This window comes from Trachemys scripta, chromosome 2 (genome assembly GCF_013100865.1).
Source record: "Trachemys scripta elegans isolate TJP31775 chromosome 2, CAS_Tse_1.0, whole genome shotgun sequence".
NCBI classification, from domain to species: domain Eukaryota; kingdom Metazoa; phylum Chordata; order Testudines; family Emydidae; genus Trachemys; species Trachemys scripta.
The window spans coordinates 59960335-60095379 of NC_048299.1; the positions used below are offsets into that span (position 1 = coordinate 59960335).

General features: G+C 43.3%; 3 protein-coding genes across 16 annotated transcripts; 2 read left to right on the forward strand and 1 right to left on the reverse strand.

The window, feature by feature from the left end:
- The first annotated feature begins 64582 nt into the window (after positions 1-64582).
- NFE2L3 (nuclear factor, erythroid 2 like 3) lies at positions 64583-82878 on the forward strand. Its single transcript, XM_034760657.1, has 5 exons — positions 64583-65510; positions 74944-75120; positions 76452-76535; positions 76986-77093; positions 79922-82878. The coding sequence occupies exons 1-5, from the start codon at positions 65031-65033 to the stop codon at positions 81164-81166; spliced, it is 2094 nt and encodes a 697-aa protein (XP_034616548.1). The 5' UTR covers positions 64583-65030; the 3' UTR covers positions 81167-82878.
- A 6965-nt stretch (positions 82879-89843) lies between these two features.
- Positions 89844-107060, reverse strand: HNRNPA2B1 (heterogeneous nuclear ribonucleoprotein A2/B1). 6 transcript variants are annotated; one of them, XR_004644456.1, is made up of 13 exons: positions 105213-105361; positions 99081-99191; positions 97763-97909; positions 96576-96786; positions 96111-96212; positions 95952-96032; positions 94898-94960; positions 93788-93907; positions 93369-93491; positions 92117-92199; positions 91036-91288; positions 90671-90801; positions 89844-89901 (listed from the first exon to the last, which is right to left on the reverse strand). XR_004644456.1 is itself a non-coding variant. In XM_034760660.1 (11 exons), the coding sequence occupies exons 1-10, from the start codon at positions 105285-105287 to the stop codon at positions 92138-92140; spliced, it is 1095 nt and encodes a 364-aa protein (XP_034616551.1). In that variant the 5' UTR covers positions 105288-105361; the 3' UTR covers positions 90859-91288; positions 92117-92137. The 6 variants fall into 6 exon arrangements, 4 of the variants coding, with proteins under 4 accessions (XP_034616551.1, XP_034616552.1, XP_034616550.1 ...); XR_004644457.1 differs by lacking the exon at positions 91036-91288; XM_034760660.1 differs by lacking the exons at positions 89844-89901; positions 90671-90801 and having other exon boundaries at positions 90859-91288.
- Positions 106156-121433, forward strand: CBX3 (chromobox 3). 9 transcript variants are annotated; one of them, XM_034760664.1, is made up of 7 exons: positions 106156-106471; positions 108964-109014; positions 111447-111518; positions 112922-113064; positions 115777-115942; positions 119447-119541; positions 120771-121433. In XM_034760664.1, exons 2-7 carry the CDS (start codon positions 108991-108993, stop codon positions 120895-120897), a joined length of 627 nt encoding a protein of 208 aa, XP_034616555.1. In that variant the 5' UTR covers positions 106156-106471; positions 108964-108990; the 3' UTR covers positions 120898-121433. The 9 variants fall into 9 exon arrangements, with proteins under 9 accessions (XP_034616555.1, XP_034616559.1, XP_034616562.1 ...); XM_034760663.1 differs by lacking the exon at positions 106156-106471 and adding an exon at positions 107121-107260; XM_034760665.1 differs by lacking the exon at positions 106156-106471 and adding an exon at positions 107280-107503.
- The last annotated feature ends 13612 nt before the right edge of the window (positions 121434-135045 follow it).

Below are 135045 nucleotides of genomic sequence, written 5' to 3' on the forward strand. Positions count from 1 at the left end.
CTTTTCTTATCTCTATGGGCAATTAGTAGACACCTCCAGAGAAGGGTAGGTTTTATTATAGCTATCAGTGCAAACCACACAATTCAGGGGCACTTTGCTATAGAGTTTATATTCCCAAGGGACAACTATGTTGCCACAGAAAGCAAGATCCTTTGCAGTCAAGCATGCTTGACATTGTTTAAGTTAATTTTAGCCATTTGCTCTCTTCATAAATCCGTAGTTCAGATTCTAAATCAAGCAATCTGGATTAAATTGATAACTGCTTTATTTCTCAAGTTGAAATAAGACTCACCACAGTAGCAATCTCTATTGTAACTTCATAGCTGATTATCATCATTCATATTCACACTGAAGTTAGATATTCCCAGTTTGCATTTATGACCAAGCACGCTTCAGAGTAATGTATATAAATTGAGTTTTATTGATCATAGAACATCTGCTGGCACTTAAATATGTGGACATATAAGCATGAACATAAGCTTTGCAAGTTTGCATTTTCTGATGCTCATAAAATTATAATTTATAATCTAGTACACTGTTTTATGTTTTCTTTATCACCTTCATAAAGATAAAGTAATGTAAGCAGAGGTTTTGGATTACAAAACCATTACAAGATTGCAGTCTTAAGGTTTTTATGATTTATGGAAGAAAAACTTCATTATTTTTCCCTTACATCTGACACCATTTAATTGCATTTTGCCTGCTGTGGTAGAAGAGATCTGCCAAACCGTAACTATTGAAATCAGATCTGGAAATGTTATGAAAAACTATTTTCTTACAGTACATTTATTGTTAAAGTTAGTGAGCAAACCCATTTTTGAAGATTTCAGAATCTGGTCAAATCGTTTTGGCCCCAAATTTCAAACAGATTGATTAGTTGATTTTGACTACAAGCACCTAGCCAGGATTCTAGGCGGAGGTGTGGACCCATGTATAGTCACATGCACTTTGGCACTCATCTGACATGGGCAACTAACCCCTTCAGTGAAGGCGTGCAGCTCAGGGAGTTGCTCACACCTACAGCATGAGCAAAAATAGTTACCCTGACTTGCACATGCACATCAAAGGAGGCAACTTGCATAAGATGAATGCTCATAATAAGGCCTGAGCAATTATGCACCTGCTTGAAAATTTGGGTGTAAGTAACAAAAAAATGTACCTGGAGATGAAAGGCCTTGTATCTAATTACCATTCTCCAGAGCTATCAAGTTCCCTCTCATCCACCTCCAAAATTATAAAATTATCTCCCTTTCATTGCACAGTCAACACTGAGCTAAGACAATTACCCTGGCTGAATGTCAAGTTCTCTAAGGCAGTGATTTGAGCACCTCCGGGTTTAGGGGCCAGACCTTTAGCTGGTGTAAATCAGCATATCTCCATTGATTTCCACAAGTCTACTAGTGTAAACATAATAATACCTAGTTCTTTTAATCAGTAGATCTCAAAGCACATTACAAAGGAGGTTGATATCATTGTTCCTGCTTTACAGATGGAGAAACTGAGGCACAGAGCTGTGAAATGACTTGCCCCGGGTCACCCCGCAGACAGAGCCAAGAATTGAACCCAGGACTCCTGAATACCAGTCTAGTGCTGGACCCACTACTTTGATTAAGCATGTGCTTAAGTGGCATGTTAAATCAGGACCACAAAGACTGCTGAAAGACAGTGGCAACTTTGCAGTAAGGCCCTGAAAAACACACCAGTTGTGTGCAACCGTGGGGGACTGGAAGTAAAGAAGGCAGAGGAGGTGTAGGGAAGGAGGCTCAGTAAATAAATGTAGGAAGCTGGAGGAGGACAGTTCACTGAAATGAAAATTAAACCTAAACACTGGGGGGAGGGCGACACACCTGATCTCCAATAGTGAGCACAACTCTATCCTTGATTTGCAGATGTACAATAATTATGAAAATCTAGCTTATGCTGATGCCCCAAAGTATTAAAGAACTGAGTTTTTACTTTCAGTCAGTATCATGACTATGCTGACAAATCCCTTCCCTTGCCCTCCTCCCTTTCATCCAGAGCCTAGCTACTATTTATTGGGAATTAAAGACTGCACCTTTATTTACAATAAAACAAGCTAGACAAGTTAAAAAGCATACAAGTGTGGACTCATGCACCAAGGTTACAGAGTGCATGATCAGAGGGCAGCCTTACTGACTTCTGGGAATAATATTTCCCAAAGGAGATTGCCTCATTCCTCAATGGGGAGTGGTGGTGAGACATAGGGTATAGTCTTCTGAAATTGCTCTCAATATTTCCCCAATCCCCATTAATAATATTACCACCTAGCTTTACAAGGGAGGTCAGTATCATCATCCTCATTTTACAGCTGGGGAAACTGAGGCACAGAGCAGGGAAGTAAAACTTGCCCAAGGTCAACTGGCAGCAGAGCTAGTAATTGAACCGATGTCTCCTGAGTCTTAGTCCAGTGACCTATTCACTAGGTGCTCTTGGATTACCAGGGCTTGGCTCCAAGCAAAAACTGAAGTAGTGACTGAAGCCTTTGGATCAGCTGACACTGCACATGTGTAGACCCTGAACCTATGGTGGAGTTCGAGAAATCTCAGTCTCCTCCGGAAAATGCACATGATCCTAAACAGGAGTCAGAATCAAAACTTCGCTTCCTTTGTTTCTCTTTCTGACCATATCAGAAAACATCCCAGCAATTTACAATATTTATTTCATGTACATATTTTGTTGTATTCTGAGTTATTAGCCATAAAATAACTTTTTAAATAGTTATAAGCACACAGATGTTCCACAAATCCTTCCTTTTTTTCCCTGCAGCTCCTAAAATAAATAATAATCTCACGTGTCTTCAGGTTCTATCATCCCCAGGTTCATAAATGCCTTGCATATCCTGTTAAGCCAAAAATGTGCTAAATTTCTTACAGGGAAACAAGAGAGCAAGATCCCAAGAACTTCCAATCGAAATAAATTCCTTAAATTCCATATGCTCATCATGTAATTTTTTGTAAGGCCAAAAATATTCTTTCACCGTTTTGTAGGGCTGTGAGTTGAGATACAGTTTCTATCCACATATAAATGTCCTATTTACATGGCAGTTTATTGCACTGGCATACAAACAGGGTTTAGGCACACATTTTGAACAGACAAGTCCTATTTTTCATGTCTATCAAAACTAGTGCTTGAAAACATAAACAGGGTCAGAACCAAATAACACTTGGATGTTTGTAAAGTACATTCCTCTGACTGTGGCTGCTAAACCTTTTGGGTGATGTAAGCATTCACATGTTAAATAGTGCTGATTTTACAAGGCAACTGTATTAAGTCTGGTGTAATATCCCATGCCCAAAGCTGTATTTATGCTCTCAAAATTCCCATTGTCTTCAAAGGGAATGATGGCTATAGAAAGAATGTAGGGCTGAGCCCCTGACAGGTCAGTGTTCAGCTGAAAATCTTATTGATGAAACAGAACTATCTGTAGATGTTAATGGTGCTATTCAGTAACAGCTAATAGAATCGAGTGGGAATAATTCATCATCAATTTATTCAATGCATCAGGAGTTTTTTTATGCTTGCATAATGTCTGCATGCAGATTGTGATTTCACCAGATATATTCATTACCTATATTTACTCACTGAATGTTTGTTTTTGAGGGTTTTGTCCCTTTTTTAACTGATTTGGAAAAGTTCACTGCAAGCATTTAAGAGTATATATATTTGAAATTCAAACTGTGCTGATCACTTGTGATTGGGCAGAAAAGTAACATGGTATTATTTCTGTTCCCTGATTGTAGGAACATAACTTGTAGGCAAGAGGAGGCCTGAAGAAGCCATTAAGGCTTTGAATCTCTGAGCAAGAGGCAGGGCCGGCTCCAGCTTTTCTGCCGCCCCAAGCGGCAAAAAAAAAAAAAAAAAAAAAAAAAAGATGAGCGGCGGCACTTCGGCGGCAGCTCAATCGCGCCGCTTCTTCTGCAGCAGTTTGGCGGTGGATCATCCCTCTCTTCCTCTTCGGTGGCAATTCAGCGGCAGCTCAAAGAGGAAGACAGGTAATGAGGGACCCGCTGCTGAATTTCCGCTGAAGACCCGGACATGCCGCCCCTTTGAATTGGCCACCCCAAGCACCTGCTTGCTAAGCTGGTGCCTGGAGCCAGCCCTGGCAAGAGGGAGCAGTTTATAGAGCAGTAACAATAAAACATGATCAGGGAGCTTTAGAAAACTATATGCTTCCCCCCCGACACCTTTTCTGGGTCCATAGGCCTTCTTCAAAGCATCATCCTTAGTGAAATCAGGCAACCCCAAGTTTTGTTGGCTGGAAAAAAAGACAAATTCCATTTTTACTCCTTTTTTGCAGTCACATAAAATAATTGAGAGTCTGATTCTGAGGGGTAGATTCAGACCCTTATCTGGTTCATTCAGCAATGGGTTTTGAAAACCTTGTACCTGTGCTTATGTCAAGCAGTGTTCCATCCCCAGGCCAGGTGGAGTCACAGGGGAAGGGTTAAGATTATGGAATGTACAATGTGATATTTTGCATGTGTGTATTTATGAGATTATAAAATTGAGAGCATCTGAATACTGTAATCATTAATTTTCATATTTTAAATGCTTAGGTTCTTGCTAACTGTAACATTCCTTTGGTAATACATCTATTTCAGACTTAAATAAATTTAAATTAAAGGAGATATCCCATCTCCTAGAACTGGAAGGGACCTTGAAAGGTCATTGAGTCCAGCCTCCTGCCTTCACTAGCAGGACTAAGTACTGATTTTGCCCCAGATCCCTAGGTGGCCCCCTCAAGGATTGAACTCACAACTCTGGGTTTAGCAGGCCAATGCTCAAACCACTGAGCTATCCCTCCCTGAATGTTAACTAGAAACTGTAACTTAAAGGAAATGGAGATTTTTGTTTAATTTCCTTGGCTTTTAAGAAGATGGGGCGAACATGGAATTTAGGGCTTAGCAACGTCTCTACTCCATCTACTACCTGCAGCAGGTGTAATAGCCCCTGAGGCATAAAACACACAGATTTAGGAAATCGGCAGACTCTGTATCCCCCTTCCCAGCTGCTCAACAATGTGAAGTTTAGAACTTTCATGTGGACTCTGGTAGAACTAGCTGAACTGAGTAATGGGCTTACTGATTTGGGGATTTTTTTTTTCAAATAATTATTTTTGTCTACATTGTTTTCATTATTTGACCAGCTTCATCTAACCCTAGCTCATGTTATTTTATGAGGGTTTGGATTTCTAGAGAGAATGTCAAAGATTTCTCCATGCCAGGGGAATCCCCACCTGACTGTTTACGGCATCTTCAGAGCCTCTTTATATCACTAGAGCAATGCAAAGCGGCCATTGCATGGATCAGGATAATTTTAGATTCCAGTCGAATTTCCCAAATATGTCATTTTTCAACACCCTAATTTAGAAATGATTTGCTTTTGATCTTTCAAAATAAGTATTCCAATGTACCTGGAACCTATTCACTTTTTAACTGAAAATACTTTTCAAAGTTACAAGGGACACGAAAATAGACTTTTGTTGGAATTCTGGCTGTAAGCGCTATTCTAGGCCTGCTGATTAATTGCTTCATAATCAGGGTAATTTATTGACCTGTAACTCAAAAGCAGTTTGACCTGTTTTCTTAAAGAAGTATACATATGAGCAAAATGAAATATGGGACACAATTTTCAAAAGCACCTAAAAGACTTATGCTCCTAAATCACTTTAGTGCCAGATTATTAAGGATATTTAAGCATCTACAATCAATTACTTAAGCACCTAAATACCTTTACAAATCTGGCCTTTAGCACTAGGGCTCAATGAAGCTCAATGGAACTTAGGCTTCTAAGTCACTTTAGTGCTTTTGAAAATTTGCCCCATATGCATGTGCCCGAAGCAAGTCAGTGAAAATGAGAAACAACTCAGGAGTCTTGACCACTCCTGAGGAAAATGTTTAAGCCCATTAGTGCTTTCCAGGAAAGCACTAATGGGCTTAAACATTTTCCTGAATAGGGACCTTAGTCCCATGCTTGAAGCACTAGGCAACACTACCTCCCATTCTTACTAAGAGAAAAGGAATTGTTATTATCTAAGTGTGTTGCATTAGCTGAGAACAAAAGGTGGAGTTTATCTAAATCATATGGGCACATTTTATTGCATTTTATACAACTGAGGCCACTACAAATGCTTGCCATGCTTCTTTGCATATTTTAGTTTCCCGAAGCAATTTCCTCCGCGGGTGCGGGGTCTGGGCTGGGGCAGGCAGTTGGGGTGCAGGAGGGGGTGTGGCATGCAGTGCTTACCTTGGGCCGCTCCCGAAAGTGACCTGCACCCCCCTCAGGCAGCAGCACCTAGTGGGGGCCCGGAGGGGTCTCTGTACTCCGCTGCCTGCAGGCACCACCCCCACAGCTCCCATTGTGCGCAGTTGGCAGAGTCAGCACTGGGGGCGGGAGCAGCACGCGGAGACACTGCCCACCAGGAGCCGCAGGGACATGCCGGCCGCTTCCAGAAGCGGAACAGGCTGGCAGAAAGCCACCTTAGCCCCGCTACGCTGCCAGTGATGGCGGTGGGGGCCCTGGGCCCTTTTAAATAACCTGGGTGTGGCAGGCGGGGCCAGGGGGACGCTCCAGGGGAGGCGCGTGGGGGCAGCAGGTGGGGCCGGGGGAGAGATCTGGCCCCGAACTTTGGTGGAGCCGAGCCTCCGTGCTCTCATATTGGTGGAGCACGGACACCACGGGCCCATAAAACTCACCGCCCCTGTCTGTCACGTCAGTTCCCATTTAGGGGGATAGATTAGAGCTGGCTGGAGATAACCTGGCCTTAAGTGGGGAAGCTGAGACAGCTGCCACCTAATTAGCCTGGGGCTGTATAAAAGCCTCAGGGGAAGGAAACCAAAGGGGGAGCAGAAAGAAAGGGAAAAGGCTGGGACTGGAAGCAGGGAGGTAGCGCTCCCCTCCCACTGACAGTGAAGGGCCAATTGTACACGGTGAAACGGTGATTGGAACAAACCTATGAATAAACTGCACCAGTGGTTACTAACCCCAGGGTCTCAGAGTGACTTTGTGGATTTAGCAGAGGCAGGAGCCAAGGAGGCCCTGCCGTGCTCTATTGCAGTACTGTATCAAGCTCAAAAGCCAAATCTTCATGCCATTGAAATCAACAGTAAATCTCCCAAGCATTAGGACCTAATCAATCTCCATGTCTATTTGCAACCAGCGCTGATTGTGGTGGGTTTTGTAATTTGGACACTCATCCATTAGGAACTGAATAGAGACTCCCAAACTAATTTCACAGAGAACACTGAACCACCATCCCATGGTAATCGTTTTAAATCAACTGCCTGCCGGAATTGGATTTGAACAGGTAACATAGAAATGAAAGGGTATACAATCTATTACCAATTCCCTGATTAGTACAATCCCCCAAACCTTATTTTGAGATGTTGAATTGTGTTGCTGCTTATATGTCTATGCTATCCTCCAGTGAGAAATTAGCTGCATGCAGTGGTACAGGTAGGAAAGTGTGAGATCATGAATAGAAGACCAGTAGTCAAATCCAGAGCCAGGAGGTGCAATGGCTTGAATCCACTGATCCCAGGTCCAGCCCCTGGGACCAGATGCACATGAAACTTTTTCTCACTCTTATAAAATATTTACCAACTCCCTTCCTTTGCTGAACAGTCATTTATCCATAAATATCAGCTTAAAAGTAAAACTAGGAAAAGAGCCTGTGATTAATGAGAGAGGCTGCAATTCCTCGGTATCTCACTCAGGGCAAGCTGAAGGGAAACTCAACTGGGGAAAGCTCTAATTAGAGGATTGCAGTCCAGATTCTCCTTTACCCTGCACTGTATGTGGTCATTTACACCAGTGCACTAGAGTTCTCATCTAGCTGAGTTTTGCACTGGCACAAAAGATTACACAAAAGCCTGGGGCCAGAGAATCTGGCCCAAGAGACTTTTAAAACCTGTTTTTAAAAAAAAAAAACACATGAGAATTACTCCACGACATGACTTTATTTTTCTAGCCCACTTCATTATACACCTGGCTAGAATAGAGCCACTGTCAGACGTATTTGTTACCAAATAAAAGTTAATAGCTGCCATATATTTGAAATCAATCCCCTATTATCATTATAGATTATTTATATAATGCTATAAGCATAGGTGTTGCTATATTAGGGTTGCCAACCCTCCAGGATTGTCCTGGAGTCTCCAGGAATTAAAGATTAATCTTTAATTAAAGATTATGTTATGTGATGAAATCTCCAGGAATTTGTCCAACCAAAGTTAGCCTACTATATATATATAGGGTTGCTAACAATGTCGAACAAAGTGCCAGTCCTAAAGAGCTTACAGTCTAAAGGCACAAATGGGTACACTACAACAAAGGACAAATACAAAGAGGGTGTGGTCATTATTGCTAGAATCCAGACCTGACTGGCAGATAAAGAGGCCCAGGCAACATATTTTGATGAGCCTACACAGAATCGTCCCAATCACGTTTTCTGATCACTCTTTGTCCCGTCTGAACTACGAATCCAGAGCTGCCTCCTGAGTCTTAATCATCCTTTCCTCTGCCCCCAGCCCAACCTCCCTTCTTTTCAGGCACTATCTTTTGTGCCATTCGCAAAATTCTACCCAGAATCCCCTACATCTAGCAGAACATTGGGGTATAATATACAAGGGCAAAAAAAAAAAAAAAAAAGGGAAAAGTAACCCTGAAAGTGAGACATTTCAGAGACTCCATGAAGTCCACAGGGATTTCACTGTTGCTATCATGGAAGGCACTCAGGTGATGGGCAGCAGTATACACTTTAAGACAGACAATTCTACACCAATGGCAGTGGTAAACTAAGGGGAGTTATGGCAGAATGTTGTGGGCCACTCAGAAGCTTGATGTACACACGTACAAACATTTGCTATGTGCAAACGTACAAACATTTGCTTTTTTTGCAACATTTTGGCATCTGACTTTACTAAATGAGAATATCAAATCATTTTCCCCAGTATCCCTTGCTTTTCTTCCTCCTCCTTTCTCTTTTCTGTTCCTTTCCACCAGTCTTCCTTCCTTCCTACTATAAGTGGTGTTGCTTTTCCTTCACTAGTTTCCATGTTCACTCCCCTCCTGCCTCTTCATTATCCCCAGTCTCTTTCCCTGTCTCCTCCTGTACTTCTCCTTCCTGCTCAAACTCTAGCACTGTCTCACCAGTCACCCCCACCCCCACATACCGGCACGGTGAGTTCGCATTCTCAGAATCACACCCTCTGTTACCCACACACTGGTAACTCCCAAACTTCTCGCCCATACTTATGCTAGTGCCCACATACTCCACCCATCACTCACAGGCCTAGGGACCTTCTCATCCCTGGATGGTCATTTCCTCCCCCCTCAGGCCACCATATGTCAGGAAGGAGCTCTGACCTGGGCTCCACTTGTTCTGTCTGATCTGAGATCAGAGCAATCAGGGCTCAGATCAAAGCTCCCACACACTGTACCAGTGCAACTGGCCCTGTAGATCATGAATGAGTCTGGCCCATTAGGCGAATACCTGATTGCCCAGCAACCCAGGCCAGGTCTGCTGGGATGCTTCAGGAAACAAGAGTGCTTACAGCCGGTTTTAGGGAGAGGATTGGCAGCTGGCACCTGTTAGCCAGGAGGTCATGGGCGGCCACCATCCGCCCAGGGGGCAGTTTGGCAGGCAGAAAGTTTTTGCTTTATTATGCTCCATGCAGGTTCCAGGGTGGCTGAGGAGGCAGTATGTGCTATTCAGCTTCCTGGGTTTATCAGTAATCTCCCTGGACTCTAGAGAGATTACTGATGAACCCAGGAAGCTGAGTAACACATACCACCTCCTCAGCCACCGCAGAACATGCATAGGGCATATCAGAGGCTCAGGTTCTTTTTTGGGAAGAGACGCTGTCAGACTGTGGCTTTTCCCAGGTGGCTTGGGGTCTGAGGAGGTGCAGTTCAGCTGTGGGTGGCCCAGAGCTCCTCCAGGCAGGTGCAGGGGGGTTCCTCCGGCTGAAGGGGGGCACTCGGGGCTCTGGCCTGGGGGGACACAGGCAGAAGGGGCAGAGCCAGAAGCTAGCCTCCCCGAAGGAGGGCTTCACCTGCCATCCATGCAGGAGGTGATTTCAAGCAGAAGGGTTGGTGTGAAAGAAGGCATGAAGCCAGGAGTGGGCAAAGGAAACAAAGGACACAGTCCTGGAAGATTTGGGACAGAGCACAGGGAGTGGAACGGATGAAGGCAGAGAGAGGGCAGAAACGTAGGCAGGTGATGAGGTAGAGAGAACTTGGAAAGTGACACATGCCACTTCTCTTGTTTTTCATTATAGTCGTTGTTTTGTACATTACCGACGCAGCGTGTTGAGAATGTAATTGTTACATTTCCTAAGAGGCGAGCAGAAATGTCAAACTCTGATTGCCAGTGTTGAAACACTACAAATTGGATGCATCTGGAGGCATGTCAAACCAGATTTGTTTTGTATCCACCAACTTCCCAACTCACTTCTCTCTCCTGCACTTAGTCCAGAGAGTTGTTACCAACATATCTAGTCGAAATTTTCAAAGCAGCATAGGAAGACATGTATCTATATCCCCGAGACCGCTTTGAAAAATGTCAACCATCTATAGATCATCTCAGGCATTTTAATGTGCCCATCACAGTATTTAGGTGCCAGCCCAGTAAAAAAAGTATTAGAAGATCATGACTGGAATGAGGAAATCTGGGTTAGGAGGACACTGATTTAGCATCCCATCCCAACCCCATGACAGTCTGTACTCTGGGGGAGTTAACGCTCAGAGATGGAAGAGCCTTGTGGGTTGCAGGTATTAAAGGACCAGGCCAAGCATTACACTTTCCTTATGGAATTCCTCTGTCCGTGAAGCATTCCAACAGACCTGGACTGGAGACTACTACAAAGAGCTTTTAAACCTGTAGTAGAGTTAATTTGGGCCAGAGGCCATAATCAGCTCTTATTTACATCATGGTATATCTGGATTAATTCCAGTAAACTCAAATGAGTTATTCCTTATGTACAACATGGTAACTGAGAGCAGAATTCAGGACTCAGGGGTGCAGCCATGAACAGCTGTTTCTCCCTGCTAAGGCTTATCTCCATAATAAAGCAAATTTAGTCTGAAGCACTAGAGTAGATGTACCCAGAGCTGGTACTGAGCCCAGTCAACATGTGCATTGCCTTGTCCTCTTCATGACTCCCCTTAAAGAAATTGCTCACTACTTTGCCAACAAACTGGTGACCTTTAGGCACTTTTCACAAATCCTCAGAAAAGTTGACAAACCAGCTTTGGTTGAAACTAGGTATGCAGCATAATCCCTACTCACTGCAGCACAGAGGCTGGAAGAAGTAAAAGGCTTGTGTATTTTTGGCTCACAAAGGAAACAGGAAAAAACTTTGTGTACCTGCAAACATGCCCAAACCTTGTTCCCAGAGCTCGATCACTACACTTGCTAGGATGTAGCTCTCAAGTGAAAACATGTAAATGTTTCTCAGAGCTTGAATGAAAACGGCAACATGGCTAAAACCCTACATTCTGCTCATACAGACAATTGGGTACTCTTACTACCACTGAAACACCACTCCTGGAACACACAAGTGACTACAGGAAGCTACTTCTCAATGGCATCTTTTTTGTAGTTGTCGGTGCTGAGTAGGCAGGTTATTTGTCTTTCATTAGAGAATATAAACTAGATCTAATCTGTCTGATCAGTCATGATCAGCATTGGGTTCATTAACTCATCAATTTCATGTTCTGACATGATACAATGTTGTAGTGACAACAAGTTCTAAGGCTCAGAGCCTGAAAGGGATTTAGCTGCCTAATTCCCACTGATTTCAATGGACAGGAGGTACCTAAATCCTTTGAGGATTTGGGCCTAAATCACTTGCCCAAGATCACAGAATGATTCATTTGGAGACCAGGGATTAGAACTCAGAATTAGCCCCTGGGACCAGAAATTCCTGTGCACAGAGAAGCCTCACAGTCAGACGTCAAGTAATCAATATTTCCATCAGAGTCTTTATTCTGTGATTCATTCTGTGTTTATGTGACCCAAGAACCTCTTAATGCCGTCTGAAAAGGGAGTGCAGAGGGATACAGGTATTTCCTGATTCTGGTATATACGCTCTGGTTCTCCAAGGAATGTCATGTGAGGTCTCAAATGAAAGCTGGTGTCACATTGATCATCAGTATCATTGTGAAATGTATGTACATGTATTATGCAAGGAGTTACATATCTGTACCAGAAAATTATGTTCTTAAGTATGTAAGGAAAAAGCAAGTCACCAAAAGGTGACACTCCTTAGACCCATTCCTCCAAACAGGAGGTGAGAATCATATCGCTCTGTCAGGATGTAAATTAAGCATTGTACGTTAACACAATGTTAACAAACAGATCTGATGTCAACAGGGAAGGAGCACACAGGAAAAAACAAGCCACAGGGGGTTATCCTGTCTGGGAGTAAAGACAATGAATTTGGGGGGAGGGGTATTTCTAGAAGGCAAAGACAACACCCTGTCACCTGCACTTAGGTAGTAAACAGACAGTATGACCATTCCTGAAAATGGAATCTCAGGCAACCTTGGTTGAAAATGCTGAAGAGGACTTTGGGTGAGATAAAATCTTTATCCTGTTAGTTAAGCTTAGCCTCTAGAAAGCACGTTATGATTTTATTTTATATGTAACCATTTGTTTCCAATATTCTTACTCACTATCTCCTAAATCTCTAGTCTTAGATAATAAACTTATTCTCGTTTTCACCATAAATATACCTCAGTGCTGTGGGATTGAGCAAAATGATAATCCTGGCTTGAGTTTTACAAGCTGCTGTGTACTGTGCCTTTGGGAACAGCAGGCCTGGCAATTCTATGAGTGTTCAGTGGCTAAGGAGCTGGACACTGCAGGGAACACTCCAAGGATTCGGGGTTGGCGTGTAGCTACCACTATCTGAACAGAGAAAGGGAGGCCTGTGCAGGCCTCGAAGGCAGTGCTTGTGCTGCCAGAGGCCTGTAGTTTCAGGGAGCTGATCACAGCAGGTACAGAGAAGACAGATTCACACTAAGGGCAGGTAGTGGTGAAGTGCCTCACAACTCTGGGTACTGTCCCAGGTTAATATTTTTATTCTACTTGTCAGTATTTATGTTATTTTGGAGAGATTTTCAACTAAGAACCAATTTAAACTGAAAAAATATTTTGGGTGCCTCCATTTTTCAGCTTCTAAATCAATACGCTGTAAAGGGGCCTGATTTTCAAAAAGATCTGAGCACCCACCTTCTGAAAATCAGGCCCTTTAAAAACCTGAGTCACCCAAAATCACAAGTCCCTTTTGAAAATCTTGGCCTGAATTCTTAATGTAAAAAACCACCTTCTAAAAAAGCCCTTCAGGCTGTCTTTCTGATAAAAAGCCAAAAAGGGAACAAATACTTTTTTTTTCCCCTTTGGAGATCACCTGCCTGAGGGTTTTCCCCTCCTTAGCATGGTGTGCAGCAGCAGAGCTGCTAGTTTCCGAGATGTTTATTTTTGGAGCAGCAGCAGTTTCTCTGAGTTTTATTCTGCACATTTTAGTTTCATTGGCTATATAATCTGAATGAATTAATCAACCAAAAAAACCAAAAATCAGTCAATGTTTAAAAAAAGAAAACCATAATAATGTAGAAGGTTCCTATTTTCTGGTACATTTTTACTATTAAAAGTTATTAATTTTTCACCAGCATTTTTCTTCTTGCAGTCTGATGAAAACAGTAGTGAGCTATGAACAGATTCATATACTGCTGCTCCCATGTGCAATGTTCACTGATTCCACTGCTTCAGAGGAGATCTGAGGTTGTGGAAGAGAAGCTCAAATTTATACACACATACACACACCCCTCCTTACTAAATCACTTAGGAACAACATCTGTTCTAGTATCACCACTGTTTGTTACAAGCCATAAATAATATGTGTAAATAAAGCTAAAATCTGCTTCTTTCACCCCATTTTTACTATCTTAGCCCACCTGTTTCCTTGCACCTGTTTTTGTTTTGAATAGTTTGCACACCAGTCATCCATTACTTGAAGAAACCTCTCCCCTTTGAAGAAAAAAAAATTTAAACATTTTGATGACCTGTGTTCACAGGCTGATATCTTACATTCAATAGTGTTTTATTGGTATCTCCAGCAAAAGTTACAGAGAACATGGCAGATACTTAAATAAGAAACAAGATGTAGTCTTTTCTCAAATGTCCCTTCACTTTAGAGGGCACAGGAGTGTTCTCTGACCTGTTGATTACTTTAACTAAACTAAAATGTCATAGTATGTCCAATGACTACAAAGTGTTTTCACACATTTTGCTTTTCTGTTAGGGATTAATATATCCCATTCCTCTCAGTGTACATATGATTGTGTTTGCAACTTGTGGCACTCTGCCAAGGCATTGGTCTGAACCTGTAATTACAGGGTTTGTTCCAGGCTAGAAGAGAAAAACAAAACTTCAAAGTATAGAGCCTACCCCAGAGTCATTCAGACTCTGTGATCCAGACAGGTTGGGCAGGTCTGTTGCTGCCTGATAAAACTGTCCAGATCCAAGTCCAACATACAGTGCCAAGACTGAAACTGGATCTGGAGATTTGCATAAACCAGTGAAAGATCTGTCACAGTTGGGAGCACAGATTCTGAACAGATCCCAGAATAGTAAAATAGGCTGGGAAGCTATTAACTATTAACAGAATCTCAACTCCAGTCGTACAATTTGGCATTACACAGATGAGAACCATTAATACATCTGCAAACAATACTAATGAAATAATTGTACCACTGCTGAGTTTTCAGTGATAATCCTTTTCATGCAGAAACACGGCCTAACATCAGGGATAGATTGTGTTAAGAAGACTCAGGACTAGAAAAAAGGAGTAAAATTCAGGGGGAAAATGAAACAAAAATATGGGTGAGCACAAGAAACTGAATGAGACAGAATAAAAGAAAAAGGAGCGAAATGCAAAGGCTTGGATTCTCCATTACTTTACACCACGTGGACTCATTTGCAGCCATGCAAACTGAGTACCAAGTGGGCGCAAAACATTCCCATTCTGATTTAGTGGCATCTTACTCTCACTTTGAGTAGGTCTAAATGCCTACCCATGGGGAAAGGCAGAGGAGAATAGGACACAACATGTGGCACAAGAACCTAATGAAACACAGCATATGCAAAAAGCTAGGTGATACAGACAGTACGTGTGGAGAGAGTCTGGAGAACAACAAAGGGAAGAAAAAGAATGACAAACACAGGGGAAAGGGAAACTGAAGGGGAGACCAGTGAAAAACTGCAAATAACTAAGACAGGAAATCGTTGACATCAATGGAAGTTAGGAGCCTAAATATCTTTGAGGATCTGGGCCCCACTCACTGCAGAAACATGTGTGGATGCAATTTTGTCCGGTCATAACTATAAAGGGAAGGGCAACAGCCCTCCTGTATACAATACTATAAAATCCCTCCTGGCCAGAGACTCCAAAATCCTTTTACCTGTAAAGGGTTAAGAAGCTCAGGTAACCTGGCTGACACCTGACCCAAAGGACCAATAAGGGGACAAGATACTTTCAAATCTTGGTGGGGGGAAGGCTTTTGTTTGTGCTCTTTGTTTTGATGGGAGTTTGCTCTTGGGACTAAGAGGGACCAGACATCAATCCAGGCTCTCCAAATCTTTCTGAACAAGTCTCTCATATTTCAAACTTGTAAGTGCAGCCAGGCAAGGCGTGTTAGTTTTATCTTTGTTTTCTCAACTTGTAAATGTACCTTTTGCTAGGGTGTTTACCTCTGTTTGCTGTACTTTGAACCTAAGGCTAAAGGGGGGTCCTCTGGGCTCTTTAAGTTTGATTACCCTGTAAAGTTATTTTCCATCCTGATTTTACAGAAATAATTTTTACCTTTTTCTTTAATTAAAATCCTTCTTTTTAAGAACCTGATTGATTTTCCTTTTTTTTTTTTTTTTTTTTTTTAGATCCGAGGGGGTTGCATCTTGATCCACCAGGAGTTGGATGGGAGAGAGAAGGGGGGAATGGTTAATTTCTCCTATTTTTAAGATCCAAGGGGTTTGGATCTGTATTCACCAGGGAATTGGTGAAGAGTCTCTCAAGGCTACCCAGGGAAGGGAACTGGCACATTGGGAGTGGTGGCAACGGACCAGATCTAAGCTGGTAGTTAAGCTTAGAAGTTTTCATGCAGGCCCCCACATCTGTACCGTAAAGTTCAGAGTGGGGAAGGAGCCTTGACATGCCCCGTAACAATGGAAAATTATGTCTCTTTCACTGGGTTTTAATATGTTAATTAATTGCTAATTAGAGATTATAAATTACCCAATGATCCAGTTACTGGGTCATAACAATTGTCTGCCTGTACCTCAAATAAAAAAAATCATGCAAGTTAGCTGACACCTATTTAGACATGCCCTATGTCCTAGACCAGACATATCTTAAGGTTATAGGAGAGGAGACACAGGGCCATCAGCAAAGGGAATCTGAATAACATAGCTACAAACCTTAGGTAAGGGACCAGGTGCCCAGTGGATAGTGTAGCCACAGCCATGCAGCTGCCCTGCCCCAACTCCTGGCCTACACACATATTTCATACCTACTAGTGTAATCAGTTCAGTTCCAGGTGTGTATTTTTTATCATAATAGTTATAAAGCTACAATCTCTAGCGTGGATACAGTTAATGCTGCTATAAAGGGTTGCCACAGGGTGGCTGGTCCCTGTAAATGAGGCAGCACTGGTGCCCTTGTGCCAGAACAGGAGGTCCCAATTTGGCCAGTTTAGAGGGTGAGACAACACCTGGGACTATAAAGGATTGGATAGGTGGGGGAGGGGGAGAAACTACAGAGAGAATAAAAAGAACAGGAGCACTTGTGGCACCTTAGAGACTAACAAATTTATTTGAGCATTTGTTAGTCTCTAAGGTGCCACAAGTACTCCTGTTCTTTTTGCGGATACAGACTAACACGGCTGCTACTCTGAAACCTGTCATTATACAGAGAGAGTGAGTGCAATTGATCTGAGTTAGGGCTGAGCTGGTCTCTGGGGAAAGCTGCAAAGAGCTCTCTGCAGGCTTTGCCTGGAAGGAGGGAGGAATGATGAGGAAGCCAGCGGAGGGGCTAGCCTGCTGCCTTTCCTGAGTAAAGCCAGGGAAGCTTCAAAGGGCTGAGGGAGGGCTGCAAAGCCAGGGAAAGGGCTGGTCAGCTGTCCTTCCTGAGACAGAGCTCCACAGCCGGAGAGGACTGAAGGCTAAGAGCTGCAGAGGGAGATACTTGCTAGTTCTTGGAGCTGGAGCATGATGACCAGCACCACTGAGCTGCTCTGGAGAGCTGGGATGGGGTGAGGGAGGCTGGGGTTTTACCTGCCGTACTGTCTAGACTATGGTTGTGGGACTTCGTTGGAACTCATTCTTATGGTTTATGTGTATGAGACTTTTATAATACATAAATGAACCCCACAAGGGCTATATTTATACTCAGGGAGACTGTTTGGGCTATTTCTGGGGATTCTGAAAGGGGAACCTGGGGCAGGTGCACCTGATATGCCGTGGCCTGCTGCAGGAGGGTGCTCCAGGTGGAACTGCCTCATCACAGGTGCCTCATGCTGGTGTAGCTTATTCCCCTTCCCATATGGGAACAAGCTACACTGGTATAGCTGAGTTGGTACCACTTAACTATACTTGAATTGATAAAACAGTACAACTTGGGAGAGAGTTCTGTTCTGCCCTAATCCCAGTTATGTGTACTCAAGCTTTGCAATGGAGATGAGAATTCACCCCAAAGGCTCTGATTCAGGAAGATACTTATCCAACATGCTTTACTTTAAGCACATGAGTATGCCTATGGAGTTAACCGGAGTGCTTATGTATGTACCTTCTTGAACATGGCCTTAATTATTATGTCTTGTAAGTGAGCTGTAGCGGAAAAGGCTAGAAGTCACTGGAAAAACTATAGTATTTCATTTTTCTTTGCACAGTTATACAATCTATTTATACAGCTCCTATATTTTCAATTGATAGATGTACTAACTTTAGAGGTGATAATAAAATAAAATTGGGATTGTGCTGAGTTTTGCTCCTTTAGAATATAGGCAGAAGGCCTGAAAGGTTTGATTTTACATTTTTCAGGAGGGGGGTTTTACTGCTTGTCTTTTACATTGAAAAATTCGAACTCGTTGAGTGCATCATAGTAAAAGGGAAGGGAAGTTTTTCTTCCCTTGGAGCATCATATATTGATTACTGCAGGAGGCAGGACACAAAATGTAGGTGTACCAAGTAGTTCGATTCCAGGTGAGGGCTGTTGGGTTTTTAATACTTGGGCTGATCTTCTAAATAAGTGAGTTCCCCCATAAGGTGAACAGTGACCACACAAGGAGAACACTCACTGGAAGAAAACAATGTTTTATTGTTATATGTGAAGGAAGCTACGAAGCTGCCTATAAAGAAATGCCTACCACATGGATATAAGATTTTTAAAAGGATGCATAATTAAAGGATTACAGTTCTTGACATGCATCTTTTTCTTAGATTTCTTGTAAATTGCATTTAGTGGCTTTAGCTGTTAAGTGAGTGTGAATTAACTATTCATTTCTGCATCTAGATAAATCTTTCTTTGCATATCACAACACATTTATGGCAGGCAATCTTCTCCCATTTACTGAGTGTTTCTCTGTTTATACAGATTACATGGGTGGATTTCAAATGGTGTTATCAGTGTGTTTAGGCTAGAACTGAACTGAATCGAATCTGAAATTTGAGAAGGAACCTATTGCAGAGCTTGGGTGTGGATTATTTTCCTCCACTTCTCTTCCATTTTATATAGCACATTGCTGCAGGTAGCTATATGCTGTCCAAATTTTATATGCTAGTGTTGTTAATTATTTATATAGCACTAGAGGGGAATAAATCCCTTTCCAAAGATGTGACAAGCGAGATCCCTGCCTCAGGGAGACTATAATTTAATACAGACAAAACTGATGAAAACAAAAGGCTCAGGCACAAGGAGGAATGAAGACAGGGCCAGAGGGTAGATTAAACTATGCCGGCTACATGGAAGAAATATGTTTTTCAGGAAGGATTTGAAGACTGAGAAGGAATTAGTTCGGTGAAAAGGCAGAGGATGGCTGTTCCTACCTTTTCTCAGGGTACCGTTTGCTCTTGGAATTCAGACAGGATGCAAAACATAAGAATTGTTAATCAGATGGTACCAAGAGTGGAAGAAGGAGACAAAGAGAGCACTAAGGTGAGAGAACTGGGTGGAGTGGAAGGCCTAGTATATGCTAAGAAAGGGTTGTAGTTATGGCTTTACTGGTATGCCAGCTATATTAGATACAGCTTATACGGGCCCCCAAAAAGTGCTTTTTCTGGCATCGTTTATACCAATTCAACAAGTGAAAAACTATATCAGCAAAGTCATTTTTATGCTAGTATAACTACAGCTACACTCGGGCTTTTGCCGGTATAGAAATGTTGCTCACGCTGTTCCAATAACACACACCACCCCATGGCTCTAACTGACCTTGCTGTACCAGAAAAATCTTCTAGTGTAGACCTGGCCTAAGTCAAGCCAGGAAAAAGATCCTCAGTTGCTGTAAACTGTCATAGCTCCACTGAAGTTAATGGAGGTATTCTACCTTACACTAGCTACGGATCTGCCCCACAGGGTAGAGATATAGGCAGGAGGAGAGCAGGGCAGAAAGGATCAGTTGTTTGAATTTAATATAGAAGAAGAGAGGAAACCAGTAAACGAGAGAATGATGTTATCAGAAGGACAATTGAAGAAGGATGGGTATGTTGTAAAGTTCATGCTCCATACTGTTTTTGTTACACTCCAGCCAGCATTAGACACACGTTTCATGATTTAACCTACTCAGAAAGGTACTTAATTCCTATAGTTCAGCACAACTTCAGGTAAGAAAGGAATGTCTGGGTGAGAGGGCAGCTTTAGGTCTCGCACTCAGTCTGATAGCCTATTAATATCCCTTTTGTTTACAAAACTAAATTACAAATTGCCATTTTTATACATTCCTTTTTGTAACACTCCTAGATAGAGTCTGCAGCTTTGTTACTATTCTCAAAAGACGTTAACTCACATTTATGTCCACACCTCAGTGATAGGGTGATAACTCTGGGTACCCTTGGGGAACGTCAGGTACCGCATCACTACCTGCCCTTTGTGTGAAGCAGTCTTGTTTGCACCTGTGTGGATCAGCTCCCTGAAACACCAATCTCTGGCAGCACAACCACTGCCTTCTGGGCCTGCTGGCCTCACTCTCTCTGTATAGGTAGCAATAGGTATATACCAATCCTCAGAGTGCTCCCTGCAGTTTCCAGCTCCTTATCCTCTGAACGCTCACAGAATTACCAGACCAGCTGTTCCCAAAGGAACAGTACACACCAGCTTGCAAGATTCAATACGGGACCATCACTTTGCTTAATCCCACAGCACTGAGATATTTATAGTGAAAACAAGAATAAGTTGATTATCAAAAAACAGAGATTCAAGTGACTGTGAGTAGGAAACAAATGATTACATATAAAACAAAATTATAACACGCTTTCTAGAAGAGACTAGACTAACCTCGCAGCTTAACCTATCTAAAGTTTTCTCACCCAAAGTTCTCTTCAGCATTTTCAACCAAGCTGTGCTGAGACCCCTGTTTCCCTTTCTCAATGAGGGGGTCCCAGGTGTGTTCCCTGCCTCCCAAATATAGTCAAGCAAACCTTTGAACTGCACCCACCAGATAGGGTTTCCTCCCCCTGCTGCTTCTCTTGTTCTGTTAGCTTCTTTCTGAAGCACCCACTGTCCTTCAATTGCATTCAGTTCAGAGTGGTGATGGAGACCTATTATGAACAAGACAATAATACTCAATGGACATGTAAACAAATAGATGGATATGCATTTCTCATCTGATAGAAATCTGTTTTTTCACCTTCGCTGGTGACCAAGCTCCCAGACCGACTTTAATAACATTTTCAGCACGTATACACATAACTCCTTACATAGTGTCTGTACATATATTGATGCCAAGTGCATCACCAGCTTTCATTCAACAGCTCGCATAACATTCTTTGGTAACCTGGAATGTATGTATCAGACCCAAGAGATCCCAGTAGCCCCTCTGCACTCCCTTGCCAGTTGACATTAAGAGGTTTTTGGATCACCGACACTACATGTTCAGCCCTCCCCTCTGCCCATCTCCCTGTCAATAAAAACTCTTTGTGACTTTATCCAACCTTAGCAAAAAATTCAAAAATATCCAGCCCCTCGCCTCAGCTTCCTTTCCTGAGTCCCCAAATAAACTCCACTTTTTTAGGGGGGGGAGTTTCCAGTCAATCACAACAGCCCTCGTTAGGGTCCAACTCATTAACTTAAAGTTCAAAACTAAAAGTCTTTCCTCTAGTCTTCAGCTGGGCACAGCCCAGATTCCCCTAGTTTGGTCAGAGTCCTTCATGGTTTAGCAGGCTACTCCCAGCCCTTCCTAACTGAAGCAATTCCCCTGGTCTCAGGGTCTTCCCTGCAGGAACCTCACTCACTCACTGCTGTTTTACTACAACTTCCTGCACATCCCCACACCTTACTGCAGCTGCCTTCTGTTCTTTGTAGGAAACTACCTGATTCCCCTCAGTGGGGCTCATTCTTTAACCAGGGTTGGCTTATACCCAGGCTCTCTAGCCCAAGGGCAAGCCACCCTGTTACATACCCTCTTCCTTTAGCAAAGGAAGCATCTGATTTGGAAACATATCTAGAAAATAAGTCAACAGCAGTGCTTTTCATACCATAAAGTTTTCAGACCATCTGGTGCATTTATGATATGCCTGTATTTTAATCTGCTGGATCTAAGGATTTAATAAAATAATAATCTCATAATATTTATTAATTATTAGTAGTGTTTGTATTGCTTTACCCCCCCTAGGGACATCAATCAAGATACTACACAGTTTAGAATCTGAATAGAATAAAATCAAGGGTCAGGGCCACACTGCGTGAGGCACCACACACAGACGTTCAGTCAAAAGATAGTCCTTGTCTCAAACAGCTCATAATCTAGATTGTGCATTTAATAGTAGTCATGTATTGTAGATTATGATGGATGTGCAGGAAACCACTTCACAAGTGAGTCTTCCTGCAAGCTATCATCAGATATCAGCATTATCATTTATTTATACAGGTCTCAAAAGTATGTTAGGCATTTGAGTGCACAATGTGCAGAAACAGACAGGATACAAAAGAGATTTCAAATCTGACATTACCAGGAGCCATCCGTTAATTCTATCATGAGCCACAATTCCTCTTTGTCTCTTGGCTGTGAAAACTGCAAGATCTTGCCAGATACTACTTTGAAGGTAGTGAGTAAGAAAAAATAAGTCAATTCAAAAGCATTCGCCACCTCTTCTATAGGGGCTTTCCCAGTTTTTCAACTGAGACAAACATGAATGAGTCCAAAAGATTCCATTTGCTGTAGAAAAATTAGAAATGGTTGTGTTCATAGATCATCGTTCTGCAAACCCATCCACCAAGGCTGCATTTTTCTGCCACAACATTAAGATATTTTATCAAGGTTTTTGGTTGGTTGTAAAACAAGCGAGGGCAACAGAAGTCTTTCATCTTTAAGCCAAGGCATCCCGCTGATACTGTAACTGATTGTATTTGTTCACTCACCTATATCATTTGTTTTTATTCATATAGCAGCACACCACAGCTTACAGAAAGTTTATTACTGACACCAAGACATATCAGCTGGTTTAAAAGATTTTATTGTTACAGTGTGTCACTTCACTACTTTTGCTGAATTCGAATTACTGTGTTATAAAAAACTTGACTGACCCACCAATAACCGCCCACACACAAACATACCCCGGGATAAATTAAAACTTAATTGGCTAAAATATTTTGTGATGTGATTCAGCTGCCATCAGTAGAGTTAAACCAGAGATGATTTATTTCAATTTTATACAGGTGTATCATGATCAGTGAAATCAAAGTCAGAGGGCCAATGTTTCCTGGCTGGGGGGGGGGGGGGGGGGGGGGGAGGGGGGGGGAACGGGACAGCAGTGGAACAGGGAGCTAGGCTGGAAGTAGCTCAGTAGCTTGGACAGAGCAGTCCACAGGGCCAGGCAGGGTTGCCAGGTGTCCGGTTTTCGACCAGAGTGCCCAGTCAAAAAGGGACCCTGGCAGCTCTCATCAGCACCACTGACTGGGCCATTAAAAGTCCAGTCGGCAGCGCAGCAGGGCTTAAGCAGGCTCCCTGCCTGCCTTGGCTCTGTGCGGCACCCGGAAGCGGCTGGCATGTCCCTGCAGCCCCTAGGGATTGTCTGGAGCCCCTAGGGTTCTGGAGAAATTAAACAGAATTCTATATGCTTGACTTTAAAAGGGCTATACAACTTAATACAGAATTGTCTCCGTGCTATAAAATATTATAGTCCGGTTTAAATATTCTATAGGAAGCTTCATTCTTTATTACATTCTATAGGGCTTTTCCATAAAGGATAACCCACCAAACCATAATCATTTAAGAATTCTGAGATTACAAGTAACAGGAGCAAGAGGCTGTGTGGCAGGTCAAACAGACAAAGGGCTAGACCCTTGGAATTTTGAAAGATGGAGAAAAAAAAGCTACGTTTTTATCTCAGCCACATTGACAGTGTTGGCCATATACTGTTCTTTGAGGTGAAGAAAAACACTTCTCCATGGATCAGCCAGCAAAGAGCTCTTGTGTAGCGAGAAGCAATCTGATTGGCTCAGTCCCTTGCCAAAAGGGTTTGCCTCAAAGTAAATACAAAAAAAAAAAGTGAGCTGTTTGCTCAAACTCTGGAGACACCCCTTAACACAACTGGCTCCTTCCAAGTCTCTCCCCAGTCTTTTGGGAAGGCTCCATATACATCCACCCCAATTTTCTCGCAGACCTTGCCAGAAACCCATGCTATCGGCCCAGCTACCATGGGAACTGCAATTCCCAGTAGCCTCTGAGATAATTTTCATCCTCACTGCTAAGGGGTAGGGCCCTACCAAATTCACAGCCCTGAAAAACACGTCATGGACCGTGAAATCTGGTCTCCCCCCTATGAAATTTGGTCTTTTGTGTGCATTTATCCTATACTACACAGATTTCATGGGGGAGACCAGTGTTTCTCAAATTGGGAGTCCTGACCCAAAAGGGAGTTGCAGGGAGGTTGCAAGGTTGTTTTAGGGGATCACAGTATTGCCACCCTTACTTCTGTGCTGCCTTCAGAGCTGGGCAGCCGGAGAGTGGCAGCTGTTGGCCAGGTGCCCAGGTCTACAGGCAGCACCCAGCCAGCAGCAACACAGAAGGGTGGCAATATCATACCATGCCTTACTTTTGTGCTGCTGCCTTCAGAGCTGGGCAGCCAGAGAGTGGTGGCTGCTGACTGAGGGCCCAGCTCCACAGGCAGCAGCGCAGAAGTAAGGGTCGCAATACTGTACCGTGCCATCCTTACTTCTGCGCTGCTGCTGGCGGCAGCTCTGCCTTCAGAGCTGGGCTCCCAGCCAGCAACCACCACTCTCCAGCTGCCCACCTCTGAAGGCAGGGCCTCTGCCAGCACCAGCGCAGAAGTAAGGGTAGCAGTACTGCAACCCCCCTACAATAACCTTATGACCCCCCACAACTCCTTTTTGGGTCAGGACCCCTATAATTACAAAACCTGTGAAATTTCAGATTTGAAATAGCTGAAATTGTGAAATTAACAATTTTTAAAATCCTATGACCATGAAATTGACCAAAATGGACCATGAATTTGGTAGGGCCTATTGAGGGGAAAGGGAAGTTCAGCCACCCTGCTCATGCAGTTCCAGTTTCAGGGCCTTAAAGTAGTTAGGAACATGGGGCTTTCCCAGACTGCCTTCCCAACATCACTTCCTCTCCCTGGAGACCTCATCTTCTATTTTAGAGGTATTATTCCTGTAACTGGGTGGCACTGGTCCAGGAGAGTTCTCCTAATCTTCAAAGGGTCGGAACACCTTGCTACAGAGGCCAATTTTTTTTAATTGACTCTTTGAAAAATTGCCCTATAGAAAGTGGGTCTGTCCTATACCAAGTAGCAGTCATGGACTCATGACATCCCAGTATGGTGATCAGGCAAATACGCAGAGGGCATAATGGGGGTGGGGAAGATTTCTTGGGCTCCATTCCTTCCTTTGAGCACCAGGCCCACTGTTGGTAAATCACTTCCAGATCTGTTGGGATGAAAGGCACTAAGTAACATGTTGGTTATTTATTTTCTATGTTGGCATTTTCAAAGGCCTAGAGAATGCCAGTGTTGCAGAAGAAATAATGAAAACAGAAAAGCAAGTAAGATTTTTCTCAGGGTCAAAATGACCTGCTTACAAAACAAGCATAATCCCATCCAGTGTAGATTAGCAAGGTATTTATACCCATATCTCATTTGGCTATACTGCTAGCATGCTTGTGTGATAAATGGGAGATATAAGAAGTACTTCATGCTCTCCAGAAGGGCCCAGGGTTTCCCCACAGTGACTTCATGCAAAGTGTCTTCATGTCCTTGTTTTATGTTGTGCAGGAGAAGTTTTCTTAACATTTGACAGACTGTAGTTCTAACAATCTGGCCAAAATGAACTGAAGGAAGGCAGAGCTTGGTGCTTTGCTATAGTGTAGGGTTATCAGAACAGCTTCATTTACATAACAGAAATGTACTTATTCTTATGCATATTTTTCCACCTATTGTGGAATGTTATGCTCTTATCTAAGTAATAAAACAGAGCAGAACTTCATTAATCCATACTCCAATGAACTGCATATTTTGTAACCTGCACAAAAATGTGGTGGTTCCTCCCTCTCTCTCTAGAAAGATTTAATAGCAGACACTATTCTAAAGTTTCATCACTAAAATTTAATTATTTTACAAAATATATTATGTGATACCATATTTACCAGTATATAGTGGTCACCACTAAAATGTTGACACTCATTGTCTGAAAGTAATTAGAACTCCTGCAGTGTTACAGGAATTCCCTATACCAGTGTGCAAAGGCTACTTACTTTACATTTGCAACCACAGTGTACTATATAGTTTTATGAATAATTAAATCCAAAGTACAGTTGGCAAAATAAATGGACAAATAATGTTTTGTGATGCATTATCCTTATGGGTTTTTTTGTGTTTCTTTTTTAAAATCCTGTTTGTTCATTTCTGGCTAATTCACAAAATTCAGTAATTTGTAATAGGTTGTCATTAGTGTAAATTAGTAAAATCGTGCCAGAGTCATTAATCTGAGAAAAAGATGCATAAATGCAAGCTAAACTGACTCTTTTTGATTTGGCTCTTACAAACTGCACTGAATTGGGGAACTATATGTTCAAAGTTCTTGGAAGTCTGAAGACACTTAGGGTAGGTCTACACTTACCGCCGGACCCGGCGGTAAGCAATCGATCTTCTGGGATCGATTTATCGCGTCTTGTCTAGACACGATAAATCGATCCCGGAAGTGCTCGCTGTCGACGCCGGTACTCCAGCTCGGCGAGAGGAGTATGCAGCATCGACGGGGGAGCCTGCCTGCCGCGTCTGGACCCGCGGTAAGTTCGAACTAAGGTGCTTCGAATTCAGCTACGTTATTAACGTAGCTGAATTTGCGTAACTTAGTTCAAAATGGGGGGTTAGTGTGGACCAGGCCTTAGATACCATGGTGGTGGATGCTGTGTTATAGTCAAGATTGGGGGACCTGCAGTGTTAAGTGCAATCGCTGACCCAGTTTACACTCTAATCTAAAACAAGGCTCAACAAGTGGCTGTAACAGACAAAAAGGGGAACAGTGATACTAACTAGATAGATACGCAACAAAGGAATATAGAGCCTCACATCTAAATTGTAGCTTCAAATCCATCTCAGATCAGTAAAGTCCAAAAGCTCTGATCAACTGATTATCATTAACTAGCCTATCTAATGTGACTCACATGCTCCCACTGCTGCTGTAGTTTTAGTTCTTTCCTCCTGATCCACAGGATATAGGTTGACAACACTCAGTTTGCTAAACACAAGAGTCCAAATTGTGCTCTATTACGCTGATACAATCCACTGAAATAGAAGGGGTTACAGCAAAAGAATTTGGCCATGGTATTGCCAAACAATCCTCAGAAATGTTTATCTATCATAGGGTGTTTTATCATAGCGTTATTTCAGAGGCACACTAGTTTGGGCTCCAAAATGTTTGCAAGTGTTATTTATCCCATCGCAGAATGTTGAGTGTACAAACTGCTTGAGTGGCACCAAAAATTTAATGCAAATTGAGGAGCTGGAGTGAGCAAATCAGGGAGACCTGCTCATAGTTCATTAGAAATGAAGGTTAGGATAATCACGGTTCAGATGGCTGGGATTCTACTGTATTTTGGGCTATGGAATTACCCAATTCTCCATTTCTGCAACAAAAACTTCTGTGCTTTCTCCCAAGCTGCCCTTCATGTTCACAAGTTGGAAAAGCTCTGTCAAAATCTGTAAGTCACCATCCTATCTTCCTTCAAGTCTTTCCTCAAAACTCACCTCTTCTGGAATGCATGGAATGGAGTACAACCTGATAATGGCTAGGCAGGTGAAGAGCAGTGGTCATTACTACTGGACAGCTGAGACTTGTGTACATCCAATTATTTGTCACCTCATCTCTCCCACCCCCGCTTCTTGTGTCTTCTGTTATGTTTTGTCTCTTAGACTGTACTTTGTTTGGGGAAAGGACTGTCATTATTATATGTTTGTACAGTGCCTAGCATAATGGGTCCAAATGTGGTTGAGGCCTTAAGGTGCTATTCCAACACAAATGTTGTTAATAATAAATAATAATACTAATTATTAATAATATATCATTAATTATTAATAGGTGAATGCCCATCTTGAAAGAGTGCACATTTAAAATAGCAGAAAATAAGTGAATTAAAATGGACACGACTCATTTTGTCAGGGATCTAGATTGTCTTTTTTGGGAGAACCTACTTCAACAAATTTTCATCCACATATTACAGATGTGGTGTCCAGGCTAGAACAGGGCAGAAATTTTTGAACAAAAAATTTTTTCACTGAAAAATGCACAGTTGGGTCAACTGAAACATTTTGCTAATTCCTGTAGAATCCGCTCAATTCTTTTAGCTGAAAAAAAAAAAAAAATTCAGAACATGGCAAGCATTTCATTTTGACACTGTTGAAATTAAATGTTTAGTTTTCCATTCAAAATGACTTTTCATTTCAAATTAAAAGTGAAGCACACTTTTTTTAAATGTTAAAAAAAAAAAAAAACACCTTAAATGAAACCAAATATTTTGTTTTGGGTCAAATGAAACATTGTTTTTAGACCAAAACAAATTTTCTTTGACTTTTTCATTTTGCTGAAATATTTTGAAAAAAAAAAAAATGTAATTTGAACCAGAAAATTGGCTATTAACACAGCTCTTCTCTAAGAACTTGCCAGCTATTTTCAGGATGCATGCAATCAGTCATTGATTGTTGTTCGTATTATTATACTGCCTAGGAGCCCCAAACAGAGACCAGGACCCCTTTGTGGGAGGCGGTATACCAACACAGAACAAAAAGATCAATCCTGTCCCAAAGAGTTTACAATCTAAGTATAAGACTAGAGACAATGGATGGGTATAGACAGACCAGGGAGAAAAAGAAAACAATGAGATAATATTGGTCAGCATGATGAGAGGCAGTGATCTCGACACTCCAGCAGCCTAACCATTGTCAAGTTTTTTGTAGGCACCATGTCAATGGAAAGTTTTGAGGCCGGGATTTGAAAGTGGCTAATGGGTAAATTAGTGGATGTTTTTAGGGAGTAACTCCCAAGCATGAGGAGCAGTATGGGAGAATGCAAAAAGGTGTTTGTTTGAAAATTTAACAAGTAGGCAATGGAGGCTGACTTCATGGACCAAACAGAGGTCAGTGTCAATAGCAAATGAAAGTGGGGGTCAACCGTGAAGGACCTTGGAAGTAAAGACAAGCAAATTATATTTGATGTAATAAAGGGGGAGTCAGTGAAGGGATGCAAATAGGGTGACCGGATCACCACACTAAAAAAAAAAAAAATCGGGACACATTGGGGTGCCATAAGCCCCGCCCACAATCCACCAGGGGAGGAGCAGCGGGGATGCAGCATGCTGGGGGGAGGGGGAGAGAAGGCAGCGAGGAGGGGGGAGCTTGGCTGCAATTTTTCCCCGTGGGTGCTCCAACCCTGGAGCACCCACGGAGTCGGCACCTCCCTCCCAATCGCCTCCTTACCTGAATATCGGGACAAATGGCAAATGTGGGACAAAGGCTTAAATATCGGGACATCTGGTCACCCTAGATGCAAAGAAAGGACTGACATAGTCAAAACAACAGGCTAGAAAAGTGACCTTGGCAGAGTATTCTGAAGGGATATGAGTGGGACAAGACTGCATTTGTCAAGTCCAGCAAGAAGGATGTTGCAGTAAGTGAGACATAAAATGATGAGAGTTTGGGTCACTGAAGAAAATAAAGACTTTCTTAAAGTCTCTAAAGCAGGGATCAGCAACCTTTGGCACGCAGCCTGCCAGGGTAAGCCCCCTGGCGGGCAGGCTGGTTTGTTTACATGCCGCGTCTACAGGTTCGGCCAGTTGCAGCTCCCACTGGCCACGGTTCACCACTCCAGGCCAATGGGGGCTGCTCGAAAGCAACGTGCAATTTTTTTTCTAGCGAAGAGATCTCTTGCTGTTCTTTTTATATCTGAATGTTTTAGATAAATAACCTGTTGCTCATAAGACAGCTCTTCATCACTTTATTTAAAAAAGTGTAAAAAGGATAACATCATTATATTTTGCATTTCAATGGGACTTGCCACTTTAGGGGGCCAGTTCTGCCAGTGAGACTATTTATAAAGTAAAATACTACTTAATGCACCAGTTTTAACAGGACCATGTGATGGGGTTTACAGACCCCAGGCTCAGATAAAAGGAGTGATGGAACAGTATTGGGCCAAGAAGGCTCCAATCTTCAGCAGCTGCCGGGCATGCTCTCTATGGAGGACCTGCTTAAAAGGGAGTTCTGGCAGCCCAGCATGGGGGAGCATGAAGGAGAGACTGGCTTCAAGAAAGCAGACAGGCTGTAGCCACTGAGGCAAAGCATTTTACAGGGGAAGGACTGGGACTGTGAGTAAAAATAGGCTGGGATCCCCTTCCCCCTGACTAAGTGGGGGTCAACTGGACTTGGAGAGTGAGCGAAGAAGCATCCCCACCATCCCCTTCAGCTGAAGCCCTGAACTACTGAGACAGTAAGCAGAAGGCTGGACCATGCCCCAAACTGAAGGGAAACAGGGAAGGTACGAAGCGGCTTAGGGGAGGCTTAGAGAGGCAGCCAGAAGGAACTGAGCCACCCCTCACCTCTCTTTCCTTGGGCCCTGGACAGTAGCATAGGTAGCGGGGTGCAGGGGAAGTAGCCGCTTCCCCCGCCTTTCCAAAAGCAGCTGGGGGGAAGGGAGGACACAGCATGCGGCCCGCAGCGTGGCCCGGCAGCCGCGGCCAGAGAAGCGAGGGGGAGTGCAGGCTGGCGGCCCGCAGCGCAGCCGGCAGCCATGGGAGGGGCGGCGGGCACGGCCGGAGGAGCGAGGGGGCAGGGCCAGCTTTAGCCCCGCGCCAAGAGGGCCCTACAGCAGCTGTCCACCCCGCCCCCAGCTCACTTCCCCCTCCTCCCCTCCCCTGAATGCTCCGCCCCCTGTTCCTCCTCCCCTGCCTCCCCCTACCCTTCCCTCTTCCCCCTACTTTCTGAGAGATCCTGGACGAGGAGGACTCTGGGGGGGTGGGAGTGATGAACTGTGGGGAGACTGCCAGGCCCCCAGACTGCCTGGAAGAGCCACCTCAAGGCTCAGAGAGACTATTTGGCTGCAGCCTGACCAGCAGGCCTGCTGGCCCATAAGCAAAGCCTGCTACAAAGTGGTGATGAATGTGGGCACTGTATAAAAGATGAGTAAAAAGATGGATTTGGATAAGCCATTGAAATGGGTTATGGAACAGCAGCAGCAGCAGATCCAGTTACAGTTGCCGAGCAACGCCAGCAGCAACTTATCAAGGAATTAACAGCTCAGCAAAGAGACCAACAGCAAGGTCTTGTGCAGCAGATGGCCACACTGTTTCACTCGCAGGGTGTGCTGGGGAGTTCGGCAGCAGGCAGCTCTGGCCCAGGCCTGGACCTGAGTCCTCCACTGAAGCTAACAAAAATGGCACCAGGGAACAACCTGGAGGTGTTCTTGGTAACCTTTGAAAGTATGGCCACACTGGCTTGCTTGCCTGCAGAGAGCTGGGCCACTCTGCTAGTGCCCTGCTTGACAGAAGTGGCCCAGGCTGTGTACTGGGGTCTCGATGTGACAGCTGCACCCTCAACTGAAGGCGGCCATCCTAGACATGTTTTGATATTTCCAAGATGTACCACAAGCGATTGGGGGGAGGTTCACACCCAGGACATGACCACAGGTTGTGGCCCAGTGCCTAAGAGAACATTGCTTGCGGTGGCTCCAGCCTAGCAAAAGCTGGGAGCCCAAGTAGTCAAAAGGATTGTCCTAGAACAGTTCACAGAGATTCTCTCTGCTGGAGGATGGGAATGGGTGACATGCCACTGTCTTGAAATCCTCTCTGATAACCTGGAGAATTACCAGTTCCTCACAAGGCCCAGAGCAGAAACCTCTTGGGCCAGTCCAGTCCTGCCTCAACTGATCCAGGCAATAGAAGGACAGCAAGAAAAGGGTGGGCCAGAAGGACCAGGCTATCTCAGCCTAGCAAGGATGGGAGGGAGGTAGATCAAGAATGGCAGGTGGGCATGTGCAGTTCCAGGTGGCACCCCATCAACGGGCCCCCCTCAGCACAGGGGTTTGTTTCACATGTGGGGAGCCTGGACATTTCCATTGCAACTGCCCATATATGTACTGCCTCTATGGCCAGGTATGAGGCCGAATCCAAGGCCCGTAAGAGGAGGCCAAGGCCAACAAAACTAGTAGTGACCATACAGATCAATGGCATGGATGTGCAAGGACTAATTGACTCAGGGTGCTGCCAGACTCTGGTGAGAGTAAGTCTAGCAGGGCCTGAAACAGTTCCCACAGGCACTGTCTATTTGCAATGCATTCATGCGGATGTGTTGTGCTCCCTTACTCCACGGAGAAGGTGCCTCTGAGCATGCAGAACCATCAGATCTGTGAGGCAGTAGCCCTGAACCTGGCATATCTGGTAATAATCGGGCAAGACTGGAGGTTTCTTTAGAGACCTTTAGAGTCTGAGAATGGGGAGCCCCTGCGTGGGACTGACAGTGACACTGGAGACAAGGAAACAGCAGAGCCACAAGCCTTAGCAGGCAAAAGCAAGGAGGAAGACCCAGGACAAGGAGCATGGGCCCCTGCAGATGGCATCTTGGCTGGAGTGGGATCGACTTTCCCCAATGGGGACAAACAGAAGAAATTAAGTGAGCCAGCAGTGACCAACATATTTTTGGACAAAATGGATTTTGTGGAAGAACAAAGAAACGACTCAACATTGGGATGAACCTATGAACAGCTCACCTGGGTCAATGGTGAGGTGGTAGAACGTCGATTCCAGAAACAATGGCCTAACTTCAAGCTAGAGAAAATATAGAGAACAGAGAAGGACCACCAGATAGGAAATGTTAAAATGCAATTGCTTGTCCCAAAGAAGTACCTCAGGGAAATACTATATCTGCCACATGCCACACCCTGTGGGGGGCACCTTGGTCAGGGGAAAACTCTCAACCAGGTGACATTTTGTCCACCAGGAGGTACAAGAGTACTGTGCCTCCTGCCCAGAATGCCAGTGGGCAAGTCAAGGGAAGGTAACCTGGACCCCGCTGATACCCCTCCCTGTGGTAAGGGACCACATCTGAGGGGATCAGCCTGAACCTAGTGGGCCCATTGGAAAAGAGTGCAGCTGGATTCCAGCACAGACTAGTCCTATTAGTCTATGCCACACAGTACCCCTAGGTGATTCCACTACACTCCACAAAGGCGAAAACCCTTGCCCTGGAGCCCCTGAAAGTGTTCGCCCAGGTGGGGATCCCTTGGGAAATAATCATAGATCAGGGCACCAACTTTATGTCCCAACTTATGAGGGAACTGTGTAGCTTGTTGATGCTAAAAGCAATAAGAACATCAGTGTACTACTCCCAATTCTATGGTCTGGTAGAGAGATTAAAGTAGGCTGCAGAATTTTGTAGCCTTGGAACCCTGCCCCTGGGACCAATTACTTCCACCACTCCTGTTCCCCATCCATGAAGTCTGTCAGGAATTGACAGGGTTCTCCCTATTCAAATTACTATACAGGAGACAACTGAGGGGAGTACTAGAGCTCCTTTGGGAGACATGGAGTGAACTAAGTTCCACAGCTACAAATTCAGTACACTATGTGCTATAACTAAGAGAGAAGTCAAAGGCAATAGGAGAGTTTGTGAGAGAAAAATCTACCCAAGGCACAACGGGCAAGTGCAAGTGTACAATAAGGGAACCCATGTCGAGGAGTTCCAACCGAGGGACTGGATGTTACTCCTGCTCCCCACCTTGGAATCCAAATTTTGGCTAGATGGCAAGGCCCCTTTGAAGTGATCAGATGAATTGGGGCAGTAAATTAGGAGGTTCATCAACCCAGAAAAAAGAAAGACATTAAGATGTACCATGTCAACCTGCTAAAGGCCTAGAAATATTGAGATGGGCTCCCAGTAATGCCATATCCTCCAGAACTCAGGCCCCAAGCTCCCATAGCCCCCAGCTCTGACTAAGTCCTGGTCAGAGAAGACCTGCAGATGTAGCAAAAGTGGCAGATCTAAAAACTTGCCAGTCCTTCTTGGCAGTCTTTTCCACAGTTGCAGAACAAACTCATCTAGTGTTCCATCACAGAAAGACAAACAGGGAACAACATAAGCGAGAACTTTGGGCCATTGCCAAAATGGTATAGAATGAACTGCAAGCTATATTAGACCTTAGGGTAGTCAAAGAGTCACATGGTGCGTGGTGAAGCCCTAAAAAGGACAGGTTGACCAGATTCTTCAGAGACTTCCGGAAGGTCAACGGGGTATCCAGATTGGAGGCCTACCTGATGCTGAGGGTTGACAAATTGTTAGAGAGGTTAGGGGCCGCCAAGTATATCTCCACCCTCGACCTAACCAGGGGTCATTGGCAGATCCCTTGATTCTGGAGTCCTGAGAAAAGACAGGCTTCCACACACTGTTTGGCCTGTACCAATTTCAGACAGTACTGTTTGCCCTTCATGGAGCAACAGCCACCTTCCAAAGGCTGATGCACAAGGTGCTTCAGCCTCATGATCAGGATGCAGCTGTGTGCATCGATGATATCGTCATCTACAGCAAGTCCTGGAATGAGCATTTAAAACATATTGCAAGAGTCTTGCAGGCCATCCAGAACTGCTGGATTTACAGCTAATCTTGCCAAGTGCTGCATGGCTAATTGAGAGGTGATGTACCTGGGGTATGCAGTGGGGAGAGGGGGCCTGTGCCCCTTGGTGGTAGGACAGGTCCAAGCTCTGGCGGAATGTCCTGCACCCACCACAAAGAGGTAGGTATGATGCTTCCTGGAACTGGTGGGCTATTATAGGCAGTTTATCCTGGATTTCACTACAATTGTGGCCCTGCTAATGGACCTGGTGAAAAACACAGCCCCCAGGACAATCCAGTGGTCTCTGGATTGCACCACGGCCTTCAAAAAATTGAACAATCAACTGACTTGGGAGCCTATCCTGTTCCACCCTGATTTTCTAAACTTTTCATCCTGCAGAAAGATGCCTCCGATATCAGCCTGGGAGCCATGTTGTCCCAAGAGGTGGCAGGAGAAGACCACCCAATCCTTTACCTCAGCTGGAAATTGTTCCCCTGGGAAGTGGCATACTCAGTGATAGAGAAGGATTCCTTGGCAGTAAAATGGGCCATTGAAGCACTCTGCTCTTACTTATGGGGCCAGCCATTCCATCTCATGACAGATCATGCAGCTCTCCAGTAGCAGAACACCACAAAAGACCATAACTTGAGGATTATGCGCTGGTACTTCTCACTGTACCTGAACAAGTTTGAGGTACTGCATTGAGTGGCATGTGACCACAAGAACGTGGACTTCTTTTTGCAGGACAGAGGAGACCTATCTCTACAGATCGACCCTGCAGCACTCAGCCTGAGGGGATGGGTGTGTGATGGGGCGTACAGACCCCACACTATGGAAAAAAGAAGTGGTGGAACAGTATAGGGCCAAAAAGGCCCTATCTCTGAGCTGGGCATGCTCCCTATGGAGGGCCTGCTTAAAAGGGAGCTCTGGTAGTCTGGCAGGGGGAGCATGGAGGAGAGAGTGGCTGCAAGTAAGCAGACAGGCTGCAGCCACTGAGGCAGAGCAATCTATAGGGGACATTCCGTAATTGTGAGTAAGACTTGGCTGGGATTCCCCCTTCCCTCTGACTAAGGGGTGAGGGGGGACAACTAGACTCTGAGGATGAGCTGGGAAACAGCCCCACCATCACCTGCATCTGAAGCCCTGAACTTTCTAGGCTGTAAGTAGAAGGCTGGGGGCCAGGCCCCAGACTGAAAGGAAACAGGGGAGGTAGGAAGAGGCTCAGGGGGAGGTTGATCTACTGTGGCAGCCTACAAGGGCTGAGACACCCCACACCTTTCTCCCTTTGGGCCCTTGGCCAGGACTCACTGGAGAGGGAAGGCCCGGGTCCCCCTATCCTTCCCTTTTCCCCCAGACTCCTGAGAGATCCTGGAGGATTCCAAGGGGGTATGATGAACTGTGGCTTGGCCACTGGAGCCACAGACTGTCCGGAAGAGCCATCTCAAGGTTTGGGGAGATTTGGCTGTGGCCTCACCAGAAGGCCTGCTGGCCCCCACCCAAAGCCCACTACAGGACACTTGTGGAGGAAGGTGCTACCTGTGGTGAGTGAAGACATCCAAATTGGCCCAATATGAGCAAGGGTGGCAAAATCTGGCCCTGGGTGTGCAAACTGGTTTAGAATTCCCAATAAGTATTTTCCTCCACACCTTAAAATGGGCTTACTCTGAGTGTTATGATTTTTAACGCCATGTCTGTTCAGACTTTAGGTGTTGCATTAAAGCCTCTACAGAATTACATACAAATGCAGTTCATAAATAGAAATGTTTAGGGAAGTGGCTTGATTCTTCAATTAAGGGAGGGCATATGCACTAGTGTGGTGATAAATTCAGTACATGCACATTCAGGCTCTCTGGTTAGGCCTAATGTTTGCCTGATTCAGCATAGCATGCTTTAATAATGTAATTCAATTCTTCCTCATTTTTAATATTATTTGAGCCCTTTAATATAATTTGGTGAGCTATTACAGTTGTTACCGCTGCTAGTTTTTCCCTTAATACTGATTTCACTTATGACCTCAGTCAGAACAAGATTTAAAGTTTGGGATGATGTAAGTGAATAGGGATTATTAGATTTATTCATATGGCAATTTAAATAAGAAACTGCCTGGCTTAAAATAAACGATAAATGAAAAATGCATGTGATTTATAGACCCATCCATTCTAAAGATTTATAAGTGGAGGGGGATGATTAAGTAAGAGACAGACCTGATTACATGAAATATGTAATTTGTATAATGCAATATTGGAAGCAAGCTGCTAAACAGCACCAGCATAACAATGATTGGCTAAACAGTTTATTACAATATTACTGTACAGCTGGTATGCAGTCATGTAAGCAGTGGACATGCAGACCGCTGAGCATTTTTATTCCTGTTACCTCACAACTGGGGGATAATATGTTTGATGAAAAGGCTCTTCCTTTCAGTCACTGCAATGGAGTCTCTCTTAGAGCAGGTTATGAAATATGTGTCCCTTTTAAGCTTTGTTTATTCTACCCCCATTTCAGAGCCCCGATGAATCTTCTCTTTTTCCACTTTCCTACAAACAGAAATGCAGGCACCCTCAAGGCCACACGCCATGATTCCTGTCCTCTGCAGCCCACCAACTTTCCAGAATCAGCCACAGAAGGGCATTGCTGCAGGGCCCTGTATGGCATTCACTCCTTCACAGGGGTGGAGCATGCTCACACGCACTGTCGCAAAAACTAGAGGACCAAAAATAATTGTTCCGCTTTTCTACTAGTTATCAGATAAGAGCAAACTAATTTGTTCCCTGCATTAAGCTTATATTATATTGCATGTCACTTTAAGGACAGAAAGGACCTTTATGATCATCTAGTCCAGGGGTCGGCAACCGTTCAGCAGTGGTGTGCCAAGTCTTTATTTATTCACTCTAATTTAAGGTTTCGTGTGCCAGTAATACATTAACATTTTTAAAAGGTCTCTTTCTATAAGTCTATATTATATAACTAAACTATTGTTGTATGTAAAGTAAATAAGGTTTTTAAAATGTTTAAGAAGCTTCATTTAAAATTAAAATGCAGAGCCTCCCAGACCGGTGGACTTGGGCAGTGTGAGTGCCACTGAAAATCAGCTCGCGTGCCACCTTTGGTACGCGTGCCACAAGTTGCCTACCCCTGAACTAGTCTGACTTTCTGCATAACACAGGCCACAGAATTTTACTGAGTGCTTCCTGAATTTTATCTTTATTTTAGCACTGAATAGGTGCCACTGAAGGACAAAATGTACTATAAGGCCTCATGGATTACATAGATTAATAGTACTTTGACATCTCTAAACCCTAGAGCCCTATTGTGAACTGCAGCTTGAAGTGTGTGCAATCTGATCACAAACAAATAAAAAATAATGCAGTGTCTGATGAGTGTGACTAGGCAATGCATACTCACCTGCAGCTTTGGTTAAGGGTACCAGCCTATGCCATGGTAGAGGAATTAATAAACTTTTTATGAGGAAAAGTAACATGCCTTCAAAATGAGGGGGTCTTCAATAACAATTTGCATGAAACAGAGTTGACCCAGAAAATTCTAATCTAAATCCCAACCTGATTTGTATAGAGTAATTTAATTTCCTCCCTACTAGTTATATGGATTTTATCAATTATACCAATTAAATTGTCAAGCAGATTTATTGACCAGTCATCCTTATGACACTGTCTTTGATGTACTATTCTGGTATCATCAACTGGTCATGCATGTCTAATTTCAGGTTTTGGTGTCATTATGTGCATTTGAAAAGCAATCAGAATTCTCAAAAGGAAGGCTTGTAATAAATTACTGCTATGAGCCAAATTTTCAAAAGGGGTCGCTACATTTTTCACCTACAATTTTGTGCCTGCAACTAATGGAAGGTGCAATCAATTTAGATGCCTGACGATCTGCTTGGTGGGATATATGACAATTCTGACTATAAATCAGGCAGTTAGAGATCTGTATGTTAACAGCAACATTCCAAAATAGATTGCTTTTGCAAGAATGCACATGCAATTTATTGTGGATGCAAAATTTCAGGTACAAAATTAAATTTGCCAACCTCTGCTTCTCTTTACAATGAATCCTTTCTATTCCTTGGTGTGCTGGTCAGTTGATAATGTTTTCTGAAATAACCTTGTTATCCACTGTGATTAATTTGACTATTAAAATACATTTGAATTTGACTGAATGAATTAGTAGAATCAGAAGCCTCATTTCCATGAAATTAGTTGCAAAAAATATATTTTTATGTGTTGCAACTCTGGATTTCTTTTTAACCTATTCTAAAACATTACACAAGACAAGAGAAAAATGCCAGGAAAGTCAGCCACTATCTGCTAGTTGCAGTCAAAGAGAAATAAAGGTGCAAAATGGAGACCATCACCCTGGAGAAGATTCACTAGTCAAACAGAAAAGAGCAAATCTAAGTAACAAGTAATCCATTCATCAGAATGTGTTTCCCCTCTCCCACTAGATGGGTTGCCCTAGTCAGAGTAAGAGCAAAGCTGACAGAGTCAGTGGAAAGTGAAAGTAAAAGTATTCTGGGGTTTGGTGCAGCCATTAGACAGTTCTAGGGCAGACCACCACTTTAGAAAGTTGGCATCCCCAACTTTAGAATCACACAAAACTGAACACCCTAGTCCCGCCCCTTCCACAAGGCCATGCCCCCAACTCACTACATTCCCCCTCCCTTGGTGGTTCACTCTCCCCCACCCTTGCTCACTGTCACTGGGCTGGGGCAGGGGGTTGGGATGTGGGAGGAGGGTGAGGGCTCTAAATTGGGGTGCAGGCTCCAGTGTGGGGCCTGAAATGAGGGGTTCAGAGTGCAGGAGGGGGCTGTGGGTTGAGGCGGTGGGGTGGAGTGCAGGAGGGGGTACAGGCTCTGGAATGGAGGTGTGGGCTCTGGGGTGGGGCTGGGGATGAGGAGGAGGATGAAGGGCTTGGGGTGGAGGGGTGGGCTCTGTGTTGGGGCACTGGCTTACCTCAGCAGCTCCTGGTCAGCCCCACACTGTACCCTGGAAGCAGCCAGCAGGTCTGGCTCCTAGGTGGCGGGGCCAGGAGGCTCTGTGTGTTGCTCTCACCTGCAGGCTCTCAGACACAGTTCCTGGCCAATGGGAGTGTGGAACTGGTGCTTGGGGTGGGGGCAGCGTGCGGAGCCCCATGTCCCCCCCCCCCCCCGCCTAGAAGCTGGACCTGGCCACTTCCAAGGCACAGCACAGTCATGACAGGTAGGGACTAGCCTGCCTTAGCCCTGCCGACCGGACTTTTACCTGCCCGGTTGGCAGTGCTGTCGGGAGCTGCCAGGGTCCCTTTTCCACCGGGCGTTCCTGTCAAAAACCAAACACCTGGCAACCCTAAGTTGTATTAAAGGATTGTTCGTGTTGAAGACAATGTGGACTCATCCTGTTCCTTTGGAGATCCCTGGTCCTATAGTATCATCATGGCACATTTCAGAGCTGGTCTCTGTATTTCCCACCCCAAGCATTCAAAAATCATGAGTCAGGTCCCCCACCCCAAATCATGAGATTTGCTTTAAAGGAGCTTTTTAAAAAATACATTGGGGTGGGAAGGGTGTATTTGCCTTCTAGTTACTGAGCCTTTAAGGTCACTCTGGTCACATTGTCAAGCTTTTCTTTCCAACCATGAGGACTAGAAACTGTTTTTTTAATGGAAGATGAGATTCTCACCTACTCACATGCTTCCACAAGCTAGAATTTAAGAAAAACACCCCCAAAAAATCATGACACTTGGCAACACTATTGGGATTAACTCCTAAATAGTACATTAGCAGATAAAACTGCAAAGTGCTTTTAAACCAGATTACAAAGAAGTCAATTTTTAGACAGTTTTACATGCCACTTGCCATTAATGTGTGTTATAAAATAAATAAATCAGGAGCAGGCCAGTTAACAGACAGTGGGGTGACAGTGATAGTTAGCACTCTTATTGAACCCCTATGACAGGGATCGGCAACCTTTGGCATGCAACCTGCCAGGGTAAGATGAGGTTCACTGCTCCAGGCCAATGGAGGTGGTGGGAAGCGGTGGCCAGCACATTCCTCAACCCGCGCCGCTTCCCGCAGCCCCCATTGGCCTGGAGCAGCAAACCGCAGCCAGTGGGAGCCGCGATCGGCCGAACCTGCAGACGGATGCGGCAGGTAAACAAACCGGCCCAGCCTGCCAGGGTGCTTACCCTGGCAGACCGCATGTCAAAGGTTGCCGATCCCTGCCCTATGATTAGTGTAAAGGTCTGATGGTCTCTCCAAAATTAACTCATGTCATCCAGATGGGCCATTTCATCTTCAGTCACTGAAAGTCAAAGTTCCATAAGTGCTAAACCTACCTGGAGCCAGAATCCCACTATCGACTGTCTTTAGCATTGCAATATTTATTCTGACGGGACATGCTAGTGCAGAACTATCATCAGCTAAAGTTCTTTATGGAACAGATTAGCCACAGCTGCAATGAAAATTAACCACCTGGTCTAGGGTCAATCAGCATGTTATGATGAAAAGTGCCCAGTGAAATAAAGATGCTAAGCTGAAATGACTTGTTAGCAGAATTTACAACAATCCTTACAACACTAGCATTTTCCAGCCAAATGCATGCAGGTGAGCATGTGTATGTATTTGCAGCACCCAGAAAGTACAGAGCCAAACACTTGCTTCCGTGCCAATGTCCTTTCCCAGAATTCCCATGCCTGAGGCAGCTACAGCTAGCAAGCACATACTGAGCATGAGCAGTAGGGTGCTGCTAGTGTTGCCAACAGCACTAAATGCTACAGAAGAAATTGTTTTACTGGGTGTGTGGCATGGCCATGGAACTGTCTCCCCTGTTCACTAAAAGTCACCAGGAGCCCTCTACTGGAGGCAGCATAGGGCTACATCCTTTCTAAAGCTGTTACCTTCAGCACCTCCCGAGACATTCTGCCCAGCTCCTCTCCCATCCACTGCCACACCATTGCTGTGCCTCCACTCCAAAATATAGCTCTGGTTGTTAGGACCCTTACATGTGCCCCAAAATCCCCTTTCTCCTGAAGCTGTGCAAGAATATAAGACTAAGAACCTTGATCCAAGGACGCTTGTGCAAGAAACAAGCAGATACACCTCAACAGACCAAGAGGTGGAACAGGAATGCTTTTAAAACAGCAAAGGAAAGGGGTTTTTCAAAATGTTTGAAGAAATTTGTGAAATGGTTTTATTTCTTCATGCACAATAACCTCAAGCTAACAGATATTTAGTAACAGAGACAGATTGCATTGGACAATGGTCCTAACACTAATATGATCATGAGATGCATAAATAGGGGAATTTCAAGTAGGAGTAGAGAGGTTATTTCTCCTCTGTATTTGGCACTGGTGGGATTGCTGCTGTGACTGTGTCCTATCCTGGTGCCCACAATTCAAGAAGGATGTTGATAAATTGGAAGGAGTTCAGAGAAGAGCCATGAAAATGAGTAAAGGTTTAGAAAACATGCCTTTTAGTGATTGAGGTCTTTGAGCCTATTTAGTTGATTAAAGAGGTTAGAGGGTGACTTGATTGCAGTCTATAAGTATCTAAACAGGGAACAAATATTTAATAATGGGCTCTTCAATCAAGCAGAAAAAGGTGTAACATGATCCAATGGCTGGAAGATGAAGCTAGACAAATTCAGACTGGAAATAAGGTGTAAATTTTGGACTGTGTGGATAATTAACCATTGAAACAATTTGCCAAGGGTCGTGGTGGATTCTCCATCACTGCCAATTTTTAAAACAAGATGGAAAGTTTTTTTAAAAGCTCTGCTCTAGGAAGAATTTTGGGGAAGTTCTATGGACTGTGTCATACAGAATTTCAGAAGAGGTAATCACACTAGATCAGGGGTCGACAACCTTTCAGAAGTGGTGTGCCGAGTCTTCATTTATTCACTCTAATTTATGGTTTCACATGCCAGTAATATAGAAAGACCTTCTAAAAAGGTTAAAATGTAAGTTATATTATAAATTAAACTATTGTTGTATGTAAAGTAAATAAGGTTTCAAAATGTTTAAGAAGCTTAGTTTAAAATTAAATTAAAATGCAGAGCCTCCCAGACCGGTGGCCAAGACCTGGGCAGTGTGAGTGCCACTGAAAATCAGCTCGCGTGCCGCCTTTGGCACGCACGCCATAGGTTGCCTACCCCTGCACTAGATGATTCTGGCCTTGGAATCTAGGACTATGAATTAAATATATTACCTGTAAAAATATTTAAAAAAATTAGGAAACTATGTAGACATCAATAATCATTTACTCTATTTAAAGGGCTTAACGGAGAGACGTTAATGGTCCTGAAATATTAATATGGACATCCTAAATGAAACTAAAAACTAGTGTTCTTGGCACAATCGCTAAAGGGAAATCTCCAGGCCACAAAGGCAAAGCAAATTAAGAATTACGGGAACTAAAAACAAGCCTAGTACCAGAGCTACTGTACAAGGACTGGAAAAAATTAAAGAAAAGTTTCATCTTGCACACAAGTTAAGAATAGCCATACATCATTCTAGGTTACATCAAGAATGAGACAATAACATTTTGCTTAACATATTGGAAAAGTAATTTCTTCCAGTTCGCTATCATAGTACAGATAAGTCATCTCCACGCAAAAATGCTTCTATGCATTTTTTTCTCCATTTCACAGAAGCAGGGCCCATGTCATGGGGGGGGGGGGGGGAGGAAATCACCTTACAAGCAGGCTTAAATTTACATATTTGTACTGATTTGTAATATATATTTATACATGTGAAACTGCATTGACCCCAGGTGTTACAGAATGGAGAATATGCTCCTTCATTCCCATTTAAAGTCATTTGATAATTGTGGGCCTGATTTTTCCACCACACTAGTTTTACACTGACTTCAGTGAAGTTACTCCTGATTAACCCCAGTGTCGGAGCAAAATCGATCTCTATAGGACAAATGCTGATCTGTTGACACCTCTAAACCTGGAGTAATTCCACTGAAGCCAGTGGAGTTCCTCCTTGGCCTTCCAGCCACCCTTGACACACCTGACTGCTGTTCTTGAAATTCTTTCCTCCCTTGGCTTCTGTGTCCCTGCCCTTTCTTGGCTCTACTCCTACCTCTCTAAATGCTCCTGGGTGTCCTTTGGAGGCTCCTCCTCATCCACTCCCCAATTTTCTGTGAGAGACCCATAGGGCCCTGTGCTTGGTCCCCTTCTCTTCCCCAATACATCTTCTTGCTAGGTAATCTCATCTGCGAACACTAATTCAACTATCATATCTGTGCTGACAACTCACAGCTCTACCTTTCTACTCCAAACTTATCTCCTGTCCAAAACTAAAAGCTTGACCTGTCTCTGCCACTTCAAGCGGAATATGGCTAGACAGAGCTCTAAATCTCCTCCCCCCCCCCCCAAAGTCCTCCCTCTTTTCAAGACCACCATGGACACTGCCACCATCCTGCCTGACCTGTCACTCAGACCATAATCTGAGAGTCTTCTTGGACTCTGACCTCTCTCTAGGTCCTCATAGCCAGGCTATGTCTAAATTTTGCTGATCATTTCTGCACACCATCTTTTTCCTACTCATCCACACAGCTAAAAATCTCTTGTCCAGACTCTCATCATCTCTCATCTTGATTACTGCATCATCCCTCTCTCTGACCTTGAGAAATGCAATCTTATCCCACTCATCAATTTAAAATGCTGTGCAAAGCTTGTTTTCATAGCTCATCACTTTGACCACATCAGCCCTCTCTTTGCATCCTTCCACTGGCTTCCTCTTCTTTATTGTATCAAACAAACTGATGGTATTCATTTTCAAGGCCCTTCATAGTACATCTCTACCCTAGCTATCTTTTCTTATTGGTAACAAGCTGTCGATTCTCAACTCCAATCATCCCGGGATGTCAGCGTCCACTACCCATTTGTTAAACTCTCAAATACACACCTTCATGCTCTCATGTTGCCCCATGCTCTTCGGAAGCACATCCCACAAACATCCACAAAGCCATCTAAAATCCTTCCACAAACTTCTCCTTTGCCATGATGCCTGCAAAAAAACTTGACAAGTTAGTCTACTGGTATGTCTCATTGTTTCCTTGTCCTCCATCTGTTTGTAGTCATCTGTTATTTCTCATTTCTGCTTAGATTGTCAACCCCTTTGGGCAGGGTCTTTGTTCTGTGTTTGTACATCACCTTGTACGATGGCCTAAGTCATAGACTTGGATCCCTCGAGGACAGTGGTGGGCAACCTGTGGGCCTGGCTGCTGCTTTCCGCAGCTCCCATTGGCCAGGAATAGCAAATCACAGCCACTGAGAGCTGCAGGCGGCCGTGCAAATGTAAACAAACGGTCTGGCAGCCCACCAGTGGATTCCCCTGATGGGCCACAGGTTGCCCACCACTGCTCCAGGCACTATGGTAATACAAATTATTAATAAATAATAATAAAACTAGAATGCGATCAGAATCTGGCTCTACAGTACTGGTCTGTCTTTTAGAGATGCTAAGCACCTGCAATCAATGTCAATTGGAGATGCAAATATCCAGCCCCTCTAATATTAGGCCATATGGGCTTAGCTATTGGGCCCCAGAATCTGGTGTTCAGCCTGGTTATAACAGAACACAGTTGAGGCACAGACGACTTATCTGTCGTCTTTGACGACAGTTTTGTTTCATGTCATAATTTTAAAATGGTTTTTAAAATGCTTCAGGACATTTGTCAAAAGCATAAATGGCATTGTATTGTAAACATGGGCTGACAAAAATTAATTAGGTAGAGCTTTCTGCATGGCAAAGATACCAGGACAGCGATGAAACAATTTTCAAAGGAATCAGCTATGAATAGTTCATAGGCCGCTGCCAAAAATCAGCAGAAGACTATTTAAAATATAGAATTAAAATATAAGTCGAGTGATCATTAAGAAGGGAGAAAGCTTCATGAATTATTTGCAAATTGTCATATTGTGAATGAGACAACAATGAATTGTTTCGCTTTGCCAATAAGTACTATGAATTACTACTCTTTTGAGGATTACTGAATAAGTTATAGTGCTATAAATTTCAGGGACCAAATTCTGTTCTCTGGCATAAATTGGTGGCAACATACTGAAGGCAATGGAGTTATTTTGGATTTATCCTGGTATGACCAATAGCAGAATAAGGCCACAAATGAATTAGATACACATTAAAGACCCAAGTCCTTTTGGAAAGAAAATTACTTTTCAAAGCACTGAAAAAAGTCATTTGAAAACTTAAGGAAAAACCTAAAGTTTCCCAGTATTACTAGTAGCTGGGTATGTGTATTAGGGAATATTCAGGTTCGCAAACAGCTATTGTAAACTGCAATGTTACTGTCATTATGAAATATCACTAAAATACAAATCATTATCAACTATTCCAGTGCTGCCTTACATACACCTCTACCCTGATCTAACATGAATTCGGATATAACGCAGTAAAGCAGCGCTCCGGCGGATCAAAGCAAGTTCAATATAACGCGGTTTCACCTACAACATGGTAAGATTTTTTGGCTCCCGAGGACAGTGTTATATCAGGGTAGAGGTGTACCTGATAGTATATGTGGGCAAAATGTACCCACATCCCTGTCCCCTGTAATGGGTGCCGTACTTCAGGTTTAAGTTCAGATGGAAGTTTGCCATGTTCTACCCTCACACACAGGCTTCTCTGGTTTAATGTTGCCCCCTTGTTCAATAGCAGTTTAAAACCTAAGGCAAGTCAGACAACCTCTAATTAAAGGGGTTAGGAAGAAACTTTCCCTTTGAGCAGGTCCTTCCATAATTGCTAATTTCAGGGCTTCTTGCTCCTTCCTATCGGCCATTGTCAGAGTCAGGATCTTAGATTAGAATGATTGACCATAGATTCAGTAAAGCAATTCCAATGTGCTTGCATAAATGCGCTGAAGCCCAGATCTTAGGCAGCATCCAAGCTATGCTCAGCACAGCTCAGGAAGTGGGGGACATTAAGCAACCTTTACATCAAATGGCCACCAGTTTGGTCCCCAGCATGAAGTAGAGTAGCTACTCTATTTTTCACCAGGTGCCCATGTCTTCTGAAGGCCATTGTGGCAGCTAGGGATACCTCGAGTATAGTGAAGCTCTAGCTATCTCTCCTCCCACCGGAGCGATTAGGGCAGACCTACTCCATCTGAGGATTCCCCTGTCTATATAGGGAGGGCTGGTTTTCTAGCTGTGTTGCACTGCTGAAGGAAGCAGTGTGGTGAGCTTCAGGGGATTCAGAATACCTGGCATTATTCAAATGACACAAGGAGTGGCAATGACTGACTAGAAGGAATGAGAAGCAGGTGACCTCTTCCAGAGGACAGTCACTACAGTGCAGAGTCTGACATAATGAGAAAGTAGAAACGAGGGGGAGAACAAGGGTCTCCTGTTGGAGTACAGGATCCCACAAAAGACTGCTGTGTCTTGTTCCATTTATGACAGAGCTACAGACAGGCTGAATGCCATTAGTTGACAGCAACTCCCACCTCATCCTCTTCCAGCTCCTTTCTGTAATAAATGCTGATGGTTTCATATTAAAAAAAATATTCACACTGCCTTATGGATATAAACAGTGCAACATAGACCATGCAATATCAAAAGAACAAAGATATGTGCATCAGCTAAAGGAGTAACTCCACAAGTCGGCCAGCAGATGTCTCTGTATTTCTTGTATGTACCATGTAATAGAATAGTTTTTAATTGCTTTCTGTGAAGAACGGTAAAATTCAGACATTTAAATGTACATTAGAGTGGGGGGACTAGGCAAAGCTCCAGACTCAAAATGGTGTCCATTTCTTTTATTTAAAATTTCTCTTTGGATTAATCTTGAAAGCCTTTGTGGAAGAAGTGGGTGGGGCTAAGGACAGGGGTTGAGCAAGATATGGGCTACTACATTAGGATAGTAAATTTTTCGTTTACATTTAAAAATTAAGAATAGATTTGAGACTCAGCAGTAAACTTTACTATATTCTTACTAAGGCTTAAATCACACAACCAGAGAGGCATGACATGGAAAAACACCTTTATTCACATGAAATCAAATTTTAAATGTTATAAATTTGCAATCTATACACAGGAAGACACCAATTAAATAAAACAAAGTCTCTCTGAAGTGAGCATAAAGCATGGATCACTAAACCACCACCAAGTTCAGACTATTGTTAATACACCAAGTTGACCGAAAAGTGTCCAAATTCCAAGTCAATTTATAGGAGGTGTAATCAATCTGAAGACTGGCCATAATCAGTGCCTGGAACAGCCCTAACACATCACACCCCTCTACTGAGACCCCTCTGTTCTCGTGAGATTTCAAAATGCCTAGTTTTGTCTGACCTAGTAACCAGTTAGCCAGGTAGGAAACCAGCTGAATGCAAGCACTGCATCTCGCTCCCAGAACAAGCAGAGGCTTGGAGAAAGCAGATCCCAGATTGCTGAAAAGCTGCTGCAGAAAATAAAAGAGGCTTAAGATGGGGAAGATAAAGGAAAAAATTAAACATGTCTGAGGACTAACAGAAAGGGCATTGTGCAGACACCTCAGGGGGGCTATGGTTCACAAAATGACTGGCTGCTATGCAGGACCCTCCTCTGAAAATAATGAAGGGCTTGGAAGAGGAGGTTTGAACAGCATCCTCCAAGCCAGGGACATGTAGAGTCACCCAGGGACAGAGCCATGCTCCAGGTTGTATAAGGAGATCAGAGATGGTGGGATAATGCTGCACCTTGACACACATACTGTAGAGCTCCTTCTTGGTCCTGGCTACAAAAGGAACATTTACCAGGACAATAATCTGCCTGGGATCTTAAGGATCTCATCTGTGGAAGGGGAGACCAACAGTGAGGGGAACACAGAATTCCACCCTGCAAAAATTTTCTGCAGATGTTGTGCAGCCCACTGAGGGAGCACCACCTGGAATTCAGCGAGAATCTTATCGAAAAAAATGTAAGAGCTGCCACTATTTCCAATGTGACTAACAATGAACAATCAGGTGGGACAATCCAGGCTGAGTAAAGGCAGAAAACAGGCTCCTGCAGAAAAGAGCTTCATAGGGGGAAAAGTGGGTTAAAAAAAAAAAAAAAAACAGTGGCTCTTCCAAGAGTCAGTCTAAAAAAGCTGGGTCAGGCTGTGTGCTGTATAGAAGCTGTTAAAAAGGCCACTATAGAATGGAGGCAAATCTAAACTCTAATCGACCAGGTGCAAGTCAAGGCCCATCCACACAACACAATAGAGGACAGGCCAGACAGAAGTCTGAGTACAGCAACCACTGAACAAAGTTGAGGCAAAAAGCTGCCATCCTACTGACCAAGCTAATGAGCCCCTGGCCACCCTCAATTAGTGGCTGGAGCAGTAAGGCATGGGGCAACCAGTGGTAACCATCCAAAAAAAATGGTTAATGTTCTTCTGAATCTGGTCCAGGAGGCCTAGGGGAGAATCCAGCCACACCAGTTGGTGCCACAACATTGAGGTCACAAGGTTGTTAGTGATCAAAACCCATCCTCAAAAAGAAAATCCAGGAAGGAGTCAGCACCATCTCTGAAGGCAGTTCTGCACCTTCTCCTCAGCCCCCTCCCAGTTCCTTAACATGTGTTGTTCAGATCCAAAAAAGAAAAAACTAGCACCTAAATCCCAGAGGTACATTACTTCTTGGGGCAACAATAGGGGAGCACTGCAGAGCCAAGAGCCTAATAAGATCCAATTACTCTTTGCCCAGTTAATTCAGGTAGGGGACACTTATTCATATACTTGTCAACAGGCACAAGCTGCCTGCACGTCACCTTGAGATGTCATGAAACAGATGTCATCCCCATAGGCTGACAGATAAAATGGGAAAGCATCTAGCAACCCTGGCACAAACAGGCCAATCAAATGGCTTCTTGGGAGATGCATGAATGGCTCCAGACTCAGGGCATACAACGTCCCAGACAGAGAGGGCAGCCTGATGTATGCAGACTGAGAAGGAGCAGCTAAGACTCCATTAATCTTTAAGACACTAAAAATGTTATGGTTAAGAAATATATGAAGTGAACAATGCCCCAATCCCAAAAGCTTCTAACATTTTGAAAAGATAGCTATGGTTTAACTCGATCAAAGGCCTTCTTTTGATCCACTGAAATAAGCCACACAGCCAGATTAAAAAGTTTGCTGACAGTATAAACGTCACAAATTAAGAACAAGTATACAGCAGCTAGGAATGCATTATGTTTGGTCAGGATGTAGCAAAGAGTCCAGACAGTCCTTCAGCTGGCCTGAATATAAGACCCTGGATATAATCTTATCATTAGAGCAGAGAAGGGAAATAGGTCTCCAATTCCTTAAATTGCAGAGGTCTCCTTTTCTGTGAAACAGGGTGATCTCTACCCTACAGCCGCTGAGGGGTAGCTCTTTCTCCTGGCTCCACTCCAACACCACTAGAAAAAAGTCAGGACCAATAAGATAGCAGAAAGATTTGTTGAATTCAGGTACAGAAGCCTTGCTTGTAGAGAGCTGCTGGTCTGCAACAGAGAGCTCCTGTAATGGCAGCAGCATGTCCGGTAAGCAGGCCACTCATCTGGTTTTAAACCAGATGAGCTTGTCTAATGTGTGTCCCTCATCCGGCACCGAGACAAAAACCAGACATGGTTTTATCCAGTTCCAGACATGGGACGCCACAATGGGGAGCGTGCTGCTCCGCCCCTGCTGGTATGACTTCACACACACTATGTATGCGAAGTCATGCCGGGGCAGGGCAGCATGTTCTACAAAATGGTGCCCCCTCCACCCTCATGCAGCACGCTGGAGTGGGTGGGGTCACGTCGATGGAGGCAGGCCCAAGCTGTTCCCAGAATGTCCAGTGTTCTAGGATTGTGCAAGTGGCCACCCTAGCATCCAAGCACTGCTGCGCCTCACTGATAAGATGGGGTAACCCCTGGTGCAGCTCTGCCATTGCCAGCACTTCACAGGCTCTGGGAGATTACAGGGTACTGTAAAAGGAAAGAGCTGCTGTCTGGATCTCAGCAGGATCAGGTGTCAAACGACCAATCGGCACCAGAGACAAGAGACCTGCCAATGGTCCGTAGTCTTTCTCCAACCCAGAAAGAAAGAAAGAGAAAAACCTCCTGGAAGCATCTATGTCATGTAGCTGGATAGGATGGCTCAAACCAGAGCTCCTTGCACTTCCTTTTCCAACAAGCATCTCAGGAGTCAGTGTTTCTTGGTTAGAGTTTGATGAATGTGCACTGAATTCCTCACATCAAGGTTGCCATGAAGGTCCAAGATATATCTCAATCCAGGGTGCTCATGGCCTGATGCAAGGCCTGCATGGCAACCTGGGTGTACTACTGACAGACCAGTTGGACCTGGACTTTCCTACATCCCACCACTGTCTCAGGGATTCGTACAGTGGCTTTTGCAGCCACCAATGCTCCCAAGCCACAGGGAATATTTGGGTGAAATTTGAGTCCTGTAATAATTTGGTATTAAAGTACCAGTTAGAAGCACTGGCAGGAAGAGAGACAGACACCCTGACAGAGCCATAATGATGATCAGACAAGTCAAAGGGAGACAGAGAAGACAGAAAATATATTCACACTGGCCTTGGGGTATAAAAGTAAGCTAATCTACCCCCCGCCCCCCCAAGACCTGGATGGGAGTAACCTTCAAGAGTACTGCCTAACAGCAGGTGAGAGAACCTCCAACATCTACTAGCCCAAAGGTGTGCAGGAGACAGTTCCCTGGCTGACTGAGGGTGTGGCTCCTCATGGTTCCTGTCTAAAACAGTCTACAGTGCAATTGAAATCCCCTTCCAGGACAATAACAGTATCAGAGTCACATCCAAGTATGGCACATGAGACAAGGTCTCGCCCTAGCACGGGGGCATACACACTGAAAAGATTAAAAACCAATAGTGCCAATACCTTGAGGAGCCAGCCCAATCTCCTTCACAGACAGGATCTGTGCCCCTGTACCCCAGGGAAAAGAAAACAATGTGGTGGGGGGGTCCTCAACTCCTGGCTCTGCCTCCACTCCACCCCCTCCCCCAAGCGCACCACATCCTCCCCAGCACCTCCAGCACGCCATGAAACAACTGACCCTGGCAGACATGAGGAGGGAGGGGGAGATGCTGATTGGCAGGGCCACTGGTGGGCAGGAGGCATTGGGGGAGAACTGATGGGGGGCTGCTGGTGCGTCGCCATGTGTGCTCCAACCCCGAAGTACCCACAGGGTTAACGTCTATGACATTGGTGCCATGGCTCAAGAAAGGTTTTCCCCTTCCTTTTCTTTCAACCAGTTCCCTGATTATCAGGGTCTGAGTTAGTCTCTTGCAAAAGGACAACATCAGCCTGTGTTTGAGAAATTCAGAAAATGATGCGTTTTTATGACCATCTCGAGCTAAAAGTCCTTTCTGTCCTGAAAGTCTATGAAATGCAATATACTATAAGCTATGCTTAGAGAGCCAGAGTTGAGCAGCACCATGGAGACTAGAAGGGGAGAGCCAAGAAGTAGAGAGAAATGAAGGAAAGTGGAAGTTCTTTGAACAAAAATGAGCCATGGGGAGGCCTATGTATCTTGTACAGTCCCCGCACATGCCCTGACCTTGCTCAACAACTTTGAGACAGAAATGTTTTACAATCAACCGAGGTCTCTCTCAACAGGAGGGCAGCTGAGTGATCAAAGCACTGTAAATCAGAGAAATAGGCCTCAAACTCAACTCCCCACTTCCCTTTAGTGCTGTCCAAAAAGCCACTAATTTCTTGCACACTGTACCCACCCTTCCTGGCTAGCTGACTGGCTGAGAAATCAGGAACTAGTGAAGAGTCAGACAGCTCATCATTGTGCTCTTCATCTCCTTCAAGCCACCAGCTCAGAAAAAACATTGAGGGCTATTACAGTCTCATTAGTCATGAAGGTAAGAGATTCAGTGGGAGCAGCTGGCATATCTATTTTTCCAGAGTGGCAGGCAATGCAGGCCCAGGCTGGGACCTAGCATCATCACTGCAGTATGCAGGGTCAGGGACATGAAGGCTCACCATGCCGGGGGAAAACAGCAACCCACTGGGACAGGGATGGGCAAACTTTTTGGCCTGATAGCCACATCGGGTTTCAGAAATTGTATGGAGGGCCGATTAGGGGACGGGGTCGTGGCCCAGCCCCCACCTCCTATCTGCCCCCCCGCCAGGACTCCTGCCCCATCCACACACACCCGCTCCCTGTCCCCTGACTGCCCCCAGACCCTCACCACCCCATCCAACCCCTCCTCTCATTCCTGACAGCCCCCCTGGCACCCCACCCCCATTCAACCCCCTATTCCCCTCCGATCGCCCTGACCCCCATCCACCCCTGACCACCACCCCGATCTCCCCTGCCCTCTATCCAACTCCCCCTGCTCTGTGCCCCCTTACCGCGCTGCCTGGAGCACCGGTGGCTGGCAGCGCTACAGCTACGCCGCCCGGCTGGAGCTGGGCCACGCCACCGCCGCCACCACGCGGCACAGACACCGGGTCAGGCCGGGCTCTGCAGCTGCACTGCCCCAGGAGCTCACAGCCCCGCTGCCTAGAGCATTGTGCCGGAGTGAGCGAGCTGAGGCTGTGGGGGAGAGGGGACAGCAAGGGAGGGGCTGGGGGTTAGCCTCCCAGGCCAGGAGCCAGGCAGGATGGGCCCGGACATAGTTTGCTCACTCCTGCACTGAGAGCACCAGTCATGGAGCTAATATCCAGTGCAACACTCCTTCACAGAGCATAGAGCTGCACCCTCAGCTACTGCATTTCAGCTTAAGACTTTCTCAAGTCTTAGCCCTTTATGACTAGACCTGCATAAATCGGTCTCATCAATCTGTTCTTCACCCCCTTGTCTAGAACCTCTCTTTGTAAGTAGGTGCTCCTCAACTTCCAGGACTCACTTCTGTCCAAGCACAAGTGATGGGGTCACAATAGATGGTTCCTCGGGGGGGGGGGGGGGGAGCACATAAGGCCAGGGGAGGGATGAAAGCTAGCAGTGCAGATGCAGGCTGTCTTCTGTTGGTCCCCTGATGTCCCAGCCCTCTTGGGCAATCCTGAGGTCCCACCTTGTTACCAGGGACACCAGAGTCAGCAGTGCATGGGCAGGAACCCCTCAATGACCAGGGTCACCACACAGGAAACATTTCATATTTTCAGAGGGAGCAAACACTATATATCTTCCCCATCTATGTGGTCCTTTAAAACCAGGCTTAAGGGCTGTTCAGGGTTATTTGAAAACCACATAAACCTGGTGCCCAAATGACATAACATGCCCCACACTTGGGTTCTTGCAGCCCAATGGACTCATCCTAATAGCAGAAACCACATTCCCATAATGGGAGAGAACAGACACTAGGGTCTCATTATGAGCAAGGGGTAACACTAGAAAAATTTACTTTAGTAGCAGGAGTAAACAATGGAAAAACTGGAACAAAAGACTCCTTGACCCAAAGTCCCTCCTGTACTAACCAATTCACAAACTGCTTTTGGGCCAGAAAAATCACTACGGATTTACTTATTTGACAGGCAGATTTTATATTAGCACAGCCAATAACCTTACCTACATTCAGCAACACCTCCCCCACAGTGCATGAGACAGTAGGCACACACCAAACTCCATGCTTGTGGGTCAAATCACTAAACCCATCTGCAGTGGACCCCATGGAGAAACTTCCCACCCCACAAGGAGAAAGGGAAGTGTAATGGGGTCCACTGACCACTATGACACCTCCTCATGACAGATACAGGTATTAGCTCTGGTAGCCAGTGCACCCTGCTCTGGTTGTGTTCTGCCCATTACCTCTGTCTGCTCCTGGACCCATGAAGCTTCAAGGACCACAGCATCCTCTTCAGTGACAGAGCCTTCCAGCTGTGCCACACACTGTGCGCCCCACATCTCTGCAATCCCTGTCCAGCCACTGCTCTCAGTGGCAACTGCAGTCTGTCTAGCCACTTCCCCAGGGACAAGGGAGGCAGGGGAGAGACCCTGTGGAAGGCCGCTGCTTGCTGCACCCCTTCTGACTCCTCAGTAGATTTCTCTGGGCCACTTCCCCAGCACCCTCTTTGCCCTTGCCTCAGGGCCTTAGCCTGCAGAACGCTACAACCCACCAGGAGCTCCCTAGGTCTCTGTCTGTGGTACTGCTTTGTCCAGGGTGCCAGCTTTCTTCAGTCTGCAAGACAGGCAGCCAGTCCTTCTCCCTCCCCAAGCTCCCAGGAGTGACTGAAACTGCTCTGCCCTGCAGCTCTTCTTATAGGGGTCTGCCAGGACCTGATTAGCAGCTCCCCTCAGCCCTCCTCTGATTGGCTGGCTCCTGTGCAGCCTCCCTAAAGTTCTATTAACCCTTTAGAGCCCAGTCTGGGGCAGACGCCACATCACAGGGAGAACAACAACAGCCCCAAAACAAAGAGCAAGTAACAAAACAAGAAGACACACAGACTAACAGAAATCCAGCTAGTGCCCACAGCATGTACCAAACACAGCCTCACACCCAGGAACTCCCACAATCCCAAGAGAGAGAGAGAGCAGCATTCACACATACAGTTAGCAACTTCGGTCACAAGTCACTCCATCAGCACTTCTTCATTATTATAATCATTGCTTATTACTTTATAGCACCACACCCAGGCTAAGGACTTCACAGAAACACAAAGAAGACAGGTCCCTACCCTGAGGCGCTTACAGTCTTTTAAGTGATGTATTTGGCAGTCCAGAGGATATAACATCCACTAAGACAGGTGGCATGCAGAAGGATGTGGGCTACAGAAATATGATTCTGTGGTTACTCATTTTAGGCACACATACATTTTGGTGGTTGAACTATCATGTTTGTTTTTTAACATACTCACTGTTTGCAGGCAGTCTGCAGAAGAGAGTTTTTAGGAGTGGTTTGAATTAGGCAAAGGTGGAGACTTGGCAAACAGATCTGGAAAGGGCATTCCAATCATCAGGGATGGCATGGAAGAAACAGGGAAGGCACAGAGATATCTGCAAGAGACAAAGGGGGTTCTGAGGCTGGCATTGCATTGTCAGAGCAGACGATGGAGACCATGCAAGAGGAGGCCAGGCCAGAAATATAGGTAGAAGCTGCCTTTCTCTGCAAACTGCCTTTTAGGAACCCAGATATTACGATGATGTGAGCCCTATAGGTACGTACATAAAAACATAGCACCAGTTTCCACACACACTCGTGGACATATAGAGTCCATTTCTCCTCTCATGGCAAGGCAGTCAGATACTAAGGTGACAGGTGTGATTAAGAACCTAGATTGATAAGACAAACATTGATGTCATCATACTCTACACTCTCTTTGCTAAAGTGTGTTGGTGGGTTATAGGGCCATACAAATAATTAGGATACTTTGACCCCCCGCCCCGGCACACAGCAATCTGACATGGGTGAACTGTGAGTCATGGACTCAGATACCAATAAGGGGAAAGAGACAGAAACGAATATTAAAAATATAGGGAGGAAATACACTTTTTTAAAAAATGTATGTTCTATAAGAAATCAAATAAATTACAAACATTAGCATAGTAGCTTCAGAACAATATAGCTCCCAGCTAAAATAAATAACCTCAGAGCTAAAATAAGCCTTTGTCTAGGATTCTAGACTAAACAAAATCTTTTCTGATTAGTTTAGCTCTCTGCCAGGCTACCAAGGCCCTCAGGAGCAGGACAAATGGCCTCCCAATGAAGGAGGAATAGTAAGATGGGTCCTGTCCAGGCAGACCATAAAAGAGACAGTGTGTGAGGTCAGAGGTCACACTACTGTCGAGACTCATGTAAAGTAGGAAATCAAACATCTTCCTGATTTTGAAAGGAATCTACTAGCTCTTTCTTTTCTTTTCCCCAGATGGCAGAGAGAAATCTGAGTTGGGTCACCGGAGAGGAAAATCTCAGGCTGTTCAGTTTCCTTTGGCGGCAGCCGTGTATGAGAGCATGTATGGAGCACCAGAAGGAAGAAGGGAGTTTTGAGGAGGGATTTGCAGACAGAGAGTAAGTTGATAGCTAGTCTGTCATTTGAGGATAAACTCAAGGATTGGCTTGCATAGTGTAGGAGCATAGCAGCTTTTTACTATTCTATAAACTGGCTCCACACATGGCCCATTGATCCTGTGGACAGTTGGCCTGGTGTGCAAGTGAGAGGCCTCTTTATTTTTGAAGGAACTTCATCTACTGTAAGGGCAGCAAGCATGGCAAAGCAATTGCCTTCCCAATCCCTTAGTAGCCCTCTATGGCTATATATATCCCAGTTGATTACCTCCCTCCTGCTGGGGCAACAGGAATTACCATAACCCTAGGGGTCCACCCACCATAAAGGCCAGTCAGTCTTAGCAGGGTAACAGATAGGGGTAAGGATGGGAGGGTGAGTGGTCATATAAGCATCACATGGCTGCCTATGGGTAACCTAACGCCCCACTCCCTCATGATTTGCCTCCACCTCTATAGTTATGGAGCCCAGCAGCACTGTGCAGCAATTTCAAGTTCCACCGACATAGGGGTAATTAGGGACTCTCTCCATCCAGGACTTATGAGGATCTAATCACTGAAATATCTGATACCTGACATATAGGAGGGCTGGCCCCAGTCACATGATAAGGGTCAAGATCCTAAACACACCATGACAGAAGTCAGCATCCTCCGACTCCAGTAACTGCAGTTACATCCTCCCTTTAAAAAATCAAATTAAAATAAAGGGTAGGGCCAGATTTTGACAATACATTACTGAAGGAGATTATTATATTTTTGCATGTAGGAGTTTTGTTTTGATAACTGGCTGTGGCAGGATTGGGAAGTACTACAAGAACTTACATGGGAATGACTTACAAACGGTAGATGCAGTAAGATCTCTTATGCTGGAAGAAGCTTAGGATCAACGAAAAGTAAGACAGTGGTGCCACAAGCACCAGGGGAGAGGATTCTAAAAAGTGTGCCAGTTGGTCAGAGTCAGATTGACAAGTTAATCAGTGGGACAGAAGTCAGTCAGCCAATAGACTAGCAAACCTAAGAGGCTAGCAAAGCATTGGAGACAAATTCTTGACCTCTATAATCTTGTGAGTGTGAACACCTCTTTCCCAAACTGCTCTGAAATAAGTCCACACACTGTATAGAATCAAACACTTGCTCCCTTACTGGGGTTTGGCTTCACTAACCTTGGCTGCTGCAAAGGTTCCTACTTCAGGACTACTTATCTCACACCATAAATCTGCTTTCTCTAAAGAGCCACTCCCCGCCTCCTTTATATCTGGGTGAGGTAAAGTTGCATCTGAACGAGTCAGTAGAACCCACTGAACCCTTTATCAGCAGGATCAACAACTGATAACAGAGTGGGACGTTTGTTAACACTTCTCTGGGGGAGCATTAGGCGTTACTGAACATCTTGATAGAAAAAGTGTGTTTGTGTATATACAGAGGAATAATGGACCGGATAATGGAGGTGTAAAGCATAGGGAGTAGCATGGAAGAAGGTATGCTGATAAGGTATTACAGAAAGTAAATGATGATCTGAATTTAGCAGCAGAAGAAATAGCAAAACTCTTTATGATAATGATATGCATCAGATAAAACTAGACTGAAACTGTCAGCAAGTTTCTCTGAAAAAAAAAAAGCTGGCTTCGAAGAACTTAGATGTCTAGAGTCCATTTCTCCTTTGACTTGCACTGATGTAAATCAAGGGAAACTCCACTAAACTCAATGGAGTTACAAAATCAAAGAGGTGAATAAAATCCAAAGTATCTGCCTCCTATGTTTACCTCATAAATGTTCACCAAGTAACTAAACCATTGACTCATTGGAACAATAATCTTCAAGCTCCCAAGAGAACAAGCCTTCAGTCAGAATTATCAAAGACAGATGTGCTCCCTGTGACAAATGAGCTACTACTGGGAGCAGACAAACTGATATAAACTATCACTGTTATGCAGTCCCTGCTTAAGAGGCAATGAAACTGATTTATGGTAACAGAATCTCATATTAAGGGCTCTGCGGTGCCCTGGCAATGACCACACTTGCAGTTAACTTCCCCAGATAGACAAATAAAAGTGACACTTAGGTAATGGGCTCAATAACTGCTGAAATAACAAACCTTGGTGAGGATGACAGTGTTTTTTAACAACTTGGGAGTTTTTCATGAGAACATCACCTCTGTACCGGTCTTGGACTAATTCACGAATCATATCTGTGCACAAACAAGAAAAAAATTGCTCAGTTGCCTAGTAGATAATAATGAAGGGGGTAGGACCTACTTTTGTAATAAGAGGTAGTAACAGACACCCACCATAGCTGCTGCACTGTTGGTTTAAGACAGAATACCCAAACTTGTTGACACCAAAGCCTATCTTGTGTGTGATGCTGGCAGACCAGGTGCCAGCTCATGCCAAGGCCCCCAGGCCTCACTGAACACTGACAAATACATAGCTGGAAACCAGTCTGGCTCGCCTTTGTGAGAGTATTGTTAAAATAGTTATTAGATTTATAAAAATATACTCAGTGGTTAGGCTTCCTAAAATGCTTGTGAGTTACTGCATGCATTCATCTCACTTATACTATCTGTATCCCATTTTATAAGACAGTATTTAAGTGCTTCCCCTGAAACTGTAAACCCCCACTGTCAGGAGAGAAGCATCACCAAGTGTGAAACACTAGTTTTCCACAAGAGGTGTCATCCCCTGCCCAACAAAAGAAGGCCCATAGACACCAGACAAGCCATTGTGGAACATCAGAGGACAAAACACTTTGTTGATTGCTTCCCCCCCCATGCCCAAGAAGAGGAGCTGTGCAGGTACACTCATCCCATCATCTTGAACTGTGGAGGAAAGGAATAAAAATCCCTGACAAGAAGGAACAGTATCTCTTTATGCTGCTTGGATTCTAAGGGGCAAAGATTTACAAGCATAAGCAAGGGGTCCCCAACTGCTTAGCCTGGGTTAGTCCTAAAGGACACACAGAGCATGCATATCACAGCAGCTTCTATCACCTTTTGAAACCTAAGACTGTAACTCATTTGAGTGTGTATGTTTGTCCTTTAGCCTTGTAAATGACTCATTTCTTTTTCTTACTTAATAAATCTTTAGTTAATTTATTATTGGATTGGTTACAAGTGTTGTCTTTGGTGGAGGATCTAAGGTGCAATTGACCTGGGGTAAGTGGCTGGTCCTTTGGGACTGGGAGTAACCTGAATATTGTTGTGGTTTTTGGTGTAAGGAACCATTTATCATAGAGGCAAGCTTACCTGGGCATCCAAGAGGACTGTCTGTGAATCCATGTTAAAGATGTTATATTGCTTGAGGAGTTTACACTTGGTGACATCTAAGTATAGGACTCATAACCAGCTTGGGGTTTGTGCCCTGCTTCTTCACAATTTGCCCTGAGGTTGGTAGTCACGCTGGTGAACCACTCCAGACAGCTTGACAGAGGGATAGGACCTACCTTTGTAATATGAGGAAGTAACAGAGACACCCACCATAGCTGCACTATTGGTTTAAAACAGGATGCCCAAACTTGTTGGCACCAGAGCCTATCTTGTGTCACTCCGAAATAAGCATTTCCTGGTTTTCCAACAGTTAGGTTTAAGGGTCTGAAGTCCCACATTCTGGAGGAATTTAGGGAGCATAAGGCATTTGTGACAGCAACTTTAACTCCACTTTAATGAGTGGCTGGCAGGGGGTTCCAATTTCTCTCTCCACAATCTCAGTAGATTTACTCTTTCATGGCTAGGCCATTGCTTTGAGCCTCAGGGAGTTGAATTCAAGGGTCATCCTTGACAACAGTGCTCCATAAACAGCAGCCACAGGAGAGTTTCTGCACAAAGAGACTCTCTAAAGAGCCACCATCTTGTCAAAGGAAAGAGATTAATCACTACTGAGAATTTAAAATATGCTACAGTAAGCACTGCATTGACCCACATTTTCCCCAAACACATATTATTTCCTCTGGGGTGTGCAGTGATAAGATAACTATGGTGAGCAACACAGAGAATGCTCAGGCACAGAAAATGCCACAAACCCTGCTGAGATTATGGTCCAAGTATTTCTGGAGCTGCACTCACTATTGGCGATAAAAGAAAAAGTTACACAAAGCCTAACACTGGTTCCTAGTCCTGAAAAGTGTCCAAAACATCATCCTTACTGATGTTTCCCTAGGATGTACCAACCAGGACCTCCAGTGTGCCTACCCCTTTCCCTCTGCCCCTCACAAGGCAGGGTTACTTGTGAATGTGGGCGTCTTTGGAAGCCTCACAAGACTTCAAAGATCCAAAATAGCCTATTGGGGCTCATCGGGGAGGTCAGGGGTGTGCAATGAATGAGGCAAGGGCACCCTGATCACTGACATTGCTGCAGTCTGGAGAAGGTTGCAGGCATAGGTGCCGATTCTATGGGTGCTCTGGGGCTGGAGCACCCATGGGAAAAAAGAGTGGGTGCTCAGCACCCACCGGCAGCCCCCCCGATCAGCTTCTCCTCCTCCCTCCCAGCACCTCCCATCCGCCAAGATCAGCTGTTCAGCGGTGTGCAGGAGGCACTGGGGGGAGAGGGGAAGGAGCGAGGTGGAGCGCACTCAGGGGAGGGGGTGGAGCAGGGGCAAGAAGAGGCGGGGTGGGTGGGGTCTTGGGGGAAGGAGTGGAGTGGGGGCAGGGACTGGAGTGGAGGTCCCCAGCAACTCAGAAAGATGGCGCATCTGGTTATAGGCCCAGTACAGGTTAGGGGATGCCAACCTTCCAGGATTGTCCTGGAGTGTCCAGGAATTAAAGACTATTCTTTAATTAAAGATTATGTCATGTGACAAAACCTCCAGGAATACATCCAACCAGAACTGTCAACCCTAAGTTGAGGTTGAGGTACACTTTCTGTTGGGGGATAGTGAGCACCTGGGTGACAATCACTGGGCTAACAAGCCATTTGGGGAGAATATAAGGGAAAGAAACAGGAAGCAAGGACAGCTCAGGAAGGGTTCAGAAGGTGAACCTGGGCTGGGGAGTGAGGGCTGCAGGCAAGCCTACCCTTGTTGTAAGCCTGTATTGCATGGTATTACTATGTAAGAGAGGAATAAGCACTCACCTTCTTGAGAGATAAACAGCCCAGTGTGTGTTTGGGAACTAGCCAGGTAGCACCAGAGGTGACATGGTCACATAATTAAAGACTGTGTCATAATACAAACACATCTCCTAACTTTTGAGGGCTGTTTGTAATGCAAAAAAGTTAACAGCAAATACTAATGTACAACATAAGGAGCCATCATTTTCAATGTTCTATCTTTTCTGTGTTTACAGTCTGAACATAATGATAAAGTTCTTGCTTTTGTCTTAATACTCTTGTACGTTTTAGTTTACATGAGGAGTACAGGGCATATAACTACTGTGAAGGAAAGCTATAAAGGTAGTTAAATGTGAATGCAGCCAATGACACTGAAGACTTTAGAGGAGTGGTGGGCAACCTGCGGCTTGTCAGGGTAATCCGCTGGCAGGCCGCAAGACAGTTTGTTTACATTGACCATCATCAGGCATGCCCCCCTGCAGCTCCCAATGGCCATGGTTAGCCATTCCCGGCCAATGGGAGCTGCGGGAAGCTCCCGCAGCTCCCATTGGCTGGGAACAACAAACTGTGGCCAATGGGAACTGCGGGCGGCCGTGCCTGTGGACAGTCAATGTAAACAAACTGTCTTGCGGCCCGCCAGCAGATTACCCTGACGGGCCCCGTGCGACCTGCGGGCCGCAGGTTGCACACCACTGCTCTAGAGACAATAAACTGGTTAAATGTATTCTTTAGACAGCAACAACACATTATGCTCTCAAGAATGAGGACAGATTGCATTGCAATGAAGCTGGTTCTTTTAGCTTTGTACAGATCTTTCCATAATTTATTTCTTTGCAGCAACAAGGTGAACCGTAGATGAACTTAAATGAACCTACTTGGGAATGAAGTCATCAGTCTCATCATACCTAGAAAAATGTAATAGGTAGTAAGTACATGGTTCTACTAGATCAGGGGTTCTCAAACTGGGGGTTGTGGCCCCTCAGGGGGTCACAAGGTTATTACTTGGGGGTCATGAGCTGTCAGCCTCAACCCCAAACCCTGCTTCGCCTCCTGCATTTATAATAGTGTTAAATATAAAACAATGTGGTTTTAATTTATAAGAGGGGTCGCACTCATAGGCTTGCTGTATGAAAGGGGTCACCAACACAAAAGTTTGAGAACCACTGAATTAGATGGACTTTTTCTTTGGATTACTGAAAAAAGTCAATGACAACAGGGTATCAATAGTTATAGTGAGGATATTTTTAGATGCCTGTGTTGAGTAACAGCATATAATTAGCAGAACTGAAAAAGGGAAATATCACCACTGCCAAAAGAAAAATGAGAAATATTACCCATTACCAGCAGAAATTTCTGTTTAGGAAATGTCACTTTCAGTGTCTGTCCAGCAGGGTATTATCCCTCTTAGTGTCAAAACAACTGTTTGAGACACTTAGCTGATTTGGGGTGAGGAGAGATTCTGCAGAACAGGAGCGGGAAAGGACCTGTTCAGAAGACACAGAGAGTAGAAACAAAATAATTAGAAGGAAAAAGCAAAAATAGCAAATTACTCTAAGATATATAAATCCCAAAGTGAGTTAAAATAGTGCAAAGTAGATAGTTATTGAAATTATAGTCACACTAAGGGGAAAAAATTAAATAATTGAGGATATTTAGGTACCAAATTAATTTTATTTAAAATCTGTGTCTATATACCATTAAGTCTTATTATTTTATTGGGGTCATTAATAATTGCCCTATAATCAGTAGAACAATGCAGGTCAGAGTCAAGCTGAGAATGTCTTTGTGTTTTTCCTGGTTAGAATGGGATTATAATTTATCTGCTGTGGTTTGAATGACTGAAAACTGTTAACCCTGGGTGAAGGAAAGTAACTGTATGCTGGGATGGGAGAAGTGCTTAGCTGGAGAGCCAAAGAAGAGTGACACACTATAGGATTCTTCAGAATTTCCCCTTGGGGATATACATGGAGTCCAGCTTTCAGGTCTAGCATTAAGAACAAAGTATTAGCATGAAAATGTAGCATAAGTAGGTGTTTCTTTAGTAATAAAAATCTTTAGTAAAATCCAAGGACTTGATCCACCAAGCCGCTGTACACAGGCAGAGCCTTACAACTGCACAAAAGTCCAAGTGATTGAAGTGGGGCCTGGCATGGGCACAGGGGACTACCACATAGAGCAGATTCTAGGCCTAACATGCTAACATTATTAAGCACAGTCTCGTTATTTTGTCCCTTGCTTTTAAAAACGGAAATGCAATGCATAAAAGCCTTTAGTGCACTCTTAAGCGTGCAATCCTAACATCTGTCAGAAAATGAAAGTGTTAGGCAACAAGAGTGGTCATTCTGTTTCATTAAATTCACATGGTATTGTCTATTCTTGGTTAAATCAGTATGTATACAGCCAGGGCCGGTTCCAGGCACCAGCTTGTCGAGAGGTGCTTGGGGCAGCCACTCTGAAGAGGGGCCGCACGTCCAGCTATTCGGCGGCAATTCGGCAGATGGTCCCTCACTCCAGCTCAGAGGCAAGGACCTCCCGCCAAATTGCCACCACAGATCGCAATCGTGATCGCAGGGTTGTTTTTTTTTTGGCTGCTTGGGGCAGCCAAAACCCTGGAGCCGGCCCTGTATACAGCGCTATGGGTGTGGGTCTGAATTCAACATGTAATATACAGAGTCTGCAATATGGCTGAACCAATTAGCACTACTGATGGGAATTGGAAAAGTGACTTATTAGACACGCCTCCTTAAGCTAGCTCCTCTGTCTCCGTCCGAGAATACAGCAAGTACAAGGACGGGGGTGGTGACAGTAGCCAGTGAAGATCGGTACAGTACACTAACAACCCCCACTGGGTTGCTGTGGACGGCGCGATGCAGAGTAAAAATGGGAGGGGGGACTTCAATCCCCAGAAAGCTTTGCGTCTTTCCCCGATCGCCGACGCGTTCCGGCTCCTCCTTTCATTGGGATACACAGACAGGAGGCACGTTTATTCCCCGCTGCGCAGCTCCTCCAGCGCCTCACCCAGCCCCAGTTGCTAACTTGCTCCTGGAGCCGTGCCAGCAAGGCAGAGTTAAAGTGACAGGAGAACAACAAAGCGTCCGACTGCGGAATATCCTCCCCCGCGAAGTTGTGGAGCCCGGCCTGGAAAATGACTCGGAGCGGCCGAGGGCCGCCCGGCTTTTGGGAGCGCGCTGCGGGGGGCAGAATGACTGAGTGTCTAATGCACGTGCCGCTGCTGCGGGGCTGGCTGTGCGGTGGGAGGGGCAAGTCCCGTCCCCCCTTCTGAGCACATGCTCCCAGGCGCCAAGGGTTGTGGCCCGGCTGAAGCCGGGAGGCTCCACCCCACACTCCGGCTGCCTCTCTCCGCGGCCAGGGCTGGAGGGTGCGATCCAGGGGCAGGTGGCCCAGCCCAGCTGCCGGTGGCGGCGGGTTGGAGGGTGGCAACATCCCAGCAGCGGGTGCCCCCGGCCCGCCCCGTCGCACTCGCCGCCCTAGGGAAAGGCCGGTCGCTTCGTGGCTCACTGTGGGAGCCGGAGCGGCAACAGCGCGCTTGGCTCCTTTGTCTGGTTTCTCTTTCCCTTCCCGGCACAGACACACACACGTGCTGCCCCGGCCTCCCCTGGGGGCGCGTCGCGGGCAGCGGGAGCCGGAGCCAGAGCCCGGCTGCTGGCGAGCCGCTGGGGAGCTGCCGGAGCGGAGATGAAGCCCCTGACTAGGCGCTGCTGCTCCGAGGAGGGGCTGCTGCTGCAGGTCACCCTCCTGCTCAGCCTGGCGGGGCTGCGGCTGGACCTGGATCTCCTCCGGCGCCGGGCCCCGGACATTTCCTACGCGGGGAGCAGCCCTCCGCACCCTAAGTGCCCAGAGCGGGACTGGGACCGGCTGCTGCTGCTCCGGGAGGTGCGGGCGCTGGGGGGCCCTTACATCCCCAGCACCCGCCTGGACACCTGGCTGGTGCACGCCGTGGCCGGCGAGGAGAATGGGGCGCTCCCCTCCTCGCCTGTCAGTGGCGCCGGCGGAGATGGCCCCAGCGAAAGCGGTGCCCAGGATGGCCCCAGCCACTCCCGCTCCGTCCGGGGGAGCAGCCTGCAGCAGCAGGCCCAGGAGGAAGGGGATGGAGGAGTTGCAGCGGCCCCCCGAGCCGAGCCCAGCCCTGGGGGAAGTGACTGCCCTACCCTAGAGGTAAGGGGCAGGGGAGGACAGCATCGCTCCCCGCCTGGGGTTTTTAGTCCGGAGATAGCTTGGGGACCCATAGAGCCGGGGAGGTGGGGCGAAGACCTGCCTCCACTTCGCGCACCTTCTGCGGGTGAAAGCGGGTATCTGCAGATCGGAGAGGAGGAGGAGTCTCGCATGCCAAGGGGACATCCCAAGCATGGGGGGGGGGGGGGGGGGCGCGAGACACACATCCCCACCATACCTCGAGGATGCATCCAGGGCGAGATGCACCTCACACTTTCCCCTTTTCTGGTTATGAAATAACTGGGTGTTACATCGTGTTGCAAAACTACTGCGGAGGGGCCTGGAATGCTGGGACCAGCTGGCCTCCCCGCCCCCTTCCACAAAACAAAGCTTGGCAGAAGGAGGTTCAGGTTTGGATCTGAATGCCCCAACTTGCACCTGTCCCTATAATGAGATAAATCCTAAATGTTGAGCGGCCAACACACCGACGCGAACTTCCAGGAAGCTTGGATCTCAAAATGCTTCTTTCTTTCATGATTCCCCAGCTGAGGAGGATGCAAATGCCGCCCTCACTCCTTGGAGACAGAGGTTTAATCTGAACATATTACTGTGTATCCTGTAACAAAAGGAGGAATGGGAAGGAAAAGGAGGCAGCTTCTTAAACTGTCAGAGCTTCTTCAAGAAGTGAGGACACAGGGTGATTTTTCTGCTGTCTGTAAAAAGACCTCCAAAACCAAATGATTTCATCTTGGGTGTGTGCTAAAAAAGTCTATACAGATAACAAGGTTCCATTATCTACTTTATTCACTCTAGCACCATAACTGTACACACTGATTATAAGTAATGTAGACCAAATAAATAAGTAATTTTGGCTCTGGAGAGGTTATAATCTAACAAAAGCAGGTGAACAACTGGGTCATCAAGCAGACTACAGTTTTCAATTAACTAAGCAGGGACACGTGACTATCTACAAGGACCCAATCCTGCAGAGATTTAACTATGTGTTTAACTTGACTCATTTTAAATTCTGTTGAAATCAGGGTTGCGGGATTAAGGCCTTAGCTGTAAGTATTTTCTTAATGTATGCACATGGACACTTTTAAAAGTAATTTATCCATGATCCATCAAAACTGGAACGGCACTATATAATATTACTTGTGGTGAACCCACTATCTGATACCATTGTGGCAAGCAGTGATACATAGATGAATAATAACAATGAGTTGTGCAAACATAATTGACATATTTTGAAATCTAAAGTAAAATAATACTTGGATGACCATACTTTTGCATACTAGATTATAATCTCTGAGGGCTAAGATTTTTTCAATAACTTGAGTTCAGTGATCAGCTGCAACTGATGCTGTCTAATTATTAACAATCCTTACATTGTAAAAAACCTCTTTTAATTTTTCTCAACATTAGGATTTTGCACAAGGATTAGCTTGGTTATGATTCTGGACTGTATTGATATTATTTGTGTAGGTAGTTGCAGAACTAGTTTCTCCACCCTAACCTAAGGGGATCACTGTACTGGAGTGAGGAATGATTCATTTTCTGTTCTAATTTAGCTCTGGACCTCTCTGGAGCCCTACTTCCCTAAAGTATAGAATGGTTGAGAGAGAGACTAATAAACTGAATCCCAAATCTCAATACTCTTGAGTTGAAACATAAATGGATTCCTAGAATGAAAAATCCAGTGTCTTCTCCACCAAATTATCTAGCTTCCTAATAAATTAACAGACACAAAATGTATTGTAATTTGACCTCACCCTCCCTGATTGACCTAACCTCGTTATCTCCGTACTGATTCTTGCCAGCATATTTATACCTGCCCCTGGAAATTTCCACTACATGCATCCGACAAAGTGGGCATTCACCCACGAAAGCTTATGCTCCAATACTTCTGTTAATCTTAAAGGTGCCACAGGACTCTCTGTTGCTTTTTAATGAAAAGTACAGTGGCTGATGTGTCCTATCTGGGCATGCAATCATTTACAACACAGTTTGACCTGTTTTTCTCTTTAGTCCTCTGAGAGAAGACGTAGTATTATGAAAGCTTGTCAGTCTTTAAGAACAAGTAGAGCTGTATAGGTGTTCCTGCATTAGGTTGTTACACAACAAACTGAGATCAGCGTAGCCTTGGTATTTACTGTGATGGAACCAGACTGTCATTAAATGGATTTTTGTAATAAAATATAGGCTTCACAATAATGTTTTGTTGCCTTACTAATCAATCCAATCAAATATTAGCACTCGTAAAAATATGGCTTGTAAAGTAAAAAATTGAATAAATAACTAATAGTTCCATTAATTTTACGAGGCTATCTTTAGCATGTTAAAAGTGACATTATTTATGTGAATAAGCTTTTCACTGCACAATACTACTCACATGAGTAAAGTTAAACATGTGTACATCTTTTTTTCCTGGATCACACACATAAGATTATATTATATAAACAGAAGACTTCAAATTGTAGCAATGCAAAAATTATAAATTGATGTCCCATGGATTCTTACTGAAAAATTTGCTCAAGAAATAAGTAAGGAGGAGTTTGAATGCAGAGAGGGAGAAAAGTCAATGTTGGAAAAGGGACCAAGACAAGGGTAGAAAAAGAATATAATATTTTGGGTTGTGCTAGAATTTTATATAGTGAATGAGTGGGACCCATTTTCTAAAAACACCTTAAAAGGTGTGAATATGGAGTTTTAAAGATCTCAGCATTGTAACCGTGCCTTCGTGGGTCACAATTGAGAATACCAAATTCAGGACAAACTGCTGATAAATACACCCCAAAACTGGTGGTTATTCCCCCATAATGTATACCAACCAGCAACAAAAGTAAACTTCTGTTTCGGCACACTGGCTAACAAGAAATCAGAAAAGCAGTTTCCCTAGGCATTCCAGTCCTTGAATTACCACCAAAAAAACTGGATTTAAAGATGAGTGGTTCTTAAAAATCAATCTCATCAAATAAAAGGTTCTTCTGATCCCAAAGGACCAGCCACACACCCAGCTCAATATATAACTCAGATCTTACCCCAAAATTATGCTGATGCCAATCCTTTAATATCTAAGATCTAAAGGTTTATTTATAAAAAAGAAAGAAAGGTGAGAGTTAAATTGGTTAAAGGAATAAAATACATAAAATAAATGCAAAGTTCTTGCATGAGGCTTGTAGCAATGATGGAATAAACTGCTGACTTAATAAGTCTCTGGTTGCTTCCAAATCATTGGAAAGACCTCAGTCCTTAGCCGTACGTCTGCACTTACCGGAGGGTCCGGCGGCAGGCAATCGATGTTCTGGGATCGATCCCGGAAGTGCTCGCCGTCGACGCCGGTACTCCAGCTCGGCGAGAGGAGTACGCGGCATCGATGGGGGAGCCTCCCTGCCGCGTCTGGACCCATGGTAAGTTTGGACTAAGGTACTTCGAATTCAGCTACGTTATTAACGTAGCTGAATTTGCGTACCTTAGTCCGAAGTGGGGGGTTAGTGGGGACCAGGCCTTGGTTAGAATGCTCCCATTTGTACAAGTCCATAGTTCAGAGGTTTGAGCAGGAAAGGGACAAAACGGAGATGTTTGCTGGGCCTTTTATAGCTTCTGCTATGTGGAGGGATACCCATTGTTTCAAAGAAAGCCCTCAGCAGTTAGTGGAAAATTACAGGTAAAAGAGGGGGTTTGGAGTCATATGGGCAAGTCACGTGTCCATGCATAATTTTGCTTAGTTTTTGCAGGAAACCATTACCTATACTTCAAATGGAAAGTTCACAGAAAAGTCCATTCAGTGTAGATCGGTGCCTCCCTGGTCCATTGTGAGTTGTGTCCTTTTGATGGGCCACCTAATTTACATAGTCTCTCCAAGATGTGCTGGCTAACTACCTTGTGGGTGTTACCCCAGGAGCAAACATTTGAAATCCAGGTATAGAGCCAATACTCATAACTGCAAATACAAAAACAATACATGCATACAGATAGCATGATAATAACCAGCAAATCATAACCTTTTTATAGACATCTTACATGCCACATTTTGCACAAGATTTGTTGCAAATATATAACAGTGGTTGCAACAATGTTCTATATGGTCATATTTTAATCAGATAACATCACAGACTTTAAAAGACTAATTTTTGAGTGTTTTAAAGGGATCTCAGTGATTTTTCAAGTTATGAACTATACAGTAACTGAATCTGTGTAGTTTCCACATCTGTAGTAAGTTAATAAAAATACCATAGCGCTATGTATTTTGCTTCTAATTCTGTCCATCACTACTTGCATTCTGGAGGAGGAGTCATATATATAAATGTGTGTGATATATTGCATACACACATTTAACAGCGTGTTTTCAAGTAAACATGATGGTTGACATAGTAGACCCAGTGCTGTGTAAATACTTCCCCCCCCACCCCGTGTCTGTTTGATCCAATAGAATAGACTGTCATGATTCTTCTGAAGCCAACAAGGGTATCTTCAGTAGCGTGTGCCTATTTGCAGCCCAGAGTAAATTTTTGGGATTGAGATATTGAAAATAATAATAGATGTTAGATGGGTGCAGCATTTGAAGCCAGGGATGCAATATTCAGTTAGCCTAAATAACTAACTTGACTAATTTTAGCAATCTTAATAAAATGCCTAGGCATGGTATTACATAAAATATGTAATCCAAGGCAGCCTGATTGTCATAATCCTGATATTTCCAGTGCTATGGTTTTATCTTCCAAACTTTTTAAACTGTGATTATATTTCAAAGGATAATGTCCCTTTCAGAGGACTTTAAATGTCTGCGTCTGAGGAAAAAAAAGATGTTTTGTTTCATTATGACTGTAGAGGACTGACTTGATACATGTTCTTTTTTAGTCCAGATTAAGCAGATGTCAAACAATTTGTAGAATTAATTATATGTAGCTTATTTAAAGTACACAGACAAATAGCAGCAGCAGTAATCAGATAGCAAGCAGCTGTATAAGAACTAGATATTTTTATTACTTAATCAAAACATAGTAAAATAGACACTGCTGGTTGTGTAACCAGTATCTGTAGTTCTTTTGCACAGGTCTGTCTTGTACTGTGTGGTGTAAACTTGTGTAAAGTGCCATTTGACTTTGTTTAAAGTGTAGAGAACTTGGTGAAAAAAAATCACAAAAATGTTCAACCAGTGATGCTTCTTGCCAATTTAGCAGGACAAAGAATGCACTTTAGTTTAAGAGCAAGCTGTAGCTTGAGAAATCTTTTAACATCTATTTTTATCTTTGATAAAGTTATCTATAGTTTTACAAAGGAAATGGGACAAAACAAAACAAAACAAAAAACACATAGCAAAGCAACACACAGATTAACAACAACAATGGAGTGAGTATTTCCAGTCCAGGCTTAAAACTAAATATAATGGAAAGTGAATACCCAGCAATAAAAACAATGTCCACAAATAATCGAGGGTCAAGTTTGGAACGTCTGCCTCACTGTGAAATGCATGATCTAAAGCAATGATGGGTAGAACGGCAGCGAATGCTGGTTTGTACTGTCTGCTCCTACTAGAGACCTCTTTCCCATCTGTGTCTTAATACTTTGCACTCTTTAAACATTAGTTATGAACTTAGTCCATATTGTTACTTCAATATTAAAGATTGGTAAACTGAAGCTGAGAGGTTAAGTGATTTGTCCTAGATTGCACACCAAGCAAATGCCACAACCAGGATTAAGAACCCAGGCCTCCTAGATGCAAGGCTGATGCCTAATCCACTAACCAGATTTACTCCCAAATTCTATTCTCTAGTGTAATTAAAATCAACAAGTGTCAGAGGTGAGAATAGAATTTGGGATTCCCTGGCTCTCAGCATTGCGCTTAGTGCACTAATCCAGAGGTGTCAAACACTCAGCCTGTTCAACATGTTGCAGTATTTTCAGAACCTACAGATCTGAAGGTTTTTGTTTGTTTGTTTGTTTTGTTTTTTAGAGTAAGTCTCTACATAACAATGGCCACTCTGGGTCAGACCAATGGTCCATCTAGCCCAGTGGTTCTCAACCTGCAGCCTGCAAGCTGCTTACAGCCCCAATCAGCACACAGCTGTGGCCCATGTGACATTCTCAGGGCTATACAGATAGTATATATATTGTGTGGATGCAGCCTACATAATACATAGAGAGCTGCATATGTGGCCCGCAATGGTAAATAGGATCAGAACCACTGATCTTGCCAAGTATCCTATCTTTTGACAGTGGCCAATGCCAGGTGCTTCAGAGGAAATTAACACACCAGGTAATGATCTCCTAGAACTGGAAGGGACCTTGAAAGGTCATCAAGTCCAGCCCTCTGCCTTCACTAGCAGGACCAAGTACTGATTTTGCCCCAGATCCCTAAGTGGCCCCCTCAAGGACTGAACTCACAATCCTGGGTTTAGCAGGCCAATGCTTAAACCACTGAGCTATCCCTCCCCCCATATCAAGTGATCCATCCCCTGTTGCCCATTCCCAGATTCTGGCAAACACAGGCTAAGGACACTTCAGGTTTTGCATCTTTGCCCATCCTGGCTAATAGCCACTGATGGCCCTATCCTCCATGAACTTTAGTTCTTTTTTGAACCCTGTTATAGTCTGGGACTTCACAACATCCTCTGGCAAAGAATTCCACAGGTTGACTGTGAGTAGTGTAAAGAAATACTTCCTTTTGAGTGTTTTAAACCTGCTGCCTGTTAATTTCATTTGGTGACCCCTAGTTCTTGTGTTATGAGAAGGAGTAACTAATACTTCTTTATTTACTTTCTCCACACCAGTCATGATTTTATAGACCTTAATCATATCCCCCCTTATTCGTCTCTTTTCCAAGCTGAAAAGTCCCAGTTTTATTAATCTTTCCACATGTGGAAGATGTTCCATACCCTAAATCATTTTTGTTGCCCTTTTCTGAACCTTTTCCATTCCAATATATCTTATATGAGATGGGGCGGTCACATCTGCACGCAGTATTCAAGATTTGGGCGTACCACGAATTTATATAGAGGCAATATGATATGGCTCTAGCCCTTATGGGTTATATAGAAAATCTTCCAAATATGACTTCTGCGGAGTTGTCTTCCTGAGTCTGCAGACAATCTGGAACAATGGCTCTGAGAAGTGTGAACTTCCCCACCCCATTGATCTCATTGGATGTGAACGCTAAAGCCTATGCAGGTCCTGGCCTCCTGAAGTGATAGGAAAGGATCTGAAAGCTATCTTTGAATTGGTGGTGGCAGTAAAGGCATGAAAACCACTGACTTTTGTAGATTGTAGAAATATTTGACCACTGTTTTTGCCCTTATAAAGGAACTAACCATTCTGAAGCATCAGAAAAGAGTTGTCTTCCTGATGATGGAACAGCTGTTAAAGGCTAGCCTAACTACACAATAGGCTTATAGCAGGCTATCAGCTGTTGTATATGTCCATTCTAGGCTAATGCAATTTCAAAAGCTTTGCATTATCTACACTGCAAACACATGTCCATTACTGTTCACAAAGCTGCTGCAGCCCAATCCCCCCTCCCCCAGAGGTGGGATGAGGTTGTGCCTTTTACGTTTCTGCTATGAATCCTGAGGATGCTGTCTTTGTTGCCTCCCCATTCATAATTTTCTATTTATCCTTACCCTTTGGGACACCACATTGCGGCTGTTATCCTGCAAGCTAAAGATTCCTTCATGCCACTCCTCAGTCATCGAGAAAGGTTGCTTTTGAGGGGTGGATTTGCTCTTTTATGCTGGGCTGAACACTCTGTATTGCTTTCAGCATGCTGTACACCTGCTAGCCAGGGGGAACAGCTGCAGGTTTTTATACCTATTTATCCATGACTATATCTCAGTTTTTTGATTGAGATAGTAATGAATTATATTAATTTTTGTCAAATATAGGCCAGTTCTTTCTAGAATTAAAGACTTATCTCTGATTGTACAAACACTTGTGTGGGTGAATAACTGTTTGCACAGATGTAGCCCTACTGAACTCATGTAAGCATGTGCAGGAACACGACCTTAGTTATTGCAGACTGAAAATCTCACATCCTAAACTGCCTTCCACTGGCATTGTACTACAGGGGTGGGGGGGGGGGAATATATTTAAAACATTTGCAAACAAATTGCTTCCTGATCTTTGTTCATAACAAGCAAGTTCTCTGATCAGTTCCACATATCTGACTATTTTCTCTGTTGCAGTTATATTGAAGTCTCCTTATTAGTATCTGGAAATTGTATATTATATATATATATATATATATACTGGGTAAAGACCCCTTGCATCAGAGGGATTGATTAATGCATTTGATGCCTGTTTACCATTGGAAAAGACTATATTTAAAATTAAGGGTTCCCTTATGACTTTTGAAAAAGTGATATAATAAAATTAAGGTCCTAAGTTACTTTGTTTCCCAAGAACATTTAGTACATTTTAAAATACTTTGTCTTTCTATGTTTTTAGCTTTATTGACAATTCAAATAATTTTGAGTCTGTTTTGTATCAAGTTGTACTTAAAAAAAACAGACACTTTTTGAAGTTCAGAAAAAGCTTTATATAGGAGAGAAACTGATACAAGCTGGAGAATGTATACAGTTCATGTCTGGGGATCAACAAAGCCTTAAACCTAAATTAATGGTGCTCCAACATGATTTTGGAACAGAGAAGGTAACACTTGGTATTCAATTGGAACCTACCTTTTCTGCTGTTGCAGAACATTCCATTCTAGAGAATGGAGTTAGCCATTGTAGACATTGTCTTTTTAGTTCTCGTTTGAAAGTTCCAGTATGTATGCTTCTGCTTCGCGTTCTTCTCGAACACCAGAAACAACATTATTCTGATTTCAGAATATTGAAAAGTTTTTGCTTTCAGTGTCTTCTGGATGTCATTCCAGAATAATGCACTGTATTGGAATATAGTCACAATGTATCCACCATGCAATGGAGTTTTAAGTTATATGCAGACAATTACAAAAATAACTTTTCTGACCCCCTCCTCCGTAACTGCCTACATAGAAACAAAATAGTTACTGTAATAGCAGTTGCAAACCCCTTCCTGCCATATCACCATGAGCACAATTTCTTGTAAGTTCTGTGTCACTGCTTAGCATGTTTGTATATTAAAAAACTTACGGTAGTGTCTGCTTTTATGTCCAACGCAATTGTGGATCATCCTTTGCAGCTCTATACAATTCAGCTACCCCCTGCTGGTGAGTGAAGCAGAAGAATGTCTAGGTATACCATAAGGAGGGTCAGTATCCCCATATAAAACTGGAGATAGAGCATACATTAGTGTATTACACATGCAGGATTCTGTCCTACTTCAGTCCTAGTCTCAGCTTGTCATGTTATGACATTTATATATGATCATATATATGTTTCACTGGAAATTATATACTATGGCTGAATTAAGCAGGGGTGTCTTTTTAAAGATTAGTATACTTTTTCTGACTCTTCAGGATGTAGACTTGGAAACTGGTCAGGAAGCTTTGGATTACTATTATCCGCATAAAGGAAGTGAACAATCAGAATCACAAGAGGGGGAGGAGAAGATAAAGCAGGTGAATGAAGAAGAAAATGAAAAAAAGGCTAAACCTGAGGGGGAAGAGAGAGAAAATACAGATTCTAGCACTGAGGTAAGTGTAATGATACAAAAAAGCCACACAGCCTCTGGGTAAATGGTTTATCATTCGTTCTGTGAGTGCTATTAGGAAAATTAGTAAAGAGGCAATGTCTGGATGATATTCTGTAAATATGACATTCCCAATCTCCTTCTCAAAAGTTAAGCTCCCTTTACAAATATGGTTTCACCTTGAAACATTCTAATCCTTCCAAAATCAGTCATCTTAAAATTATTTTTTATTTTATTCTGTTCATTCTAGTTCTGAAGACAGCAGACCTTCCCTCTTCAAGCTTTCAAAGTTAGCCACATAAATATTTGAGACAAGGATGCTAAATTATGCTGATTTCATATAGATGGTGCTTTATGCTCACAGGATTCAGTGTTAAGTAGGATTGGTCCCTAGGGGATTAAATTTTGGATGACTTGGTTGCCAATATCTATGTGTTGTTGTATATTGAAGGGGGGGGGAATTACACTAAGGATGGTTGCCACATTTTACAGTTACACTAAAGCATGGACTTAAAATCAAATAGGCACTTTTGGTCTATGTTTCTTTGCAATCTGCAATAAAGGGATTGCTCCTTCTTTTCCACATGAGAGCTGAGAATTTAATTTCCAGTCATTTCGCCAGCAGCCCTGCCTGTCACTACCAAATTTGTTTTCAACCTTTACTGGACTTAGAGGCTTCAAACGTGTTTCTACTGTTTGTCAGGATAGCGGGTGCAGCTTCATCGAGGAGGAAAGCACAAGCACTTTGTTTGTGGGGCAGGTGTGATGCTTTTAGGTGTAGGATCATTCTGCTCCTCCTAACAGCATAGCATTTCCTCTTCCAGATGAAGGCTCTATGCAGGGTCAACAGCTCCAGTGCATCTCACTATATTGCACTGTTCCAAAGCAGCAGGAAGTTAAGGAGAGCACCTGGGCTCTTTTGTACTTCTGGCAGCTCCATCAGGGGCTTGAGGGACACCTTAAATTTTAATGGGATTACAGTGTTCCACCTAAAACTTCAACCTAAAGATGCTACTGACTAGTAGTGTGGCATCTGTGTGATGGTGGAGATGTGATAGAAAGCCAAGATTTGCTTAGGTTTTTGTATATTTCAGACCCTTGCTCAAAATTACAAACCATTGAAACTGCATTAGCTGATTTGCACTCATTTGTGTCTGATGGTTAGAGCTGACTGGACTGAAACCAGAGTGGGAGGAGCAAGGGAGGAGAGGGAGCTCTCCCTCTATTTTTAGCAAAGAAGGGACTGTGCTCCCTTCCCCCACAACCCTTACTTTACCCCTTGTTTGTCTCTAAGAATTGTGCTTTTAAAAGTATTTTTTGTTTCCTCCACTACAGAGCAACAGAAATTCCATAAATTCCTTTCCCTTCTTGGAGGACTATTTGCTGCTGCAGTCATCACAGACAGAAAATGCACTAGAGGTAAATGTGAAATCTCAAAGCTGTATTAGGCAATGGATTACAACCGGTATATTTGGATAATTGGGATAGTCCATTTAATTTAATTAAAGTGTAAGCAGAGAGTATGTCACCAAGTCAGTTCAGTAATTTATCTGAAAACTCTGTTGTAAAAAGCTATTCTGGTCATTACCTTTTAGCATAGTCATTACTTACCAGCTTCCTGAATCTGTAAAATTACATAACTTATTATTTGAAAACTGTTTAAAAATTCCAGTTCTTCCCAGTGCCCCTCGATAATATTCAACAAGACAGTTTATCTATGTAAAATAGATAAACTTATGCTTTTTCCAATTTATTACCAAATGTTGACAGTATTTTCACACTCTGTGTTTAGCAACCATGGGCCTTTTAATTGCTAACAGTTTAAAAAAACAACAACAAATCTTGAAAAACTTCCGTGTTTCTTTTAAGAGCATAATTGAAAACACCAGCTCTACCTCCCAGTCTACAGCAGGGCTAGTACGTGATAACTCCATAGAAGAAATATGGCAAGACTTTCTTCTGTCACCTGAGCTACAGGTAAGTGTAGTAGAGAACTTTAGGTATATATATTGTTCTTCTAAAAGTATACACACATCTGACTTGTGCAAGTGCATCTGAGGCTAGGTCTACACTACCCGCCTGAATCGGCGGGTAGAAATCGATCTCTCGGGGATCGAATTATCGCGTCTTGTTGGGACGCGACAATTGATCCCCGAATCGACGCTCTTACTCCACCAGCGGAGGTGGGAGTAAGCGCCGTCGATGGGGAGCCGCGGAGGTCGATTTTGCCGCCGTCCTCACAGTGGGGTAAGTCGGCTCCGATAGGTCGAATTTGCGTATCTTAAATCGACCTCCCCCTCCCCCGTAGTGAAGACCTGCCCTGAGATTATTTGCTTAATGAGCTACAGTCTGATAAGCCCATTTGGATGTGAAAATACGTAGGCTTTAACTGTGTGGACACCTTGCCATACACTTCACAGTTGGTGAGGTGGAGAACATCGTTGGCCCCGTCTAGATGATGGAGCCAAGTATCATCTATGTCATCAATGTCATCTGACTTTAAACAAATCCTTTCTACCATCCCCTTAAATAACCATTAGACAGAACTTCATAACCTAACATTTTTCTGTTCTGGAAGAGATGACATGTTATATGCTCGTTGGTTTATTCATAATACTTTTCTGTTTCAAATCCAGCTTCTGGCTCCAGACTTGGTTCTGTAACTGGACCGGTCGGTAGGTCTAATTTTGCTCTGTTATGTGTTTGTAAATCCCACTGTTTGCAAAGGGGGTTGCAGTTGCATAACTGAAAGCAGAAATAGGCCCTCACAATATGCAAAATATTGGGACAAGCATAGCTTCAGAATGTAAATAGATAAATCTGAATATCAGATTACATAAGTCTGCAAAATATTAGAACCTCATTATTTGATAAAGGGTCTCTCCCCCCTTCTCAGCTAATTTTTAATGCTTTAGAAATCCTATGTTACTAAAGTGTTATCTTTATGTACTGTGATATATTCACAATGAAGCACTGTAAATAAACTAAGCTGTAAAGGAATCAGAGTTTATCTAAATTCTCAAACCTTACTTTATATTTCAAAGTATGTTTTGTGTCTAACTTTCCATAAATGTTACTAACATTTGGTACATAACAGAGATTAAAGGGGGAAAATATTTCTTAATTTTTTTTTATTTGTGCATTTGATAGTATTTTGTGTGCAGTGAGGTCTTTCCTCTGTTTGCCCTGTTCTTTTGCACAATGAGTTTTTTTTTCTTTCCAAAAGTAAGAAAATGTGGCTTAAAATGACATTTGCCAGATTTTGTCAGGGGCACATATAATACCTGAAACTACTTAATTAAAAAAAAAAAAAACAAAAAAAAAAAACAAAAAAACAGCTTTTAGTTAGTCTTCAGACTATTTTTTGAACATTGGACTTGATAAGAATCAGAGCAGCTACGTTGAGTTCTAGAGACTGAGTCAACAATTGACATAATTATTTTGTACTGTTAGGAGCTACAAAATATAACCAAGGTCTGTGTACTCTGCAACAGTGTGGATCTAAATGCCATGACAAGGTCCCTGGATTCTTTGGCACTCTAGCATTTGGAAATTAGAGGTTATGCAGCAGTTTCATGTATATTGAAAGATAAAATAATAATGAATTCAATATGATAATGAATAATACAATCTTGCTTCCCCCTATTTTGCGTTAGCTGGAAATGCTAGAAGTTTTATATATAAATGTTGAAGGTGTTGATGGAGATAGTAACCTGGAGGTTTTGACAGCAGGAGAGAGAACAGTTGGTGGTTTTAGTGGATGAGAAGGAAGGCAGTTTAAAGGTGTGTGTTTACTGTACAGTTAACCCATACTGTTACTCAGGTGTTGCCCCTAACACCTTTCTAATCCACACACACAAATATCTGACCTGAGTGCGATGGTGCTTTCAAACCGGGCTAGCTGTCCATCCTTCAGTATAGGCTAAAGTCCAAGTGATGCTTTCACTCAGGCTGGCCCCCTGCCCCTTTTGCAGGGAGGACTCAGGCTAAACCACTAGAATGCTGGTAGTCCTTCACTGCCTTCTCACAACTCCTCCCCATCTGCCCAGAATAGCAGATATGTTTTCCCACCATTCACTGGGAAAGACTCAGAGTAGCTCAGCTTGGTAAAGCACAAAGAACTATGGGACATGTCCCCAGAAGTCCTAGCAACACACATGAGTGAATGCAGCACCAGTAAGGACACAGTAATTTGACTAAAGCTTTGCAGTGTGGCTGCTCTTGCCTGGGCTAGGCTATTTGGGTACTAATCACCTGAGTTATCTCTGCAGTGAGGACATACCCTGAGAGTGAGAGAGAAGCACATTGACTGGATAGGTCTTCCAGAATGATCAGTAAAATAGCTAATGTTGACATCTTAAAACTAAACAGGACAATTTATCCAGCCATTACGCTGAATGTGGCAGTTCATAACTCGCATAGCTTGTTTCAAGCTGTCGGCAGATTTGGGAAGACAGCACTGTAGGGGTTGGACTCTGCTCATGTTTTTAAATGGTTAGTTTCACAATGATGAGGGCTAAAACCATTTGTTTTTAATCTCTTAAATTTTAGAGGATAATTCTGTGTTAAGGCTGTGGGAAATTCTACAGTCGTAGACTAGATAGACCCCATGTGTAAGTAGAAAATAGTTCTTCCAGACTACATAATAGAAAAGTTTAGTGGTACGGTGGCTTCTAATAGTAGGGAGAATACTGAAAGAAAAAAGAAGAAATAAAAAAAGTGTGTGTATGTATAGGTAAGGAATTTAGAAGTATTTAATTAGAAAAGTTGCTGATTCTGTGTATTTTTTTTCCATTTCCTTTTAGGAGATTTCACTGGGAGATTCTCAACCTGTTGCTAGTAGTAGTAGAGGCATGAATTCATTATCCTCTCACTACACTGTAAATTTGACCCAGGCTATTAGCCATGACGTTAGCCTCCGTGAAGCTATGTTACTGAGATCAAACCACAGCACTAGGGTAAATCCAGAAATAAGGAGTGTACAGAGACAAGAGTCGTTTCTGCAGTTAAATTCTAGCATCACAAACCCCGAATCATTACTTAATGGGACTAATTTGGGGTTATTTCCATCTGTTGACATTAGGAACTTAACAAACCAGGATCTTCTTTCAGACCTTGATGAGAACATATTTGATGAGATAAATCTAATGGCATTAGTATTGGAAGAAGGTTTTGATCCTATACAAGTCTCTCAGCTTTTTGAAGAACTTGACTCAGATTCTGGACTTTCTTTAAATTCAAGCCAGAGCACAACCTCTTCAAACAATTCTGATTCATCATATGTTCCAACCTGCAATGAAGGTGCCGTTGGATACAGTAGCAATATAGAATATATTTCCCACAATGGCTTAGGAGCTGTAGGGGGTCGTTACCTAGAGCATAATAAACACTGCCATATGGACTATCAAAGCGATTCAGACTATTGTGGGGAATCCACACTTCAACATATTCTTCATAACCACACTTACAATCAGTTGCCAAATGAATTAGGATCCACTTCTAAGAATCATTCTTCATCATCTGGGAAATCAAACGAAGTAAAGGGCAGGTGCCTCACAGATAATCTTAGCCATGATGAATGCTATGTGAAAGCCTTGAGAATTCCATTTTCTGTAGATGAAATTGTGAGCATGCCTACTGATGTGTTCAACAACATGTTATCCAAGTTCTATCTGACAGATACTCAAATATCACTTATACGTGACATAAGGCGAAGAGGAAAAAACAAGGTTGCTGCTCAGAACTGCCGCAAACGTAAACTAGATGTGATCCTGAACTTGGAAGATGATGTGTGTAAGCTTCAAGCCCAAAAAGAAAGCCTTAAGAAGCAGAAATCTCAGTGCAATAAATCAATTAGCCTTATGAAGCAAAAACTAAATGACCTTTATTATGTAATTTTTAGTAGGTTAAGGGATGACCAGGGCAGACCTGTTAATCCAAGCCAGTATGCTCTTCATTGCAGTAGTAATGGCAGGGTTTTGATAATACCTAAGAGACTGGTCACATCAGAACAGAAACAAGATAACCAAAAAGAACGGAAACAAAAATAAGTAATATTAAGATCGCTACATTATTTAGAACTCATTGTGCTGACAGTGTGGTGAAGATAGTGGCATAAATGCTGGAGGCCAAGAATGCTTATGAACATGTTAAAAAAGAAAAGAGACCCCAACTGTAATATTTTGAGACTTGTGCATGTGGCCTGCATCTTTAATTATTGGGATGGTTTTTATATATAAATATAGTAAATTGTCAACACTTAGAAGCTACAGCAGTAAAAATGTGCTAGTTTGACTGAGCTGGTGAAATGTAATTAGTCACTGGAGGATGCTAGCCCACCAGCAGAAATAGAATTTCTACTTAGTGTGGATTTATTGCCTTTAAATGAGTTTGCACACAGTATTTGCAAATAAATATTTCACTGACATAATTGTATGGAAAAAGGGTTGGAGGGAGCAGACAGGTATATAAGTTGTCACACTTGGAACTAGGAGACTTCTCCCTATTTTGGAGAGAAATTGAAGGATCAATGCAAAAAACAAACAAACAAAAAACCCACAAAATTGAGATCAGTTGCAGATGGAGGGAAAAAACATTTTCTTCCTAACTACAAAACTCTTGAAAGGTAAAGTGGCCTTAGATTTTGATTTAGTCTATTAAAACTGGCATAGTTTTTTAAAAGCAGAAGACTTAGATTTACAAAGGTTTGACTTAAATTCCAGGTGGTTTTATGTCTTTATCATTTTTAACTTTTTAGGGGTATAAATTATTCTTTTTGTACTAGTTTTCTGAAGAGGTCTTGGAGTAGGGTGACCAGATGTCCCAATTTTATAGGGACAGTCCTGATTTTTGGGTCTATTTCATATATAGGCTCCTATTACCTCCCACCCCGTCCTGATTTTTCGCACTTGCTGGCTGTCTGGTCACCCTATCCTGGAGACTATTCAGACTTTTCCTCTCTCCCACAAAATAAAGACAGACACACACCCAAACACAAACACACACACACACACACACACACACACACTTATAGTTGTAGTCTCAAGCAAACTGGCATTGCTCATTAATTTTATACTTCTTTTGACATTTTTCCCTCTAAATACATATTGAAGTAAATTGTATCTGCTTCAACACTGTTACACTATAGTCTTATGCCAGGATAACACCATTGACTTTTCTATGTAAACATGAAAGAATGCAGTGGTGAATCAGACACTTTCTCTGATTTGTGTGTTTTCAAATACGTGAAGTACTATCTACTGTCTTTTTTCAGTCTGGATAACTTAATTTTTCTCTTTTATCCAAAGCAAAATTACTAGTTTTTCTTACATTTTTAGGTTGTTTTAAAATTAATCTTTTGTAAGCACCTTTAAAAATTCTGTTTAAAAACAAATTAAAGTCAAATTTGCCAAGAGTTCTCAAATGTGCCAGGTAAAATCAACTGCATTATATTACTTGCCTTACGATTGCTTAGAGTGAAGACATACTAGCTTTAGCTTAGGATGTGGATTTATCTGTGCCATGAAATCTGCAAAGGCATTTACATCCTTATTCACAATAGATCATTTTCTCTCTTTTATACATATCCTAAAATAGGTCTGAAAAGGTATTATAAGAAATAAGTATGTAGCGATGAGATAAGAACTTACACCAAAAATGTTACCTTTTAAGTATCATAAACATCAGACACAGAATGTAGTTATGTGGATATCTGGGATCCTAACACAAAAATTGGGACATGGTTTAAAAAAAAAAACAAAAAAAAACACAGTTTTAGTATAAGCATACCACAGCAGCACTGTCCAGTAACTCAGAAAAGTGCTATACAAAACATGTAAGTTGCTGTACACACAAAGGAAATATCAAGATTACCTGTATTTCAAAGAAAAATTGGATGAAGTATGCCATTTATCATGGCATGAATCTACAGTGTTAAATTTGCTGCACCTATGTTTACAGTAATTAGAGCAGCAGATGCAAGACTCTATTTTGTATAACCAAGTACCTACTTTCCTCATAATGCAAAACTTACCCGACAGAGTAATAGTCTGCTCCTATACAATACTCCATTCACACTGTATTTGTACATTAAAAGATTCCTTTCTATATATGTCCAAGTTCTTTTAGTAGTCACATCTACTAGAACAGTGGTTTTCAAACTTTTTTCCTGGGGACCCAATTGAAGAAAATTGTTGATACCTGCGACCCAACGGAGCTGTGGATGAGGTGTTTGGGGTGTGGGAAGTGCTCTGGGGTGGTGCCAGGAATGAGGGGTTCAGGGTGTGATAGGCGGCTCTGGGCTGGGGCTATGGATGTGGGGTTTGGGGTCCAGGAAGGTGCTCTGGATTTGGGGGGGTTGAGGCAGGGGATTGGGGCTTGGCCTTACCTCCGGCGGCTCCCAGTCAGCAATGCAGCCAGGGTGCAGAGGCAGGCTTCCCGCCTGTCCTGGCACCGTGGACCGCGCTGCACCCCGGAAGCGGCCAGCAGCAGGTTCGACTCCTAGGCAAGATCTAACATTAAGGACAAAACAGGCCTCTTCCTTCTGTGTAAGTATTTTCCATTTCTCAAAAGGTGAAATATTAGCTGAGTCCCATTCTGCATCTCTGAAGGAATGAATAAGATTTGATCCAGTCTTGAAGACAAAACTTTGGAGGATTGGAATACGTTAGGAAGATTAAATCTTAGTCTCCGCTAATCACTGGCATTGATCAAGGCAATAGGCACTTAATTGGCACACCGTACAATTTTAAAATAGCTGTATGCAGACTCACAACTTTTACCCTTTTACATCTTTAAAAGTCTGCCATTCTAGTCTGGAACCCATATTTACATTTAAGAGGATGACTGAAGTCTCTCAAGGCTTTTTATTTCATACCACCTATATGAAACTCTCTGGGCTTCAACTACTTTCACTGAGAACTACCTTTTCCCTAATATAATTCAATAGCATACCATGAAAAAAGCTAACGCCAAGCTCACTACAGAATAGAAACATTAGTAACCCTGTGACAATGACTGCCAAGTTCACAGTTTATTACTTGGTTTCTCTTTTTAAAGAGTTATCAGTACAATATAGTTGTAAAAACTTACAATATAGTAATTTTTATCTGACTGGCCCTTTAGAAAACACTTATTACTGGAGGAGGGAGGGGAGGCAGGCAAAGGATGAGAAAGAGAAGGTAAGGCAGTTTACAAGTTACTCAGGTGGTAAAGCCTGTGCTGAAATAAGTAAGGGTGGGTCGGTGGGAAGAATCACTCATTTCAGATGAAAATCAAAGCAGGAGTGTACAGATCAGTTTCTCCATGGTTACTGGTGGTAACATATAGATGAAATCACTGTAGGACTAATTCCTTTTAATGGCTGTTCAAAAAGTACCCGTTAAAGACTACTGCTAGTTCAGAAAATAGTTTATTGACAACAGACATCAGTGTGTAAGGAACAATAGTGTGTATAAAAGATGAACTTTAACATTATGGGTTTCACTACAATTGCATAAGGCTCCATTTTGTTAACAATGGCATCTCATTGTATGATCACATAATACATATGCAGTTCTAATCAATGTAGCAAACAGTGCTTTAGTATTGTGCTATTTGAAGAGTGTTTGTGTAGAACAGGTTTATAGGTCCCACAAGTTTACAGAACAAACCAAAAGGTCCTGCCCCAAAGAGCTTACAATCTAGTTTTAGAGCAGATGTAGAAAATAAGAGTAAAGGGAACACAACAACTTCAGGAGGATCAAGCAGTTAATTGAGTTTAGGCATTTTCATAACTTGGTGGCTCCATTACCTTTTAAAATAAAGTTAAATTCACTTGTAGACACACAAAAGAAAGGAATCTTAATAAAGGGAGAATTTAGTTGCTTGCCAAAATCAGACTGGCAGCTATTCTATACCTAGGAGTTTTATGGAAAATGGCAAGGCCATTAGGTTCTAAAATAGCTTATTTGACCTGACCCAATGCTGTTTAAGTAAAAGTGCAAGCAAGCTTCTGTAAGAGTTTGCCCTTGCACCTCAAATCTAACTAACCTGCTTCTCCCTACCCCTTAAATCTTTAACCCCTTCTTGACCAGGTAGTGACATCTCTTGTGGTAGATAACTGATGCATTTGGTAGCTATGAATTAATCTCGATTAGTATGGTTATTTGAAATCATCTGTTTTTACAAGTATACTACATAGTGATCATAGATTCCATGTCCTCATCTTTCCCACTGTTTCTAGCGTATTCTCTTATAGCGCCTCTCCCTCTAGTGCCCATCTTGGATGCCTCATTTGTTCACTTCTGCAACAAAGGAGCATTGAGTTGAAGAGGTCATACAGATATTTGAAATAAAGTGCTAACTACCTATATCACTTTTAGAAGAGGTTAATCTTAGGGTATGTCTTCACTAACAGCCGGATCGGTGGGCAGTGATCGATCCATCGGGGAATTGATTTATCGCATCTAGTCTAGATGTGATAAATCAATCCTCGAGCACTCTCCTGATGACTCCTGTACTTCAGCTCAGTGAGAGGGGCAGGCAGAGTCAACAAGGGAGTGGCAGCAATCAACTCACCATAGTGAAGACACCATGGTAAGTTGATCCAAGTATGTCGACTTCAGTACGATAGATTCCCCCTCCCCCTCCCCAGTGTAGACCAGGCCTTAGCCTCTTTCTTAAATTTCAACTCTAGTAATTTCTTTTCCCTACTTTGTACCTTCAGGTTCAGTTTATAGTAATAGTCACTGCTTTGGCAAAATGAAGGTATGTTGAACCAACATGTATCCTCTATGGGGAACAGCGTTTCAAATATCAGTGTGATAATTTTATAGTGAAGTACATGACCGAGTTCCCATGCACTTTGGGATGGAAGTGCCTCTACTTGCAGACACTTTGCTTCATACTTTAAGAACAGTTTACAGAGCACCTACTGCCTCACCGCATTCCTATCCAATATCTGCCTCTCCTGATCAATCAGGTTGCCAGAATATTAGCCTAGATAGAAATGTACTGCACCTAAAAAGAAAGATGTGAAATCTGAATTGTCACTAACATTCCAATGTGCATATGCCAGACATAGCACAATAGACTTGAATTATGCAGCAAACTCCCTATGCAAACCCACCATTTACAGGCAAAAATTCACCCCCCCTGGATTAGGGTTGCAGCTATTCCAACCCCTGGACTGTAACAACCACAGAACCTTCACCACGGGGGCCAGTGGGATGCACACAAAAGCAGACCCATGGGCTGAGCAGAATTCCCAGCTGACCTTCCCCAGAGGCCCAGACCAACTCCACAACACCCTCTTTGTGCTGCTGCTGAACCAACCAGCTTATGTGGTGCAGAGGGTCCTGGGTCTGGTCTCCCCATTGTAAATTTCATCCTTTAAGAGTAGGGTAGTTGAGAAACTGAAGAATCCCACTCATATCTTAGGAGGTACACAGAAAAGGAGGCTGGAAAGAGAGGGGCCAACTGGTCAGGAATTCCTGCCTCACTGCCTACACACCAGGCTCTGCACCAATTGTAATTTTGATCACTCTGCTATGCCACACTCCTGTACAAGTTAGGAGTTTGCTTGCCTTTGGTCCATTGCTGGCCTCCAGCCATCCAGAGTAATGCACTCATTCACCTCGACCCTGAAGAATAAGGGGGGTGGGGGAAAGGCTTACTCGACCATTTTAAGATTAAAATGCCTCCTGTTCTCTGGGGTAACCTAGTCCCAAGATCTACAGCCAGGTCCTCAGTTGTCTGCAGCATATTGGAAGTTCCTTGGCAGACATGTAATTTCAGAAATTGATGTTCAAGTGAAAGAACATGATCTTGCCTTATTCTTTATTGCACAATTTTATGAAAGCTAAGTACCAGCTGTAATACTCACTTTTACTGAGACATATCATGTATCTTGAATGGCAAAATAACTTTAAATGAAGATTTACTCTGCAAAAGTGGCTTCATATTAGTTTGAAGGAAAAAAAGGAAGACAAGACAGAGGAGCAATAACCACACATTGCAGGACTTATTGAGAATTACAAGAATCAGTATTATGTTGACTAAAACCCACAACTTTCCACTAAGTTCACCACTGACCAACAAGAATGATGCTTGTCCAGATTCTTAAGAATGTGTTCCTAAATAAATGAACAAGAAGTATGCTACAGTGAGACACCTTAAAATCTATTAAAATGTTGCAGCTTCCCACAGCTTTAGCATCCTGTTTCCCCATTTATGTCGCTGCCCCTTCCCCCCCTTACAGGGAGGGAAGGTGGTGTAGCCTCACAGAGAAAAAACAGATTAAAAAAAAATAGCAAAGGTGAAAGCATAATGTCAAATAGAAAATAGGAGTCATACAAACACAAAAGGCACAAGAATTCCTCCCCAACTGTTTTTCTTCCAATTTGCACCTTAACCCACCAAGTGAGTTGGGATGTGAATACAGAATTGCTAAACATAAAACAGTTTTTGTAAACTGGACCTGACTCAAATCATGTTACATGTTCAAGCAGGGGAAGGAAGCCTCCTGAGTAATTAGAAAACATACCAAGAGACTACAGGTCTGGCTTTAGGTCAATCATGATTAGCTGTTGTCTCCTGTGCGGCCCCCACATTAACTAAGCAATTCAAGGTTTGCTACATTGTTTTACCAGAGGAATTTTATACTAAAGCCTCAAAAACATTTTAATTATTTTCAAGAATGGATAAAGACATGAGTGTCTATTACTATGCAAAAGCTAAGCACAATAGCTTCCAGCTTTGTTTTAAACTCAGTGAAGTGGGCAGTGAAACAATACAATGCTTTGGCTTTCCAAGTAACTTCTAAGCTGGAATGTATCTCAACCTCCTATGTGTAATTCAGAGGATACACAGTGTATTCATAGGGGAATTCTATGCACAATATTTTAAAACTGCATATTTTGTCAATAAACATGGAGGCTCCAGCGTGACAATGGAAAGCACAGACCACTGGCTGCAGAGGTGAGAGATCACCCTGCAGCTCCGCCATGGTAACTCTGAGGCTGCACCCGAGCCCGATACAGTGCAATGGCTGGCCCTGCCCCAGAAATACCACAGGGCCCTGCCCCTCCACACCAAGCACACCAGGATAGCAAGGGAGAGGGAGTCTCTTGCATGCATGCCCAGCCCTGACCCAATCCAGGGGTAGGGCAAATAGGCTCAGCCTGGCAGGATCCACGTGTGGAGGAATCCAGGGCTGGGGCAATCTGGGTGCAGGCAATCTGGATGCACAAAAGGTTCATTAGGGATTCCGGGTGCAGGGGGCCTGGGACTCTGCAGGGGGCTCAGGTGAAGATGGTTGGAGATCAGCAGAGAGTCTCAGCAGGACGGTGTGGGTGATAGGGATTGGTGGGATAGGGGGTCCAAGCACCGGGGGGGGGGGGGGGGGGGGGGAAAACTCAACAGAAGCCCAGATGCAGGGGGTGGAGCCAGATGGGGTAGTACAGGTGCAAGGGGACTCTGGATACAGAAGGTGAGGCTCAGCAGAGGGTGGGGGTCCTGGATGCACAAGGGTTGCACCTCCCCATATAGACTCCTCCCCCTGCAGCTGAGGAACAACAGGGACAGGAATTGGGATGGGGGTGGGAAGAAGAGGGTGTGTGTGCGCAGAGCTTTATGACGCTGAGGGAGGTTTCCGGGGCTGGGGCTGACCTGGCCCCAGCCCCTCCTTGCAAGGGAAGAGGAAGTCCCATCCAGGACTAACAGCTGAGCCCAGGACAGGGGAGGAGCCACCAGTTGGGGAATCCCCAGCCCCACAGTGCTTTCTCTCTCCACTGGCTGCTCCGGACACCTGAAACAATACGCCCTGGTTGCTGGGGAGGGGTCATGTGACAGTTCTTGCAGCTTCCTTTTGCTTCCCCATCAGAAAGTAATTTTTCCTGCAGGGAAGCAGAGAGATCTACAGGGGACATGAATTCTGTGTGCACACAGTGGCACAGAATTCCCCCAGATGTAATATTAGACACAGAAAGCAAAAAAAGAGAGTCATCTTGGGTTTTGGTAGATAACAGTTTTGCATTGCATCTTACATGCTAAATACAAAGCTGTTTCTAAATAGGACAGCTATTGTTTAACAAGTTTTGACTCATCTGAATTGTCTTAAGCAATTAGTTTTCGAAGACAATTAGAAGAAACTCTCTCATACAGGGTGATAAAAATTGCAGCCAATAAACTACTTATTTAGAAAAATAAAGTTTGTCCAAAAATCAAAGCAGCTTCTTGAATGTGTCATGCTGTTTCTCCCAGCAGAGAAAGAGTACATGTGGGTGAATGATTACTTAGATATGCAAATTATATCAATATGGTTGTCAAGTTGTTTTCATCTCCCTCAAAATGAAATGTATGTTTTCAAAAGGCTTAACTTAGCTGTATATAAACAGTGTTGTTATCAACACACATTAAGTTTATTAATCATTACACTAGAACTACTTTGGTATAAAATATTTTTATTTTAAAGCTATGAAAATTATTTTAAAAATATATATATTTAATGTTTCTATTCACAGAACATTTCCTATTTCATAACATTAGTGGTCTGCTTTTCCTAGCCCGCCTGAATTTTATTCAAGAGATTTACAGACAGTTACTATCATTTTATATTTTTAAAAACCCCAGCATTACAGGATGCTGTACTAACGGAGATGTTTTATTTTCAGGATTCATTTAACCTATAGATTTTTAATGAAGCCAGAAAAAGCAATTATTTTCTGATGATTCAAAATTTCTTATTTCTTGAAGCATGTCTGTGGTTGACCACTTCTTCATTTGTTACCTGCAGCATGGCACCTTCCTGCCAAAGGAAAACAAAAATAAAGTGTATCTGAAGAGGTTTATCATGTATGTCTATCCATATTACCTATGGAAGAACTTCAGCAGTTTCAAAAATTATAAACAATTCATTAGTGTGCAGAACACAAAAGGAATACACCTTTGATTAGTTGTATACCTGTTCTTTAGGTGTGCAGCCTGTTTCAAGCAAGGAAACCAACACAAAAAATAAACTAAGGGCTAGATTCTACCAATTTACACATGCTGAGTAGCATGATATCATGTAAAATCTTTCTGATTTCAATGAGAAGAGTGTAAGGGTGACAGAATCTGGCACTAAGATTTATTAGCTGTAAGAACTAGAAGAGACAGTGGAAACCTCAGTATCCTAGCCAAATTCCAATTTAGGTAATAACATTCTACATATATCTAAAATTCCACCTGTAGTTACAATTGAAGAAGTTTTCACTTGTCCTCCTAAAGAAATACTATGCAGCATTAAAGAAGAATGGATGTCATATTCCTTACTAGAGGTAGATGCATTTCAGTAGTGACGAAAATTCTCTATTATATAAACAATCTAAAGTTACTTGGGATCCTTCAGGGTGCAATGTGCTACATAAAATACTGAAGCCAGAATAGACAGATGCAGTACATTTCACTTCCAACAGCATAACACTATTGTACAGCTACTCTATCTTCACTGCACTTGTAACCATCAAAATCCCAAGAAAAATAAAAGGTTGCAAAGTGTAAAGAAAGTTTTATAATTTAATTAACTTGTGACCTACCATTTTAACTACCAACACCAGGTATGGAACCCTTGCAAAACTTTACTAATGGACACTTGCAGGTCTCATTTGTTCAACTGTAGCAGTGTACAGTAGCAGCAGTCTATGCTTGTCGATGGCTCATATCAAAGCTAGATTCCAGTAGGAAAAAAATATGTTAAGTAGCTGAAATTTAAAAAAACATGTCAAAATTTAATACAAGAAAAAAAGATGGGATTCACAACATTCTCTTCAGTTGGTAATGGTTAACTCAATTCATTGCTATGTTAAACTACATATGATAACCACTATACTGAAAGAGACTGTCATAGTATTAGTTTCTTGTTTTTGGAACATTAAGAAAGGAAAAGTAAATAAGATCTTACCTAAAGAAGTTTAACTGAAGCTTAGAACTATTTTGCTCTACACCCTCAGCCTTCGTTGGCATCCTTATAAAACTACGGTAGTTAAAGCTTTGCAGAAATACAGCGCAGCTTTTTAAGACTGGCTGAACTTAGTGCCGTTTTCAAGAGTTCTCTTGTACTAGACCTGTGTCCCTGGAAGAGTACCTCGCTGGGGATATTTCCTTTCCTTGCCATTGAAGAAGCAGCATCTAAAAGATCTAAAAAGGTGTTTCTCCTTGCAGAGATATCCCTTAAGTTATCTAGATATTTTAAACCTGATAATTTACAGACAACATACTTTTTCTGACCAGCATTTAATTTTACATGTACAACAACAGCTTTGTATTATTTGTGGGACCTTATACTACCCACTCCTTGCCTTATTTTACAATATTTTTTTTAAAAAAAATCTATAATTACACAGTATTTCCTTTAGAATTATTTTATTAAATCAAATGTACAACAGCTTCTTAACTCTACACACGCACTTAAATTTTTTAAAAGGAAAACGTTATGTCTTATTACACCATGATCCTGGCTAATAGTTTTTCAAAACTTTGAGAAAAATCTTAAAAAAGGTTTCACATGTCACCTGAAACTTACAAATTTAACATTATCAAAGGAATGCTTCTACACTCTTACAAAGACCACTAGAAAGAAACAACAATTAAAAAGCTAAGAAACTGTCTCAAAGGCATTTTTACAATCCTTCCTCCACAGTAAGGTAATGTTATTAAATAATCCAATCCATTCACAAAATGGCTCTCTGCATCTGCTCTGGTGTCTTCTGCCATATCACTGCATATTTATGCATGACTGAGTAAGTGTTTCCTTAACATTGTTATTTCGATAACCTGAAGCTGTTCTGTTACCTCTGGGCTCTCATCCTCTCCTATTTATACAGTGAAGCCTGTTTCAACAGAAGTAAAGAGTAAAAAATAGGTTATGAAATTATCCATCTAATGAATTTTTAAAGGAAAGATAATATGATCCTAAAAAGCTTTTACTCCTGCAGCTAAGTCTCAAGAAACACTGCAATTTTAGCACATATAAAGATACTTACCCATGGCAAGTTTGTAGAAGCTCAGTAACGGCTCCTCCCTCCATATCCACCACTTCCTCCACTGCCTCCTGGACCATAGTTTCCTGCATTTTTGGAACAGGATAGACGACATTTACATCTTTATTTTTTGAAACCCAGGCACATTTACTGTATATTTACAAGAAGATTATATTCAGTTGAATTCAAGAGGACAATGTGCACATCACCTTGATTATAAAGCTAACATGTAATTGTCCTCTATGAGAGATTATCCCCCAAGAACTGTCTTGATAATCACATTTTGAAAACAGAACAAGATTCTTGCAGCAAGAGAAATTCCAATGGTTTAAACATAATCAAATAAGGAAATTCATGCCGCACACTCTTGGGGCCTGATTCTGCAACATGTATTATGTGGGTACATCAGTCTACCCACACACTACACCTTAAAGAAAACTGGTCTGAAGTAAATTTCCCTTTGCGTGCTTTGCACATGTAAAGCATTACTGCTTAGAAGCTGCTGACCAAAAAGAAAAGGCAGAAATATTATAATGAGCCTAATATGGGAGCGAGAAAGAACAAAAAGTTTAGCGGAGAGTAGTGAGTTGGTGGTAATTACTACTATAGTAAATAATTTGTTCACATTGCTCTGACTAATGCTAAGGGATGTAAGGAGGAGGCTTATTTGGGGAAAAAAAAAAAAACACATTGCCAAAACTAATTATTGTCTGACTGATATCCCTATGACATTTACCAACACTAAAATTTGGAAGGGGCATGGAAGAAGTGATATTACATCATATATCATATTTTACAAACAAACAGACTTAATGGGCATGAAGTTAGTATCCCAAAACAAACTCTAGATTGACCAGACCACTGAGAGTTCATACCTGACCCAAGTACAATCTGGTAAACAAAACTATTAGTAAACATACATACATATTTAAAAAACAACACAAAAAACACCCCCTAACTGTTCCTGCTTTGAGAAAACTTGTCTTCACACCAAATAGTGATCTTGCTGTTTGAAATCATCATACTGTTTTAATGCTGATAATTTATTTTTCTTTTGGGCGCACTCACAGATAACCACTACCACTCTTTGCACTATTGTTTACTAGCTCTAAAATTCTGCTGGCAAGTGGGATTTACAAAAGACTATGCAGCAATTCTCTACACAGGTTAACTGGTTCGTGTCCCCTGGTCTCTACAAAGGATCAAAGGCCACTGAAAAATTTGGTTCCAATTCAACCCATGACATATACAATACCTCCACCATATGGTCCCCCCATGTTCCTGCTACCACCAAAATTTCCACTCTTCATTGGACCATAGTTTGAGGGCTGTTGGTTATAGTTTCCAAAATCATTGTAGTTTCCACTTCCATAATTGCCTATATTATTGACACAAAAAGAGCTAAATGTAAGAATTATTTCTCTGTGTTATTACAAACCTAACAAATCAAGACTAAAAAACAAATAAAACAAAACAAAAAAAAAAAAACAAAAAAAAAGGTAATAAGAAGAGGAATGTCTTTCACTAAAGTCAATTATTTTTCCTCACTGACCATAGAAAATGGCATACTGGTTTTGACAACACTTATGAAGTAAAATGTTCTCAAGTCAATAATCTTGCTCAGGCTAGTCCAAAACTAAACTTTCAGTTAAATGTTTTAAGCAAATGTATTACCTCCTCCATAGTTGTCATAACCACCTCCGTAGCCCCCACCCTGGTTGCCATATCCAGGTCCTCCACCACCATATCCTCCTCTTCCTCCTCCATAACCAGGACTACCTCCAAAATTGCCACCTATTATAAAATAAGCCTTTAAATAGTAACTTTACATTATAAATGTCAGTTGTACTATTCCTCAGATCACACAGTGTTCTGCTAAGACTAAGATTTTAGTTTTCTTCAGCATCAGTCTACTGAAGGACAAAAAAGGCCAACAGGAAGCTTTGAAGGGCGATTTCTAAAAATAGAAATTTTTAAAGCTATATACTCCCCCTTAACTGTTTAGTCTGACTGCAGTTTTTGCCTAAGGATTAAAACAAAAACAATACCAATGCATGATATTTAGATCTAAAGAGACAGGTTTTTCTTTACATAAATCCTGAATTCTTCAGAAAGCTGATTAGTTTAGGAAAGCACTGCTGAGCAACAGTGAGCTGCAATTAATACTACATTTTCGAGTCTCTAAAAAGTTACTTTCTTTACCAGTTCTTTTGACAGACTTTCTGCACAAAGTCATAACGGAACACAAAACGTTAGTATAAAAAGGAAAACTCAGTGCAAGACATGATTTTTTACTAGGGTGAAGGCTTTGAGTGTGTGGTTCAGGCATGGGGGAGGAAATTGTACATAAGCATGAGCCATCAGGATGAACTAATTACTTTGAGTAGTGTGGCAAAAGTATTATATACTTCCAAATGAGAAACATGGATTTGAATGCAAGAAGGCCTTAGGGGCAACAACCAGACTGGTTATGCTTGCATACATTTATCAGCAAGTGCAGGTCTTTAGGTGTAGCATAATCAGCACTGGAGTGAGATAGCCAAAAATAGGGCTGAAAAAGAAAATGAGAAAATCTGCAGATAGAAATCAGGTTTTCAGGGGCAGGAGACGAGGGACATATGGCAAACCACACAGTTAAAGACCAAGGATTAAAACTAGTCAGCAGTTATTTATTGTTCTTGAACCAGATCAATATGGCTCTACTGCTTAAGATGATTAGTAACAGAAAATACAGAACCTTTTCAAAGTATGAGAAGTTACAAAAACCCACTAGTCTACACTAACCTCCTGGTCCTCCACCATATCCATTGTATCCATCACCAAATCCACGACCACTTCCATATCCATCTGTTGGAAATAAGTATTTGTTTTAGTTCATCTGTACGGAACTAGAAAAAAGTTTACTCTTAATAGTGAGCTGGAATTTTTAAAATACAGAAAGATGCTTTAAATTTTTTAAATTGAGATGACAAATTTAGTTATTTAAAAAAAACAGTTTATTTTTAAACCTACAAAATACAAGCAGATGCTGTGTGTATGACCCTTTCAAAAACTGGTGTCACAAATACCATATTTGAGATCAACTCTTGCAGGAGAAACATAATACCTTAAACACAGATCATGAAATTTCAACCATTATAAACTGCTGTATTCATCTGATATACAAATTTCAAAATGTTACAGTAGTTTTCAAACTGTGACTAACCTTCTCTAAGGATAAATAAAATCACTTTGGGGACTTGTATTTCTCCTACTTATTTTCAGTGCCCCCCCCCCCCCCCAGAAAAAAAACCCACAGCCATTTCTAGGGGGTATATATGAGAAGTATAATGGACTTGAATAATTTGAATTTAAAACTTCAGACATATGCACCCTAAATCAAGAAATACACATCTGTCAGAAACAAGGCATACAACCATCACCTTAAATAATCATCTTCTCTTAAAGAAGAGTTGCATTTCTGGACTTGAACTGAAGATTGGCAACCAGGAAGCTGCTACCTTGACAATTATTTATACTTAAAAGCCCACTCTAAAATTGTAATAATTTACTCTAGCAATCTGTTCTATTACTTTGTATACAGTCTCTAAAATGGACCAGGTCACAGTGCTTCTTTATATTATGTGAACTAACATCTCAAACACACTGACTTCATACATTTATACTGATTCGTTTCCATTTTGTTATTTCTAATCAGAAAGGTTAGTATTGTCATATTAAGAGGTTTGTTATTAGTCTTTTCTAAAAAGATTTTGTTGCCAATACTGCAGTAGATGGTAGTAACCTACACAGCAAATTGAAATCCAAAAAAAACACATGATAAACCTGATAGCCTTACCAGATCCACCTCTGAAGTTGCTTCCTGGTCCTGGACCAAAGTTGCCACCACCTCCACGTGAATCCCCAAAGCCGAAGTTACCTAGGATGATTTTAGATTCCTGTTAAGTATGTATTATAGGAAAACTAAACCTAAGACCATAAAGTGAAACTCAAATACCTCCTCTTCCACTCCTAGAGCTTTGAACTTCTTGCATTTCTTGTCTAGATAAAGCTTTTCTTACTTCTGCATTATGGCCATTGATGGTGTGGTATTTCTGCACTGTAAATCATAAAAATTTAAGAAATTACATGCAGTAAAAGTTGCTTCTAGAGTTTAACTCAGGAATGGCTAAATTGCCAAAGAAAATAATTTTTCCTCCTCACATTTTTGCAATACCAATTCCAATAATCCAGAAGTCTAAATTATAAAGATGACAGGATAATTTCAGGTAGTATTATTGCATGCTCCATCAAATTTATTAATGGAAGATTCAAAAAACTAAGGCCTTGTTCCTACAAACATTTATGCATGTAAGTAATCCAATTAAATTTAAAAACTTACTCACATGCTTAAGTGTTATCTATATCAGGTCCTTAAAGTAGCAATATTGGAAGATGAAATTGTGGAATGAAGTTTACTTACATACAATTTTATCCACAGGATCATGGTCATCAAACGTAACAAAGCCAAAACCTCTCTTTTTACCAGATTGTCTATCTGTAATTATTTCAATAGTGTCAATTTTCCCATATTCCTCAAAGTAGTCTCGAAGATGGTGTTCCTCAGTATCTTCCTTAATTCCACCAACAAACAGCTTTTTCACAGTAACATGAGCACCAGGTTTTCCAGATTCCTTGAAAGAATTAAATATTTTTTTCAAAACTACTAAGGTAGTGGAAGACAGAGTTTTGCATATGGACTCTATCATGATCTTAAAGACAGTTAACTTGAAATCTAATCAATTTTAAGAAGTGAATTTACAGTGTTTTCAAGTAAACCATATTATCTGGAATGCCTGTGCCTTTTTTAAATTTTACAATCATTTTGCTATTTTTTAAAGCAACTACCTCTGGTTGCTATGTGAAAAGCTCTAAACAAGCAAGAGGGGAACAGACTATGCTGCAGAAAGAATGAAAATGATTATACATGAAGTGTAATCAAAAGTACAAAGTTATATATAGATAGATAAAACTGAAATATTAGGAGAAATCTCACATTTACTTGAAAGAATAGTAAGTAACAAATTTTCAGGCAGAACTGTGATCTATGAACTGACTGGGTCCTTTTCATTTTAACCAACTGTATTCAAATTCCAGACAACTTCATTTAATCTTTTAAATGCCAGATAACTTTAGGTGAAATCCTGGCCCCACTGAAGTCACTAGCAAAAAACTCCCATTGTCTTCAATGGTGCCAGAATCTCATCCTTGATCTCCAGTCCCAAAAAGAACAGCTCCCCAAATGCTGCTTCTTTGACTAGAATATCCAAAACAGTAGGGATTAAACGGTAGGGACTTTTGATATTTACGGCCCCACCAACGGAGTAGTCACTCAACCTAAAAAGCTGAAATGGTTTCTGTCAATCAAGTCCTAAATTCAAACTGGCAGAAGTCAACCTCTGCATGTGTACTGCTGTAAAGCGTCTAAAAATGGTAAGATAAAGAAGAAAGGAAAAGGAAAAAGGCATGTGCCCATAACCAGAGCCTCTTCGTTATAAGAAAAAGCAAGCACTGAAATGTCTATCGGTAAGAATAAGCTAGTTTCTCACCAAATCAGAGACAATCTTTCATAACGTAAAAAGCCTCTTTGTTTTTCAGTACTTTGCTCACCTCTCTGGCTACTGCTCGTTTTGGCTCAACTACCCTTCCATCAATTGAGTGAGGTCTTGCAGCCATGGCTGCATCAACTTCGGCCATGGAGGAGAATGTTACAAAACCAAATCCTCTCGATCGTTTGCTTGCAGGATCCCTCATCACCTGCAAACAAGTCAGGAAGTTTTATTATTCCACTATTAAGTTTTCATACTACCGCTACAGCTAAGTATAAGTAAGGTCCTTAATTTTCTATTTGTTTTTTAATCAATTTTCACCTAAATTTTGGACCACTCAAGTACATGAAAATACTGATTATGTTAAGAAAATGCAATACATTACATTAGGGAGATGTGTTACTAATAATTTAGTCTAAGGGTAGGTCTACTCTACAGGGGCACTGCTATGGTGCTATAGCTATGCCACTATAGCAGTGCCTTAGTGCAGATACTTCCTACATCAACCAAAGGGTTTTTCCATCTATGTTGTTAATACACCCCTCCGAAAAGGGGTAGCTAGGCTGATGAAAGAATTCTTCCATTGACCTACCTTCATCTACAGTGGAGGTTAGGTCAATGTTTCACAGGGTGCAAAATTTCACATACCCTAAGCGAAGTAGTTAAGTCATCTAATTTTTAGATGTAGACCAGGCCTACGTGTAAATGTGAAGCTGTCTGTTAAAGTAAGGCAACGTAGTGGAAGATTAACACATGCATGTGCGCGCGTGCACGTGCGTTTTTTCAAGTCCTTAAAAAAAAAGCCAGAACCTTCCGGCTCCGGCAACCTGCTCCAAATGGAAACTAAACCTGCGTTTACTTTAAATACTCGTATGTGTCTCTATTTGTTCCTTTTTTTTCCTCGTCCTCCTATCCTGCAAAGTTAACCCAAAAACCTGAAGTTAGGGGGTAAAAATTGGTGCACAAAGCTTATTTTTGTAATGAACATCACCAGATTTCTGGGAAATTTAAAACAAAATAAAAACCAAAAGTAATGGGCCGTGAGCATAAGTCTTCATATCTTTAATTTAGATTTTCTTTGCTTTCTACGCAAAAGCAGGTGTTTGAACCCAATTACCCATACTGATTAAATTAAGTATTTGCATGGTATAATTCTGCATTACAGAAGTGAAAAACTTGGCTTTACCCTCCATCATCCATATTGTTCATGAAATTGTTGACTTCAACTGCAATTTATACATAAAGCTTTTTAAAGATTTCACATACAGGAATCAACTAGATGCTTCCATTTGCCTTCTTATACTTCAGAAAATGGCAAGCAATTTTTTACAAAGTTGTAAAGTCCACATTATCAGCATACATTAGCACATGCAACTTACCACACAGTCTGTAAGTTTCCCCCATTGCTCATAGTAGTTTCTCAAACTTTCTTCTGTTGTTTCAAAGCTCAAGCCACCAATGAACAGTTTGCGAAACTGCTCCTTTTCTCTCTAATTTAGAGAATATAGTATTAATGTCATTTGCAATTCTCCCATAGTACTGCAGTCTGACATTAGACATGTTCACAAATGTCAATGAATATTCATTTTCAACAAAAGATTATGATTATTTGAAGTTGTATTATTGCCATTCAGTACAGACCCATATATTATAAAGGTAGCGCTTGACAATTTCACAGGTTTTTTTAAATTACCTTCCTTCGCCTCAGAAATATATTAAAAATGAAAATTAGGTTTTAAGTACTTAGAACTGGAGAAGTGCCCTCTGAAACGCCATCAAGTTTTCCTTCCTGCAATAGCACAGTCTTTAAAAAACCCATAGATTATAATTGATGAGCTGTGCTCTCTTTACAGTAACTCCTCACTTAACAGTTATGTTCCTGAAAAACGCAACTTTAAGCGAAACAATGTTAAGCAAATCCAATTTCCCCATAAGAATTAATGTAAATGAGGGGGTTTAGGTTCCAGGGAATTTTTTTTTCCCCACCAGAGAAAAGATTATATATACACATACATACACACATACAATAAGTTTTAAACAAACAATTTAATACTGGTACACGGTGATGATTGTGAAGCTTGGTTGAGGTGGAGGAGTCAGGGGTGGGATATTTCCCAGGGAATGCCTTACTGCTAAACGATGAACTAGCAATTGGCTGAGCCCTCAAGGGTTAACTCTCACATTCTACAAGGCAGCAGGAATGGAGGGAGGGGAGACAGCATCACAGACAGATTCACACACACACGGGGGGGGGGGGGGGGGGGTGTCCGTCCTTTAAGTATGCTGACCCTACTCTTAAGTACACTGCCTTGTGAATTAGATCAGCTTGCTGAGACCACAGCTGCTGCCAGCAAGCTCTCTCCCTCCTGAGCCCTGTTGTGTGTCCTCCCTACTCTATGAAGATGGGGTAAGCAGGGTGCAGGAGCAGGGGGAGACACTGACATTAGCCCCTCTCTTCCTCCCCTCCCTCATGCACAGCAAGCAGGAGTCTTGGGGAGAAGCTCCAAGGCGGAGGACAGGAGCAGCACATGGCAATGGGGGGAGGGACAGCTGAACTGGTGGCAATTGATAGCCTGCTGGGCAGCTGCTGCACATGGAACCTAGGGGAGCTGATAGGGGACTGCCGGTCCACCCTGGTTCCAAGCCCCCACTAGCTAGTTGCAACAGGCTGCTCTTCCCTAAGCAGTGGACAAAGCAGGCAGCTGCCAAAGGACGTTAGAGGGGAGCACTGCACAACTTTAAAAGGAGCATGTTCCCTAAATGATCAGCAACGTAACCTGGATGACTTTAAATGAAGAGTTACTCTGCTAGATCAGAAGATACCAATTTATGTTGTTCATTCCAAAACGCAGGCTATTTTAGTTTTAAATATAAAATAAAGTGTTTGTGCTCAAATTGATGTTCACCAATACAAACCAGAAAAGGAGAAACAAGCTTCTATATGAAGCACACAAAAAAGGGGAGTGGGAGTGCTTCTTTTTTAATAAAATAAAAATGTATAGGCTCATACACCAAAAACCTTAAGCTATTAAATAAATATTTCATCAATTCATTCACATGTGGAGAATTAAAGCTCTCATGAGGTGCACATTAAGGAGCTATGGGAGTTTTGCCATTGACTTCAATACGAGTAGGATCAGGCCCCAACTGGGAAGCAGCTTACCATTTCTTTCCTCATTTTATCTGAAGTGTGGCTATTTTCGAGTAAGATATGAGGGCTGTTTTCTAGGGAAATTATGTGAAGGCAAACAGATTTTATGTTTTGCAGTTCTAAGCAGCAGTAAGCGGTCATACAATATACTTTTAAAAAAACTAAACTATTGGAAAGCAGGTAAAATAAATATCTAGCCTTTAGAAAGGCAAATTTATCTTTTGCTAGTCAGGTGATTAAGGCCATCAGAAAACTAAGGTATGTACCAGGGGTGGCCAAACCAAGGGTTGCAAGCTGCATGCAGGCTCTTTTGCACTAAGGGCAGCTTGCTCAGCCCTGCCCATCCTCCACCTACCAGACTAGGGCTTCAGCCCTGCAGGAAACACATGCTGAGGCTCAGGGCTTCAGTAGGAGTGGGGTTCAGGCAGGTGCCCCTGGCTCTCGAACTTCTGAAAATTATAGTATGTGGCTTGGAGGGTACGTAAGTTTGGCCATCCCTGGTATATAGTATATTAAATATTTTATGATACTGAAGCAGCAATATATAAAGAGGAGGAATAAAAGCAATTTATCTTAAAATGGCCAAGAGCTGAAGTTTATTGAATCAGGGACAATATTCACTGTGTGTACTATGTCTAGCATGATGGTACCATGATCCTGACTGAGGTGTTAAAATGCTACCATAATACATAAATACATAATAGCCAAAGTTATGAAGAACTCAATTAACAGCTTAAGAGTTTATTATGAAACTGGAAAAGAATCACTACCTTGGAAAGGAAGAAGCTATTAGAAATTTCAAGATCAATAAAAGTTTCCAGAGCAGTTTACACCATCAAAAAGATGGAATGAATGCCTTGTTGCATTTTTTTGCCCAGATAGTGGATACCTAATTATTCCCTCGCAAAATTCTGCTTACCCACTCACTTGGGTAAGTAATTTTGAAAGGCTAGATCCTTTTTCCTTTAGAATCATCATGTTTGGGATGAAGAGACACTTACTAATGATAAATTTTGGGAATACCGATAAATTTTAATGGGTTTCTTTTCAAGTCTTCAAAAACATGTCTCTCTCTCTCTTTTTTTTATTGGCTTGGTCAAATTTGCTCCAATACAGAATTTGTAAAAACTGAGGTTTCTCACACACACACACACACACACACACTTCAATTTTTGGTTTATTTTAATGGAAATAACTTCAAAAAAATTCCTGCATATTTTATACCGCCAACACTGGAGCATTGGACTAGGGTACAAGAACCTAATAATACTGACCAGAACCAGACTATTAACAAAAGTGTATCTGGCTAATCTGTTTCACTATTCATGTTGAGAGAAAGAAGAGGTAGTCTAACAGATAATCAAAAACTAACATTGAGCATTTGAAAAAATACTTCAGGCATTACACAAGATTTTCTTTTTTAAATAGTTTTAAAAGCAGTATCCCCTTCAATTTATTTTCCAGTTGAATTTTCTCATTGACCAATAAATGCTTCTTGATCTTGCCTAAGGACTTCCATAGTGTGCCCCAATAGCTGAAAGAAATTATTGGAGAAAGAATACCGAATCTGCTTTTGATATACCTGCATATCCTGCTGCCTCTCTCAGGCTCTGTAGTCAGTAGGTAGGTTTGCACCAATGATGTAAAAAGTTTTACTATTCAATTTTATCATTCTAGTTACTTTACTACACTGCTGCAAAACAATCTGCAAAGCCTGAAGAAAGCAGCAGGCACACAGAGGCCTGGTCCACACTAACCCCCCACTTCGAACTAAGGTACTTCGAATTCAGCTACGTTATTAACGTACCTGAATTTGCGTACCTTAGTTCGAACTTACCGCGGGTCCAGACGCAGCAGGCAGACTCCCCCGTCGATGCCACGTACTCCTCTCACCGAACTGAAGTACCGGCGTGGACCACTCCTGGGATCGATCTGGGATTGATTTATCGCGTCTAGACAAGACACGATAAATCGATCCCAGAAGATCGATTGCTTACTGCCGGACCCGGAGGTAAGTGTAGACCTACCCAGAGAGTCTTATCAAAAGCTGAGTCAGTACTAACCCATATACAGACCCCAAAAATCCCGATTTTTTTTTTTTTAAAAACACAATATTCTTCAAGCTGCTAACAAATGAAAGAGAAGGAATGGGAAGATAAAGGACCTGAATCTACCATTAGTCAATGGGAATATTTGGGCCACTGCATGATGATATGAGATATTTGCATAAACATTTTATTTTTCACAAAGCACACTCTCACCTCAAACTCTTAACTGGAGTGGGGGAAAGCAGAGTCAGTGTTTGGCAGAAATGGACTGCTAATGAAACTTACATCAAATCGCTATCATTTGGCATGCAAGCAGAGTACCAAAGCAGGTATTTTTAAATTACATATACTGGCAACAGATGATCTTCAGAAAGTATTTCAAGCCCTGTAAATAATTATTACTATAATAAGCAGCATTGTTGTAGCCATTTTGGTCCTAGGATATTAGAGAGACAAGACAATGGAAGTTGGTCCAATAAAACACAGTACCTCCCCACCTGGTCTACCTAGACTCTATGATATGAAACTTCTGGTGATCTGCAGAACACTTGGTAACTAGTTTCTTGCAAGACAGCTAAAAATGTATGTAATTGTGTAATATTTTCACAACACAAGCAAAATGCTACTGAGACAAGAGGCAGCCAGCATGACCAGGAAGGAAAAAGGGGTAGCCCAGTAAACAGCCTAGTCCCCCTGTTAAATTGATGTTTGCACTAAAAGTTTGAGAACATTATATGCAAAGAACTGTTTCAGGGGGGTGGGGGAGAGGGTGGAGCAGCATGCTGTGACCTAAAATAAAGTAAGTTTCAGTGCTAAAGTTTTCATACTGTGACCACACACTTCAGTTAAGGATTAGCTAAAGAAATAATATTCTGAAGTTTGCCATTGGAGTCTCAACTTTTAATTACCATGTGGTACATCAAAAATAGCATGTCCCAAAGTACAGTACTGACTTGCTCAAGTACGTAACCCCATGCCATGCTCTGCCTTGGATGGCACATGGACTCTGAGTTTTGAGACTTCTAGGGAGTGAAGGGGGAAGGGCACACAGATTACTCTGCTGACAAACACCACTTTCCACTAGGGAGCTCTGTCAGCATAGCTACACTGATCTAATGTTTGTAGTGAAAAGCAAGGCCTAAGTGTCTCATATGGCAACTTAAAAGAAACCCTTCAGGTAAAATGAAATACCATCAATTAATTCCAGAGTTAACATTAATTGGTATAAAATACATATGACACAAACCATCTGATGGTTTTCCTACGTTCTATTATAATCTTGGTGAAAACTCATTTTTGTACAAAATTATAAATAAAAGAATAGGGTATAACCGGTCTTTAGATCTTCCCATAATGCATCTTCCCCGCACTCAGACGACGGGTAAGATTTTTATGAGTCACTAGGAGTCTGCCTATTCTAAGAGATATTATGTCCCACGACATGAGCGAATCTCCAAAGGGTGGGGAAATGTGGAACCTCTTTTTGAGAGGACAGCGTTCAATCACAAGGAATGTGTTTTATAGAACACCACCTACAGAGGCAGGGAACGAATGGCTCTAAACTGTTGCAAACTCGAGCAGGTTAAGATCATAATCAACAAACATGGCGGCCAGAGAGAGACGAGCGGGAGCTTCAGATCAGCATCCGAGAACTGCGTGCCCGCCAAAAAAAGGAGCGCCGAGGGATGAGGCCCCTAAGGGATGGGGGGGGGAGGCAGATTCCCCGGTCCCCCAACACTGCGCAGCCTCTACTCAAAAGGAGCTAGTCCTATTGACTCCACGAGTCCGCCTCAGCGTCCCCACCCAACGCGGCAGCAGGACTGGCGCCGCAAAGGCCTGAGCGCATCAAGCGCCGCGCCCGCCATGTGGCGGTGCCGGGAGACTGGGGCCGCCGCGAGGGGCCAGAGCAGGAAAATGGTTGCTGCGTTGGAGCGCGCGCCCACTCTGGGCAGAGCGATGCCGCGGAGGAGGGGAAAATCTTCTCTGGCCGGCCGCTAAGGGTCGGCTACGGCCGCTCCACCAGCCCCCCGCCCTCGGGAAGAGGGCCCCGGCTACCCCAGCCTCTCTCCCTCGGGCCGGAACAGAACTAGCTACCGCCCTTCTCAGCCAACCCACCTGCTCCCAGACACCCCCCACCCCTCCCGCCACGGAGAGATGCTGCGCCTCTCCCTACCCGCCACTCCTCTCAGGCGTTTCATGGCGGAGGTTCCCTGCCGCAGGGCCCGGCCGCCTCCCTTCCCAGGCCCGGGACCATTCACCCTGCCCCCTCGTCCCGCTGCCATTTTACCCCTCCCCCTCGTTACCGCCATTACCATCTGTGCCTCCCCGGCCTGATCCCGGCGTTTCGCAGGGCCGGAGAGAGACCCGGTTCGCTTACTGCCCTCCATGGTCACCCCTAGGGCGCACGCGGCTCGCTAGCGTAACGGGAGCTCGGTTAAACGGTCTGTCAGGCGGCTCTAGGACTCGCCTCCGCTTGCGCTGTTGCCGCAGCGTGTACCCCCGCCTCCCTGTGCTGCGCACCAGCCCAACGGCCGCCGGCGTTTCCAGAACCTTCCTCCCCTCTAACGTCTCTGCTACGGAAAACCACCAAGTCTCGCCCACTGCGCCACCATGCGCATCAACTAACGGGAAAGTTCCAACTACTAGACCTGCGCTAAAAGCGTACAGTTTTACGAATACGTCTTTCATTACGTAAATATACTAACTACTGCAAACCAAAACGCACCTTTCGCAGCTGTACAAGACAAATTTGCACTATTTGCGTGGTCTACGTAACCCTGTTCGAGAATAGGACTCAACCTTTCTAGTAATGGCTGCCTTAACTGTTACGTATTTTTAAATGCATCGCCACGCAGTGGTCTATCCCTCGCTCCCCTTCCCACTCATAACTGTATTCGGCTGTTTTGATCGCGAGTGGAATTAAACACCCCCCGAGACGGCCCACAGTTCTGCGGAACGCTTCTTTATGTTTCAATAGCGTCGTAAAAATTCAGCAACTCCTTTAGCAATGGCTCTCTCCGGAAAGAGCCGAAACAGGCGTCGTCGTGGACTTACTCCACTTCGGCACTGCCCGGGAAAAAACGAACTGGCACGGACTGTGATTCGATTCACTTCGACAGTTTCCGGAAAGAGCCGAAACAGGAATCATCCCCTAAAATGGCCTCTTCGGCAATTTCCGGCAAAAAAAGCCGGAAAGCCTCTCGTGTCCGAGCCGAGCCGAAGCTGCTCGGCTCGGACTCTGCTCCCGCTTCGGGTTTTTTCCGGAAATTGCCGAAGCTGCCCGGAGACTGCTCCTCGCAGCAAAAGAGATATAATTAGCCAAAGGCCCCCTTTTCCCCACCTGTGGTGCAGGCAGGGACCAGTGGGGCAAACCCGGAGCGCGGTGAGTGCGCGCCCCCGAGATCTCCTTTGTTGGCGGGCTGGTCCCTTTGCCTTGGGCCGCCAGGGAGGAAGTGATAAGTGGCCGAATTTTGGCGCCAGCACCGAGACGCCGCCAGCCGGGCCCAAGATCGAGCGAGAAGGGCAGACCCCCCGGTAGCCAGCTCCGCGCACAGCGGCCCCGCAACAAAGGGTGAGTGCTGCCTCCGGCTCGCCGGGGAAATGGCGCTTCGGCGGCTCCCCTCCCCCTCGCCGAGCTCAGTGGGGAAATGGCCGCGGTCTCCCGCCGCCCGCCCTCGGGAAAGAGGCCGCGTGGCCCCATCCCCCCCCCGGCCAAGGAGGGAAGCGCCCCGGGGCCCCCCTACTCCCCCCCCCAAAGATCCCCTCCTCACGCACCCCCTCCTCCTCCCCGCGCGGGAGCCGCCTCGCCCCGACCAGCCCCCACGTTCTCCTCCCTAACCGAGCTGCGAGCCCCCAACCCGCCTCTAACAGCCCCTCGGCCGACGCGGGGACTCTCCCCCGCCGGCCGGCTCTGCGCTCGGGCGCTGGGCCCGTCCCGGCTCGGAGCCGCGCCCAGGCAGAGGCTGGCAGTGGCCATTCGCCAGGCGGCCATAGCGCGCGCTCATGGGCCCCGGGACTCACCCAGTCGCTCTCTCTGTCTCCGCGAGGCATCTTGCTTCGCCCAGGCGCTCGCTGAGGCCGCGTCCCCGTGTTTCAAGCTGCCCTCTCGGAGAGAAGCCCTGGCTGGCCCCCCTCTCGCTCCCGCACTGGCGACACGGCAGCAGCAGTGGCAGGAGGCTGCAGCTCGCGTGTAGGCGGCGTTGTGCGCTGTGCCCCGCCGCCAGCTAGCGCGCAGCTCAGCGCTCACACCCCGCAGTAGCCGCCCCAGCCTCTGCCCCCACCCCCTCAGATGTCGCTGCTGCTCAGTGCGCGCAGGGAGCAAGGAGGAGACGGGAAACCCGAGCCGCCGGGCACCATTGAAGTCTGTATCCTTCTCTCTTTCTCTCGCTTCCAATTTAACCTCGCCGTGAATGGGGCAGCGCCCCAAATCCCTTGCAGCTGGGCTCGTGTTTGGTGTAACTGCAGAGGTCCTGCCCCCTCGCCCCCCAACGCCGCCACCGCTGCCCGCCTTTAGCAGCCACCCCAGCTGAAGGGAAGTGGCGGCGTTGGGCGGGAGAAAAGGGAGCTGAGCCCCGGGATCTCTAGTGGGTGCCTGTCCCCCGAGGTAGGCGGAAGGTTCCTGGGCCTCAGCCTGGTGCAATGCGAGGAGAGTGGGGAGGAGAGTGGTTAGACACTGGAGCTGGGGGGCAGCCTGGGGAGATGCGGCAGCACCCAGCGCGGAGGCTCAGTGGGCGCGTACCGTTCACTGGACAAAGCGAAGCGACCCGCACGGGGGGAGGCTTTTTCCCGCGGTCCGCCTGGCTTAGCCTTGGAGCGCAATGGTCGTGCTTGGCGAGGGGGCAACGTGGCGCTGGGAAGGGGCCGTCGCTCTCTTCTTAGAGCGGCTGTGTGAAATGGTGGAGGGCGGCTTTGGGTAACGCACATGACTTGCCGGGGCTGGCTGTCGTGTGGCCGCAGCTGTTCCCACCCCCCACAAGGGGAAGGGGACGCAGGGCTTCCTCCTCTATGTTGGGCTGCGGCTTAGCCCTACTCCGTGTTCGCCTAGTCCCGTTAGGACACCCAGGCCTTTTATGTGCACCCACCACAGGCCTGTCGCGCAGCCTTACCCTTCGTCCCTCTACCACGGGCCTTTGTTTCCCTCCCCTCATCTCCTCTCAATGGAGACAAGACGAGGTGCCCAGCAGCAGGGCCCGACCCTCGCCCTCTGCCCCACCCTCCCCCCGGACTTGGCTACAATACCACCGCTCTGGCTGCCCGGGGATGAGAATTGGGCGGGATTGCTGAGTCAAAGGCCTCTTCTGGCCTTTAATAAAGGTTTCCCTTTGCCTTGCTCATTTTGTAGTTTGCAGGGGTGGGTGGTGAAATCTGTGCCCAGAGGTGATTAGTGTGAGAAACTGTGTGGGGAAGGGGATGAGTTTGCTTCATCCACATCATATGTTTATATAATCTATTTAGGTTAATGAAGTGTATATTTCTTAATTAAGTATTTTAGTCTTCAGTATACCATGTGTGCAATTTGGCAGAGTTAATGTCTGTATTAGCCTTAACTCTTGCCTTCTGATCCTTGTTTGCAACATTACAGTTGCTTTAACATAATCTGCAGTTTATATGTATTTTCTGCTGTGTCAGGGTTACTGGTAACTTACTACTATATTACACTACAGATACTTAGCTGTTGCTAATTAAAATCTAACTTTTGCATCTTGAAAATGCTTTTAAATATCTCTTGGTTAACTGCTAGAATCAGAACACTTTTCCCATTGGGTTTAAGGAAATATACATCCTAATGGTTCTCCCCATCTCTCTGAAACATCTCTGCCTTATGCTGGTGGAAGGACATTCTTGTAACTCTTCATACACAATCAGTAGCAAGAGTGATGGCTAGCATAATGGTGTGTTTGTGGGTTGACAAGGAAACTAGTAATCTACTTCTCTGGATTTAATCCACACTTGAAATGTTATGTGCAGTGAACACATTGGGGTTGGAACAAGGACCATGATTGTATTGGGATGCCTTTCTCTGAGTAATGTAAACTTCCTTTTAATTGTCATGCATTTTTCTAGTAAAAGCTCTGCAAGTCTGCAATAAAAATGGCCTCCAATAAAACTACATTGGTAAGTTCATGAGCACCTAAAATATATAAGGATTTAACCGAAGTATTTTTCTTCAAAATTATAACTTGGCATCTCCATGTAGAAGATACATCCACATCTCTCCTCCCCAGCATTATTCTGACTAAATTCTCAGATCCAGAAAGTAAGGCTAATAGAAAGGACATTAACTTTGGCTTAAATAAAATTGCTATCTTGCAAACAAAACAAAAAGCCTATCTTTTTAATGGAGGCCTGTGCTCCATTTCAGCTCTCTGATTTAAAGTGAAAATTGTTTAATAACCTTTAACAGAAAACACTTTGAATTTTTTAGCCTCCTTTCAGCACCCCATGTAATTCATTGTGTATTTAAAAAGGGCAAAAACATATTCATTTTAACTTCTCCCTAGCCGTTCAGGGAAAAATGATTGCAACTGCAGGCACAGTACAAGATGCGACAGGGCATAGTTAATATTGCTGTTGGAACTATTACTAGTAAATAACAATTCGCTTGGATTTCATAGGAGCGGAGACTATTAAATGTCTCCCCCACCTGGACCATTGTAACAGGGCTTTGACAGATATCAAGTTACTGTGAAACTTCTTGATATTAAATTATGAGCCAAAAAACTCTGAAATTAAGGACAAATGGATGTCACAGTAGTTGCTCTAATATTCATTTAACTAATGGCAGTACATGTTGGTAAAGGACAGAAGTGCAGAAGCCTGGTGCTAGGTTTACTTAGTGGGAAAATAATAGGCAAACAGCCTATATAGGCTATTTTTATATAGCCTAAATGTGGGGAAGGAGGGGAAATTTTGTGCTTTTGTGACATTTACTTAAAAAAAGCCTGCTATTAAACTTATTACTAGTCAGTAAGTACTAATTTATCCCATATCCTGACAAATTAAATACCAATATCACCTCCTGTCCCTTAGCTGCCTCATTATTTTTTACTGGACTCCAACAGTGTAAGCAATAATATTGCAAACACTTTATCAAGCTTCAGACCTTCCATTAGATGTTAGTGCCCCAACTCTCTAACATAAGTGAGGGTAATATCAGGCCCGAAATGCTCAGAGGAAGGGAAGAGAACCTATTAATGCAGTCAATATTTTTTTAGGAACTTAGCTGCACAGGTCAGGAAAATCAGTTAATGGTTCCCATAGGAACCATGCTTCTCCCAATGTATGAAGATGACAGTGTTTCTCTTTAAACTGTAACTTTGATGTTTCTGACTTGTGTGTATCTGAACCATCTACCATAATGCTACATTAATGTAATAATCTTTCACTTGTATAAAATTAAAAAGGTGAGTGATCATACACTGAAGGTAATATGTGTGTGCATACTTCTTATGTGAATTTTGAATGTGGGAAAGAGAAGCGAAGTACACTTTATTTGAACATGCAACATTAAAATGCCCAGGATATGGTGTTCTCCGATATGGGACTCAGAAAAAGGGGTCAAATGGGTCTAGTGACTCTTCTTCCCATTAACAGCTTCAAATACTGTGTGTTTCTGTTGGGTGAAGTGCATGTAGAAGCATACATCCACGGAGCATCCAAAATTTGAGCTGAATGCGCAATTTTTCTTCAGGCCGTGTAGTCAAATATGCATAATAGAATGTAGTGAGGGGCAAGAAGAAAAGTTTGAACATCTGTCCTTGTGTACATATGAGGCATGCTTAAATCAGTAATGTCCAATAAATTTCAAGTGCTCATGATGGTTTTTCAAGCAAGCTTTTTAAACAAGGCTCATATTCTTCCATGGAAGGCTTTATACATGCCAAACTTAAGTTTTTTTTAATTGACTTAGAAGTCTAAAAAGCATTTATACTTAAATTATGAGAATAAGAGGGTGAATTATTTTTTTCACTTTCTCAAAATAATTCACTGTGGTACTGAGTCAAAGCCCAAAGGAGAATCAGAAAGTTATATTAATTTGAATACATGTTTATTCATCAACTATAACTATAGTGTTGCTACTATTGTGCTATGAGCATTATGTCACTTGTTCTTCATTTTTTGCTATTTTTCCATCTCTACCTATTTCTCTCTTCTGTCCTTCACTCCTTCTTTTTCTTTCCTTTAAAGGAAGCTACCTTCAGAGGATAGCTTGACATCTTCATATATTTCCTTTATCTGTGTCTTTATCTTACATCCTTGTTCTCTTTTAGAATATTCTCTCTCTCTCTCTCTCTCTCTCTCGGCCAAAAAATACCTGTGATTAAGTTAGCACTGTTCAGACATTGGTGCTTTGCTCAAAATATCTCTGGGACATACAAATAAAGATTTAAATAAGATTGTAAATGCTTGCGCTACTTTAAATCACCCTGTCCCCCAAACAAACACCACATTTGGTATCTTTATATGTATAAGCTCACTGTTTAGAATAGAAATCTTGAAACCTATTTCCTTTTTTGTATTTTGCTGTATGAACCTTCAATTTGTAGGTTTCTAACCAGGAGTCTGAAGTTGGTGGCATTTGTGAAGGACTAATTAGGAAAAGGATCCTCAAGGATTATGTATGTTTTTGAAAAGAAGTACCAAAAACTTGAAAATCTTAAATTACAGAAAGTGGAAAGAACTAACTTTGAGCCTGACAGACTTGATGATATCCCCTTTAAAAAACAGAACACCCACCCTTTCCAAAACTCATCTAAAACTTATGTAGAGTTTCAAAACAAATGCTTCATTGCTTTCTCAAAATGTCAGTGTTAATTGCAGATAGTACTCATGACAAACGTTATAATAGCAGGCCTGTGCTCAGTAGGAAAATAGTTTGGTAAGGGAAATGTGACAGCACTACTTTATTTAATGCTCCCATAGGACTATAGTACATTGTGGGGGTTTCAAAGTCCTGCTGCCATTTTGAATGCTTTCCCATAAGGATCACATCCAAAATGGCAACCAGAACTCTCCACTTAGACCCATAGAGCTCCAAACACTCAATGTGACAGTACTAGACTTGTTTCAAGCCTTTTAGGATTATGAACAAGGAAATTTTGAAAAATACCTTGTGTCCTTCTAATGCATTTAACTGTGCCTTATTAAACTTGGAATGCCTTGAGGATGATGTGGATGTAATTAATTTTATTTTAAGCATTTAAAGGATGTTATACAACAATGTATCTAATGTACACTTAAATACAACATCTCTGTAAAGTTTTAATTAGAGAAATTTTATACATTAAGTGCTGTTCTTTAAGTGTAGCTATCTTAGGTTTTTGAACCTCTGTAACATCTGTTTGAGTGAAAGTTCCATCTTTACCCATACACCAATGTGGGAGAATGGCAGCTATGGAATGTTACAAGTAACACATTCTGCTGGCAGCTGTTATCAGTTATTGTTGGGCATCCAGCTTGGTATAGCAGTATGACTTTAGCTCTTCTCCCCTCCACACTTTTACTTTTTTGGAGGGAGTGGGAGGAAAGTAGTAATTAATTGCCTTCAGTTTTCTCTCTTAGTAGCCAGAATATCATCCCCTTTCTGTTTTGTCCGCCTCCCCCACAATTCCTTTAATGCTTTGTTTTTTGTATATGCCTTTATGCTGTTCCTAATACACTGCCTTTTTTGTGGGTGTTCAGTCACATTTATTCTAGAAGTTCTTGTAAATTTTGAGGCTTTGGCACTAGAGGAAGGAGTGGAATGACAGTTAAGGGAAAGGAGGCATTGATTGCATGGGCAAAAACATTTTGCCTTTAAAAAGACTGTTTCTCGGTGTTGGGTATTTTATTAAGCAACTTACAAAAAATGGCACTCAGATTACCTGCACTAACCTAATAGGAATTTGAGCCCTGGACCCAGTATGAATAAGTTGCCATTTCTCTGCTATGTAGTGAGTAAAGGTTGTGCTTGGCCATTGAAGTAGCTACATAAAGCAATATAAAATATTATTATAAATATAATTTTTAACTTCTTTTATAGCACAAAATGGGAAAGAAACAGAATGGCAAAGGTAAAAAAGTTGAAGAAGCAGAGCCTGAAGAATTTGTTGTGGAGAAAGTCCTGGACAGACGTGTAGTGAATGGGAAGGTTGAATACTTCTTGAAATGGAAAGGATTTACAGAGTAAGGAATTCCAAATGTATTTTTTTCTGATAGCACCTAAAATCCATTATATACTTTCCACTGTATTGCCTGTCAAAGTAAAGGCTTTTCTACATGTCAAACACTGCAGTGGTGCAACTGCACTGCTTCAGTGAAGACTATCTATGCCGATGGAAAAACACCACCTCACAGATAGATGGTCGCTAGGTTGATGAGGGAAAAACCTTGCACTGTGTATGCTGGGAATTAGGTCAGTTTAACTGCATCGTTTGGGGGTGTGGATTTTTCACAACCCTGAGCAACATAGTTATACCAACATACGTTCGTAGTGTAGACCATGCCTAAGAGTGAATAGCCTTTCATTTAGAATGACTTGATATTTTAAACTTGTAAAAGGCAAAGGGATGTTGTATACTGGAGCTTCTGTTGGTTGCACATCAGACTTCAGTAGCCCATAGCACTTCAAAACAAGCAGATCTATTTTAAGTATGTATTCATTCTTCTGACTAACCTCTTAAGGATTTTTTGAGACCATGGTGGAAGAAAATCTGAAGTAACTGTAGTATATTCAATAAGGCCTCAGTAATAGTTGTACTTTGTCACTGTTTCTCAGTATAGATGTACACGTAAACACCTTTTATTGATATAAGTGTATCCACATTAGATGTTGCACCGATTTAACTTTTTTTTAATTGATAGCTAAATTAGTGCTAAAGCAGTGTAGACAAACCCTGACCCCATATAGTTAAGATATGGATAGCTAAGCTCAATTCACTCAAGAGGAACTTGGGGCTTGCTTGACTAGTGAATCACTCTGCTGAATGTTAATTGTGGGAGATTACACTTCATCAGCTGCAAATAAATAAATAAAATCCCTTAAACATATCTCCTACCTACTGTTAGAACACATCCACAGTCTTGCACACATTACTCCTAGGGAAATTCTGCGCCACTGCACGCACACAGAATTCATGTCCCTTTGTAGATTTCTTTACTTCCCTGCAGAAAATGATGGGGAAGCTGGGGCAAGGTGGGCGCCTGGGGATGTCCATGGGCATAGCTCACTGAGGCATTGCCCCCCAAACAGAGGTGGTGGTGGGGGGGGGTCATGTGCCACTGCCTCCCCACCCCACCCCCCCATTTCTGCGAGCACAGAACTGGCTGGGTGAAGGAGGGTGCCGCTTGGTTCCGCTGACTCTGCCAGCTGGACACTGCCTCCTGGGTTTTAGTGCTAGTCGTGCTCCCCTTCTGTGTGCTGGGAGCCATCCTGTTTTCTGTACAACAGTGAGTGCCCATGAGGGAAGGGGAGGGGATGGGGAAAAAGTAGGGGAATGGGGGAGGAAGCGGGAGCCCTGCATGGAGTGTCCCCTTGGCAGCAGCTAGGGCTCCCCTGTTAAGCAGGCCTATTGAACCCCCACCCCTCCGTGCACCTGGACCACCCCAAAAAGCCCCCAGACTCCTATCCCACTGAGCCCCAACTAGCTGCACCTGAATCATTCCTGCTGAGCATCTCACACCCAGCCCCCACCTGCCAGGCCCCATCCCCACACATCCGGACTGCCCCTGCTGAGCCCCAGCGACCTTCACCTGGACCATCCTGCAGAGTCCCATTGCCCCTCTGCCTGGAACTCCCCAACGAGCCTCTGCACCCAGATCCCTCCCTGCCCTGCACTTGAGTCCTCTGCTGAGCTACTTGCTCCCAGATTGCCCCACACACAATCCTCTCACCCCACATCTGGATCCCCCCATACTAAGCCCCTCTATACTTGGATCCTGCTGGGCTGAGCCTGCCTGCCCACACCTATTGCACCTGGAGCAGAGGGGCAGGGTCCCAGGGTGTTTTGGGGGCAGGCCTGGCCCTTGTGCTGTGTCAGGGTTGAGTGCAGCCTCATGGCTGAGTCTCTGTCCACCGGGGGGGGGGCGTGCTGCAGGGTTATATATGTCTGTGCAGCCAGTGGCCTGTGCTCCCCACTACCATGCTGGAGCCTCCACATTTATTTATTGACTAATACAAACTTGCAAAATTTTAAAATGTGCACAGAATTTTCTCAGGAGTAACACATTTATGTTATAATTGCATATTGCTCCAAATAGTCACACTATGGTTGCCCATGTATTATCTCCTAAAGTGCATATTCTGCTCAGATGTATGTACCAGTAACTTGTTTAGTCTGGATGTTTACGGGACTTACCTCCAGATACCCAATTATATTTCTTGGGGATTCCCTGTTTATGCAGTGTTTGGTACTGGTGCATATGATGAACTGAGAAGGCACTTATCCCTTTTGTAGGGACACAGTTAAAAGATTTGACATTAAGTAGCAAATAAAACTAAGCACACTTGGATAGTTTTCAGACTTAGTTTTTCCTCATGCCCACAGACAGTTTATTTATATGGTTCCCTATCTGTATTTGAAGGCCTTTAAATAGGAAGGGAGTAGATCTTCAAGGGCTAGTCAGCTTCTACAGTGTGGGTGGGTAGGGTTTAAAAAAAAAAAAAAGTTGTGGATAGGGATGTCTGTACTGTATCTTCTATCAGCAGTTGTTCTGCAGCAATAACAGAACAGAGCATAACTCTAAGTGCATATCTGATGATTGCAAGGTAATTTAAGAAAATAAAGTAGATTCACCTCCGGTTTAAGAAGCCTGTTTTGCTTACTGTGAGCTACGTGGCCAAATTAGGTTTCTGGGCTTTTGATAGTCTTTCATGAGCTAGCTGTATGTGTGTTTCAGTGCTGACAACACATGGGAGCCCGAAGAAAACTTAGATTGTCCAGAGTTAATCGAAGCCTTTCTGAACTCCCAGAAAGCTGGTAAAGAAAAAACAGATGGTGGGAAAAGAAAATCTTTATCAGATAGTGAATCTGATGACAGTAAATCAAAGAAAAAGAGGGATTCTGTAAGTATGTTAAAGTTGTTGCTATACAAATGCTTTTTCTTATGTTGAATGTTTGTACCTATATTTAAAAAAATTCTAGGGGTGATCAAGGGAATTATAGACAAGCCATACATCTATATCTAGAAAATTGGTTTAGAACAATAATTTCAAAACAGAATAACAAAACACCTGGAAGCTCATGATATGATAGGGTCTAACCAGCCTGGCTTCTGCAAAAGAAAGTTGTCTCACTATATATTTGAACATGACAAAGTAGTGAATAAATATAGTCAATCAGTTCTTCCTTAGACTTCCAAAAAGCCTTTGACAAGGTTCCACTAAAGAAGCTAAGTATTCCTGGGTGAGAATATACTTAGTGGTCTAGTAGATAATGAAGCAGGGAATAGGATTAAATGGTCAATTTTCATCATGGGTTACGGTGTCTCAAGGTTTTGTCTTAGGTCCAATGTTTTAATATATTAATGATTTGGAAAGGGGGGTGAGTGTTGCTACTAACATTTGCAAATGAAAAAGATATTTAGGTTAGTCATGACCAGAGGGGGCTGAAGAATTTCAGAAAGACCTAAACAAACTAGATGAATAGGCAACATGATGGTGAATGATTTCATTGTTGACAAGTGCAAAATAATGCATATTGGAGGGGAAAAACTTGAATGTCTTGCAGGATTCTAAAGTAATTATTCATTCAAGCAAGAGACCTGGGTGTCATTGTAGACAGCTCACTGAAAAAATTTTGTTCAGCTGTGGTATTTATCTAAAAAAAAAAAAAAAAAAAAAGTTAGGATGCATAGGGCAGTGATTTTCAAACTGCGGGTCATGACCTGCCTCTGCACCCCGGCCGTGACGCTGCCTGGGAGTTGACAGAGGTTAGCCTGTGCCCCAATCCCTTGCCCCAGCCCTGAGCCCCCCCCCCCCCCCCCCCCTGCCCCCCCCCCCTCCCCCCAAACCCCCCCTCCCCCGCCCCACCCTAGAGCGTTTTCCCAAAACCCCAGCCCTGGGCCCCCCCCCCAAACCTGGAGTACCCTCCTGAACCCCAACCCCTGCAGCCCTCACCCCAACCCTCTGCTCCAGCCATAAGCCCCTCCCACACTCCCAACCTCTCATCCCCAGCTCCATTGGGTTGTGGGCATCAACAATTTTCTTCAACTGCATCGCCAGAAAAAAAAAGTTTGAAAACCACTGGCATAGGAGATAGGATGGTGAATAATACAAATATTGTAATTCCTTTATATAAATCAGTGTATAGCCTCATATGGAATACTGTATATAGTATTGATCACCCCATTGCAAAAAGGATATTGTACAACTGGGGGGAGAGGGGGGGAGATCAGAGAAGAGCAGTAAAACCAATCAAAGATAAATCATAGATAAACTCATGTGAAGAGAAATTGAAAGATTGGGATTATTTTCTTTAGAGAGGAGACAACTAAAAGGGAACATGATAAAAGTATACACATTATGTAATGGTATAGAGAAGGTAGATTGGGAACTCCTGTTTCCCTGTCTCATAACACAATGACAAAGGGACATTCAATGAAATTTAAAAGGTGGGAAATTCAAAAACAGTAAAAGGAAATACTTTTCACCCAATGGATAATTAAACTGTGGAATTCATTACAATAGGAAGTCACTGAGGCCAAATACTTAAGATATTAACTTAGGTCCTGAAACTTTAGTGTCCCTTACAAAATTTGTCATTAATCTGGATATTCCTGATACCCATGTCCAACCCCTTTTTTAAATCTTAGCAATTAGAGATCAGGATGAGACCTCTGGGGGCATATTATCCCATGTCTGCCTACTGTGGGGATTTTACACCTTCCTCTGAAGCATCGGGTATTGGTCATTGTCCGACAGCATACTGGACTAGATGGACCTTGGATCTGACCTAGTATGGCAATTCCTATTTTCCTATGAACTAAAACAGTAAAAGTTGATAACTCTTGAAAGTCAAAGAAATCAACTCCTGTATCTGGATCTGTTCTCACATCTTCTAAATGTACAGTACTTTAAAGGGATGCTGTTGATTAGGTTAGACCTTAAATGACTTAACTTCAAAGTAATTATCTCATGGGTAAAATCCTTCCATGCCTGCATCTGAAAATAGGGGTAGGGGAAAAGACACCATTACCTTTTTCTCCCTTTGGATGGTCTTAAATGGCAACTGGTCATCTCTACCTAGAGCTGTTCTTTACCTTTTATTACTGATGCACAAAAGTACACAGTGGCCGTTAATTATAAAACAAAATTATTTGACATGTGACACTTAAATTGGTAGAACTGTCTACATTGTAGATCTTATAAATAAGACTGCGAGTCTTTCATGCAGGTCTTGGAAGCCACGGATTCTGTGACTTTCTGGGACCTCCGTGTCTTCTGCAGCAGCCGGTGTGGCTGACCCTATGGCTGCCTGAGCAGCTGGGGCAGCCCTGAGGCGAACAGCACCAGCTGCTGCTCTGGGAGCAGTGAAGTCATGGATCGGTCATGGGTGGTGACTTCTTGTTTATTGCCGGTGACCTGTCCATGACTTTTAATAAAAATACCTGTGACTAAATTGTAGCTTACTTATAAGAGGGATTTTTTTGTTTAGTCTTAAGGGTATGGTCCTGTAAACAATGACTGCATACTCTTAGTTATTCCAGCATGGTACCATTGACATCATTGTGATTTTTCAAGAGGAAGTAACTGTTTGCAGGCTTGGGTTTTAATTTCTCTGCAGAAATCACTTCTAACTCAGAGCTATTGCTGGCTCCTAAACTCGGGAAACTGGCTGCAGTTTGCATGTCACTGATACAATCATACAGGTGAACTAAAGGATGCTATGATGTTCCCTGACCTTTACACTAAGCTTCCACTAGAAAGATGCTTCCTGCCTTATCTAGTTTTCTGAAATAAATGTGTATATTAATGATATAAATTAATCTTTTTTGCTAAATTTAACTAATTCATTCTAAAGCAGTGGTTCTTAACCTGGGGTCCCCTGACCCCAGCTTCTCTCCCACCCCCACCCCCAAAAAAAATTCCCCACTAGTTGCTGTCCCGGCCCATCAGGGTAAGGAGCTGGCACGCCGGGACACTTTGTTTACTTAGTTTTACCTCCGTCGCCTGCGGACGCTCGAGGTAAACAAACCATCTTGGCCCGCCAGCGGCTTATCCTGATGGCCCGGGAGTCAAAGTTTGCTGATCCCTGAGTTAAAGAGTCGGCTTATGAATGGGTCATAAAATTTTTCCATTTTTACTTATCCAACGGAGGGGGGTGTGTCGGCTTATAAACGAACCGGCTTATAATTGAGTATATATATAATGAGCTTTGATAAGGGGTGCGAGAACATATTTTTGAGAACCAAAGGGGTGCAGGCTGCAGTAAAGGTTAAGAACCACTGTTCTAAAGCGTAAAATGACAAAATAAGTCTTGACTTGATGTAAGCTATAACTTGTCTGAAACTTGCCTTAGAATGATGTAAAATTAATGTTAAAAGATGTGACTTTCAACCTTTTTAATAGGTTGATAAACCAAGGGGGTTTGCAAGAGGTCTTGATCCTGAGCGGATAATTGGAGCCACAGATAGCAGCGGAGAACTTATGTTTCTCATGAAATGGTAAGTGATGTACAGACATCTCTGATCCAAAGTGTTTAAACTGGTGAGAAACTATTTCCTTTTTGGAGTGAGACAGGAAAGATGACAATTTACTTGTTTCTGTGTTTGGGAATACCTGTCCTGAGCAAATAGTAAGTAGAGTAAGATTGGAATCTCATTTCTAATATTCATTGGTCAAACTAATGAGACTGAATTCATGCTTTTGAGCACAGGTGTGTGGACAGTGCAATAGTCGCTTCCACCCCTTTATTTAAATGTCTAATTTTGCTCCCAATGAAGTCCAACTGAGTTGCCCCAAAAATATCAATCTCACTTGTTTGCCATATTGAGACACTTAAAGATTTGCACTTTAGAAGACTCTGTTACTCATCCTCTTAAAAACCTCAGGTAGTGGATATGTGACGTTTGGGATGTATATAAAATGCAGGTTGTTGCAATTCGGAATTTCTGTAGGGTTATTAAATGAAGAAATGAAACACCAGAGAAAAATACAACAAAAATGAGAGAACTTGTTCTTTCTTATTTCCTGTCTTTGTGGCTAGCTTACACTTTGTTATATGCAACAAGCCTACTTCTAATATGCAGGTGTGCAGCAGGCATGTGAAATCAGTAAAAGTTTTTTAAAATACAGGGGTATCAACTGTCTTGCATTTTCTTTTACTCTGACACAGGTTCAGAAGTTGCAATCTGATAACTTTTTTTATTGCATTTATTCTAATTGGATGTAATAGTTTGAGAGTGCCAGAGTGACACTGTCAATTAACTGTCTGACACCTGTCTGAAAAGTTTTACATGAGATTAGAAGCAATATGTAATACTAGACAGGTTATCCTTTATGTTACTGTGTAGTCAGTGTTTTCTTTGTGCAGGGTTTCCCTTTTTGTCTGTGTGGATTTCTCAAACAGGAAAGAGAGACATTTTTTTAATTGAGGAAAAATGTGACTGTAAAACACAAATTGGCAGGGAAAACTGGGGACTGCTATATTGAAACTGCTGTTAACTAGAAATTGTGATCTTTAATTGATGTCCTTTTAAGAGGACCTTCTCCAAGTGATGACCTCTGGAAAGTTGCTAATGGTGATTAACAAGGATAGATTTTTCTAAAATTTAAACTCCTACCTCTGCTCTTTGATCATGAAATATATTCTAATATCAATTTCAAACCCATCTGGTTTAGTAATAGCTCTTAAACTCAAGACTTGTTTGTTTTTTAAACCCTCCCCTCTTAGGAAAGACTCGGATGAGGCAGACTTGGTGCTGGCCAAAGAAGCTAACATGAAATGTCCTCAGATTGTAATTGCTTTTTATGAAGAGCGACTAACTTGGCATTCGTGTCCGGAAGATGAAGCACAATAATCATTTGCATTGCTTTTTTTATATATATATGAATATGAAAACCTGGATTTTGATTTTATTCTTTGATTTATTAGCAATGTGAGGAAAACCTCTACATTCTAATGAGAATTGAGTTTGATATGTTTGTTTTTTGAAGTAGTGTGTTTTGCATCAACAGCAAGTAAATAAAGGCTTTCTGCAACTTGCTTCATTAATGACAGGACAGCATTTGATACTTCTTCCTCCATATTAGGTAAAGGCTTTTATAAACCTTCATGATCCTCCATAGTTATTACTGAATCATAACAAATGTTTAAACAAACTCACAGATGTTTTATAGTCTTCTATGCTATTGATGTGCATGTATCTTCTTTACCCCAACCTAGCCCCATAACATGTAGAACCATTCTTTTTAGTATTTGAGGTAATGTAGTCCCAAAGAGGCCAGGTAAGAACTAACTTTGTAGTAATTTGAATGTTATCATACTGTATATTGTTTACTTTATTGTAAATACTGGTGAACAGTGGTCAATAAAATAGTTTTATATTCTTCCTTTATATTGATACTCTGATTTATTTATTTATTAGACTGTGGTACATAATATGAAGTAGTGTTATTGAGCTTTGAGTTAGTCTTCAGTTGATCAAAATACTTCACTGGAAGTTGTCCTAGTAGGTTGTTGTCTAATGTTTGCAGTTTCCCTTTTAGAGAGAGACCTGATTTTTTACTTCTCTTCTGACTTGGTAAACAAGGGCTGAGTATTGTGCAGGAAGGATTATTATTGTGGAGGCATGGTGTTCCCTACATGGATGAAAATCACTTTGAGCAGACTGAAGAAAGATGCCAGATCCAGCATGTGATCATCACATATTTCAGGTTTAATTTTAAATTAAACAAATTATGAGACCTTCTATTGGCTGCCTGGAGGGGGTTCCCCTAACAGCTACAATGGTTATGCTGGCATCTTTCCTCTTGTTTCATCCTTTCCCCTACCACACTCTCCCTCTCCCACCATGCTCTCAGTTGTCTGTATTCAGTGGACTGTCTCCAGATCCACCCTGCATGTATGTCCATGTTTCCCTTTCTGCCCTCCACAGTCTTTGCACATGCACACCCCCAGTTTCCCATCTTGTCCCCCTATCATTCGCCTGCTCCTCACGCTAACCTGCTCCTCATGCTATCTCTTGAAAGCATAAGCAGTTGTCAACTTCCCTGAGGGAAACTTCATTTCTCTCCCTTTGGCCTTTCTTTGCTAGGGGGAGTCTGAGCCTCCTGCACAGATTGAAGGGAGATGGTCATACTCTTAACTAAGGGTAGCCTGTGGCCTCAGTCCCATGGAGAAAATGGGAGATAGTGGCCATTTTGGAAGTGCCATTCTTTGATTTTTCTCTGAAAGAAGAATTGTCTTGAAAGGATTATCCTCTAGCCCAGGGGTAGGCAACCTATGGCACACGTGCCAATGGCGGCACGCGAGCTGATTTTCAGTGGCACTCACACTGCCTGGGTCCTGGCCGCCGATCCGGGGGGCTCTGCATTTTAATTTAATTTTAAATGAAGCTTCTTAAACATTTTAAAAACCTTATTTACTTTACATACAACAATAGTTTAGTTCTATATTATAGACTTATAGGAAGAGACCTTCTAAAAAGGTTAAAATGTGTTACTGGCACGTGAAACCTTAAATTAGAGTGAATAAATGAAGACTCGGCACACCACTTCTGAAAGGTTGCCGACCCCTGCTCTAGCCTCTGCTGAAAGATAATCTTTCAGTTATGAGAATAGTTAGTAAAATAAAAAAATTGTAGTTTTAAAAATTCAGTCCAATCTACCTGTTTTACCAGATATTTTCACTTTCTCTAATATACTTTCCCTTTTTACTAACTTGTGTAGATAGTAGTCTATCGCAGACAAGTTTCAGTCAGACCAATTTCAGACACTCATTAAATTTATGAAAAGAGAAACTATTTACTTAATGCCCTATTTCAAACCTGTTTCAGATTCCAGTTCTAGCTGTGAGTTGCTGCCAATACTTCTATAATATTAAGCTTCTATAAAATAGTAATACAGAACACTCAAATTAGACCCTTAGATCATAAAAAGAATAGAGATCATCTACAATATCTTCCCAACCATTTTCTTTTGGAGATACCTGGGGAAAAACAGGTCTTCCAGGATGTTCTGGAGGTCACCAAATCCAGACTCTGGTGAAACAAGGAGAGACCTTTATGCTTGGGAATGGGAGAATTAGAAAATAGGAATTCCCTTGATGACCTCTATTAAAATACAAACTCACATGGGCATTTGAATTCTAATTGTGGGAGTTGGAAGACCACGTAGGTCAGTCTACCAAAACTGAAAATTGCCAGTTTAATGTTGGTGTGATTGTATTCATTCTTTAAAGCTGCCTCTTCCCTCTTCCCCCGCCCCCACATACTGTCTCTAATATACTTCCATCTGCCATTTTATTTCTTAACCACTTTCTTTTGTCTTCTGCATCCTCTCCTGTACTTCATTTTCTGTCCCCTGAATGCAGTTTATTTTGGAGGAGCTGTGGAGTGCAGAAATATTTAGGCCTCTAGATACAGGGCTGATAAACAATTCCTGTCTGTTATGATGGAGAACATTTAGAGGGAGTACTAGATTTTTCACTCTACCTTAACTTCACCACAAAAATTAAATTAAGTAGCTTTGTCACCTGGTCCTGTTAGTGTCAGCTGTTATCACAACAATTTTGTTGTTGAGCTCTGGAACTTGAAACACTACAAATTCACAGTGAGCTACAACAGAAGTAAAGGCATCAATGCAGTGACATGCACAGCACAACTGGGCTGGGATTCTCCATTAAAATGGAGGAGGGGCTGCAGGAGCTTTTGAATCCACACTTTGACATGGGTAAGAGCTAGCTATCTCACTATCACTGGCTGCTCTAAAGTGGGAAACCCAAGCTCCCAAAATGCCTTTCAGGGTCCTGCAAAACATTTTGGGTTGGGTAGTTCCACACTAGAAGTAATAGTTGGTTGAGTGTTTTTGAAGTTGACTTTACACAAAGCAGACTAATGGTACATACTTAATTTCAAATGTCTAGGCCAGATACTTCAAAATCCATAAGTTCACTGAAATCTTCAGCCTCTTTGTTTTTCCTACTGGCTAGCGTTACCTACATTTTGCCTTTTGGGGTATGTCCATTTCAGATTCTGATTTTTTTTTTTTTTTTTTTTTTTTTTTTCCCCTTTCTTCTCCCCCCACCCCTCCAACTTGGCCTCAGCACTTCACCAAAAGCTTAGTGTTAATTATAACCACCCTCCCTCAAAAGGGGAGTTGTATTTACCCTTACCTCAAGGACATCTAATCCTTTTCCTGATGCTCTCAGGGATAACCTATGAAAGTACCTTTAGAGACTATGTATTCTTAATAAAATTGGACGCATTCAGACATTTTTCACTGAAGTTCATCCACTTGTCTGTGCCTGGACAGGGAGGGAGTGAGACCTTCATTTTGGAAGACTTCTTGCTCTGTAGCATTTCCTCGCTCTGGTGTTGAACTTCACTTTGTGCCTAACGAGGACTGTCCTTCATTGTCTTGGCCACTTTGCAACCTGTTTGGAGTTGCTAATGTGTCTCAGTCCTATTTTTAAAAGTGGTTTAGGCATCTAGGAACCTAAATCTCATAGAAAATCACTTGGGATTAAGGATCTTTAGGCACTCTTGAACATTTTACCTTTAATCTTATTTACAGTCCTGCACTTCTGTCCCCTAGGGCTTTCTTATTGGAAGGTCATATTTTAGCCTGCTTTGAAGATACTTTCTGTAATAATCTCCTGCTGGGTAATGCTATCCACTGAATGGCACAGCACATCCTGAATGTTCTTGCACATCCCAATCACTCACAATTTACTTATTCCTTGAGGCGGAATCAGTTTTAAGGACCTGCCTACCTTAAGGGTTTTTGCACCACTACATTGACATAGTTATGTTGGTGAAAATCCCTGAGTAGATGTACTGTGATTTGCACTGACTACACTGGCAAGTTTCTGCACAGTAACTCCTGAGGTGTACACACTGCCAAGCCACTTAGGGCGCAGAAACTGCCGTTGTAGCACTCTTTAAAAAAAACTACCCTGATGGGAGGCATAGAGCTTTCTGCGCCGGGGCCACAGCACTGTGGTGCCAGTGTAGACACCATGGCAATTACAGTGCTGCAATTGGCCTCCGGGAGGTGTCCCACAACGCCTGTACTCACCTCTCTGGTCATCGGTTTGAACTCTACTGCCCTGCCCTCACGTGACCAACCATCATCCCCACCCCATACATTCCTTTGCAAATTTGAAAGTCCCCTTCCTGTTTGCTCAGTGATGCGTACAATGGTCTCCGTGCATCTTTCCAGGTGGCCATGCCTGCCCCAAACACCAGGCAATCCCCCGCTTTGAGCAGTGCTGAGCTGCTGGACCTCATCAGCATTTGGGGAGAGGAGGCTGTCCAGTCCCAGCTACGTTCCAGCCATAGGAATTATACCAACGGACAGATTTCACGATGCATGACAGGAAGGGGCCATGACCAGGACACATTGCAGTGTAGGGTAAAAGTGAAGGAACTGCGGAACGCCTACCCCAAGGTGCAGGAGGCAAACTGCTGCTCCAGTGCTGTGCCCATGAGCTGCCAGTTCTACAAAGAACTGGATGCAATACTCTGTGACGACCCCACAAGCACCTGTGGATACTTCGTTGGCTTGCATGCCAGTCGAGAGTGGACTGAGCCAGGAGGAGGAAATCTTGGACAGAGAGGGGGAGGGGAACCCACAGGCAGAGAATGACTCAGAGGCCAGAGATGCGTGCAGCCCGGAGCTCTTTTCTACCCCGGAGGAACCTAGCCAGTCACAGCAGTCAGATCTTGGCGAAGCACAAACAGGAGAGGAGGTCCCTGGTAAGTGGATTTGATTTTGGGAATTGCTGAAGCAAGTTGTTGGAGGCAGGAGGGTTGCAGAAAGCAGGCTTGTCTCCCACCACTTGTCTAGTCTGAGTGGTGGAACAGGCTGTTGATTGATTCCCTCACTTCTCGGGAATCTGCCTCAGATCTCCACAAAACTCTCGTGGAGATACTGGGCAATCCACTGCTGCAGGTTCCTCGGCAGAGCTGGTTTGTTTCTTGGCCCATTAATGGTAACTTTCCCGCGCCACTTTGCTGTCATGGGAAGAGGGGCATTGCTGCACACAGGCAAGCTGCATAGGGGCCAGGGCGGAAGCCGCAGGCTTGGAGAAAACCCTCCCCTGATTCCCTGCTCACCCTCAACGGTGAGATGTATTCCATAATGATCACCTTCTGAGGAAACTGTGGGGACAGGAATGATTATCAGGCCCCCCCACAGTGCTGGCTCTCCCCAAGAGCCACGTACCCAGTGTACAACAGGTTCCAAGAAGCCTGTCCCTGTGGCTACTCACAATTTGGGGGGTCTTGTGGCTCATGTGTGCTTGCCTGCGGTCAGCCAGTTAGAGACAGGTGTGTGAGTACTGGCTGTGTTTTAAAGACCTGAATCAGTGTTGTCTGTGTTGCAAACAATACTGCTTCTGTAAAATGTTGCATTTAAACTTCACGGAGATGACCTTGGGAGCCCAGCCTCCCTCTTTGTTATAGGCAGCAGAACGGCTGCACAGAATTAGAAAACGGCCAAGAAGAACTAAGGAGGACTTTTTGAATGAGGTTATGATGCACTCCACCGCCTAGAAACGGGACTTGAAAGAGTGGTGGGACAGCGAGAAGAGGGACTAAAAGGAGAACGCAGCACACTAAGAGCCGCTCCATGGCTTCTTTCTAAACATTATGGAGCACCAATTGGGCATGCTCCATGCGATACTAGCTCTTCAAACCGAGCAGCTCCGTGCCTGCCCTGCACTGCAGGAGCTGTCACAAAACTTTTTCTCATGTGCCCCCATGCACCGCCAACATATTATCAACTTCCTGGCTCCACTCTCTACCCACAGCATTCCACTCCTCGCTCCTCGCAGTCCAGCACTGAGGACTCCCACTACCCACTGCACTCAACACCCATCCTTCTGCAGTTTGGGCCTGCTGAAATACAGCACCTGCTGCATTGTACTCCAAAGGAGAAGGTTGAGTATGATCCTTGGACATACACAAATCTGTAGCTGTCCTGGGACCATCCTCCTCTTGAGACCTTCCCTTTTCTATCCCCCTCCCTGCTGATGAATTTTTTCGTTTGAGTCTCTCTGGTTGTCTTTTTAATAAAAGAATTGTTTGTTTGAAAGCAATCTCTATTCTATTAAGTGAAAGCAAAAAGAGCATGCAAAGCGACGTACAATTAGGTTAAGGCCCCTTCTTGCATCATATGCACCAATCATCTCCTAGCATTACAAGCACTGCAATCCCGAACATAGCAACAAATATTAGTGGCTTTCAGCTTCAAGTTGCTGCCTCAAGGCATCCCTGATCCTTATGGCCCCCACTGTGCCCCTCTAATAGCCCTGGTCTCTCGCTGTTCAAACTCAGCCTCTGTAGTTCAGCCCTGCGTGAAGCTTTCACCCTTCCCATCACAAATATTAGAGTGTACAGCATTCAGCTATAAGCATAGGAATATTGTCATTGGCCATGTCTAGCTTCCCAGACAGACATCACCAGCGGGCTTTTAAACATCCATATGCACACTCAAGTCATTCTGCACTTGTTCAGCCTGTTATTGAACCTCTCCTTGCTGCTGTCAACTTGCCCCATGTGTGGTTTCATAAGTCATGGCATTAAGGGGTAGGCGGGGTCTCCCAGGATCACAGTGGGCATTTTGACTTCCCTTACGGTGATCTTCTGGTCCAGGAAGAAAGTCCCTGCTTGCAACTTCTTGAACAGACCAGTGTTCTGAAAGATGCATGCATCATGCACCTTTCTGGACCAGCCTGCTTTAATGTCTGTGAAATGCCCACGGTGCTCCACAAGTGCCTGGAGAACCATTGAGAAATACCCCTTGCGATTAACGTACTCGGGGGTGGGGCTAGGTGATCTAGTGCCAGACATGGAATATGCGCCCCTCTGCAGTTAGGGAAGCCCATTTGTGCAAAGCCTTCCACAATGTCACATTGCCCAGAGTCACGGTCTTTCGGAGCAGGATGCAATTAATGGCCCTGCATGTTTCTATCAACACAAGTCTAACGGTTGACATTCTCACTTTGAACTGGTTAGCGACAGATCGGTAGTAGTCTGGAGTAGCCAGTTTCCACAGTGGAGTTGGCACATGCTTCTCCAGTGACAGGGCAGCTCTCATTCTCGTGTCCTTGCGCTGCATGGCTGAGGCGAGCTTATCACACAGTCCCATGAATGTGGCTTTCCTCATGCGAAAGTTCTGCAACCTCTGCTCGTCTTCCAAGATGTGCATCATGATCCTGTCCCACCACTCAGTGCTTGTTTTCTGAGCCCAAAAGCAGCCTTCCACTGTGATCAGTATCTCCTTGAATGCCACAAGCAATCTCATGTCATAACTACTATGTGGGGTGAGATCAATGTCACACTCCTCTTGCCTTTGTATTTAAAGGAATAATTCCACTGCCACTTGTGACATGTTGGTCAGAGTGAGCAGCATATTGGTCAGCAGTTCGGGATCCATTCCTGAGGCCTGAAAGAGGCAGGGTGCGCAGTACACAAATCATTGAAAGATGGTGCCAAATGCAGATGGAAGCACAGGGATTGCTGGGATGCGAAGCAATGCATCATGGGGCATTGGGACAGGACCAAGGATGCCTCGTGACCCCCTTTGCCTTCCCATAAGTATTAGTGGAAAAAGAGAAAGAGGTGCTCTGTGGGATAGCTGTCCAGAGTGTGCTGCTCCGAATAGTGCAAGTGCTGCAAGTGTGAACACGCTATTGCACAGGCAGCTATCAGTGTGAACAACCAACAGCGGTTTTCCTTCTGTGCTCTCTGAGTGGCGCTGTAACTGCCGGCGCTGTAACTTTGCCAGTGTAGATGTGTCCTTACTCTGGGTATTAACACTGGAGTTGTAAGATTATTTATAACTGGAAAAATCATGTGTTCAGTGGATTAGGGGAGATGCTCTGGGCACCCTGCTGGCTCATGTGCCTGGCTACTGCTTTCTTCAGAAAGTTTTCCTTATTGGAGCTTCCAGTGAGGTACAGTGTTCCCATCTGCTCCTGTGACTTGTTGCCTGATTCTCTTTCTCACAAGCTGAAAGCTCTTGCTAACTTCCTTTCCCAGTTATACAACACCAAACTTATTTTCAAAGTGACTTAGAGGAGGAGGAGAACATGGTACTTATTTTTCCTTCTGTGTAACATATAAGGAATGCCTGAAATTCCCACGCCTTTATAATAAAAAGGAATGGTGGTGGATGGTAGCTTTGTTTGGTTTTCCTTACAAATATCAAATCTTGTCTCCCTTATGTTTGCTTAAAGATTAGAGAACTTAAGCCTGGAGCTCTGTCAACTCTCAATTTAGGGGAATAGCAGGCGCCATGCTGAAATAGACTATTACCTGGATGCTTCCACTATTGCAGTCAGCTGAGAAATATTTAAATGTCATTATTTTAATAGTAATAGGCTTCAGTATTAGCATTCAGGTGAGATGGGTGTGCTTAGTACTGTTGTTCAGTTTGCTTACTTGAAAGGATTACATTGGTAAACCTGTTACAATTTCACAGAAAACTTCAGGGAGATCCCAAATTCTCAGAATTTATGGATTTTTCTTTTCCTGTGAATTTTTCTTTTTATCATCATATATCTTAAGATACCATCCATGTGGATTAATCTGCCACAGGAGCCTGCTGGGAGCACATACACTATCTCAATATAAAAGAAAATCTAAACCAATACTTATGATTGTTTATTTGCAAGGGTGGGGAGTATGCAGTAGATGGCTCTCTTTTCCGGGAGTCATGTACTTGCCTGCTCCCAGTCCCAGATTTCAGTTGTTTCAGTCGCCAGTAGGTGGAGTATCAGTGCCCTTACTGGACTGAACAAAAGAGAAAATGGACTAGGCCACACAGAATTTCTAAGCATACACTGGATATGCATCTGCTTCTGTTGCACAAGAGACCAACAGCCTGCACTTGCTTTGTGTCAGCCCTCACAGAACTGCAACAAGGGTTCAAAAAAGAACTAGTTAAACTCATGGAGGATAGGTTCATCAATGGCTATTAGCCAGGATGGGCAGAGGTGGTGTCCCTAGCCTCTGTTTGCCAGAAGCTGGGAATGGGTGATAGGATGGATCACTTGATGTTTATCTTTCTGTTCATTCCCTCTGCAGCATCTGGCATTGGCCACTATTGGAAGACGGGATACTGGCCTAGATGGACCTTTGGTCTGACCCAGTATGGCCATTCTTATGTAACATGAGTGGCTCTTCCAGGAGCTCCAAAGCTAGGAAGCACCCATGCTGCCAGACTTCCACAGAAAGCAGCCCCCCAGTGTGGTTTTCCTCCTCTGGGTGGGGTGTGTGTTTGTGTAAAGGAATGGAAGTGTCTGTTACAGCTGTCCCCGTGCTGGATTCCTTTTTCCCCCTTCCTTTTTGTTTTTGCTGGGTGGCCCCCCCCCCCCCCCCCCCCCCCGGCCATGGAACTGACCAAACTCACAGCCTGGCCCTGCTCATGGAAATGGCTTCTGCAGACTGACTGGAGCCATTGCTCTGCTCAGGGAGGTGGGGGCTTTTTTGCTCCTTTGTCTAGCTTCTTTGTTCGGACCCGGCTCGGTGTAGGGTGCTCTGCCCAGGTATGCAAGACCTAAAGTGGCCACATAGCTGAGCGTATGAATCATACCTGTGACTCAGAACTTGCCCAGACATGTCCTGTGCCTACCTGCAGTTTTCCCTGCCTTCTCTCCTCCCCTGGATTAAGGGGAACCAATCAAAGTTACTGGCGGGAAACTGCCTGAGTTTGCCCTTAAAACAGGGCCGGCTCCAGGCACCAGCCCACCAAGCTTGTGCTTGGGGCGGCACCTGGAGGGGGGCGGCGCGGTGCGATGCTCCGGCTCTGGCCGCCGGGGAGAGCGGGGCCACGGCCAGGCTCGCCACCCTCCTCCCGGCGCTCTGGCCGCCGGGAAGAGCGGAGCCCTGGCTGGGCACTCCGCCCTCCACCTGGGGCTCCTGCCGTGCTGGGGGGTGTGTGCGGCCGGAGGCTTTTTTGCCTGGGGCGGCAAAAAAGCCAGAGCCGGCCCTGCCTTAAAACCAGACATTTTCTGATCAGACCCCTGGAGAAGGTCCTTGCTTTGCCACCTGGTCTGATCAGCTAGGGGTCTTTGGGGGGCCCTCTCTCTGTTCTTGTTTGTTTTTGAGCGTACCCCCGTTTTTAAACTCCCCTCCCATGAACAACAAATTTGTGCCTGGAGACCTCCTGATTATTGTAAACGAATCGAGTCCTCTCTGCGTCCTCTGATGCTGAAACTGCTGTTCCTGCTGCTGCTTTGGGGATTGGTAAGGAAAAACCTCTTGCACACTCCCCTTGTTCTAGCTGCTGGCTTTCTTTCCCCAGCAGGCAGACCCAAGCTAACTCCTTTGTCTGTATCTGTAATCTTCTTCTAGCTCCACAGGGCCTTTGCTGCTAGAAATAAGCCTGCTTGCATCCACCACTAGTTAAACACGCCCCCCCTCCCCCCTTGAAGCTGTATCCTGGGCCACACCACTCTGCCCTCTGGAACTACCCCTAGTATAAGGTGCACCCATTAGGTTAGATTTAGCCTTTAGATAAATTGTAATTTCATTTTGCATAGTTGTGGTTAAGTTAGGTTTAGAAAATTGCTTGCATTGTACTCCGTAAGTTAGGCTTAAAGAATTGTTGCATTGTGTTTTATTGCTAATTTGTGTAGTCTTGGTTAAGTTAAATCATAGATAAGATTTTGCTGTGTTCTGTATAATTGTCTCTCTGCTGTTTAAACTTGCAGCCTGTCTGCTCTCTCTCGCTCTCTCGCTCTCTCAATCCCTTCCCCCACGTGCTCACCCTGCTCCTACTGCTGCCAGACCTCAATTGTATTACTGAAGTCTAGTATAAAACCCCATTGGTTATCCTTTTTCTCTCTAACACCCCTCACATTTTACATTTACACCACTGTGACACATTTTTACCTACAGTTGTTGGTTATTTAACACATTTTACCCATAACTGTTAGTTGGTTATATGCTGCTGTGACACACCCTTTACATAGAAACTGTTAGCTACCTGTTACATTTATACTTCAGTGTTAATTGGTTACCAACTGTATTGTACCCCACTATTGAAACCCCCATCCTATTTACTAAAAGAAACCCTTCCCCAATTGTCTACCTTAACAAACCCCATACCCCTCACTATTAAATTTTCCCTGTTTTTGCATTTTCTTAATAAAGTTTATTTTACACCCCACGAGTGCAGTAGTTGTCCTCCAAGATCTCCTACCTGCTGGCAGGGTCAGGAAGGTATTTATTTAAATAACACCCCCCCCCCACACACACACACACACACACACAAAAACAAGGTGAGGTCTAAGCATTATATGTTTTGCTAGGAGAGTAGAGAGCTTCAAGCCCTGCTTGTGAAGAACTACACCTGATCTTTTTTCCAAGGTAAGGCCATTGTTAGAATGGTGCTATGCTTTATACGGAAGGTAACATCATCCTTTCACCTAAACCAGAATATAGTATGGCTATCTGATTCTTACAAGAGTGCTATGAATCTCCTGAAAGGGCTGTAGGACTGCACAGAGTCCAGATCCATTCTCTACAACTGGATAAAGCTCCTTGTCAAGGAAACTACTTTTCAGCTCAAGCAAACAAGTCCTGATGCTTTCAAAGTCCAAGTGTGTGAAAGTTGGCTCTGTCTGGGTGGCAACGTTGTGTGCATCATTACTGGAGAGATGCGAGGCAGCCACCACGAATAATTGTTTCTAAACACCATGGGTTAATATTCATGCATCAATCCATGCATTTTTTAAAAAATAAAGTGCTTCTCTCAAATTTATGGCACTGCACTGTTTTGGGAGGTCAGAAGTGTCTAGGTTTGCCGAAACAACTGAAGAGAGGGAAATTTGCCTTTCTGTTAATTTTTTCCCAAGAAGTCTATGCTAGTGTAGACTGTGTTTATTAAATTTCTGTTTGTTTTTGAGATTTCAAGTCAGAGTTTCAAGGTCTCAAAGCTGTACAATACATTTTGCTTAGTGAACAACACTTTGAACTATGGGAGTCAGTAACCCCCTTCTATACAGGGATTGACATCACCAAAAGGTCTCAATGGACTATCTTCACCTTCTATCAGGGAGGAGCTATATTCAAGCATGCGGATAGGACAGAAGATCTGGAAAAAAGAAAATGGGAAAAGAAAACATTCCTCTTTTTGCCCAATACAATTGGGTTAATTGTGTTGCATAATCTGTACATTGCACCAAACAATCTCAGACTCCTCCTTGGTATCCCTTCTCAAATGCACTTTCTCCACCTGCCATCCTATCCTTTAATTGTCTGCAAAGTGTCAATGTTTCTGAACTAATAGTAATGCTTGTCTACACTTACAACGCTACACCATCAACCTAGCACTGTTTACAGCAGGGGTTAGGTCGGCTTAACTACATCACTCAGGGACAGGGGTGAAAGAGGGCCGGTTTTCTGTACTAGTAAGAACCCGCACCAGCCCATACCCAGCCTCCATTAAAGCGCTGCTGTGCTTTAATGTACCTCTCCCTTTTGCCTCCCCTGTCGGCGGCCCTGGTGGAAGGGATGGTCCTTTGCCATGGCTGCCGACGGGGGGGAGCGCAGCAATGTTAAAGTGCTGCTGCGGCAAAGGACCCTGCGGTGCTTTAACGTCCCTGCCCCTTTTGCCCCCCCAGCCACTGACGGGCAGGGCAAAGGGAGCAGCTGCCCTGGGGCCGGCGATTTAGAATGGCCCTGAGCTCTGAACGCTGCTACCACAGCAGCGGCGTCCGGAGCTCCGGGCCCTTTAAATCCACACGGGAGCCCCGGGCAGCGCGGGCCAAGGGCTGGCTGGGGGATGCTGACCTCCAGCCCCGCCCCTTCCGCCCGAGGCCCCGTCCCTTCCAGGGGCCAGAGCCACCCACCTGTACCGGTAAGTGTCCTCAGTTACTTTCACCCCTACTCAGGGATGTGGATCTTTCACACCCCTGGGTGATGTAGCTGGGTGCAACTAATTATTGAGTGTAGACCAGGCTTTAGTCATGGTTGCAGTGGTCAAAGTTCAAATTAATCTAGGTGCCAGTTGGCTGTGCTCAACATTTGCTCTAAAGCAGTGATACTCATACTTCAGGGGCTCAGGAGCCAACTTAGCCATCAACATTACCCAAAAGAGCCACAGTAGTGTGAATTCATTGTTTCATTTACTATATCTATTTTTTCTCACAGCAAAATAACTGACCAGGTATTATTATGATCAACTACAATTGGTTAATAACATAGTAAAAGCATCCTGATTGGTTAATAACTTAGATTAGTTAATAATCGCAGTGTTTTAATATCATGTGCTGCAAAGAGCTGCAGGAGACACATTAAAGAGACACTTGCAGCTCCCAAGCCTCAGTTTGAGTATCGCTGCTCTAAAGTATCCTTCAGCAAGCACATAGCAGATGATCAAACTCACCTGTGGCCACAATACTTGCTAATGGGTTATCTGGGCCTTTTAGAAGAGTTTCAGGTGCTGTCTGTGAGTAACTGTGACTAGTCCTTGATCAGTGGACTACCACAGGGCTTGCTGAGAGAGGAAGTGGGAATAAGCCAAACCACATTCTCCGTGTGAGACCTTTTTTTTCTGTCTTCTCACAAGTGCCAACTTTTATAAGAACCAGTCTGAGAAATCTGGATGATAAGAGCTATGCTACGAAGCAGCTGTGAATACAAATTAAGTTGCATATAATTTTGAGATGGAGAAGATCTCAGAGACTGTCTTTGTATGGATTTGTGCATTAGCTAGCACAGTGGGATCCTAGTCTTGACTGGGGCCTCTCAGAGCTACTGTGATGTAAATATTAAGTAGAAATAATAAGTAATCTGAAATGCTCACAGCCACCAGTGAAGAATTGTTCTCTACAGTCAGGGCGGGTGTAAGGATGTTTCACACCCTAGGCGAAACTTCCACCTTGCACCCCCCCCCCGACCAAGCCCTGTGGCAGCTCTCTGCCCCCCCTCCCGCCTTAAGGTGCCCCCCTGTGGCAGCTCCCCACCTCCCCTGCCCCCCCCCCCCCGGCCCCC

Coding starts and splice junctions, on each gene's coding strand:
- NFE2L3 (XM_034760657.1), top strand. CDS start 65,031: ATGAAGCCCCTGACTAGGCGCTGCTGCTCCGAGGAGGGGCTGCTGCTG. Junction 65,511..74,943: donor GTGACTGCCCTACCCTAGAG/GTAAGGGGCAGG, acceptor CTGACTCTTCAG/GATGTAGACTTGGAAACTGG. Junction 76,536..76,985: donor AGACAGAAAATGCACTAGAG/GTAAATGTGAAA, acceptor GTTTCTTTTAAG/AGCATAATTGAAAACACCAG.
- HNRNPA2B1 (XM_034760660.1), bottom strand. CDS start 105,287: ATGGAGGGCAGTAAGCGAACCGGGTCTCTCTCCGGCCCTGCGAAACGC. Junction 97,910..99,080: donor GGAAACTTACAGACTGTGTG/GTAAGTTGCATG, acceptor ACTTGTTTGCAG/GTGATGAGGGATCCTGCAAG. Junction 96,213..96,575: donor TCCTGTGGATAAAATTGTAT/GTAAGTAAACTT, acceptor TATGATTTACAG/TGCAGAAATACCACACCATC.
- CBX3 (XM_034760664.1), top strand. CDS start 108,991: ATGGCCTCCAATAAAACTACATTG. Junction 109,015..111,446: donor CCTCCAATAAAACTACATTG/GTAAGTTCATGA, acceptor TTCAATTTGTAG/GTTTCTAACCAGGAGTCTGA. Junction 111,519..112,921: donor AAAGGATCCTCAAGGATTAT/GTATGTTTTTGA, acceptor CTTCTTTTATAG/CACAAAATGGGAAAGAAACA.